The sequence below is a fragment of the Diaporthe batatas genome (genome assembly GCF_019321695.1).
Source record: "Diaporthe batatas strain CRI 302-4 chromosome Unknown Contig00008, whole genome shotgun sequence".
NCBI classification, from domain to species: domain Eukaryota; kingdom Fungi; phylum Ascomycota; class Sordariomycetes; order Diaporthales; family Diaporthaceae; genus Diaporthe; species Diaporthe batatas.
Genome location: NW_025408555.1, coordinates 1789796 through 1925410, shown reverse-complemented (window position 1 = coordinate 1925410; position 135615 = coordinate 1789796). Strand labels below are relative to the sequence as shown.

The 135615-nt window shown below is 45.4% G+C and overlaps 38 protein-coding genes across 38 annotated transcripts; 17 read left to right on the top strand and 21 right to left on the bottom strand.

Annotated features, from left to right (window-relative positions):
* Positions 1-4436: 4436 nt before the first annotated feature.
* Positions 4437-5720, top strand: KVR01_007172 (uncharacterized protein; the record flags this gene model as incomplete). The annotated part of the gene is made up of 2 exons (XM_044789704.1): positions 4437-4460; positions 4527-5720. The coding sequence occupies 2 exons, from the start codon at positions 4437-4439 to the stop codon at positions 5718-5720; spliced, it is 1218 nt and encodes a 405-aa protein (XP_044643425.1).
* A 1435-nt stretch (positions 5721-7155) lies between these two features.
* KVR01_007151 (uncharacterized protein) lies at positions 7156-7993 on the top strand (the record flags this gene model as incomplete). Its single annotated transcript, XM_044792902.1, has 2 exons — positions 7156-7300; positions 7374-7993. 2 exons carry the CDS (start codon positions 7156-7158, stop codon positions 7988-7990), a joined length of 762 nt encoding a protein of 253 aa, XP_044643404.1. The 3' UTR covers positions 7991-7993.
* Positions 7994-8199: 206 nt separating this feature from the next.
* KVR01_007522 (uncharacterized protein) lies at positions 8200-9804 on the bottom strand (the record flags this gene model as incomplete). The annotated part of the gene is made up of 2 exons (XM_044794941.1): positions 8200-8647; positions 9728-9804. 2 exons carry the CDS (start codon positions 9802-9804, stop codon positions 8200-8202), a joined length of 525 nt encoding a protein of 174 aa, XP_044643775.1.
* A 19060-nt stretch (positions 9805-28864) lies between these two features.
* Positions 28865-33660, top strand: KVR01_007222 (uncharacterized protein). Its single transcript, XM_044792475.1, has 3 exons — positions 28865-30731; positions 30870-32233; positions 32412-33660. The coding sequence occupies exons 1-3, from the start codon at positions 29118-29120 to the stop codon at positions 33274-33276; spliced, it is 3843 nt and encodes a 1280-aa protein (XP_044643475.1). The 5' UTR covers positions 28865-29117; the 3' UTR covers positions 33277-33660.
* Positions 33661-35197: 1537 nt separating this feature from the next.
* KVR01_007384 (uncharacterized protein) lies at positions 35198-36432 on the top strand (the record flags this gene model as incomplete). Its single annotated transcript, XM_044781606.1, has 4 exons — positions 35198-35488; positions 35597-35840; positions 35909-36283; positions 36344-36432. 4 exons carry the CDS (start codon positions 35198-35200, stop codon positions 36430-36432), a joined length of 999 nt encoding a protein of 332 aa, XP_044643637.1.
* Positions 36433-36765: 333 nt separating this feature from the next.
* KVR01_007499 (uncharacterized protein) lies at positions 36766-41354 on the bottom strand (the record flags this gene model as incomplete). The annotated part of the gene is made up of 2 exons (XM_044785555.1): positions 36766-40415; positions 40475-41354. 2 exons carry the CDS (start codon positions 41352-41354, stop codon positions 36766-36768), a joined length of 4530 nt encoding a protein of 1509 aa, XP_044643752.1.
* A 2010-nt stretch (positions 41355-43364) lies between these two features.
* KVR01_007229 (uncharacterized protein) lies at positions 43365-45025 on the bottom strand (the record flags this gene model as incomplete). Its single annotated transcript, XM_044791689.1, has 3 exons — positions 43365-44414; positions 44609-44818; positions 44873-45025. The coding sequence occupies 3 exons, from the start codon at positions 45023-45025 to the stop codon at positions 43365-43367; spliced, it is 1413 nt and encodes a 470-aa protein (XP_044643482.1).
* A 4288-nt stretch (positions 45026-49313) lies between these two features.
* On the top strand, positions 49314-50388 carry KVR01_007291 (uncharacterized protein; the record flags this gene model as incomplete). Its single annotated transcript, XM_044789836.1, has 2 exons — positions 49314-49849; positions 49881-50388. The coding sequence occupies 2 exons, from the start codon at positions 49314-49316 to the stop codon at positions 50386-50388; spliced, it is 1044 nt and encodes a 347-aa protein (XP_044643544.1).
* A 2213-nt stretch (positions 50389-52601) lies between these two features.
* On the bottom strand, positions 52602-53687 carry KVR01_007584 (uncharacterized protein; the record flags this gene model as incomplete). Its single annotated transcript, XM_044783044.1, has 1 exon — positions 52602-53687. The coding sequence occupies one exon, from the start codon at positions 53685-53687 to the stop codon at positions 52602-52604; it is 1086 nt and encodes a 361-aa protein (XP_044643837.1).
* A 715-nt stretch (positions 53688-54402) lies between these two features.
* On the top strand, positions 54403-55875 carry KVR01_007220 (uncharacterized protein; the record flags this gene model as incomplete). The annotated part of the gene is made up of 6 exons (XM_044792207.1): positions 54403-54558; positions 54609-54951; positions 55001-55108; positions 55159-55368; positions 55431-55607; positions 55667-55875. 6 exons carry the CDS (start codon positions 54403-54405, stop codon positions 55873-55875), a joined length of 1203 nt encoding a protein of 400 aa, XP_044643473.1.
* Positions 55876-60995: 5120 nt separating this feature from the next.
* Positions 60996-62003, bottom strand: KVR01_007100 (uncharacterized protein). Its single transcript, XM_044784387.1, has 2 exons — positions 61625-62003; positions 60996-61545 (listed from the first exon to the last, which is right to left on the bottom strand). Exons 1-2 carry the CDS (start codon positions 61905-61907, stop codon positions 61016-61018), a joined length of 813 nt encoding a protein of 270 aa, XP_044643353.1. The 5' UTR covers positions 61908-62003; the 3' UTR covers positions 60996-61015.
* Positions 62004-62527: 524 nt separating this feature from the next.
* KVR01_007212 (uncharacterized protein) lies at positions 62528-64163 on the bottom strand (the record flags this gene model as incomplete). Its single annotated transcript, XM_044781942.1, has 3 exons — positions 62528-63143; positions 63206-63790; positions 63904-64163. 3 exons carry the CDS (start codon positions 64161-64163, stop codon positions 62528-62530), a joined length of 1461 nt encoding a protein of 486 aa, XP_044643465.1.
* A 1416-nt stretch (positions 64164-65579) lies between these two features.
* Positions 65580-67437, bottom strand: KVR01_007632 (uncharacterized protein; the record flags this gene model as incomplete). The annotated part of the gene is made up of 4 exons (XM_044789943.1): positions 67051-67437; positions 66694-66982; positions 66160-66600; positions 65580-66080 (listed from the first exon to the last, which is right to left on the bottom strand). Exons 1-4 carry the CDS (start codon positions 67149-67151, stop codon positions 65580-65582), a joined length of 1332 nt encoding a protein of 443 aa, XP_044643885.1. The 5' UTR covers positions 67152-67437.
* Positions 67438-67771: 334 nt separating this feature from the next.
* KVR01_007456 (uncharacterized protein) lies at positions 67772-69926 on the top strand (the record flags this gene model as incomplete). The annotated part of the gene is made up of 7 exons (XM_044784495.1): positions 67772-68020; positions 68243-68698; positions 68762-68831; positions 68893-69186; positions 69253-69433; positions 69500-69751; positions 69824-69926. The coding sequence occupies 7 exons, from the start codon at positions 67772-67774 to the stop codon at positions 69924-69926; spliced, it is 1605 nt and encodes a 534-aa protein (XP_044643709.1).
* On the bottom strand, positions 69884-73353 carry KVR01_007505 (uncharacterized protein). The gene is made up of 6 exons (XM_044787223.1): positions 72909-73353; positions 72791-72818; positions 72551-72699; positions 71702-72476; positions 71045-71638; positions 69884-70973 (listed from the first exon to the last, which is right to left on the bottom strand). The coding sequence occupies exons 1-6, from the start codon at positions 73133-73135 to the stop codon at positions 70038-70040; spliced, it is 2709 nt and encodes a 902-aa protein (XP_044643758.1). The 5' UTR covers positions 73136-73353; the 3' UTR covers positions 69884-70037.
* A 304-nt stretch (positions 73354-73657) lies between these two features.
* Positions 73658-75412, bottom strand: KVR01_007620 (uncharacterized protein; the record flags this gene model as incomplete). Its single annotated transcript, XM_044781981.1, has 8 exons — positions 73658-73968; positions 74032-74158; positions 74195-74313; positions 74375-74452; positions 74519-74588; positions 74653-74787; positions 74861-74963; positions 75040-75412. The coding sequence occupies 8 exons, from the start codon at positions 75410-75412 to the stop codon at positions 73864-73866; spliced, it is 1110 nt and encodes a 369-aa protein (XP_044643873.1). The 3' UTR covers positions 73658-73863.
* A 471-nt stretch (positions 75413-75883) lies between these two features.
* KVR01_007545 (uncharacterized protein) lies at positions 75884-77697 on the bottom strand (the record flags this gene model as incomplete). The annotated part of the gene is made up of 5 exons (XM_044794879.1): positions 75884-76083; positions 76181-76567; positions 76644-76687; positions 76749-77211; positions 77268-77697. 5 exons carry the CDS (start codon positions 77695-77697, stop codon positions 75884-75886), a joined length of 1524 nt encoding a protein of 507 aa, XP_044643798.1.
* Positions 77698-78199: 502 nt separating this feature from the next.
* On the top strand, positions 78200-79621 carry KVR01_007592 (uncharacterized protein; the record flags this gene model as incomplete). The annotated part of the gene is made up of 2 exons (XM_044786534.1): positions 78200-78231; positions 78331-79621. The coding sequence occupies 2 exons, from the start codon at positions 78200-78202 to the stop codon at positions 79619-79621; spliced, it is 1323 nt and encodes a 440-aa protein (XP_044643845.1).
* Positions 79622-80324: 703 nt separating this feature from the next.
* On the top strand, positions 80325-81684 carry KVR01_007185 (uncharacterized protein; the record flags this gene model as incomplete). Its single annotated transcript, XM_044788938.1, has 2 exons — positions 80325-81270; positions 81341-81684. The coding sequence occupies 2 exons, from the start codon at positions 80325-80327 to the stop codon at positions 81682-81684; spliced, it is 1290 nt and encodes a 429-aa protein (XP_044643438.1).
* Positions 81685-83973: 2289 nt separating this feature from the next.
* KVR01_007406 (uncharacterized protein) lies at positions 83974-85575 on the top strand (the record flags this gene model as incomplete). Its single annotated transcript, XM_044788589.1, has 3 exons — positions 83974-84271; positions 84358-85016; positions 85083-85575. The coding sequence occupies exons 1-3, from the start codon at positions 84143-84145 to the stop codon at positions 85573-85575; spliced, it is 1281 nt and encodes a 426-aa protein (XP_044643659.1). The 5' UTR covers positions 83974-84142.
* Positions 85576-86223: 648 nt separating this feature from the next.
* KVR01_007395 (uncharacterized protein) lies at positions 86224-87129 on the bottom strand (the record flags this gene model as incomplete). The annotated part of the gene is made up of 1 exon (XM_044793090.1): positions 86224-87129. The coding sequence occupies one exon, from the start codon at positions 87127-87129 to the stop codon at positions 86224-86226; it is 906 nt and encodes a 301-aa protein (XP_044643648.1).
* A 1488-nt stretch (positions 87130-88617) lies between these two features.
* KVR01_007623 (uncharacterized protein) lies at positions 88618-90624 on the top strand (the record flags this gene model as incomplete). Its single annotated transcript, XM_044785543.1, has 9 exons — positions 88618-88855; positions 88908-89134; positions 89204-89231; positions 89316-89342; positions 89402-89569; positions 89705-89899; positions 89977-90085; positions 90150-90214; positions 90313-90624. The coding sequence occupies exons 1-9, from the start codon at positions 88703-88705 to the stop codon at positions 90622-90624; spliced, it is 1284 nt and encodes a 427-aa protein (XP_044643876.1). The 5' UTR covers positions 88618-88702.
* Positions 90625-91201: 577 nt separating this feature from the next.
* Positions 91202-92454, top strand: KVR01_007319 (uncharacterized protein). Its single transcript, XM_044781623.1, has 2 exons — positions 91202-92073; positions 92160-92454. Exons 1-2 carry the CDS (start codon positions 91361-91363, stop codon positions 92197-92199), a joined length of 753 nt encoding a protein of 250 aa, XP_044643572.1. The 5' UTR covers positions 91202-91360; the 3' UTR covers positions 92200-92454.
* A 2891-nt stretch (positions 92455-95345) lies between these two features.
* KVR01_007139 (uncharacterized protein) lies at positions 95346-96856 on the top strand (the record flags this gene model as incomplete). Its single annotated transcript, XM_044790884.1, has 2 exons — positions 95346-96007; positions 96058-96856. The coding sequence occupies 2 exons, from the start codon at positions 95346-95348 to the stop codon at positions 96854-96856; spliced, it is 1461 nt and encodes a 486-aa protein (XP_044643392.1).
* On the bottom strand, positions 96840-98121 carry KVR01_007554 (uncharacterized protein). Its single transcript, XM_044784886.1, has 4 exons — positions 97968-98121; positions 97778-97888; positions 97450-97700; positions 96840-97365 (listed from the first exon to the last, which is right to left on the bottom strand). The coding sequence occupies exons 1-4, from the start codon at positions 98018-98020 to the stop codon at positions 96968-96970; spliced, it is 813 nt and encodes a 270-aa protein (XP_044643807.1). The 5' UTR covers positions 98021-98121; the 3' UTR covers positions 96840-96967.
* A 1427-nt stretch (positions 98122-99548) lies between these two features.
* KVR01_007498 (uncharacterized protein) lies at positions 99549-100319 on the bottom strand (the record flags this gene model as incomplete). Its single annotated transcript, XM_044782068.1, has 1 exon — positions 99549-100319. One exon carries the CDS (start codon positions 100317-100319, stop codon positions 99549-99551), a length of 771 nt encoding a protein of 256 aa, XP_044643751.1.
* Positions 100320-102390: 2071 nt separating this feature from the next.
* KVR01_007385 (uncharacterized protein) lies at positions 102391-104477 on the bottom strand (the record flags this gene model as incomplete). Its single annotated transcript, XM_044789860.1, has 7 exons — positions 102391-102446; positions 102531-102905; positions 102980-103034; positions 103245-103301; positions 103382-103425; positions 103497-103655; positions 103727-104477. 7 exons carry the CDS (start codon positions 104475-104477, stop codon positions 102391-102393), a joined length of 1497 nt encoding a protein of 498 aa, XP_044643638.1.
* A 533-nt stretch (positions 104478-105010) lies between these two features.
* On the bottom strand, positions 105011-106330 carry KVR01_007404 (uncharacterized protein; the record flags this gene model as incomplete). The annotated part of the gene is made up of 1 exon (XM_044787414.1): positions 105011-106330. One exon carries the CDS (start codon positions 106328-106330, stop codon positions 105011-105013), a length of 1320 nt encoding a protein of 439 aa, XP_044643657.1.
* Positions 106331-107385: 1055 nt separating this feature from the next.
* KVR01_007307 (uncharacterized protein) lies at positions 107386-108846 on the top strand. The gene has a single exon (XM_044792231.1). It carries the CDS (start codon positions 107470-107472, stop codon positions 108652-108654), a length of 1185 nt encoding a protein of 394 aa, XP_044643560.1. The 5' UTR covers positions 107386-107469; the 3' UTR covers positions 108655-108846.
* Positions 108847-109629: 783 nt separating this feature from the next.
* KVR01_007176 (uncharacterized protein) lies at positions 109630-111465 on the top strand (the record flags this gene model as incomplete). The annotated part of the gene is made up of 5 exons (XM_044783327.1): positions 109630-109885; positions 109951-110039; positions 110106-110199; positions 110264-110941; positions 111023-111465. 5 exons carry the CDS (start codon positions 109630-109632, stop codon positions 111463-111465), a joined length of 1560 nt encoding a protein of 519 aa, XP_044643429.1.
* Positions 111466-111585: 120 nt separating this feature from the next.
* Positions 111586-114171, bottom strand: KVR01_007468 (uncharacterized protein; the record flags this gene model as incomplete). The annotated part of the gene is made up of 3 exons (XM_044781676.1): positions 111586-112067; positions 112140-113113; positions 113162-114171. The coding sequence occupies 3 exons, from the start codon at positions 114169-114171 to the stop codon at positions 111586-111588; spliced, it is 2466 nt and encodes an 821-aa protein (XP_044643721.1).
* Positions 114172-114772: 601 nt separating this feature from the next.
* KVR01_007321 (uncharacterized protein) lies at positions 114773-115928 on the bottom strand. The gene is made up of 2 exons (XM_044792398.1): positions 115495-115928; positions 114773-115339 (listed from the first exon to the last, which is right to left on the bottom strand). The coding sequence occupies exons 1-2, from the start codon at positions 115838-115840 to the stop codon at positions 114936-114938; spliced, it is 750 nt and encodes a 249-aa protein (XP_044643574.1). The 5' UTR covers positions 115841-115928; the 3' UTR covers positions 114773-114935.
* A 1215-nt stretch (positions 115929-117143) lies between these two features.
* KVR01_007501 (uncharacterized protein) lies at positions 117144-118757 on the top strand. The gene is made up of 2 exons (XM_044790644.1): positions 117144-117877; positions 117942-118757. Exons 1-2 carry the CDS (start codon positions 117539-117541, stop codon positions 118674-118676), a joined length of 1074 nt encoding a protein of 357 aa, XP_044643754.1. The 5' UTR covers positions 117144-117538; the 3' UTR covers positions 118677-118757.
* A 122-nt stretch (positions 118758-118879) lies between these two features.
* On the bottom strand, positions 118880-119911 carry KVR01_007630 (uncharacterized protein; the record flags this gene model as incomplete). The annotated part of the gene is made up of 4 exons (XM_044791905.1): positions 118880-118893; positions 119016-119335; positions 119395-119593; positions 119656-119911. The coding sequence occupies 4 exons, from the start codon at positions 119909-119911 to the stop codon at positions 118880-118882; spliced, it is 789 nt and encodes a 262-aa protein (XP_044643883.1).
* A 5085-nt stretch (positions 119912-124996) lies between these two features.
* Positions 124997-125419, top strand: KVR01_007316 (uncharacterized protein; the record flags this gene model as incomplete). The annotated part of the gene is made up of 1 exon (XM_044784734.1): positions 124997-125419. The coding sequence occupies one exon, from the start codon at positions 124997-124999 to the stop codon at positions 125417-125419; it is 423 nt and encodes a 140-aa protein (XP_044643569.1).
* A 168-nt stretch (positions 125420-125587) lies between these two features.
* KVR01_007414 (uncharacterized protein) lies at positions 125588-127324 on the bottom strand (the record flags this gene model as incomplete). Its single annotated transcript, XM_044785248.1, has 3 exons — positions 125588-126417; positions 126473-127031; positions 127094-127324. The coding sequence occupies 3 exons, from the start codon at positions 127322-127324 to the stop codon at positions 125588-125590; spliced, it is 1620 nt and encodes a 539-aa protein (XP_044643667.1).
* Positions 127325-128921: 1597 nt separating this feature from the next.
* Positions 128922-129524, bottom strand: KVR01_007126 (uncharacterized protein; the record flags this gene model as incomplete). Its single annotated transcript, XM_044789034.1, has 1 exon — positions 128922-129524. The coding sequence occupies one exon, from the start codon at positions 129522-129524 to the stop codon at positions 128922-128924; it is 603 nt and encodes a 200-aa protein (XP_044643379.1).
* A 197-nt stretch (positions 129525-129721) lies between these two features.
* KVR01_007137 (uncharacterized protein) lies at positions 129722-133138 on the bottom strand (the record flags this gene model as incomplete). The annotated part of the gene is made up of 4 exons (XM_044788057.1): positions 129722-132498; positions 132620-132858; positions 132931-132953; positions 133065-133138. 4 exons carry the CDS (start codon positions 133136-133138, stop codon positions 129823-129825), a joined length of 3012 nt encoding a protein of 1003 aa, XP_044643390.1. The 3' UTR covers positions 129722-129822.
* Positions 133139-135615: the final 2477 nt, after the last annotated feature.

Genomic DNA, 135615 nt, shown 5'->3' with positions numbered 1-135615 from the left:
CCGAGAAGCCCATGACCCCAGCCGAGAAGCTTCTCAAAGAGGCTGGGAGATTTTGGCCAATGCTGATGAAGATGACCCTGATGAAGATGACCCCGAGAAATGATTGGGTGCCTTTACGGAGCGTTCGGCCACGAAAGATGCCCTGGGCAAGGAGGTCAAGGAGGCTAGAGCTCCAACGAAATCCGAGGTTCACCAGTCCATGATTCCGTTGTCGGACACAGACGGGGATTCGGACCACAGAATAGATGAGCTTACGAGAAGGGAGGATTCCCTTGCTTCTCTTAGGGCGGCCGATCCGCAACATTTGAAGGGAAGGGGAAGGGTAAGGGTAGGGGTGGCTCGCAGGCCCACCCGCCCCCGGATGTCGAGGGCGGTGCTGAGGACGATGACGAGGACCAGCCCCGCCCCGGCGAAGAAGCTAAAGATTTGAACCAGCCTCAAGAAGAAGCAGGCTGGCACGGGAGGCACGGGCCCTGCTTGAGAAGCGCCCCGGCGAGCCAATGGATGCGAGCACCGCGCCAGCCTCACAAGGCATGCTCCAGGCAAGCTGCCCGACAGAGCCGCCTTCTGTTATTCCCTCTAGAAGAAGATCGACACGACTGGCTCAATGGACTACCCGATTGGGTACGGCATCCATTCTGCCACCGTGCCAGTCTCCTTCCGCCCGGTGGCGGAGTAGGATAAGAGGATTCCAGGACAGCCCAACGTGAAGAAGATCAGGGTCACACAATACCAACCTTGCATCATCATAAAGGTAGTTTTCTTTTACTCTCAATATGTATATAATATATATAATACCTTTATATAATAGTATATATTTGAAACTTAATATTTTAAAGAAGTATAGTATTAATAAATAATAAAAGAATATATAAACTATTTATATTTTTTTAGTTCTACTATTAAGCTAGAAGTAAATAATTATAGTCTTAAAGAGATAAAATATAATATATCTTTTAAAGATTAACTTAGTTAAGTTTACTATATAAGACTTTTTATAGTAACTTTAGAATCTATATCTATAATACTATCTATTATTAAAAGACACCTTTCTATATTAATATACTAAGTTATATTAGTTTAAGTTAACGCTATTAACTTTAATATAAATTAGTTTATTAAAAGTTAAAGCTATTATAAACTATAGATTAATTTAATATTAATAAATATTATATATAAGTATTAAATTTATTATATAACTTAGATATAAATATAAATTAGTTAAAATAAGTAAAGATAAAGCTACTATTCCCCTAACTAAGGTTCTAACTCTACTTAAGTAAATACCTATCTATTAACTTTATAAATAAAACTATTTAAAAGTAGTCACTTAGCCTACTATATAAACTAAGAGATAATTAGATAAGGTAACTATACTCTATTACTATATATAGTATTTAAGTTTATAATTCTAATAGCTTTATAAAAAAAGAAATAACTATTAATAATTAGATTTATAACTATATAAAAGTAAACCTTTACTTTAAAGAAAAGTTATTAATATCTAAGATAATTAATATATTTCTAGAAAAGTTAAAGGATTATAAACTTAATTTAAAGTATATTAAAATTTATAAAAATCTTAAATTTAATTAAAAGTTCTAATTTAAAGTTTATACTTATAGAAATCAAAGCTCTTATAAAGTTTAAAAAGAAGCTTAAATAAAGTTAGACTAAGTTATAATATAATAAAATAGTTAAATAAAAATTAGTTAGAATTTTATAATTATAGGTCTTTTAGCCTTATATTTAGGAGGGATAAAAGAATGTATATTTAATTTTATAAGAGAAGAATCAAGTTGATTTAGACGGAAGAAGGGTCACGGAAGGTGCGGGACCCTACGTTCTATATGTAGTGGATGTGGGGGATGGTGTTTCGTTTCAGCAATATTGATGCTTAGCCCTCAGGTAATAGTTTTTGCAAGACTCATCCTCACTTCGAGGCATAAATTGCCATGCTTCTTGGTGGGGATATGTTTGAGTGTCCATGGCATGGAGCCACGGATGAGAGGGGACGAGCTTGGTGGCTGGGTCCTGTAGATCCATGATACCACAAATCACAATCTTCCTCTGATCCCTCACTGCGAGGCACTTGGAATCGATCCCGTGTCCACTGGCGCCTCTCGGATAATGAGGAATGATATCCAGCCGCCGGCTGTTCTACCCATCTCGAGCAATCCCGCTCTGGTACTGGCAACGTATGATAAGTCTTGCGGATCCCAAAGCGCTGGGGGGTGTGACGAAGAGATCGATGGGGGCGATTTGTCTCCAACATTGCCATCTTCTTCCACCTTATAATAGATAGGGAACTCTCTCTTAAAACAAGCCATCTCAGGCAAAGTTCCAGGGAAGCCCGGGGGATACAACGAATCAGCCGGGCCCTGGCGCCGAAATCTCCGGAACAGATCTCTCAGCTCTGCTGCCGGTATTTTTCCGTCCTCAGTTGGCATCAACCCGTCAATTCGAGCATGTGGCGTCCAGTCCAGATAGAGGACTACCTTGTGGTTTTCGATGCCGAGACGACCCCGCGGCCAACTCGGCGCCTCTGCGTCTGTACATCGTATGTCATGAGTAGCATTGTGGCACTCGATACCTTAGTGTGAAGTTAGTCTCGCTATTTATCCTCAAGTACTGAATAATAGAAGACTCTGAAACATGATTATGTCGGCCAGTAGCAGTAGAAAGTTGATACTCACTCAAGCTTTCAAGACACGCTTTCCAGTCAGTTCCTGTACATGTTCTTCCTCCTCCGTGCTGTCGCCGCAACGCATCATTTTGCGTCCTGACGGTGGCCCATGGGATGTAAACGTGCTCACAGAGCTTCACGGACCCTAGCTGACCCAAACACATCTGGGGACGTAGGTCCTGGTAGTGTGGCGGCTCCTGATAGGCCATCGGAAACTGACAAACGTCATGGTCGATATCTCAGTTAATAGAAGCTTAAAAAGTCTATCAAAATCACTAAGTAGTATTAATATTAAGTACGGCTATTAGTTTTCACGTTATTTCTAGATACAGCTAGTGTCACAAGAGGGGAAATAGAGATAAGGCAACTATCCTCAATACACCAATTGCAGTTAAGTCGGCGCTACCTTCTATGTAAGGAGGAAGGTTTGAGAGGGTTGTGAAAGGAAGGCTAAGGTCCTAAAGTGGGGGGCGACTGGAAGCCAGTTAGGGCCCCCAGGCACCCACACACACACACACTTACACCTAGATACTTCTTCTCTAGTTATATTAATGTGTATATGATAATGTTTGTTGGAAAAAGTCATGTGGTTTTACTTCTATTCCGTATACGTCCGAGGATATACATAATACCACTAAACGGCGGGTGGGCCGATCGGTAAACTGCACACCAACAGCTTAAGAGCGGTTTGAGGGAGTAAGCCGTTGGCGGTATTGCATTGCGCCCTCATTTAATGGTAAATGCTTAGGATCAGCTATCAATGTGTGAAATATTGTATATACTGGCTATAGGGTAGGGATGAGTCTGATAAATCAGCATATAGATAGAGAGTAGAGAGGAAGAACATGGTGTGGCCGAAGCTATATCTATATTGACTGCTATCCGGGTTAGACCTCGGGACGTAGTGCAGCGCAAGGGCGGGTCCTTAACCAGGTGGCTTGCTCGTGTCTCATAGCCGACACAAATTCCGCTGTGGAAATGAGACTATTAATCAGGAGGACGGAAAGTCACGCACCATGCCGCGCACCTATCGTGATTGGCATGCCGCCTCAGGTGTTACTTCCTTGCCCTTGCTAGCTTTATTCATCGTGTTTTATTTAGTATTCATTATTCGATCACATTTCCATGGGAATGAGAGATGAAGCACTGGAATGATATTACACTAAATTTGAGGACGTCGAGCGGTAGAGACTGGTCACTGATAACCTTGTCGCAGGCGCTGGCTTATCATCCCGCATAAGTTTAACTAAGGCCATTTTCCTCATCTTTCCCAATCTGCGCCCCTTCCCATGACGAACTTGACTTTGTAACATCGCTCTAACAAAGTCTAATCACCATGGTTGGTACATGGACTGGCCTGGCCTTTATGCTCCTTTGTCTGGTTTACTTTATCGCGCAATTACAATTTCTTAATTACGAATCGTTCCCTACTATCAAGGTTGACTCAACTAGCGGCCTGGGACTACCTTCAATTAAATGGGGTGGTGAATCTGGATCGAATGACAATTCCGATGTTTCATTGCCTTTACACAAGTGGCTGATGGAACGGGGGTTGATGCCAGGCAAGGCAGTGCCAATTGTGACCATTGCAGATGCGTCGTATCTTCATATCTTGCACGCAACACAGCATCGCCTGGCAAAGTGGGGACATGACCATAGCCTCGTCGTGCTGTGCCTGGATGAGATTTGCGCCAAAGATCCTGAACTGCTTAACCCCTATCCGGGATATTTGCTGGGAGATGACGCTGCAATGCACGCTGTGGCGTTTTTCAAGGTACGCCTCTTCACAAATCCTGGATCTCTGAGATGAATAGCCTAGCTGATACTGCGAGCACGTTAGTTCATGGCCAACCTCGATCTTTCTGAGAACGGATATGCCTTTGTCTTTCTTGACGCCGACGTCTTCTTCACTGGCTCACTCGACCCATTCGGCGTCATGCTTCCGTTGTCCAATACGACATGGGATCTCCAGTTCCAGTCCGACGGTGGGTCAGGCAACCTGAATATTGGCTGGTACTTTGCGCGCCCGACGCCAATTACGCGGATGTTCTTTCGTTTAAGCTTCGCGCATTGGATACATACCAAGACGGACGAGTGGGATCAGCTGGTAATGAATAAAATCAGAGATGGGATGCTGGCCAAGGAAGCCGCTCTGGCCGCCGAAATCAGCGCAGGCTCGAATAAGACGAGCGCACCAAGTACACCGCCGCTTCGTATACACATGGTCGAGTTGAAGCATTTCAGGAATTTCATGCTGGAATTGTGGAGTCCAGAGCTTTTCGGAAACCAGACTGCCACCGACGATTACGTATCCAACGCAGCCGCGATTCACTACACATGCGTCCAGCACGACCTCAAAGAATATTTTGGGTTGAACTACGGCGGTTTTGGCGACCTTGATGGATACTACAGTAAGCCGCCGCCGATTCTACGTCCCTTTGGGATCAGCGGCACGTCGGACGCGGTGCACAAGCAGGTCGCCTTCGCGCTGGCGCTGGGGAAGAAGACCAACCGCACAGTCGCCTGGCCCGACACCGTCAACGTTTTCCAAGGATGGGACGACGGAACGTATCACTTCCAGCCGCGCTTTCCTGGCGTTAAGGCCGTCAGCTGGCCGTCAGCCAAGGGCGCGGGATATGCTGTCGTCGAGGGGCAATATCTCCAAAATCGTCTGCGCGAGGGGCTTGACCCACCAACGGATGAGGGTCACTGGAGCCTGAAGGAATATGTTGAACAGGCGGACAGCGCTCCTAGTGACAATTGGCTGGATTCTTTGGCCCGTAAATTGGTAGCCAAGGAAGGCTTCTCCGTTGTCAACCTTGACTTTACTGATGTAGGGGCAGAATGGACCCCACTGGTGGATCCCAGCGAGGGTGAAAAGCCGGGGTTTGACGAGTTGGTACGGGAAGTCGAGGCAAAATTCCACAGGGTCTTTAAGGATTCGGGCATGGAAGAATTTTCATCATCGCCATTAGCAGAGGTGGGCATGTGCCGATGGGTGAATGGCGGAGACGCATGTTTAGCGAACTGTTAGCTGAGGTTTATTTTTGCATTGATAGAGTTCAAGTTTGTATGACATCTTAGATTATAATGGCACATATTTACCGTGACCTCCATCAATAGCCCACGAGGATGATGAATATAATTGCGCAGTTCGTGGACCTGAATTGCTCACCTTGCATCTGGGTACCCTAAGGTACCTGGGTAGGTTACATATCGCGAGTTGGTCTGCCAAAGAATTGCAAGTCTTTCAAGGGAACCTATCCCATAGTATTTTGTCTCTGAGATCGGGGATTCGCAGCTGTAAAAGTACTAGTAGAGGGCACATTAGAATTCTAGGACAACCTCCTGTGCAACGGCCTCGTGTAAGACGACTACCTCCATACCTACCCATCCACCTACGGGGGTTCCTAGGTAGGTGGGTTGCCATCATGGGTGTGCCCTCTGCTTTTGTGGGTACGAATCTCTGATCCCCAGGGTTGTAAATTTATTCCTTAGTTTCTTAGTTAGATTAAGTTAGTCTTTAGTCTTTTAGTTTTTAGTTAGACTATAATTAAAAAAAAATAGTCTTTAGTTATTTAGTTATATTAGGTGATTAAAACTTAAAAACTAAGATTAAATTAAAAAAGATTAAAAGATTAAAAAAAAGAGTAAGTCTTTTTTATTTAAGTAAAAAGTAAGGTAAGAAGTAGGTTAGAGTTAAAATTAAACTTAAACCCTATAGGTATTATATAAATTTTTTATATACTTTAAACTTTTTACCTATATTATTAAGTTAAACTTACTTTTAATTTAATTAAATTAAAGATTAAAGATTAATTTATTAATTAGTTTAGTTTTTAGTTATAATTATTAACTAAAAAAAGATTTAGTTACTATTTTTTTAACTAAAAGTCTTTAGTCTTAGTTAAGGCTGGTGACTAAACTAATTCAGACTAATTTCAACCCTGCTGATCCCATTATCTTACAGCAGGTTCACCATACATAGTGAGCATTGCCCAGGTGGTCTACCGCAGTGGCCGAGTAGCGGATACCCGAGAAAAGGTCGTTCACATTCTCCTTGAATAAATTCAAGCCTGCCATCAAACCAGACAAACATCATGAGAAGGGAACTGGAAGGCACGAGGCCTGCCGGTAGACCTCGGGAGCCTGCGCTTACAGGCAACATGTTGCCTCATAGCACTGTGGCCGACTCCCGAGTAAACAAGTTCGGCAGGAGCAATGGATGTTCGTCAAGGTGAGCCCAGGGTCGGGTTTGGTCACTGCATTTGCAAAGCGATGCATGCCATTGCGCCCTCCACACTTCGACCGCCTGTCAACATCAACATACCCAAGCACCAAGACCCCAAACAGATCCAAGGGAACAGACCTTCGAAGGGCTCGACTATCATCCATTAATTTTGTTATACTATCTCAAATTGCTTTACCCACATTCATCTCAACTCGGGGCCGACTTCTCCATATCCAAGATGTCTCATGGAGCAACCAACGCTCCCAACCGAGCCCACACAGATGCCGCCGCGCCAGGCCCGAGTGGCGGGTATCCTGTGGCAGACTCGAATGGCTCAGATTCGACGGTGCGCAGCAAGAAGACGGTGGGATTCATAGGTTTCGGTAAGCGCCGACGAGGAAGGGTCCGCCTTCGTCAAGCCGTGATACTGATACAGAATCTGCTACGTCGCCGCAGGAGAAACAGCCGGGGCCGTCCTGAAAGCCTTCGTACCCGTTGCCAACAGGGTCATCAACGACAGACGGACGTGGGCCACGACGGTATGCCTGGCACGCGAGCAGTCCGCGACGACCTCCAGCTCCGGTCCGCCGTCGCCGATTCGGGGTGATCACTGGCCCACATCGATCGAGCCACCCGACAGTCTCAATTTTGCGTGCGAGGAAACCCTCCAGGTCGCACTGCAATCCGACCTGATCATCCTGGATTGCGCTACTGAGAATGTTCTGCCCACTCTCCGCGGGCGGGGGATGGCGATCGCGTTGACGGGCAAGGTTGTCGTCAGCCTGGTGCCCGGGGTCACCATAGCCGAGATGTACGATGCCTTGTACGCGGGCGAAAATTCGCCGGCCCCACTCGAGGACTCGGAACAGTGCTTCATCACGCGCGCGAGGCCGATCTTCGCCCCCACTGACGGGGACCACGGTGCCGATTCAGCTACGGTAACGTTGCTCGTGCCGCCCACGGACAGAGTGCCGAGGCCGCGGGAGTCACAGATCCAGCTGGCGGACGTGTTCTTCTCCGGCTTCGGAACGATACGCAAGGTCGAGGAGTCCCAGATTGATGTTCAGTTTTAGGCTGGGGAAGCTGGGGCAGGTCGGATGAACAGCGCTTGAGGTGAGGTGCTAGTTGCTCAACAACATGTGTCGCACGAGTGTTGCTCGTCGCACCCAGAATAGCGGATAAGTATAATATTTCCAAGTCAGCGCATATGCAACCAGTTGTTTCTTCCTTTCGTCAACATGCATCCTGAACTCGCACGGTCCCTAGGTACTATGGCAAATGCTCAGAGGCCATAAGCAGTGAACTGTCTAGCCCACGGGTCTTTGACCATGTCTTTCATCTCGCCGAGGGCCACGGCTAAACACCCACCGTCCTGACTCTGACCCTGAAAGCAGCACCTCGACGCATCCCACGAGACCTCGACTGGCTCCCGGGCCCCTCGATGCAATGTAGGTGCAAGAATGACCCTAAGCGAGCCGTTTGCAGGCCCGTCGTCGAACAGCTCGCCAACATCTCCGATGTTCCGCTCGCTCCTCTCGCCAGCCAGCCTCCATCCCTTTGACCGGTTGTTCCATACTAGTTCCTGCCGCTGGGGTGGATGCATGGGGGCGCTGTCGACGGTGACAATGATCTTGAGGAGCCGCACAAAGACGTGCGTGTCAAGTCGGGACTCTGGTTGATGGGCTGGACCGGCCGGGGGAATGGGGTCGGAGAAGCGGACACGGCGGGGTCTGTTCCAGTTCGGTGTATTGTGAGACTTCCTGGGCCTTCCTCTTCGTCTTCTGGCCACTTGCTGGGGCTCGTCTTGGGGGTGCGGTGGTTGGCTTTGGGGTGTTTCTGGACGAGGGCGCTGGAGTGGAGGCAGTGTTGGGCGTTGGCGTGGAGAGAGGGATACCGATGCTGATACATCAGCCATGGTTGGTGTTGACGAACCATTGTCTGCTGAGGTCTCTTTTTTAACAGCATTTATATCCGGGATCGAGGCCGCATCCGGGTCGCCTGGTGCCGTTGCACCGTCTCGGGGATGCTGGTGAGGCTGTTGGACCATGCCAATGTATGGGTCTGAGGCATGCTCTTCCTTGGGCACCGCCAGGGGACCGCGCTGGACCTCATGCCATTCCAAATCCTCGTCATCTCTTTCAATGCTCTGCCACAGGCCGTCTTCCCTCCGCGTACTAATCAACGGCTCAAGCTGACGTGGATGCTGCCTGTCACGCCTGGCTTTTGGCCCGCTCATCTTGGGTTGCCGGGAAAATTACGATGATTTCGGGAACACGAACATCAAAATTCTAGGACTGCAATGATGTTGGAACAGGATTTTACCTCACTCTCAACGCCTGGCACATCGTGTTGCGGTCAGCCGTGCACCCTTGTGCAGAAGGAGCTTCCCCGTTAACAGTGACTATCCGAGGGACGGCGGATCCCTGCGCCAAAGCAGATAGTGGCTGATCGCCGCCTCACCCGCTCCGCCCACCTTGTGCCCCAAGGAGCACATCGTTATCCCTCTATATCCCGTGCAGGACACTCCATGGCAGCATACACAGTGGAAACTGCCCCACAACACCCTGTCCCAATTAGAGGCTTTCCTATAGGAGATTTTCCTATAGAAGGTTTGCCTAAAAGAGGTGCTCCCCTGCCCAGGTAGGATGTAGGTAAACTTCATCGGCCCAGAGAATTTTCCAAAAGAGCCGCATAACTAGACATCTTTTCTAAATCATCTCATCTTCGCAAATACCTTTCTCTTCCCGTCATCCCATGTCTTGAAGTCCTGCCGACACAAAACCGGATGATGAATTTGGTCTCCCTTCAGCAGCCCTAAAGTGTGTAGCACCCCCCCCCCCGGGTCCTCGAAGGAAACCCACTCCAATCCATGACATGATGGTGTCATGTCAGTGCAGTACGCTATAATGTAAGTGGTTTTGTTTCCAATCCCTGTGGATCCATAGTCTAATTACATAAGCAAGCCCTATAGGTAGTTAAAACTATATATCTACAGGTATACTTTAATAATAGATTAAAAAAAGTAATAACCTAACTATCTATACCTTTAAACTTTAAAATCCTTATAAATTCTAATATTTTAATATATAGATATAAGTAAAATGTATAAAAATAATTATTTTTATTAAAAGAACTTTATTTTATTTTTATATTTAATAAAAATAATTATAATTAACTTTAATACTACTAAATATACTTTTAAGTAATTATTAGTTTAACTATTATCTAATTTAAAATAAATATATACTTTTAATTATATAAAGCTTAATTATTTTTAATAATAAAAATAATTATAAAAGAAAACTTTATTTATTAAATTAAATAGTAATAATATTTATTTATTAATAATTATTATTTAGAAATAAATAGTTCTTAAATTAGTTAAAAGTTTTAATAATAAAAATTATACTTTTCTTTTATATTATTATTATTAATATAATTAATTTATAATTAAATTAAAAATATATTAATAAATATTAATTTTATTATTTTATATTAATTTTTTACTTTTATTAATTTTTTACTTTTTATTAATTTTTTTAATATTTTAAAATATTTAATAAAGTTAAATTATTAATAAACTCTTTCCTTAAAAATACTTATTAAATATAAACCTTTTAATAATAAATTTATAACTAAAAGAGTATTTTAAAAACTTATTAATTAATATATTAAGTTTATAAACTCTTTTAATATTTTAAATATTTATCTTTTATAATTAAATAAAATTATAAGTAATAATTTAATAAAATTAAATAAAATATAATATTAAACTTAAAGCTATTAAAATAGTTTATACTATTTAAAGTAACCTTATTAATTAAAAGCTTAACTTTATTATTATATACCTTAATAAAATATAATTCTTTATTATATTAAATAAGGTAAATAAAACTATTATTTTAATTAATTTATACTTTTAAATAATAAACTATTAATAATTTTAAATTTTAAAATTAATATAAAAATAATATAATTAATTTTAATTTTAATTATATAACTTTTATAAAACTCTATTATATTAATAAAAATTTATTTATAAAAATTTTTTATAATAATTCTATCTAATAAATTTAACCTTTTAAAACTTTTTAATATAAAAGTTACCTTTTAAAGAATTTTTAATTTAATATTATAAATACTTTTATTTTTAATAAGTTATAAAAAATTTAAATCTAACTTTATACCTTTATAATTCTTTATAAATTATAATTAAATAAAGTTTTTTAAAACTATTAAATAACTTTAATAATTTTATTAAATAAATATTTATTAATAAATTAAGTTAATCTATTTTTATAAAAGTAATTATATAAATTTTAAGTTAATATAATATTCTTTACTCTTAAATTATACTCTTCTTAACCTTTCTATTCTATAAAAATAAATTATATATTAACTTTATTTAATATCTTTAAAATACTTTTTAAACTCTTATTAATATAATAATAATTTATAATAATCTATATTATTTTATTTAAGAAAATCTTTATTAATTAACTAAATATTTATACTAAAATTATTAATAAATTACCTTATTTAATAATTATAATAATTATAAAAACTTATTAAATATATTAAAGTTTATATTAATAAAATAATTAAATAAAAATCTTTATTACTCTTAAAATAATTATTTAACTTTATAATATAATAACTTCTTTTATTATATAAAGGTTAACTAAAATATTATAAAAAGCTAAAAATTATATAATTTAAACTAATTAATATTATATTTATATAATTAATAATTTTTAATTTATAAATTAATAAATAAACTATTTACTTTACTTTTAAAACCCTTCTTATAATATATTAATAATAAATATTAATCCTTATATTATTATAACTTAAAAAATAATACTTATTTTAATTATAATAAATAAAGTTATTAAATAAAAACTATAAAATTAAACCTACTTTCCTTAAAAATATCTATAATTTATTAATTAATTAAAATATTACCTTTAAAAGATTCTTTATAATAATAAATAACTTAATTTATTAAATTAATTATATAATATAATTATAAATTAATATAATAAAATAATTAATTAAAATTATTTTAAAGTAAATTTTTTAAAAGAATATTTAAATTTACTTTATTAAAAATAACTTTAAATAAAGAGAAATATTATAATCTTACTTTTTATATAAAAGATAATAATAATATTAATAATCTTTTAAAAAGATTTTTAATAATATTTACTTAAAGAATTAAAATTATTAAAATACCTTTTATATAAAAATAAATATTAATAATCTTCTACTCTCTTTTATAATAAACTATTTTATAAAAGTATAAAAATACCTTATAATCTTTTATATTTAATTTATTAATAGTTATAACTTTTATATTTTTTTAATTATAACTTTTAAATTTATTACTACTTTAAATCTTTAATAATAAAGCTTAAACTATACCTTTTATAAACCTTATATAAATAAATAATATTAATAATATAAACCTTTTAATTATAAAGAATATCCTTATTATTATAAAATTTATTATAATTAATAAATTTTAAAAACTTTTATAATTTTTATAAAGTAATCCTTAATAATATATTTTTAAATAAACTTATCTTTAAACGAATAATTTTCTATTAATAAATAATATATTATATATAAAAGAAAACCCTTTATTTATTTATATTTTTAATTAATTTAAATTAATATCTTTAAAATATATAAATTAAAGCTTTTAATTATAAAAATAATATTTTAAATATTAAAACTCTCCTTTCTACCCTTAAAATAACACCTAAATATTTTTATAAATAACCTTTAAATAACTATTTATATTAAAAGTATACATTAAAGTTTTTAATTTATTTAATAAAAAGTAATATTATATAAATATTTTATTAAAGATTATTTATTATATTAATATAAATAATTATAAACCTTTTACCTTTTTTAAATAATTTAATCCTTTATAAAATAAACTATATATAATTTTATTAAAACTTATAAAAATATATTTATTTATAAAAATAAAAATTTTTAATTTTACCCTTTTACTTTATATTTAAGAAATTAATAACTATATATAAAAAAGCTTAACTTAAATAAACTATTTAATATTTTATTATAATTATTATTAATTAAATAACTATATTAAAAATATATATACTTTATATTTAATATAATAAATTAAATTTAATATATAATAAACTATAAATAATATATTTTATAAACTTAAAAATAGTTTTTAATATATTTAATTAAACTTAAAAATAATAAAAAAACTATTTTTATTATATTATTTAACCTATATAAATAATTAATAATACTATTTAATCTTTCTAATATTTTAATTATATTTTAAAAGTTTATTAAAAAGTTTTTATAAACTTTATAAATTTATATATAATTTAATAAATAATATTACTATTTAAATAAATATTATAAAATAACTTTATAAATATATATTAATTATATTTATTTAATTCATAATTTATAATTTTATTTTAAATATATTTAAAATTAATTTATTTATTAAATAAAAATCTTCTTTAACTTCTTTATTTTAAAAATAATATTATTATTAACTTATTAAAATTACTATTATTCATAATTACTTTATATTAATAATTATAATAAAAATATATAACTTTATTAATATTATAAAATATTAATAGTTAGTTTAACTTATATATAAGATTTAATATTTAAAAGTAATATAAATTAATAATAGTTAAAAGGTCTACCTAATTAAATAGTAAAGCACTTAATTAGGTTAGCTAGACTTACTAACTAAGTTAGGTGGTTTATATATATATATAGGCCTATTAGCTTTACTTATAGTAGCTAATCCACTATAGCTTATTATTCTTATATTAATAACTTTTTAATTTTTTAAAATTAAGGTTCTTTCTTTCTTCTAATTAATTAAAAAGCTTTATTTATTAATAAAATAGGTTTTAAACTAAATTATTAAATTACTTAAAATTACTATTAAATATATAATTATAATTTACTTAATTTAAACGTTATAAAAACACTTTAAATTAATATTTTTATAAATTACTTAAATTACTTAAATTTAAATTATTTAAGTAGGTAAAATTAAGTTTAAATTATTAATTAACTAATTACTTACTAGGCTGTTACTAGGTGGTTATTAATTACTAACCTCTAATTAGTTAGCTCTTTTAATGGTTTTTTCTTTTTATAGTAAACTATTACTTACTTTATTAGTCCTTCATTTTTTACTTAGTTAAGGGTCTTATTTTTAACTTAATTAAAAGTTTTATTTTCTATTTAGTTAGTTATATAGGTAGCTATAATATTTCTTCCTTATTAAAGTAGAGTATTTAAATAAGAGTAAGTAGGGTATTAAGCGGTGACTTATTGCTTAGCCTAGTATAAATGCCGTTTAAGTAAAGGTTATTATAAAGGTCCTTAAAAAGTTTTAACTTAACTTACTTAAGGTAGTTACTTTAGTCTTTAAAGGTTTAATAAAAGTATTAAAAGTATTTATTAAGGTTAAAATTAAGGTTATTAATAAACTATTAAACTTTATTATTATTAATCTTAATAGCTATATATTTTTTTTTATAGGTATTACTAATATACTTTTTTAATTTATTTTTTAATTTAAACTTCTTTATTTTTCATTAAAATAATATAAGTAGGAGTATTAATATATACCTATATTAGTTATAAATAATTTTATTTTTAAAGAGAATTTAGGACTATAAGTAGCTATAATATTAAAGTATTTCTATTAATAGTTGTAAGAGAGAGAGAGAGAGAGAAGTTAAAAGAATGTATAAAAGTTACTAACTTAATTAATTACTTAAATAATATAAGAGTAAGTAGGTAAGTAAATAGGTTGGTAAGTAGGCTACTAAATACTAGTTTAAAGGTTTTAAGGGCTTAATTTATTAGTTATAAAAAAAAGAGAGAAAAAGAGAGAAAAAAAAAGAGAAGTTAATAGAGTTATAAGACTTACTTAATAAAGGGGTCCTACTTAGTTAATTAAATTTACACTTAGGTAGCCTAGATAACTTACCTTCTTTAAGTTATAATTATAATAGTAGTATTACTAATTTATCCTTTTTAGATTATAATAATAAAGTAACTTTATTAATCTATCCCTTAAAAGGATTTAATATTTAAGTAGCTTAAACGATTTTTATACTTAGTTATTAAAAGCTAATTAGTAACTAATTAATAATAGTTAACTTAGTTTATATATAAAACTTAATAGTTGAAAGTAATATAAATTAGTAATAGTTAAAAGGTCTATTTAACTAGGTAGTAAAGTATTTAGTTAAGTTAGTTAGACTTATTAACTAAGCTAGGTGGTCTATATATATATATAGGCCTACTAGCCTTATTTATAATAGTTAATCCATTACAGCCTATTATTCCTATAAATACTTTTATAACTTAATAAATAATTATTTTATATAAATTAATATTTTTATAAATTATATTAAAAATCTTAAAAATTAAACTATTATATTTATTAAAAACTTAAAAATAATAATATAAAATTAAAGATATTATTATTAATTTATTAGTTATAAAAACTTTTAACTAATAATTACTTTTATAATTAAATTTAATATAAATAAGTATTATATTAATATTACTTTTATAATTTTATTTATATAATTAAAAATCTATTTTATATTTAATTTTATACTTTTAAAAGCTTATTAATATATAAATATAATACTCTATTTAAAAAGAATTATTTAAAATTCTATTAGCTTTATAATATTAATTCTATTAAATTTAAAATATTAAAATTATAATTTTAACTAACTATAAATCCTTAAAGATTATTAATATTAAAATAAACTAACCTTTTAAATTATATACTTTTAAATATTATAAAATATTATAATATTTATATTATATATTATATTAAAAGATTAATATTTTTATAAACTATTTATTTTATCCTTTAAAAATATAATTTTAAAATATTACTCTTTATTTTAAGTAAAAAAGAAAAAACTTATTAAAATAAATTTATAAACTTTATTAATTAAATAAAATAAATCTTTAAATAATCTATAAGTATTTATATAAAGAAATTAACTTACTTAAAATTATTAAATTTAAATAAATATAAAAATACTTTATAATATTTAGTAATTACTTATATAAAATTTAAAAGTATTAATACTTATTTAATAACCTTTTATAAAATAAAACTATTCTTTTAATAACTTTCCTTCTTTTAATTTTTAAGTTTAATAATTTATTAATAATTATTAAAAACTCTATTTTAATTATAATTATATTATAATTAAAAATATTTTATAAAGTATTTAAAAGTATTAATATTTAAAGATTATTTTATTATATAATAAATAATTATAAAATATAAAAATATTAATTAATAAAGTTTTTTATTTAATATTTCTTAACTTTAATTTAATTATATTATTAATATTTTTAATATACTAAATAATTAATTTTATATTTATAAATAAAGTTTTTATTTTTATAATAATTAAATATATTATTAATTAAATTAAAATTAAAGTTATATTTAATATAATTTATAAAACTATATTTATATTAATAAAAAATTATTAATATTTTAAAACTTTAAAAAATAAATTTAAATAATATAAACTATTTTATAAATAAAATTACTATAAGTTAATATTACTATTATAAATTATATTTAATAAATTTAAAAAATAATAAAGTTAAAAAATAATAATATTATTTTTAATTTATAAATTATATATTATATATATATAAAACTTATAAAATAAAAGAAAAAGCTTTTATAAAATAATTAATAATTAATTATAAGGTATTAATTATAAAGAATTATATAATTAAACTTAAAATATTAAAAGATTAAATTTATACCTTTTAAAAAATAAAGCTTTATTTTATATTTTTACCTTAAATAATTAAATATTATAAATATATTAATAAATATATAAATATAAATCTTTCTATAATAACTTATAAATAATTATTATTTATTATATTAAAATATTTATATTTTTAAAACTTTAATAAAATTCTTTTAAAATAAATATAATAATATAAACCTTTTAATATATATTAATAATAAATACTTTATACAAAGTTTATAATATATTAATAAAATAATATTAAAAAATAAAAATAAATTATTAAATTAATATAATTAAAAACTAATTAAATAACTATTTTAACTAATAGATTTTATTAATTATAATTTATTATTACTATTTATTTCTTAATATTTTATTAATTATATAAATTTTATAAATTTAAATAATTTAATTAAATTTAATAATTAAACTTTAAATTAAAATAAAAGTAATTTAAAAAATAAAAAAATTACTTAAATTAAAACTTAAATTTAAAACTTTTATTATAATAAATTTAAACCTTTTAATTTAAATTTTATCTTCCTTTCTTTTAACTTTATAACTTTTTAAATTAATATAATTAAAATTTAAACCTTAAAGTATATTATTATTATATTATTTTAATTTAATTAATAAAAATAAATTTAAATAAATTATAAAAAAGAATAAGATTTTAAAAGTATTTTAATTAATATTATTAAAAATATAATTTATATAAATAGATTAAAAATAATCTATTCAAGGAAAGAGATAATATAAATTTATAATCTAATTATATAAGTAAACTTTATAAATAATTAAAACTATATATTTATAGGTATACTTTAATAGTAAATTAAAAAAAATAATAATCTAACTATCTATACCTTTAAACTTTAGAATCTTTATGAATTTTAGCGTTCTAATATGTGGGTACGGGTAAGATATACATCCCTATACCTATAAACCTTTGAAATGTATGTCGCCTGTTGCACAGTGGGGGGGACACAGTCCACTGCAACGACCCGAAGGCTCCCGCACGCACTCAAAGTCTGGATCAAGGTCATGGATGTCGTCCCGGGGAGCGGCGCGCATGTGATCACCGTGTCTTGGGACCTTGAAACAGGGACGGATCCTCCCGCGTCACCGACCCGTCGACAGCTCAAAGATCCAGGTCATCTACATCCGCGGCGACGGGAAGCACCCACCCGTAGATCGGGCATTTCTCTCTGGGCGACTGCGTCCCGAAGCGAAATGGGGCGGCCGGTGACCAACTTGCTTTCGAGGAGGTAGATATGTTGATGATTAGCAGTGTGTCTTCGATGTTCAATGATAGCGAGGGCAGGGACTGGTTTTTGATGGACATCCCAATGCTTCAGGGGATGGCTCCGTCGGCGGCATGATATGACTGCGTCAGGAAATTCGGAGTCAGCTTGAAGTGTTTGTACGTTAGACAAGACGTTTCTTTGGAAATAGTCTGTGGTAGAGGTCGGTGGTGACGGAATATCGATACCGAGGTTCCAAAGTTCTCTTACTAGGATCACTTGGGCGGCTTCTCGTTACCAGAGGATCCCAATAAGATGGATCAGAGTGGTCTACTCTGGTAACAAGTCAAATGACTTCAGGCAAGTAAAAGCTTTCGGTCTAGCGCATCGGTTTTGGACATGCTAGGACTGGAGGTGACATCTGTACGAAGTTATTTGCTAGTAAGACTTCCACATTAACTCGAGATATAAAAGTAATAATATAGATAGCCTATATCTTACTATCCCCCTACTCTTATTAATTTTATATCTATATTTATATATAAATATATCTATACTTACTTTATATATACTCTTTATTTTCTTTATAAAGGATTTTTTTTAAATTATTAAACTTCTTTTAAATATACTTTTAATTATTATAAAAATATATTTTAAATTTAAATTACATAATATTTTTATAATAATAAAAGATAAAATATTAATAAATAAAGTCTATAAAATTTAATATATTTTATATTTAATTATTTAAAATTATTTTAAAATTATTAAAGTTATTTTAAAATAATAATATTAATAAAAATTTTTAATTATTAAAAATTAATTAATAATATTTTTAATTAATTAAAATAATTTTAATTATAAGTTAATATATTAAAAATTAAAGTTTTAATAACTTATTTAATCTTTAATAATAAAAATATTATTTTATTTAGAAAAAATAATTAAAAATATTTTTATTTTATTACTTTATTTTTAAAATTATAAATATTAATAAGTTAAAGTTAAATAATTTAGAGTTATTATATAAAAATATATTTTTATATAATTTAATTTTACATAACTTTTATTATAAAAATAATTAAATTAATTAATTATTAGAATATAAATAAAAGATTAATAAAAGAAAGTTTAAAGGTTTTAATCTTTAAATATTTAAAAAAGTAATTTATTAAAGAAAAACTTTAATTTATATATATAGATTTTATTTTTAAATATATTTTTATTATAATAAATTTTTAATTTCTTTAATTATTTTTAAAAATTAAATATATAATAATAGTAATTTTTATAATTTTAAAATTATTAAAACTAATAATTTATAATAATAAAAAAGGGTAAATAAAAAGTTTATTATAATTTATTAATTAAAGAAAGTTTTTTTATTTAAAATAATTTTAATAAATTTATTAAAATAGTATTTTTTAATAATTAATAAATATTATATATATATAATATTTAATTTTATATAGAAATACTTTTTAAATAAAGTATATATTATTTTTTTTATTAATATATTATTTTTATATATTTTAATTATTTAATATTATAGATTAAGTTAATTAGATAGATTAATAGTTATTAGTAGGTTAGAGCTATTTATATAAGCTAGCCTACTAAATAGGTCGCCTTATTAGACGTAGCTTTACCACCCCTTTTAAAGAGGTAATATATATACTAACTAAGACTAATATAACTATTTTATAAATAATTACTATTCCTTTTATATATATAAATAGAAAGCTAACTAATATTAATTAATAATTATTTAGTAATTATAGAATAATAAAGTTAAAGAGATAAATTATTATTATTATTATAAAAAGAGTTTTTAAAATATTTAAAACTCTACTTATAAATAGTAATATTTATATTATAATTAATTATAATAAAGTTTTAGAATATTTAAAACTTTATTAAAGGAGATTAAATTATAATTATATAATTTTAAAATATTTAAAACTATATAATTATAATTATATTTATTATATAAATTATAAATAAACTTTTTATTAAACAATTTAATTATAAATATATTAATTAAATTTTTATAATAATTATAATAACTATTTTTATTTTTATAACTTTTATACTCTCTTACTTTTATAACTTCTATATTAATTATTAGTTCTTCCTCTTTATAACTAATAGTATACTATAAACTATAATTTATCTTTTCTTACTACTTATAATAATAGAAAAATCTTACTTGTATACTTACTTCTATATTTATAACTTAATAAGTTAAGTAATCTATTATATAAATTATATAATATTTATAAAAATATATTAAAATTATATAAATATAGTATAATTAATTACTTATTTAAGTATAAGTATAAAGTATAATATAAATATAATTAAATAAGGTATAATTAAATACTTTATATTATTTATTAAAGTTATATATAATAATATTTATTTATTTAAATATAAAATTATTTTAAACTTTAAGTTAAAATAGGTTTCTTTTTTAATCATTTATCTAAATTAAATTAATAACTAATCTATTTATATAATTAACTTACTTATAATTTTTAATATATTATAAATTTAATAATTAGTATATTTATTAAATGTAAGAAAATAAAGTTAATTAAACACTCTATTATTTATTATAATAGAAAATAATAACTCTTTAAAAAAGAATATAACATTAAAAGTAATATATCTATATATTTAAAAATATAACTTACTTTATTATAAATAACTTTATAATAATAGATAATATTTATATAAAGTTTAATATTATTAAAAGATATAATTAGAGATAAATTAAAATATATAAAGTATAATAGTATTAATTATTATAAATTTAATAGTAGTTATTAACTTATTTAATTAACTTAATATATATATTTTAAAATTTATAAATAATAATTACTTTATAATAATAATAGATAATAAATTATTATATAAATTTAAGGTAACTTTTATTAAATAAATTAAAATATATATTTTAAGTTATATATATATTATATATATTAAAGAAATTTATATAAAATATAGTATTTATATTAAATTAAAATATAATAATAATATTTATTTATAATTATATTAATTATTAATTATTAAAAGCTTTTTAATAACTTTAATAAAAGTTTAAGGATATAAAAATTAAAGTTAAGTTATAAATATATATATAATAAAAGAGCCTTTAAAATAAAGATTATTTTTACTTTATAATCTCTTTAACCTTTTAAAGTTTAATAAATATTTTTATTAATATTAAAAAAGATATTAAAATTATTAAAGTTATTAGTTTTAAATAGAGGATAAAGTTAAGATTAATTATTTTTATAGTTTAAATCCTTCTTTTTATAATATATATTTTTAAATAATTTAAATTTAATTTAATAAATTAAAAAGGTAGTAATTATTAAACTTTCTTAAAATAAAAGTTAATACTATACTAATTATTATTTAACTATAATTCTTAATATTAATATTAAATAATAGAAAATAATATTAATATATATTAAAAGAATAAAATATTTCTATTTATAAAGAAACTTAATAAATTTAAATACTTATTTTTAAGAAATTATAATAGATTTATATAAATATAAACTTTATATATTTTAGAAAAGTATTAATAATTTTAATAGTAATAATTATATTAGGAAGGAAATAGTGTAAGAACTTTTTTAAACTTATAGTATAAGAACTAATATTTACTTATAAGTATCCTTTTAGTACTTTTAAGTGTAAGATATTAGAATATTTAAGTATACTACTATTATATTTTATATTTAAAGGATAACTACTAGCTTTAAAAGATAATAACTATATAATTTTATTATTTCAAAAGATATTTAATAATATTATAAATTTAAATAAAATAATAAAGTTTATTAAAACTTAAACTAATTATATTAAATAAATTAATAAACTTTATAATTTATTAAATAATAAGATATACTTAATATTCTATATATATATAATATATAATATTATATTAAATTAATTTTATATTATATTTCTTTTATTTTAATAAAAGGTTAAAATATACTATATTTATTTAATTAAATATAATTTTATATTTTAAAATATATATTTTATATTAAAGAATTACTTTAAAATAAACTTTAATTATATATAATACTTCTTTAATTAAAATAACCTTATATATATAAATATATAAAATAATTTAATATATATTAATAAAGGTTTATAAAAGTTCTTTAAGCTTTATTTAATAAACTTTAATTATATTAATAAGTATTTAAATTAGAATTTTAAGGATTATAAATTCTATATACTACTATTATTTAAGCCTATTTAAATATATCTAAGTTTAACTATATATTATTTATATTAATTAAATTATATAAATATTTATTTTAAGATTTATATTCTTTTAACTTTTAATTTAAAATTTATTAAATTAATAATTCTATATTAATAATAAGTTAGTAATTTTTAAATATAATAACTTTAAAGTTATAGAATATAAAGATAAAAGAATATTAATTAAAAATTAAAGTATATTATATTAATTATAAATATAATAATAATAGATATTATTTATATAAAAAAGTAGATTTAAATATAATAGTAGAAATAACTAGCCTTTATATAGTTTATATTAAGATAGTAGTAAACTCTTCTATAATTAATATAGTAGTAAAAGTAGCTATTATAAATAAAAAGGATTCTACTAATATAATAATTATTATAATAAAAGATAGTAAAGTAAATACTATTATATATATAATAAAAAGACTATTAATTTATTTATTACCCTTTTAAAATAAAATAATAAATTAATAATAATTTTAATATATATATTTAATATTATAATAATAATAACTTAAATAATATATATATTATCTTTTAATTAACTTTAAAAGTTAATTTAAATAAAAATAATTAGAATAATAAAGATTAAAAGTATAAAAATATATAATTATTACTTTATTAATATTTTATATAATATAATAATTATATAATATATTATAAATACTTTATTTCTTTATATTATATTTTTAAATAAAATAAAGGATTTATTATATTTAAAGATATTAATCCTTTATTATAATTTCTATTAAAAAATACTTAAGATAGAAATTTTAAAGTATTATTCTAAGTATAAATATTATTAAATATTGAATAATAAATTATAATTAATATTTAATACTATAATATAAAATTTAAATATATTATTAAATATAAAGTAAGTAGGATAGGTTATTATTAAATTTAATAAGGGTATAAAGATTTCTTCTTTTAAAACTATTTATATTAAACTTTCTATTAGAATTATTATTTTTATATTATTAATATATCTACCCCTTTTCTATTATATTTAAAGGATATTAATAAGTTATATATTTTCTTTAATAATATTATAAATTAGATTATTTAAAGAAATTATAATAGTAAAATAATTTTTTCTAATTATATATAAATAAGGATATCTATAGTTTTATATATTTAAATAAAATATTATAGTTTTCTTTATTAAAATAAAATTATAATAACTCTATTATTATTTTAAATATTTATTAATAAACTAACTATATTAATTATTTAAATAAACTAATTATAAAGATATAAATATTAATATACTAAATATAATTATTAAGTTTTATTATTATTATTAACTTTATAATTTAATTTTAAAATAATTTAAGTTTTTTAAAGGATAATTATAACTTTAATTATAAATTAATTATTAATATAGTTTATTTTAATAGAAAATTAACTTTCTATATAATAAATATAATAAGTTTTTTTAAATTATATACTTCCTTTAATTTCTATTAATATAGAAAATATAGAAATATTATATAAAATATAAATTAATATATATTTAAAACTATTAAATCTATTAATTTATAATATTAAAATAAACTTTACCTTTATAAAGTTTAAATTTAAAGTAAAGATTATAAAATTATATATAAATAAGTTTTATAAAAGTTTATTAATTTATAAAAAAGTAGAATATTATTATAGGTTATTAAAATATATTTTAAAATACTATCTATAAAAATAATAAAATTAATAAGTTAAAATACTATCTTATAAATAATAATAAAAGCTATTAATAATATAATAAATTTAAATAAACTAATATTAATATTATTAATATTTAAAGTATACCTTTAAGTTTATATAAACTCTCCTTTTATATTATTTATACTCTATTAAATAAAATTAATTTAAAAGGTAATAAAATAGTATACTAATATATTATAAAGTAATAAATATAAAATATAATAAATATATATAATAAATTAAAAATAATAAAGACTTTAATACTATTTATTTAAAGTAATACTTATATATAATATAAAAGGAAGGATAATAAAGACTATATAAAATAATTATAGTTAATAAATATAATATAATACTAAATCTACTAAATAAACTTATTAAGTTCTACTTTATAATTATATAACTATACTTTTAGAATAAAAATATTAAAATTAATTATAATAGAATAGAATTTATAAATAGAAATAAGAATAGATTAGTTTTAATAATTTATAGTATTATATAATATTATAAATAATTCTATTAATATTATTAAAATATAAAAGATAAAGATATCTATTAAAATTTAAAAATAAGTTTAAAGTACTTATTATATATATTTATATAATATAGAAGGAGAAAAATAACTATATATTAACTTTAAAACTTTAAAAATAATATAATATATATTATTAAAATACTATTTAAAAGTTTAATATTATTAAAATTATAAACCTAATTAAAAATAATATCTTTATATTTAAAATATATAATAAATAAAAGTATAATAAAATTTATATATTTAAAGCATATAATATATAAAATTAAAGATAAGAACTTTAAGCTTTATAAGAAATTCTATATAATTATATAAGGGAATAATAATTTAAAAAAAAGTATCTTTATAGAATTACCTATAGTTTAATAAACTAATTAATAATTTATATTAATTATCTTAACTTTATTAATAGAATCCTATAAGATAGTAATAGAGGGTTAGAATATTACTTAAATATATTTATAATTAAAGTTTAACTTTAAGTATATTATTCTTACTTATCTCCTTATTAAACTCTAACTTAAATACCCTTTTAAGATTATAATATAAATAATTAAACTACTTTATAACTTTATTAAGTTTAAAGTTTATTAATATAAAATATAGTAAAGTTATTATATTAATATATTAAAAATAGAAATATTAATATTTAATTTATATTTATTAATAATAAATCTAAAGTATTTATTAAATATATTTAAGATAATAGCTTTATAGATTAATAATACTCTAACTTTAACTATTAAAGTCTTCTTTAAGTTTTATAATAAAAGGTAAAAAGAGAAGATTTTATATAAGTTAAAGGAAAAGTTAATTAAAGATAACTTACTTAATTTTAATAAAGTCTATATAATAAAGGAGAGTAATTAGATATATATTTAATAAAAGGATTAAAGTATAAAGATTAAGTTAATTAATATAAAAGTATTAAATTAAATATATTACTATATTAAATAAAGTATATAAAGTATATCTAGTATTAATATACTAACTAAAAGTCTTATTTAATTTATTAATTATAATATAATTATAAAAACTAATAGAAAATAACTATATAAAGTTAAATAAGTATCTAAAATAATAAATAAAAACCTTAATTAAGAACTTTAATATATATTAATTAACTTAATAAAGACTAAGTTAATAGTTTTATAAATAGATTATTTATTAATAATACTAACCTTAACTTATAAATTAAATTTATAATTATCTTAATAATTAAAAATAGATAATAATAAAATATATTAAAATATAATTAATAATATTATCTATTAATCTTTTATTAAATATAAATATATTATAAAGAGTATATTAACCTTTAAAATTTATAAAATAGTTAATAAATTTAATATAATAATAGTTATTTTTACTATACTCTATAAGGTTACTAACTATTTAAGGATAGACTATATACCTCTTATTATCTATATAGACTTATTTTTATTTTATAAATACCTTATTAAATTAAAAACTATAAAAGAAATACTTAATAATTAATATAATAGTACTTTATTAATCCTATAAATAAAGAAAATTAATAAAATTTATTAAATTTATAGAAATAATAACCCTATTAATATAATAATAAAGTTAATATTAAATAAAGCCTTAAAAACTTATTTTTATTAATAAACTTCACTTAAAGTATAAGGATATATTAATTAAAAGGTATTAAAACCTAATCTTTAAAGTTATTTATAAAAGTACTTTTAGAACAATTAATTACCTTAATAAAATTAAAGAATATTAAAATTTATAAAAAAGTAAAATAAAGAAGTTTATAAGTTAAAAATAGGGTAATAATTAAAAGAAAGACTATAAAATTATAGATTATAATAAAAGGAATTAATAAAAGTTTAAATCTATATTATATTAATTATTTATATCTTACTTTATAAAATAATACTATTAATTAATAATTAACTTTATATCCTTTTAAAAGTAAACCTTATAATTAAAGTTTAAATTAATAGTTTATATTAATAGGGTTAAAAGTATATATATTATTTATTATTATATAGATACTTAAATTACTAATTTATATATAATAAATATCTTTAATTAAATTTTATAGTTATAATACCTATATTATTAATTTATTTAAAGAGTATTATATTATAATATAACTAATAATAATAATATAATAATAATATAATAATTATATAATAATATTATAATAAACTTTTATTCTAAAAACTATAAATAGCTAAGCTTTTATTTTTATTAAATAATCTATAATATTAGGGTTAGGGTTATAAAAGTCTATAAAAGTCTATAAAAGTCTAGATTTATATTTATTTATATTATCCTATAAATAATAGAAGCACAAACCTATATATATATTTAAAAATAATTACCTATATACTTAAATCTAGAATTTAAGGTAAATAATCTTATTAAAATTAAAAGATTTATATATATAAAGTAGTATATTTATCCTAACCCTTTAAAGTAATAATTAGAATTAAAATATATAGACTAAACCTCCCTAATAATAATAATAATACTTTAAGTATACCTTTATTTAATAAAAATATAGTAGAGTGGGAAGTTTTATAATTTTAAATTAGAGTATAAAAGGGTTTAAGGTTTAATTTAATTTTAAAGGAATTTCTTTTTTTTATTTTTCTTTATAGATTTTAAATAGATTAATATTATAATTTTAGAGACTATTAATATAAGTTAAACTAATTAGATAGGTTAATAGTTATTAATAGGCTAGAGCTGCTTATATAAACTAGCCTATTAAGTAGGTTGCCTTATTAGGTATAGCTTTACTACCCCTCCTAGAGAGGCGATACATACACTAACTAAGACTAATATAATTATCTTATAAATAACTACTATTCCTCTTATATATATATATAGAAAGCTAACTAATAAATATAATAATATTTAATTTATTTAAAATTACTTTTAAAAAATATTTATATTAATAAAATAATTATAATTTATTTATAATAATAATAATAAAAATAGTTTTTATTATTATTATAAAGTTTATTAAAAGGTTTTAAAAAAGTTAAATATACTCTTTAATTAATAAGTAATTAGTTTTAATTACTTTTTATTATTAAATATTAAATAATTATTTTATTAAGGAAATCTATTAAAAAAATTAAATTAATTAAAGAAAAGTTATTATAAAATTATAAATTATTTTTATATTAATAAATATTTTTATTTATTATAAAATATTAGTTTTTAACTTTTAAATAATTTTAAAATTATATAAAATAATAATTTAATATACTTTTAATAAAATATTAACTTTATAATAAACTTTTAAAAAAATTTGAAAAATTAGGATTAAAAGACTTTAATTTAATAATATTTATATAAAAAAATTAAGAGTTAAAGAAGAAAATTAAGTTTATAAAAAGAATTTAAAGATAAAAGATAAAATTTAATTTAAATAAACTTTTTATTAATATTAAAATTATTAAAAAAGTTTAAATTAAAGTTAAATAAATATTTAAAAAAAATAATAATAATAATTAATTAAATATATTAATAATTAAAAAAATAATAATTATAATTATAATATTAGAGGGGGTGGAGAGAAGGTATGGTTAGTGAGGGATAGGTAGTGTAATTAGGGGGATAGTGAGATGTGGGCCGCCTACGTTAGACCTAGATTAACCGATCAACTATCCAAACGAGGACAGGTTCGAGAGAGCCTCAACGGGACCTCAAATTGGCTCACGGTGTTCTGCATGCGGTCTGTGACGCCTACAGCTCTTTCTCTGCAGAGCCCACTGGTGACAGGAGACAGCCTCACTGAAGAAGCCGACTGCAGCTTCCCGCAACAAGTCAAAGCAATGTGCTCAGAGATAATGGCTCCAGATCGCCCTGGCTACAGCATGAGGCGGACACTGACTTCATCTTCTTTGTGCTGACATGCAGCTGTCCGTAACCGCCTGTTGTCAGCCTTGGGTCATGAGCCCATGATTTTCAAGGTTTGTTCTCTTGCATTTTGAAGGAGGGGTCCAAAAACTATAGATTTGACAGACTTGCCTGAGCAGCCATCCAAATGCTACTCAAAGTGTTGCAACTTTGAAGGTCGTCATTGTCACGTTTTCTTCAGCTCAGCTCTTTCCTTCCGTTTTCTGTGACCGTCGTCATCTGGTAGGCCTCTTGCTTGGGCTGCGGGGAAAGTGCAGGTCCCTCCAAGCTGGGCCAAACTGCAGCCCCATCCAGGTCAAGCTCTAGGTCAAGCTCAAGGCCAGTCGCAGCTTCGTCCCATGCCAACCCAACCCCCACCTAGCAGCTGCGTTTCTGCGATCACAACTTCACCTTCAATCAAACGTTTCGTTCTAACTTTTTTGTCCAGTTGACCACCCTCTCTCCCACACCAGCACCCCACCTCTTGGCCAGCGGCTCCCCGGCCGCTCACCTTGGCCATCAGTCTCAACACTGGCCCGCCCTCCTTGGAGTGCTAACGACTTGAAGGTGTGAGACGCAAACCTTTGGTCAAGCTCAACCGCCACCTTTCCCACCGCCACCGACATCGTCACCATCTTCCACATTACGGCGTCGTCGCTCGAGCCCTCAGCCTGCCAGTCAAGCCAACATGGAGGTACACACACACGGTTGGCCTCGACACCTGGCTGAGGACGCCGTCAAGAAGAGGCTCCAGCCTTTCATGGATGTTCTCGGCATCGCAGAGCACACCTTTACTTGCGACAAACCCCGAAACCAGCAATGGGCCAACCTTACCTTCCTCGACGTTTCCAAGGCCGAGGCATTCCTGCATAGGCATGGCACAGAATTCCTTCCGCCTCGAGGCCACGCCGGCACTGCTTCCATGGTCAATGGTTATGGGAACCACAGACGCCAGAAAGGGGTGCAGCTCAGAGCCAGGCTGCAGCTCATGGGCTGCGATATCCTCTGCTCCAAGAGCAAGCCAAAGTCCATCCCCAACGCCGTCCCCGGTAAGCCCAACGATATCACCTTGCGGGCGTTGAAGCATGCAGCAGCAGAGAAGAACAACCCAACCCGCCACATCGAGATCGCCAAAGGCCCATTGGTTTTCGACTTCGCCTCCATTAGCTGCGGCCACACCACATTCGTCGGCGAAGACCTCGTATACATCCCCGAGGTCGAGTTCCAGGATATGGGTACCGCAAAGTTCACCAGGCAGACCTTACTCATCAAGCTTGAGAGCCAACGCGTCATCAGGATCCCCCTGAATACTGTTCAAGATCTCGTCTGCAGTTTCCAGCATACCCTCACCATCACCCTCGCCGAGGAACCCTCCTTCTTCCAGGGCATGGACCAGATGCAAGACCTCTTCAGGGAGTTGGCCATCTCGGTCGGTGGCCGGCCTCCCAACTTTGGGCCCACACGTACGCGCTTGTGCGCACTCGACGGCCAACACGCCAAAGTCGTCGGCCAGTGTCTTGTGTATCAGATTCGGCTGTCGGGTGACGGCCTCCAGCGAAAGATCCGGTCGCTCAAGAGCCACGAAGTGATCCCATTTGTCTCCTACGACTTGCTCACCCTGAGGACGGCCCCGCTGCATCTGGGACCGTCATCCAGAGCCATGAGCAAGCTGATGAAAGACTTGGCCGTCGACGCCTATCCAGACCAGCTCCCCTTCGGCATTTTGTTCCAGCTACAAGCCATGGCCACCAATGCATACTTCCACCCAGGCACGGTCCTAGCACTGGCAAAGGAACTGCGCCGTATGTTCCTCGCAGACAAGGCGGCGGGCAGGCGTCCCATCTCGGTTGAGGCCATGAAGAAGCTCATGAAGGAGACTCCGTGGCCCAAGCCTCACGGTGACCCATCAATGTTCGAGGTTCAGGCCATCGTGGAGTACCTTCGGGAAACAGAAGACAAAATGGGCAACAACGAGGTTTTTCGGCAGGGCCTGATGGGCCCTACCCGGAACCTGGCTCTGATCCACAGAGTCACCATCACCCCGACCCGCAGCACCCTACATGGCCCGGAACTCGAGACGAACAATCGAATTCTCCGCAAGTATCCGGACCACCACGAATACTTCTTGCGGGTCCAGTTCTGTGATGAGAACGGCGAGGATCTCTTCTTCAACCCACAAGTCAGCATTGACAATGTGTATGACAGATTCAAGGAGGTGTTCCGCAAGGGCTTCGTGATTGCTGGTAGGAAGTACGAGTTTCTCGGATTCTCGCACTCGTCTTTGCGATCTCACTCGGCATGGGTAAGACTGGCTCCCCTCCTTTTCTGTATTCACTTCTTTCCACTGTCCCTCAAATTTACCTTTGTTTGGAGTTCGACCGTGATGTTGTCTCTGCTCTCGTTACCCATTTGTCGACATCTCAATTGACAACACTTTTAGTTCATGGCCCAATTTGTCGCCAATGGCATACCACATGCCTACTTCAACGTCATCGGCGACTTGGGACAATTCGGCGCGATTCGCTCACCTGCTCGATGTGCCGCTCGAATCGGGCAGGCGTTCTCTGAAACACCATACTTCATTCCGTTAGATGAATGCGGTGTTACAGTGCGATTGATGGACGACGTGCAGCGGAATGGTCGTGTCTTCAGCGACGGCGTTGGTACCATGTCCTTACAAGTGGTCTACCATATCTGGGATGTCATTCCTCAGACAAAGTCTGCTCCAACCGCCTTCCAGGTCCGATTCAGAGGGTCCAAAGGCATGCTTGCCCTAGACTCCAACTTGGACGGGTCCGAGATTCGCATCAGACCATCCATGACAAAGTTTGAGAGTAACGACAAGCGCAACCTTGAGATATGTGACATGGCCTCCAAGCCGATTCCATTGGTGCTCAACCGCCAGATTATCAAGATCTTGGAAGACATGGGATGCGCCAGCGCTTGGTTCTTCCGCATGCAGAACATGGAACTGGCCAGACTTCGAGAAGTAACAGCGGATGCATACAACGTGGCCAAGTTTCTCAGACACCAGAATGTGGGTGACACGATGCGGCTCCATCGTTTGATCACACTGTGTGAAAATATGGGGGTTGACTACCGCAAGGAAAGCTTCCTTCGCTCGGTGGTCGAGGCTCTGGTACTCCGCGAGCTGCGCCTGCTGAAACACAAGGCGAGAATCCCGATTAGAAAAGGAATCACCTTGTTCGGCATCATGGATGAGACGGGCTTCCTCCAGGAGAATGAGGTCTACATCACTTATGATACAAAGGGCGACCGCTTCGACGAACCGCCTGGCCCTGGGCCCGTGGTCGTCACAAGGTCTCCTGCTCTACACCCAGGTGATATCCAGGTTCCGTGCAACGTTGTCCCGCCACATGACAGTCCGCTCCGAGAATTGTCGAATGTCATCGTGTTCAGTCAGCACGGCCAGCGTGACCTCCCATCTCAGCTTTCAGGTGGAGATCTTGACGGTGACATCTTCAATGTCATATGGGACGAGGAGGCCATGCCTCAGGAAACCTTCCAGCCCGCAGACTACGCTCGTGTGGCACCGGTGGACCTTGGTCGTAAGGTTGAGCGGGAAGACATGGCAAACTTCTTCATTGATTTCATGAAGCTCGACCACCTAGGCGTCATCGCAACCCGCCACATGATCCTGGCCGACCAGCATACCGAAGGGACACGCCACGAAGAATGCAAAATCCTCGCTGGGTTTCATTCTACCGCCGTGGACTTTTCCAAGACTGGTGTTGGGGTGAACCTGAAGGAAGCGCCTCGTCCAAACAGATTTCGACCTGACTTGTGAGTTTGATATCAGAATTTCCTACGCTCCCCCTCACTTTGTGTCCGACTTGATCAGGTCGCAAACGCTTTCCCACCCATACTGCCTGTTCATACATTAAGCCCTCGAACCCACGCGATGTAATTCCAATCCTTGATAACTGGTCAGAATCAAATTTGTACTGACAACTTGTTGAAGTCTTGCTTCAGGTCCAGATTGTCGCGTGGTAGATAAGTCCGAAATCGAGCTCGACCAATACATCATCGAAGAAGCGGCGGACGAAGAGGAGGATCAGTTCAGCCGCCCGCGCCATGTCTTCTACAAATCCGAGAAGCTACTTGGTCACCTCTTTCGTGCCATCGACGAGCAGAGAATCTGGCAGCAGGATATCAAGTCCAAGGTGCCTGCCACTGGAGGCTCATCCTTCTGGGATGACTTCCTCAGCAAGACCCGGCCGCACTACGAGGCCATCGTCGACGACCCACGCGGCTGGGTCTCCCGCCTCGAAACGGCGCGTGAGATTCGCGGGTGGTACGAAGAAGCAATTTCCACGGCGATGGGCCAGTACTCGTCCCATCCGACCAAGCCCCTGAGGGAGCTAGAGGTGTTCATCGGCAACGTGCTGAACAAGTCGGGCGTGCAGACGCAACGGCAGCGCGACAGCAGCATCAAGCTCAAGGACGAGATGAGCCGCATCGCGACGTGGATCACACGGCAGATGCGCAAGGTCAACCACGACGCGGAGGGCAACGTCGCGCCCCCGACGGGCTACCAGACCGAGCTCGACAACCTGCACCTGTGCCTGGCCTGCGTGCATGCCGGCTGCGAGGAGACGGCCGGCCCCAGGGAGAGCAGGTTCGAGGGCATGCAGAGCTTCAGGATCGTGGCGGCGTGCGCCCTGCTCTCGGAGATCAGCCTGTTTGACAATGGCCAGCAACGTGCCGGCGGCGGGGGTGGCTTTGTCGGCGTTAGTGGCGGCCGGCGGAATGCTGCTGCTGCGATGAATGGGCGGGGGAGATATGCTATGGTTCCGCCGCCGGCGGAGGGCGGTCTGCCTAATTGAGAACGTGGTGGGAGAGACATGTCTGGGTGGAAGAATGAAGGGGTGAGCCTGCGGGTGTGTGCTCGTTGGTACCTAGGTACTTAATTGCTCTTGATAGGAGGAGCGAGCTGTTTAGTGCTGGAAATTCAGCGAGGCCATTTCAGGCCGGGGCTGTTCCCTGAGAAGAAGCAAAGGCAGCTTTGATGAATGGGCTGGGCTGCCCCATCCCGATGATACGGAAACGGTGATTAGGATTTCGGTCCGCGATGGGCATCTTTGGTTTGCGACGGCATTTTGGGGCCAGAAAGCTGCTTATTGAGGTTTTGTGGCCTATTTTGTTCGCTTTGTGTTCGGTTTTCGGGGGGGGGGGGTTCTAGCGTGGACGATAGCATGCAGTGTGTGTGTGATTAGATGAAGATGTAGATGTGACTAGATGACTAGGTCAATGACAAGTCTAAGATTTAATTCCTTGGGGATGCTATCAATTGCGTGACAAGGCGGTTCTGGGATGTATTTGGCGCTGACGACGATGAATGGCTTGTCAACCTTAGAAGTGTCAGTCAATAGTTATGTTACCAAAGGACAGGATCTGGATCTTTGAAGCATGTGCTTCAATCAACTTGCAGTAGCAAGAGGCCTTATGAAAAGGTTGTTAGAATTGCAACATCCCAGGATAGGATTGGATGGAGTTTTGCCTTGGATACATGTGGGCTTGTTGAATACTTTTGGCCTCTCTAGATTTAAAATAGGAATCTAACTACCTACGTAGGCAATCTGATTTCGTTTTTGCACAAAGGTTCATGGGGGCGAAATTCCTCGAAACCTAGAGCTGCTTACATTGTAGTAGTAGTCTTTGATCATAGAGAGCTTGTTGTCCAGTTCTATCTTATATCCAGCACAGCAAATGTCCCGAGGTCGTTTGGTCGAATGCTCCGAGGATTCTCCGCCTGAAGAACGGCCTGTCTAGGTACCCTAGGGTACCCAGCGTCCATACTTTCGTTTTCAAATCTTGCTAAATTTGTCTACTGCCCACAGCTGAAAGTTACTTTGACCCCATTTGATACAATCATGCCATCCTATCCGAGGCATGAAATCAGGTCTTGGCACTGGACACGACTAGCACCTTGTTGATCGTATTTTGTCTGTCAATATTACGGATTTCTGCTATGTGCCGTTCGAATTTCTCGGCGGAGAAAAACAAGCATTTCCTCCACGCGCCTTGGGTCGCACTCCGGATTCCTAGTCACATGCACATGTGATCATCCCAGAGACCGCCTCGCTTACCCGAGCTTCCTATCTGACGACCCTGCAATCCCCCCGGAAAGCAACCGATTCGAGCGCCTGTGTCCTCTGCTCGGGGGTGTGGGGAATACTGGGGGGATGACAGCTGCGGCCGAGACGGGCCACGGCACTTGCACCCAAAATGTCACCATCGGGGGCCTCGCACGAGCAACTCTAGTGTGGTATAGGAGAACGCAACGCTCCCATCGCGGGCTGTCGTGCCTCCGGTACCTGAATCAGGTGGCCTTCGATATTGCCAGGTTGGGCGAAGCGCCGGCACCTGAGTGGCCGCTGTGGGGATTTCCCACTTACACACCAGCACCCCCCCCCTGGTCATCGACGTTCATCCCGCGTCTGGCGGGACAGGGGCAGCTATTTGGAGCCTAATTCCCACCAATCGAGGCCCACGAGGACCCGGAGCTTTCTGGCTTCGACGGAAGGCATGGGCCGGCCCCAGCTCGCGGTATTGCCTGGCGCCCGTATCCAGCGACGTGACAGGACATTATGCTGCGAGATGTTTTATAATCGAAGCCAAGCCGTCGATCATGTGTGTGGTTTCCTGATCCCGCATTGAAACACGCCCTCCCCTTCGCGGATCGAGCCGTGATCGACAAAAACCCACCGCGAAACCACAGCAGCAAGCAGCAGCAAGCAGCCCACCATGTTCCTCGGCCGAGTCCTCCGGGGCCTGACGGCGCTCCTCACCGTCGCCAGCCAGCTCCCCGCCGCGGTCGAGGCGGCCTACCCGGACCCGATCGCCTGCACGGGCGCCTGCTGGGCGCACGACCCGGGCGTGGTCAAGAGGGCGTCGGACGGCAAGTACTTCCGGTTCGGGACGGGCAGCAAGATCGGGATATGGACTGCGAGCAGCCTCACTGGGTCGTGGACGTACCAGGGCGCCGCGCTCCCGTCTGGGAGTTCTATTAACCTTGCTGGGAATGATGATCTGTGGGTACGTTTGCGGTTCTCATTTCAAGGTTCTGATGTCTCGACGTCAGAGGCCGGCTCGGCGTCTGAGATGGATGCTATTGTGGAGTCAACTCACAAATCTGCTTTATAGGCTCCGTCGGTCCACCTCGTCGGTAGCACGTACTATCTGTATTACTCGGTCAGTGTGTTCGGCTCGCAGGCCTCTGCCGTAGGCTATGCGACCTCCATGACCATGGAGGTCGGCTCCTGGACGGACCACGGCGCCACGGGGATTGCCAGTTCCTCGGGCAAGCCGTACAACGCCATCGACGGGGCCCTTGTCCAGGCCACGGATGGGAGTTACTACGTGACGTTTGGGTCGTTCTGGTCTGATGGTAGGTCCATTACCCATGCGAGCCCTCTACCTCTGCACCCGGCAGCAGCATTTCCTGACAATGATCAGTCTACATCGCCAAGATGAACAACCCCCCCGCCACTGTCTCCGCATCGGCCACCCAGATCGCGTACAACGGCACGGGCAACCACGCCATGGAGGGTCCCTTCATCTACTACCGCTCGCCGTACTACTATCTCTTCTTCAGCGCCGGCATCTGCTGCGGCTACCAGACCACCAAGCCAGCCCCCGGGGAGGAGTACTCGGTCCGGGTGTGCCGCAGCTCGTCCGTCACTGGGCCTTACACCGATGCCAGCGGCAAGGCGTGCACGTCGGGCGGCGGCACGAAGGTGCTTGAGAGCCATGGGAACGTGTATGGTCCCGGTGGGCAGGGGATACTGGTCGATACTGCTTATGATGGTGCTGTGATGTATTATCATTATGGTAAGTACTCCTGCCCGTGACACACCGGATTTTGCATGCTAACTTGGTTGTTCTCGGCAGCTGACACTCGGGTGGGTCTGGCGGACTCACAATATCTGTTCGGTTTCAACAAGATCTCATGGTCAACAGGATGGCCTGTGCTTTTCTAAGTAGCACAGTCCGTTCGATAAATATACCAACCGACGAGCCACTAGGGTTGAAATGTTTCTCGAATTCTAATTGAAAGATTTACCTAGGTATATGTCGGATTCACAGACTTCACCTATGAGAGTTTTCACAGCCAAAAATTCTATTGCTGTGGGAGGACAAACCGCTTGTTCGACACTGTCACAAAGACCGTGAAATTCTTCGCATTATTGCCTCACTATAATAGTGATGATGCTCGGTAAAGACAGTATGCGAATTTGTGAATGCTTTAATACACTGAAAAGGACGATGCCCAATGTGCTATACTGCCTCATGATTCTCGAACATTCTGCTGGTCATGCTACATTGGCAGCGTTGATACATCGCGCACCATCGTTGCCGTTGGATATCGGCCCGTTTGATATCTTGACAGGGGGCGGGTACACTCCATTCACAGGTACCAATGAGAACTTGAAAATGTGACCGCTATTGTTCTCAGATCCAAACAAGAATCCGTCGTCAGAGGCGTAGACGGCGCCCCACGCGTTGCGCGAAGTCCCGGTGCCCGTGCCCGCCACATCGCCAAAGTTGGCAAGGGGGTTCCAGGCCCCGCTGGTGCGGTTGAACTGCATCAGGATCGTGGCGGTGGGATTCGTCCCGACAGCGCCGAGCCCCCAGAGGAAGTTTCCTCTCCCGGGCACATACGCCCAGTCGATGACCCTGTACGGGCTGGGGTCTGCGATGCCTGACCTGACGATCGTGCCGTATGAGGTCGAGTTTCGCCTCAGATCGACTTGTATCCAGGAGTTCCCCGCATCTGACGCCCAGTATTGCGATTCTTCGTCAACGTCGCCGGCGCTCACGGCCGTCCAGCCGGTGACGTTGAGCGTCGCGACGCTGACTGCGTCCCCGTTACCGGCGATGCGCAGTAGTTGGCACGGCCGAGTTGAAGTAAAGGCCGCATAAAGCAGGTTGTCCGCAATATTATAGCCCATCGCGTTCAAAGCGGTACTGCTGCCCCAGACTTGAGACTTGATCAGGGTGCTTTCCCCGGTCTTTATGTCGACTCGATAAAGGCTCGCAGAAGACGAGCCCTGGATCAAGTAACCATTAGTATCGCAATTCAGGGTTGCTTGAGGCCTGCTGCTGCTCGAGCTCGAGCTCGAGCTGCTGCTTCGAGAGCTTGAAGACGACGACGATGTTGAACTTCGAGACGATGTTGAGCTGGATGTTGACGAGCTGGTTGACGAGCTGGTTGACGATTTCGATGTTGACGACGAGCTGGATGTTGACGTTGGACTGGAGCTGGAGCTAGTCGATGTCGATGTTGAGCTGGAACTTGAGCTGGAATGGGTTGTTGACGATGTCGAGCTGGAGCTGGAGCTGGAGCTTCCTGTTGATGGGGTCTGGCTGGACGTGGCTGTTTCTTTGCTTGACTTTGACTCAACGGTGGTACTGGGACTCGAGCTTCCCTGTGTGGAGGATATTGGGATGGCCGCTGGAGTCGTAGAAAGTCCAACTGAGGTACTGGCCTCAAGCCCGGTGGATGATCCATCCGACCCACTGGTTTGGGGTTCCATCGAGGCCTGACTCGAAGGACTTGACTCGGGCGTTGTGGACGAGTCCTCCATCGTACTGGTACCCTGAGCTGTGGAGGGTTGCTCCGAGACCGTGGTCCGTGGAGTTGTTGAACCCTCATTCGAGCCACTGGTCCCAGAAGTCAGACTAGGTTCACCCGGGCCAGTGCTCTCTTGAGATGTGGAAGGCTCCTCCAGGACAGTGGTCTGGGGAGTCGTGGAGATTTCGCTGATGGCACTACTATCAGATATGATAGAGGTTTCGTCCAAGCCGCTGCTCTGGGATGTCGTGGAAGCTTCGGCTGCCAGCGACTCACTAGGTTCGGGCGTTGTGAACGGCCCATTCGATCCGGTGGTCTCATAAGTTGTAGAGGGTTCATCCGGATCACTTGTCCGAGACGAAGAGTAATCGTCTGACGCAATGGCCTGTGGAGTCGTAGAGGGTGTTCCCCCACCGAATTGAGATGTCGAGTATTCATCCGAAGCAGTTATCTCTTGACTTGTAGAGGGCTCGTGCGAGTCACTGATCTGAGATGTAGAGTATTCACCCGAAGCAGTTGTGTCTCGAGTTGTAGAGGGCTCATCGGAACCACTAATCTGAGATGTAGAGTATTCATCTGACTCAATGGGTTGTGAAGTTGGAGAGTGTTCATCCAGGCCACTAGTCTCAGGTTCTGTGGAGTCACTCGTACCAGGTGTCGTAGATGGTTCATCCAGGCCACTGGTCACGGGCTCTGTGGATTCACTGGTCTCGGCCGTCATAGATGGTTCATTTATGTCACTGCGCTCAGATGTTGTGGGGAACCCATCTGAGCTTTGCGAAAGAATCGAAGACGAGCTGAGCAACACAATGGTCGAATCATCTGTAGTCACAAAGCTCAGCGTCGAGTCTGGTTCTAGCGCCTCTGACAGGCTCAAGCTAGTAGTAACTGCATCAGGGGAGGTGGCTACAGATGTCGTTGGCTGGGAAGTAGGGATCTCTGTTGCCTCTTCTGAAGAGACGGACTCGAAGGCACTGCCGCTGTCCAAGCTTGTGGTTTCATCTGGTAAGGATGCGCTGTCCAGTTGGCTTACTGACGGCTCGCTTGATGATGTCTGCGAGCTCAGACTGAAAAGAGGGCCCGGAGGGTCCAGAGCACTTGGTGTTGCCGATGGATCAGGAGACGATGACAAGTCCGGTGGCACAGCCAATGGTTCACTTGTTACGATGCGCGTGCTGGGAGGCGCACCAAAGGAGTCTGACGGGCTTGGTATCTCAAAAGAAGCAGACCATGTAGGTTTTGGCTCAAGAGCAGAGTCTGACGAGCTGAGCTGGACTGGGTCTTCCGATACACCATCAGAGGATGTAATTCCCGGCTGAGCACTTGATTCGTCGCTGGATAGTTTCGTTGAGATGAATGGGCTGGAAAATGTGTTTGGAGCATTTGATGGAGTTGATGGGCCTGCCTCTTCCGATGAAGCGGGAGACACAACTGCAGGTTCACTTGTTGCTGGGAGACTTGGTGAGGCTTCCATGCCAAGTGAGCTGAATTGACTGGCTGAAGATATATCCAGATCAGAGTCTGGCCCCACGGAACCTCTTTGACTGGTCACTTCAACAGTCAAACTTGTGGAAGACGGGAGATTTGATTGCAATGAAGACGTCCCGGCCTGCCGGGAAGAGGTTTTAGCCATGGAAGACATAATACTGGGCGTTGCTGGCACTGTAGGGCCTGGGCCGCCAACAATATCGGTCTGGGATGTGGTCTGCGGTCCAGAGGAGGGAGACTGCGAGCGAGAAGACGTTTGGCCTGGCGTCACGGCTGACCCAGAAATAGGCTGCTCATTTGAAGCTCGTGTCGAGGTTGAGCTTGCTGGTGCCAAAATGCTCGTGGAGCTGCCTGGTACACTATTTTGAGCCGGAACTGATGCGGATGCGGTGCTCGTCGCTACTGAAATAGATGTACTCGTTCCAGCAAAGCTGTTACCGGCTGAAGCAGTTTCGCTGCGTGGGGTAGTAGACGAGGTAGAAGCAGAGATGGGAAACATGGGTGTTGGTCCGCTTGTCGATACTCCGGAAGTGATATCTGTCAACGTCCCACTTGTAGACAGCGACGGCCCAGAAAATGCTTGTGACGTGCTGGGGAGTGGACTGGTGAATGTCATAGAGACTGAGCTTCCACTTCCAGATATTAAGGTTGGTGGGCGACTCGAGCCAGTTCTGGAACGTCTTACATAGGATGCTGACGAATCTGTGGTACCACTTGGAGCGACTGTCAATACTGTCCTTGGTCTGTCTTGACTCGGAGAGTCCTGCGTGGTTGATAAGCCGGGAGATGATGCTGATAGGGTTCCGTTGTATACAGTAACAGTGACCGGTGGAAGAGTTGACGGCTGCTCAGGCGGAATCACAGTGTCGTTTACGATTACGCCCGCCTCGCATTGAAGCTCTGAACGATGGTTGAGTTTTGACGCTGATCCATCTTGGCTCGACTGGGGAAATACATACCCTTGTACGGAACCAAGCTCACGTTGCTACATTTCTCAGGACCCCCAGCCGAAGTGAATGTTGCGTAGACACTGCCGCCCTCTACCTGACAGAACCTAGCCCTGCCTTCGAAGAAGAACCGGCTGCTCCAGACAAGCGTGTCCTCGATCACCTCGAAACGCGTGTCAATAGAGCCTCCGGGATAATCCGCCAGGTCGATGTATGGGACACCAGGATCAACTGAGAGTGGTCGGCCGGCCCCAGATCTCTGCAGCGTGCCCACGCTCCTTCTGAACACCCTGGCATTGGAACAACTGTGAGGGACGGGAACATCTGAATCGCCAACGAATGACGAATTATCAGGTGACGCCTGCCGCCTCAAAAGCCTCCTCCTACCTTGGTCGTCGCTGGTTGTGGATGTCACGCCATTGGTGACAGTGACAGTAGGTGCAACAGCCGTGAGATCTTGCCTGACGCTTAAAATAATTCGGGAGTCAGCTGAGAGCGACGTTGACGCCGGCGATGTGATGCTCGGGGTAGTCAGGGCCGCCGACGGCGTCACAGGGCTTTCAGTTGAATTTATGGAAGGCACGGGCCCAATACCAGATACATTTTCAGGATCGACAGACGCTGTGTTTGTCCTTGAGCCGGACGCCGGATTCGAAAGAGGGCCTCCGGGAAGGCCGCCACTGGGAGCACTTGGCGAAGCACTACCACTCTGAGGACGATCTGCGACGGAAGATGCCAACGAGTTCCCTGCAGTGCCGGCAATCGTGGAGACACCACCCCCTGTCCCGGCGGATGGTGGATTCGGGCTGCCAGCTGCTCCTCCAGCTGTTGACAGTGTACCTTGGGGGATGCCTCCCGGAATCCCGTCCGAAAGTGTGTTCGTCGACGCCATCGTGGCCACTTCTGTTGCTGTCGGATCAGCATTTGATAAGTCGGTATCGGTATGGGACTGCTCAATTGGCCTATCCGATTGTCCTGGTGATGGACTGTCCCCTGCCATCCCCGAATGTGTAGGTGGACCAAATGGAGTAGGTGTGCGATCATCGACAGAGCCTGGAGGTCCTCCGCCACGAGAAGGGTCGGCTGGACCATCTGAAACATCGAATGGGCTGCTTAAAAGTGAGGATGGATCTGCTGGGCCAGGCAAACCTGCTGGAAAGCCACCATTGCCTAATGTTGGGGCAACCACTTCTGGGTCGCCTGAGGACAAGCCGTTTGGTGGGTCTGACATCGACTGTTCCCAGCCTGTGACTGGGATAGTCACGAAGTATGTGAAGCATATTGATTCACTGTCGAACTGTGCTTCATACCGGTCTCCGGATCCTCCCAACCGAGGGTACTGGCCCTTTGCGAAGGTGTGGAGTATGCACAAAGTCGTGATCAATAATAATGTTAGGAGCCGTGAATATGTCGGTGTCATTGTATACGCTGTCAATAGTGGCAATCGGTTCTCTCAGCAAATGCCCACGTGTTGGCAGTCGTGCATGGTTGGAACAGGGATATTCGATGACTTCAAGTCAGGTTGGCGGTTTAGCGGAATCAGAAACCGTTAGGTGGCGTGGGGACAATCGAAAATAAAATAAACCCCCTTCTTAAGGTCCGACATTTGCATCGACATTTGCATTTGTCAAATGGTGCCCTTTAAATTATCAACAATGATGAATCAACTGTATGGCCAAGATCTCTTGGAATGAGTTTTGAGTATTGAGCCTTTGTGACGGAATCATCCCGGCGCCGATGTAGCCGAAAGATCAGAAATTCGAACACGGATCATGCCGGCCCGTGCAGACTTTCCGTGCCGGAAATAAGCCGTTACATGATAAAAAGTCATGATCATCTAAACGTTGATTCTCGGCCGAAGACGTGGGGGAAGTGAAGGGCGAGGAAATTGTTTTGAGACATGGACTGCTTGGGCTCACTTGGCGCAGTCCTGAGAACACACGGTTTTCGCCATGGAAACCTGTCTTTACCATCGAATACAGGCCTGATTGGGTATGAATTAGAGGGTAGGGCAGCTGAGGGAGGATTAAATTCCTTGCAATTGACCGTCCCTTCCGAAACTGTTACTCATAGTGTCCATGAAATAATTGCGTCTTGTACGGCCGTTTCGAAGAATCAAGATCTCCGAGATCATCTGACACCCGGGAGAATTTATTGTGAGGAAAAGGTGAGCGGCCGCTGACACGCACATGTTACGCTTATTGAAACAAATTGCCAGAGATATAGAAAAGAGACCGGATATTCGCACCCACAAAAAACAGCCCACGGTACAACCATACTGCATATATAGGCAACTTAGAGATCAAAGTACTCAGGTTAGTACTAAACCAGTTATCTTATAGACTTATCTTATAGGAAATTATCCTAAAGAAGGTCGTCCTAGAGGAGATTATTCTATAAGAGTTTTTCCTAGGAGGTTATCCTATAGGAGGTTGTCCTATTAGACGTTGGTTAGTAGGAGATTGTCACATAGGAATTTATTCCATGTGGCTTGGGTGAACCCTCCATTTATTCGGGTGCGAATATCCGATCTCATAGAAAATGGCTTTGACTAAGGGGTTCTTAACAGTCGGTGAGTCCAGCGGGATTCACACTGAAGGGACTGGTTCAGCAAAACAGAGGTCTAGGCACTATCATAATTCTGCCCCATTGGGGTATTATCACACAAGAGACATGGAATCGACACAAAGTTTTATTGATTCTCATTACTTTCTTTTTGCCAAGATCCTTTATTGTATGTAGAATATGCTAACCAAGACAGCGCACTACCAGTGATTGCAACATGGGTGACTATATTGGAAGCGAAAATATACAGCTTAAATAGAGAAAGACCAAGAACACCCTGGGGCAAACAAAGTGCCTCGAACTCCATATTTGTTCCAAGCTTAAATTTCTAATCTACTCAAGCCGTGAAAGCCGTAACCTTCTCGACGGAAGGATATACCCAAGTGCCATCTGTCAACACACTTTCAGGACCATAAAAACGCAGATTCATCAAGAATGCGGCCCCACCGGCTGGAGAAGGTACCCAGTTCGTCGTCCAATTGGCAGGCGGCACGACGTCGCTGGGCTGTATCAGCACCTGGAACGGCCCATCCCCTCCGTCAGCATACTTGGTTCCATCCGCCATCGTCAGGTTGCTGCGATCACCCAGGGCGTAGACGTTTATATCGCTGGGGACCAGATAGCCCCTGGCGTCGTACACGGTCAGACTCCAGAACCCCAGGTCCGCAAGTGTGGGCTTCGCTGGGAAGGTGACGAGCAGCGCCTCGTTTGAGGAGTTGAATCTGGTTGAGCCGGAGAAAACTGGATACAACACCTGGTCTCCTGTCAGGGCCAGATATCCCCCGGCCGCGACTGAGTACCGTGCGAAGTAGGCGCTGTGGAAGTCGGCCTGGTAGGAATTGTTCTTTATGGTCCACTGGTCGCCAAGGTTGATATTGAATCCTGGAACGGTTTGTTGGGCGGTAACAGACTGGTTGGCTGCCTGGACGGCGGCCGTGAGGTTTGTACCTGTCGGTTGCACGAAGGTGCCATTGACGAAGCCCGCTGCTGTAAGGGTCTCTTCCACCCAGGCTCGATCGGCCGGTTCCTCGGCGGGGTTGTATCGTGTGAGTTTTGCCCCTAGCCGAAGTATCCCTTCCTCGAGGGATTGGAACGCATTAGGTGCCACCGCTGGGTCAGAGAACATGCTCAGGTCCAGGGCTGGTGCTGATGGATTTGCACAGTCTCTTGGTGGCAGGACCGTAATGTTGAACCGATCCTGTGCCGAGTTGATGATTTCCAGATCTGTATCATTGTTCTGGCTTTTGACGGCAATGCGTATTATCGATATGGCGTATGGTGTGGGAAGGTTCACCACTGCCTGGTAATGGCTCGAGTCGTTTGTTTTGTATACGCCCGCAGCTCTGTTAGCATCGTGTTGCACGAGGTACACGCCGGCGGAATAGTTCTGAAGAACACCAATGTTCACCACATTGTTGCTATATCTGATGAATGGTCAGTCTCAGTCTACCAGATGTCCACAATGTCCGTAAACCTACGCATCGTAGAAGGGCCAGAGCTAGGTTCATATCGTTAGCAGCGTTACACAAGGACCACCAGTATCTCTTGGTCGTGCAAAAGTCGAGAACCATTACAGCTTACCCAGTAACGATCATCGATTTCTGGAATCGTGACTTCCAAATCGGAAGATGAGAGGTCGAGGAACGACCTGGAGTAGAGAGTGTCGACATTCGGCTTGACCACCCAGGTCTGGGCCGCTGTGACTAACTCCCGCTGATGGATCAAGGTGTTCGTCGTCGCGTTTGGCGTTCCTTGCACTGCCAAAGCGAAGGGGTAGAATGGATAGGAGTACTATGTGGACCGTCAGTAGGCAAACGGGCAGCGTTTCACCGGAGTGTGACTTACAAGGTAGGCAAATGTGACATTAGCCTGGGCGCACGTTGTTGACGAGTTCGCACATATCGTCCAAGTGGTGCCAGGCAAGTAGTTGCTGGCTCTTGCGAGCTCAGGAACGACGGCCAGGAAGGCCTGTACGGACAAAGCTGATAACCACTTCATGACTGGACGGCGTCTATCGCGGCAAGGTAGAGGTCCTGATCAAGATTCCCCTTCCCCTGACTTTGCAAAGAAGTTTATTTATTTGACTCGGATTTTTGAGCGCCTCTGAATCTTCTGACCCCGCATGATTTTTTTGATCCAAACTCCCTTCGGTGCTGCCGGCAGGGAACATCAACTAGTGTCGGGGTAGGAACTTGAAAGCCGGGAAATCGTCTGCGAAAGCGGAGACGGGTCCAGGCCGGATGACGACTTCTGGCCGCATCGCCCCCCGCCTTATATTCAATAGCCCAATCAAAAGTCCTCCAGACCTCGACCAAACGACGAAGCACAGCTCTGAACAAATGTTTTTTGCTCAGGTCCACGCTCTGTGCGGGCAATATTTGCACAGCCAGATACACTCTGACGACAGCGGCCCCGTTGAATTCGCCATCGGTTGTCCCCACTTCCATGGTGCAGGGGGCGGGCACCGGTCCAGTGGTTTTCTGAATCTGAGGCGACTACTGAGAGATAGGTAATTCACCGGCGCCAAATAAGTATTTTCAACAAAATAAAACTTGCTCTTTTTAATTACACATGAAAGACATTTGGAGCATGATCAGTCGCGTCGCGCAATCGTTGCTGACGTTCTTCTCTCTTTATTATTGGGAAATCGCTCGCTAAGAAACGGCTCACATAGCAGAAGGACATGTCAAAATAGTGTTGCAAGGCCTCAAGCTAGAACCCATTAAGACAGACGGACGTACCGATCATCCCTAGCCAGGGGGAAGTTTGACACGGTGAACTCGACGTACTGTTTCGCCTGAACATGTAAATACAAAGTGATCAATACATATTTACTGCGGCTTTCTTGAAGCTTCTATCAAGTAAGCAGGCAGTTGCAAATAACCTACTGAGATGAGTGAGTAGTCTAACTTATGGAGATGAAACAAAACATTGTACTCGAGTAGAATCAATTGGATCTAGTCAGGCTTGCTGGATCTTATGTTACGGGATTCTTCTTCTTATAGGGGCTATTTTAATACCATTCTAATCTTACTATATAACTACTTTATTAACTTTAACTTTAATATTATAGTAAATTAACCCTTAAACTACTTATATTAATAATTTTAATATAAGATTATTAAAAGTAATATTTTTTAAATTTATTTATATAATATAAAACTTATTTATATATTTATATATTAGATTCTCTATTTATTATTATTAATATTATATTTCTTTAAATATTAAATCTTAAGTATTTACTACTATATAAAGGTGCTATATATATTTTATATATATAAGGATTAAAAATAAAACCACTTAAATTTAGTTAGGACTTAAGCCTACCTACTAGTTATCTCTAACACACAGACCTCTATCACCCACTTATATAAGTAGGGATAAGAAGTAGATAACAGAGGTTTATAACTAAAACGCAATCCTTATAAGGACTAAACAAGACCCTAAAGGGCCCCTAACTCTAAACTTAAATTTCTCCCCTAATAACTCTCTTCTCTTTAAGTAAATACCCTTTCTAATCTTAAATACTAATTCTTATTAATATCTATTAAATTACACTCTATTTCTAAAAAAATTTAAAAAAAGTAATATAAATAATTAAAAAAATAACATTTTATACTTTATTTAATTTTTTAATTAAATATACTATATTTTATTAAATAAAGAGTTTTAAAAATAAAAAAACTTTAAAAAGAAACTTTTACTAATTCTCTCTTTTAATATATTATTTCTATATAAATTACTAATTAAAAAGGTATTAAAATTAAGAAGTATTAAGGTAACCGGCCTACATTTAGACCACCCCCCTATTTAAATTACCTTATACCTATATATATAACTACTCCACACCTATATATAAAATGTATTAACTTTATAAGGGATTTTTTTCCTCTTTTTAAACTTTATAATTATTATAACTATTTATTAATAAAGATATATATAAAAGATAATGTATAGATAACCCTTAAGGGAATTACTAATAGTATTAGAATTTAAAAGGTATACTAATATTAAAGTATCCTAAAAACTATCTTTCTTTAATAATTAAAAGGTACTTAAAGTTATTTTAATATAGTAAATTTATAAATAAAGTTATTAACTACTTAAGAAACTAATTTAATAAAGTTTATACTTAATTAATCTACTCTAAAAATATTATTAAATTACTTTAAAATATAAGTATTTACTATTTAGCTAACTAACCTTTAATTATAACTACTACCCTTTAATAAAAAATAGCTTAAGGACTTTCTAATAAGAAATTTAAATATTTTAAATTATAAAAGCTATTAAATATATTATATAAAAATTAATAAAGCTAAAATAAAAATAATTAAGCCTTAATTTAACCTCCTTTAGCTCCCTACTATATTTAATATTAAGTTAAAAAACTACTATAATATTAATAAAGGAGGTATTACTAAAAGCACTAGATCTAATAGTATTATTCTAAGGCTTAAAATAAGGAAGTTTATAATATAAAAAAGTAATAAAGGGAAAGTATAAACCTCCTTTATAAAATATATCTCCACTATAAATAAGGCTTACCCTCTATTAATAATATTTAAAAGTAAAAGTATATAATAGTAATAATTTAAAATACTTAAAAGTTATAAAAACTAGAAATTTATAACTATAAATAATAGCTAAACTAATAATATTATAGTATTTAAATAACTTTAAAAGATTTTATCCTATAAACTAAACTAACTAATAAGAAAAGTAATAATTATTAATTATTAATAAGTATAAAAACTACTATACATTTAAGTTTATATAAAAGTACTTTTAAATAAAGTATATATACTTTATTTACTACTATTTACCTCTTATATATTATAACTACTTAACTTAAATATATTTATATTACTTAAAGTAATATATAAGTTTAAAGCTAACCTCCTTAACTTTTATACTAATAATATAATAAATAACAAATAAGTTTTCCTCCACTACTATCATATAGGATGTATAAAGGCCCTTAAAAAGTTAAACATTATTAATAGATAATAAGTGAGTAGATTATAATTAATAAATATAACTAAACTACTCCTTAATATTTAACTCCTTAAAAAGGCTAAAAGAAAGGTAAAAAACATTAAATTTAACTCTCTTATAAAAAAGAGAAGAACCAAATTAATTACCCTAATACTAATTACTATAAAGAAAATAATATTATTAATACTTAAATACTTATAAAATATACAATCTTTATATAACGCTTTTTACTCTAATATATATTTAACTATAACTTAATAACTATTCTTTTAAAAGGTTAAAAAAGTATATAATAAAAAAAACTAATAGCTAAATATAGCATTATAAAAAGTTAAGTTACTTAAAGTAAAGTTAATAAAGTTAACACTTATTAAAAAATAAAAGATTAAAATAAATTTTAACTTAAAATTTATATAAATTAAAAATATATAAAGGGTATAAATTATAGCTAAAGTAATTAAGGCTAAGTTAATAGATAAAGTAAGTTTAAAAGTATTAAAAATAATAAATAGTTATATTATAATAGGTAAATTAAATATATTAGAGAAGGATAAAGAGGGTGGGTAGTTAGTGTAAGAGGGTGAATTTAGGTAGTTTAAATGGGGGGGTGGTCTAGATATAGGCCGGTCACCTTAAAGGAATATCTTTTTTTTTCCTACTAGACTTTATACTTTATTTTAAATTTTCTATATTTTAATTTTAAATATTCTTTACTTATATTTAAATACTACTTACTAATTAATATTATAAGGTATAAACTCCTTACTTAAAATAAATAAGGAGTCTATACTTATAAATAATAGTTAAACTATAGGTCTAGCTAAGGATATTTAAATATTTAAGATAACCTACTAGTAAGTAACGTTTAGAGTACCTAGGTACCTAGGTAACTTACCTGGCATTAAGTACCTAGGTACTAGGGTAAGTAAATGACCTCAGCAATGATGAGACTAGAGTAGGAATGGGGTTAGGGTACGGATGAACAGATCCTTGTCTTGATTACTGAAGTATGGAACTAGGCGTGGAAAAACACTGGCACGGGCCAACATCTCACGCCATCTATCGTGGCCCAGGCTGGATGACATCCGCTTTGGCACCACAGGCCCTGCTCAGGCAGCTGAGGCAGACACTAAGCTTTTACCGCAGAGTCTTGTCCCCATGCCAACGATCGATCCATCAGTCACACTAGAACCATGGCAAACCCTCAAAGAGACCCAAGAGGCCCTCCATCCCTGCCCGTAAGAACCCGGTCTACCGAAAATTCCCATTGCACCCTGCCTCGGAGATGGAGATCGGTCTGTGGAAGGGACGTCAGAACCTCGGGATTATGACGCTGCAGAGGGCTCTTACAGATGTCCTGAGGCCGGGAACGACCCTGAGCTGGCGTGTCGGTGATGAGGCCCTTCGACAGCTGGGCCTCGAGGGCCGCTCGACAGATGCCAGTGGTGCAGAGGTTGAGACCTCAACTTGCGCCAGCGACAAGGGGGTAAACAACTGTATCCTGCACTATGACATTATCAAGATCGAAGAATCGAGCGACAGGCTGGATGTGAGCAGCGCCATCATACGGGATGTCCGAGAGAAGGGGATGTATCGACTATTCTCCAGGAGCAATGGCGAACTCCCTGGGGGACCAGGACCTTATTCTCTTCCAATGGCGTATAAAATATTGGAGGACCCTGACATGGCCGCGCGGTATCCCGTTCAGTTCCACATCACCTCCCCGAAGAACCGAATGGGCCCTCACGGCGTCGAATGGGCCCTCCACAACCGCGCCGACCTGCGTCCGGAGGTACCTAATCTTGCGGGCGATGCCACCTGGTGCTGAGCGGACGACACCTGTTCTGTTGAGGGAGGACAGAACGGACGACTTCTTCAAAATCACGGCGAGGAAGCACAGACCCCGGGTGCCTCCAGCGCCGAAAGACAAGGCACAGCCAGACCCTCCGGGTCCTGGCAAGGTGAACCGGACGCAGGCGGCGCAAGCAGCGACAGGAACCCAGGCCCGGCTCAGCAGAGAGTCGCAGATAAAATTCGAAGACGCGCTAGGGAAGGCGCTACGAAAGACAACGGCCCACATACATAGGAACCATCAGAAACTTTTGAAAACAACTGTCAGGCGACGATTGAAGAAGCTCAACGGCGGTCCGACTACTCCACTCCCAGCAGAAGTATCCCAAATGAAGGAGAAGGAGGAGGCTGCAATCGAGCAGGTGTTACTCAAGGTCCGGGCGAACTTCGAGCGCCGCCATGGGATCAAAATCGAGCCGACAGGTGTGCCCGAGGATGACTCCTTGGAGGGGTCTAGAGGTGGGACATCGTCACGAAAACGAATACCCAACAGACCGTTGAAACAGTAGAGGGTTTCTAGGGACGCTCTGGTGAGGAAAGGGACGTCAAGGATAGGATACGGCCCATTCCGGCTCGACTTGAGTTTCATATTCAAAGCATACTTGAGGCTCGCTAGCTCTCAAATCAGAGACCAGATATTCGCACCCGCTAAGACGGAGGGTACACCAACTCAGAGATCAAAGTGCTTAGTTTAGCACCAAACCACGGGTAATTATCTCACAGGTTTATCCCATAGGATGCTTTCCTATAGAAGCTTGTCCCATAGTAGGTTGTCCTATAGGAGGTTGTCCTATAGGAGGTTGTCCTGTCCCATAGGAGGTCGTTCTATGAGAGGTTATCCCTTGGGGCTTAGGTATACCCTCCGTTTCGGCGGGTGCGAATATCCGATCTCAAATTCAAAGCATATTTGAGGTTCGCTACAGTAGCTCTCAAATAATACCTCGTACTTATAAGTTATCCCCCTCCATGTACGCTAGTGAAGCTGAGAAATGGCGTCTACCCATGTAAGGTGATGTTGGACAGCACGCATGGACTGGCCAATGCTGTGGCTGTTCGCCCGCAAGGCACAAAGAAGCACCGGCAGAGGCCATTTGAGCCAGGGCTACCTTTGGATAATTATCGAGGAGAGACGCTGTTTGTCAGCCGCGCGCACCTGCTGTAGGGGTCTCCAGAACATGATGCTATCTCGACAAGGCATCCTGTGGAAGCTTCTTAATACCAAATGACCGATATATATGCTGATAGGTGCGATTTTTCCCCAACTCGGCAGTTTGACCAATTGTGGCATCATGACCCCCTCCGTCTTTTCGCTGGGCTCCCGAGGTCCCACGCACGGAAGCGAAGATCAATACCCGCAATGTCGGATGCGGGACATCTTCTCCAATTCGCATTCTGGGGGGAGGGGGGCCGGGGGCAAGTCGGGGACAAAATAGTTGGCACCGCATTAAGGCCCCGCCCACACTAACACCCTTATTTTGTCTCACCCTCTATTACACCCACCTAACTTCATCACCATACAACTTAACAACTAATTGACTTGAGAAGATGGGAGTTATACCAAAAGATACGTTGAAGAAAAACAAATTGATTGGTGTAATTGAATTGGCGAAAACACCATGAGAGCGCCCATAATATAACGATATATTGTGGGCAACGCTATGCGGTGCCAACTATTTTGTCCCCGACTAGGGGGGGTCGTTCATTATTACGGAGTACTCGGCTCAGAAATAAGGTTCAGGCCGACACCCCACGGCAGATCATCAGAGAAATAGCCGGCTGGCCGGGTCCGCCAAGTGCGCTTGATGGTCTGGACGGGTGGGCCAAGTGTGGTGGCGTCGCAGCGACGAAATTCCATTTCTTGGTTTCAGGCGTCGAAAGGGGCTGCGACACATCCGGGCAATCATGATACCTTTGTGCACAATCGTATGTCTTCCTTACCCACAGGGATATCAAGTTCGCACTAGGAGAGAATTGCGAATACGCAAACGAACGATTCAATGTTCCCACTCCAAGGAACTGGGCCGGCCTTGCCCGATATGAGCATGTAAGCCGCCCACATTATAGACCGGAGATGGCCCCCAAGGCGGGCGGGGGGACTCATCAGGGGAGAAACGGTGGATGGGTTGCGTACCCCGCGACGTGGGAGGGCCGGAACCTGGGAAAACAATAGCAGCCCGGTCCATGTGTTCATCAAGGAGGGGGAAAAGGAGCAACACCCAGCCACTGGGAGCAGGTGGGTGTAAGATTGCTGTTAAGCTTAACACCTGTTGTGGGCCGGTGCTAGCATCTTGGCTCGACCGGGTCTTCGTCGCCGGTGTGCTGGGCAAACACAAGGGGGGTCAAAGGGACCCCTTCCGGCGCGAGTCATGGTTTGAGGGAGGCTTCAACATCATTGGGCTTCAAGGCTGGGCTGAGTATAGATGCGAAGTTTAACCCTCCTCGGAGAAAGAAATACAGCCATGGGATGCCGGGTGGCTTCCGGCTGGGCTGCCCACCTGTCTGTCTGTGTGCCCAAATCCCCCGACGCAGGTCTGTGGTCCCGTCTTGGCTCTCTCGCCTTTGGTCAGCCCACCGTACGCGAAAAAGTAGAGTCTGCCTCCACGTGTCGTGTCAAAGTCTGCGAGACATCGCCATTGATGGAGGAAAACAGTAAATAGGGCTGAATTGCAGTATTGGTCTGGTATCTGGTATCATATCTCAACGCTTCCAAAGTGTGGTATTACTAATGTCTCGCAAAATGAACTTCCGAGGATGTCGAGCATACGTCCCCCTCCCTCTCCTTGCCTAGACTGTTTTCGTCGCTGTCGCGCGAACCGTGGCCAGGTCTCGCCTCTGTGTGTATCGTGATCTCAGTCGTCTTCGTAGGATACGCATGAGGCGCAGGCATCGAATCCCTGACCTCCCCTTTCCCGATACGGATCTCATACTCCGGCTCATCCGCAGCCGTGAAATGCCTCGACCGCCCGCCATGGAACGTATCCATCGCAACGTCGTTCCCAGGCCGCCTCTGGCTCCGCGTGTAGAAGCTGCTGTTTGAGTTGGCGCCGCCCTGCCGGAGGCTGACGAGCTGGTTGAGGATGCTGAACTCCAGCTTCAGCTTGATGCTGTATGCCAGAGGCTTCCAGGCCGTCTGGATGTTGAAGAGGTTGGTAAACTCGAGGGCCAAGATCGTCACGTCCAGAAGCACGACCAGGACGTTCACCCAGATCAGGTGGTTCATGATCTTCCGGGTGCGCATGTGGCCGATGCTCTTCTCGAGGTGGAGACGCTGGGTCGTCTCCCAGACGTAGAGGCCAGATATGATGAGTTCTTGCACAAAGAAGACGGTGAGTTGTATCTTCTCATAGATGACGTAGGGGTTGCGGAACGGCTCTGGGTTTGCAGAGTTTGTGCCGTACACCAGGACGATGATTGGGAGGTGGAGCCACAATGCGTTGCCGATGATCATGTATAGCACGAGTCGTAGGCGTCTCTGGTGGTGCATCACAATGTGCAAACGCGAGTATAGCACAACCGACTGGCCTGTGATCATAGAGCACCAGCCGATCAGAATGAGCGTGGCATAGACGTTTGACTCCGTCGTTAGCGATAGGTGCATCAAGAGGTAGCCGGTGCCGTTGAACGCGATGCCCCATGTCGCGATCAGGAGACTCCAAAAATATAAACCCGAATACTTTTTGAACGACGTAAAGATCGAGGCGGTAAGTTCGAGGACATTGTAAAAGGCGATGCTAATGAAGACGGTAATCACAAGCACGACAATGATCCTTTGCTGATCGGACGGTTCGAAAGAGTCGAGGAATGCCATGATGGCTAGCTGTCTCTGACAAGACCATGAGATGGCACGAGGTGTCAAGAAGATGAAGACAGCAGGTTTGGCTGCGAAGATGGAAGTGATCGATGTGCAAAACCTTATGTAGCGTAGCGAGGCGTCAAGCTTTCAAGAGGATCACGCCTTCAGATATGATCGTTGAGCGTGTGGTGTACCTGTTCGTCTAACCAGCGTTTCATAGCATCTTCTGCCGAACCTTCCTGTGCAGAGGTTGCAGGACGATCGGAGATACGGGGCCACAGCCCTGGAACTTTCGAAGCGAGGAAGCTTGGGTATTCCGGCGCTATAAGGTCGCGAGGTAACGTCTTGGCGTTCACCCTCGACTTCATATGAATGCCGTAACAAGTATTAAGTCAATCAAACCCGGACGACGGGCTGCTTGCCAGATGCAGCCTGGACGCGCGAGTGCCAAGGGATGGTCGCAGGTATAGGGGCACTTTGGCCAAGATCCGGGCACCAGGTACTCGTTAAGCTTCACTAGTATTCCTTGTGGACTCCTTGGGAGGCATTGATTGATGGTTCATCCCACTCATTTCGATATGCCGACCCCTCGCTTGTATAATTTCAATGCAGCAAGGATTCAGGACCCTAGTGGTCTTGACTGTTGCATACAAAGCCCCCTTCGTCCTACATTCTGGGACGTAGCGTAAAGTTCCGTCTCATCTAATACACTCGTTCTAGAATGTCCAGAATGTCGTTCTTTCTATGCTTCCTGTCAGCTGGGTGTCTGATCCCCGTGGGAAGTACCCTCGCTGCCCAACTACCTCCTGCAGCTCAGCGCATTGACTGGAAGAGCTTCAATGTCCTCCCGTCCGTGCCACCTCCAGCCGTGGCAAATGATTCGACAGTATGACTCTCAAACCCCCATGCGATTGGCGGTTTCTCACTCATGACTAGATATTTGTTTGGCCTGGAGTCACTGCGGAGTCTCTCCTGGCGAAGCCATTCCACGTCTACGATGACGAGTTCTTGAACGTCATTGGCTACAATCCTTCCCTCACTCTCATTGCTACTTCGGACACAGACCCCATCTTTCACGAGGCTGTCGTGTGGCATCAGCCCAGAGATGAGGTCTTCTTCGTCCAGAATGCCGGTGCGCCGGCTGCAGGTACTGGGCTGAATAAGTCCTCGATCATTCAGAAGATCTCTCTTGCAGATGCCGAGGCTGTGCGCAAGGGTCAATTGAGCAACGCCACCGTCACGGTCGTGCCTTCAAACCCCCAGGTCATCAACCCAAACGGTATGTTGACTCGTGGTTCTCATGGGAACCTGTGCTCACAGCCTACTAGGTGGCACCAACTACAAGGGGAACATCGTCTTTGCGGGAGAGGGTCAGGGCGCCGACATCACTTCGACGATGTATCTCATGAACCCGGAACCGCCATTCAATACTACCGGTAGGCTCCCCTTGTCTGTCCAGTCATGATGAAGAGCTGACAATTTCAAGTCCTGTTTAACAACTATTTCGGTCGCCAATTCAACTCGCTTAACGACGTCAACATCAACCCCCGCAACGGAGAACTGTACTTCACGGATACCCTCTACGGCTTCCTGCAGGACTTCCGCCCTCCTCCTGGCCTTCGCAACCAAGTCTACCGCTACAACTTCCAGACAGGCGCAATTGCTGTTGTTGCCGATGACTTCACTCTGCCCAACGGTCAGGATGCTCCTCATTATCCCTCTCAGCAATAACAATGAGCTCGTGCTGACAAACAATAGGTATCACCTTCTCGCCAGATGGGAAGAAGGCGTATGTCACCGACACCGGCATTGCCCTAGGATTCTACGGCCGCAACCTCTCTTCGCCCGCCTCGGTCTACTCGTTCGACGTGAACGATGACGGCACCTTCCAGAACCGCAAGACTTTTGCTTACACTGCTTCCTTCATCCCCGATGGTACGCTCTCTGCCGATTGATCTTTGCTCTTCATAAGCCAGACTCTAACCTATGAACAGGTATCCACACCGACTCCGCCGGTCGCGTCTACTCCGGCTGTGGCGACGGCGTTCACGTCTGGAACCCTTCCGGCAAGCTGATCGGCAAGATCTACACCGGTGTCACTGCTGCGAACTTCCAGTTCGCCGGCAAGGGGAGGATGATCATCACCGGGCAGACCAAGCTGTTCTACGTTACGCTCGCTGCGTCCGGTGCGCCGATACTATAGTGTCAGAACACCCGAGGGCCTTATTGTTTTGGGCCATCGAGCGGGGAGGTGATGGGCGCGACGGGCCCGGGGGCAATATTTCAAATTCCTTGCATTCTGTATGATACTTTAGAATCCTCGCTTTTAATAGTAGAGGGCTCCCGCCCACCCCGTCGGTAGACAAACTTATTAGAGAACGCATTCTTCAGCACCAACTCAGCTTCAACACTGTAGTCTCACTGCCAGGACGAAAACAGTCCAAAGGATTGGTAGTATTTTTTTCCCCTCTCATTTGTAATTGTGATGATCAAGGCGGCAAGGGGTCCTTGGTTACAGCGCCTGTCACATGCCCAACTTTAAAGTGTAACAAGCTTCCGCCATTACAGACGCATATAATGGAGCCGCTATAATAGCAGAACGATGTTAATCAATACCGCATTAAGATAAGAGGTTGCATAAACGGGTGTAAAAGGGCTTGGCACCTAATTAATATATAAACCAACCCCTATTTATATACTTCTACCCCCTTATTTTATAATATTACTCTACTTTTTAAAACCTTATTAATAAGGATATTATAATAATTTATTTATAGAATTAAAGTTTTAATATTTTTAATTAAAAATTTAAGAACTTTATAAATATATTTAACCCTTTATTTTAAAATATTTAATTTCTAACTTTTACCTATATATAATATATTATATTTTCCTCTTTTTAATTAATTAATTAATATTATAAATTATACTTATTATACTATTTATAAAACCTTTAAAATAAAATAAAATATAAACTTAAAAATATTTAATTTATATTATATATTTTATTATTAATATTTTAAAAATATATTAAAAATATAAAAATTTATATAAATTAAAATAAATTAAATTTTAAATAAAATATTTAATAATATATATTATAAGATCTATTTAATTCTAAAACTCTCTATATATTATAATATTTTTAATGAAAAATTTCTTTTAAAGTTTAAACTTTATAAATATAATATAAGGGTTAATTTAAACTTATCCCTTTAAATTAAGCTTAAATAATAAAAACTTAATTAAAAATTAAATACTTTTAAAAACTTTATAAATAATTAAAAACTATTTTAATAAATTAAAGACTTTATAATATTATAAACTTTAAAAAAGAATTTAAAATATAAATTAATAAACTTAAATAATATAAATAAATTAAAAGATATAAAAATTATTATTAAATTATTTAATAAAAATAAAAGAACTCTTTTAATAAAAAATTAAGTTAAAAGATTTAAATATACTATAATTTAATAAAAACTATATTTTAATTATAATAAAGCTATAAGTATATTAAAAATTAAAAATTAACTTTTATAATAATTTTAAACTAAATAATTAAGAATATTTTAAAATAATATTAAATATAGTATTTATTATTAAAAATAGAAAGAGTTTTAAAGCTACTTTAATAGGACTTTTATAATTTTATAAATGAAAAATATTTTATATTATATATAAATAATTTAATTATAATTTAATAAATATATAATAATATAAATACTTTATATAAATATTAACTTTCTATTAGATATATATATAGTTAAATATTTAAATAAAATCTTTAATTTAAAGTTTTAAATATCTTCTTTTATATTACTATAAAAGTAAAAGTTATAAAAGGAATAAACCCTTAATATATACCTTTATAATTATAATATATTAAAGTAAAATTAATTAGAAAGATAGAATTAAAAAAGTTAAACTTTTAAATGTTAAAACCTTTATATTTATATAATTAATTAAATTATATTTTAATACTTTTAATACTTTAAATATAAAAAAACTATTATTAAATCTTTTAAACTATTAATTATAGTATTATATAAAGTATTATAATATAATAGAAGTATTTTAATTATATATTTTATATAATTATATTATACTTTATAATTAATTTTAAATTATATTTTATAATTAATTTATAAACTTAAATTATAAATACTTTTATAAATTTAATTATTTAAAATAGTATATAAAGTTACTTAAAGTTATTAAAATTAATATTTTAAAGCTTAAATATAGAAGATATAAAGTATTTATAATATTAATAGATTTAACTTTATACTTAAAGATTAAATAAATAAATTTTAAAGTATTATATAAAATATTAGTTTATAGATTTAAAATAAATATAATATAATAAATTAAATTATAAATTATTATATCTTTTAATATTCTAATTTCAAATTATAATTATTTATATGATAATAATTATAAATTTATTAAATTAATCTTTAAAATAATAAATTTAACTTTTAATATAATTATATTTTATTAAATTAATACCTTAATTTATAAAAGTATTAATAAACTTTAAACTTTTAACCTTTAAGTTATATAATATTTTTAAATCTAAATTAAATTATTATTAAAATTAATAAGTATAATATAGTTTAATATTAATAAATAGGTATAGTCTTTAGTTAATAAAGGCTATATAAAAACTTAAAGAATAAACTAAGAGTTTATTAGTATAGTTATAATTAAGGTATTTATTTAGTTTTAAAAGATCCTTCTTTAAAATACTATCTTTCTAAAAACATTATTCTTTAAATACTTAATCTTTTACTATATAGTATTTAGATATTTAAAATTTATAATCTTTACTTATTAAGTTAAGGATATATATATAGAAGACTATTTAAATAAAGATAAATAGCTTTAAGCTAAAAGACTAATATACTCCTTATATAGACTATATAAGACCTTATTATTTAATAATAAATTATTTTAAAAAGGTTAATAATAATAAAAATAAATAATTAAAAATAAAGACTTTATTAATATAATTAAAAACTTTATTAATTAAATAATTTATATTATAGTTTTATAATTTAAAATTATTATAAAATTATATATATTTATAATTATTTAATAACCTTAAATTAAAAACTATACCTTATATTAAGTTAATTTAAATTTATTATTAAATTTAAATAAAAATAAAAGAATTATTAAATATATATAATAATAATATAAGACCTTTTAACTTATTTATTAAATAGTAAAAATTATTCTAAATAGTAATATAATATATATATTATAATATAACCTATTAAATAATCTTTTATTAATTAAGAATTTATAGTAAATCTAATATAAAAGTATATTATATATATCTATTATTATTATCCTTAAGAGAAGTATAGAGTATATTAATACTCTTTTATATAATATATATACTTTTCTATTTAGAAAACAATTATAAATAAATTATAACTTTAAGTAAAATATTATAATTAAAAAGAGATAGTTATAATAATTAATATAAACTATAAGTATAAAAGAGATCTTTTTAAGTTATTAAAAGTATTTATAAAGTAAAAGTAATTATTTATATAGTATTATAAATATTTTCTTTTAGTTAAATATATAATTAGATTTTAAATTTTAAATTTTATACATTATTTTAAGTATATATATAATTAGTTTCTATTATTTAACTATTTTATTTAACTTCTATTTATATAAAATAATTAGAATTTTAAATTAATTTAATTAATATAAGTTATTTTTATTTAATTATAGTTTTATAAAGTTATAATAATATATTACTATTTATTTAATAAATTTTTAATATATCTTTAATAAGTTAATTAAAAGTAATTTTAATATAGTTAAATTAAATTTATAACTATTATAAATTTTATTATAATTTATTTATTTTAATATAATTTATATTATTATAATACGTTTATTAAAATAAATTAATTAATATAATTTATTATTATTTAAATTTAATATTTATTAAATTAACTTTAAATAGTAAATAATATAATATATTTATTTTATATATTATTAAATATATATATAAACTATATAACTATATTTTTATTTATCTTCCTTTTTTATAAAGTTATAAAAGAAGTAATTTAATATTTTAATAATATAATAGATAATATAATTATTTTTAAATAAAGAATAAAGGTTTAATTTTTTTAAAAGTTTATATTTATATAACTTCTTTTAATTAAAAGGGTTATATAAATATTTTTATTTTATTTTTATTTTTATTAATAAATTTTATTAATATTTATATTATTAAAAGTCTATTTTTAGGTTATAATTTAATGATATATAAATATATATAAATATAGAATTAAAGATTTACTATAATATTAAAGTTTTATAATATTATAATATATAAAATTTATCTTAAAGTATTAAGGATATTTTAACTTTATATTATTATAATACTATATATAATTTTTAAAAGTAAATTAATAATAATACTATATATAAAAGAAGATATAGATTTAATTTATAGTTATTTTTTATTTAAAAGTATTATATACTATTATAAGTATACTTTTATAACTATATTATATAATTAATAGTAATAATAGATGATTATATATAATATTAAAGTACTCTATAGATATATTACTTATAGTATATTAACTATTATAGGATTTAATTATATAATTAAATTGATTAATACTCTTAAAGGTACTTTTAATTAATATTAATTATAATATTTTAAAATTTATTAATAAATATTAAAAAAGTAAATATAGATTTAATTAAATATATAATAAAGGCTTAATATATTAAGTAACCTTAATATAATTAATAAGTAATTATATTTAAATAATATATTTAAACTATTTATTAAAGTTTATATTATAATAACTTTATAATAAAAATATATATAGGGAATTTAATTAGATAGTTTTATTTATTCAATTAAGTATTATAAAACCTATAATTTTTATCTTTTTAATTATATAATAAGGTAGTGTATTATAGGATTTATAAGACTTTTATCTTTAAGTTAGTTTTAAGAATATAAGTGTAAATTGTGGGGTAAATTACCTGTTAACTATGCAATTAGACCCTTGATATATACTGGTTTAGAGTGCTATAATGTACTTTCTAATAATTAGTTTGTTAAAGCTTAAATACAGATGTCCTCGGAATTTGTGGACCTTCGAATTGACGGTCCATGTAAACTCCCGTCGGGTAACTGGGTTCGCTTCTATTCCGCCTACGTCCGAAGATATGTGGTTTCGCTTCTATTCCATATACATCCGAGGACATACATGGCGCCTTCATACGGTGGTAAACGCTCAAGACCATTCGCAGGTAAGAATTATGCTTTGTTTGCTTATTCACGGTCAACGACCAAGCTCAGGCCTGCCTTGGGTATCTCCTAGTTCATATGCATATATCGGCCCCGGTGCCTCAGCAGGAGAATGGAACTGCCCTTCCGGCTTCACCCAGCCCGGCTGGGTGTTGTACTGGAGTTGCTGAGGGTACTGGTACTGCTGTGGATAGCCTGCCTGCACACCTCTCGACTTTCTCTTCTCACGCAACAGCATGAGAGTCAGCGCGCCGATCGTAATCGCAAGCGGCAGACCCACACCGACTCCGATGCCGGCTGCTGCACCTGCCGAGATCCCACTGGTCGCCTGCTCCGTGGGTGGTGGGCAGGTTTCCGTGCTTGCACCTTCGGTGCTGGTGCTCGTCGAGGATGCTACGGAGGTCGTCGATGTGGCCCCGCTGTCGAAAAGGTCCGTTGAGATGGCGGCGTTCATCACCGCCCTATACGCGCCGGTCGAGAAGTTCTGCCTGTCGCAATTATTCAGGCTGCCGCAGGCGAAGATCCTTGAGGCGCAGGCCCACACGCCGCAGTGAGCGTTGGCGACTGTTTGGGAGAAAACGGTCAGTCAGCAGAGTCTCGCGTTGCGGAAAGTTGTCTTCCAGAGACTGCATCATCAGCTCACCTCCACCTATAACATCGTCACCGCAGAATTTTGGGCATCCGCTCTGCTCAAATTGGCTATCCGTACATCCACCGCGGTACCATGTTCCCTCTGTTGGCGACAGGCAGAGGCCGTTGGTCATGCAGTAGTGGTCCGCGAAGCAGCACGCAGCAGCGTCGTTGCCGGAAGCTACGGAGCAGGCCTTCAGGTTAGATACCAAGTTGCCATTCGGCATGTAGCAATTTTGGGTGGATGCCAGAGAGGCGAGGAGTTGCGTTGTGAGAAACCAGCGCAGCGAATACATGCTGCACTAATTAGATAAGAAGGGGAGGTATAAGACAAGGGGAAGAAAGAGTGTGCTCGAGATCTAGACAGATTGTGTTTAAGAGCGCAGTGCGCGGTCTTCCCCAACATGATCATTCTTTCTTTTGCTTGAAACTGGTCGGCTCTTTCAAACCCTCGCCCGCCCCCAAATTTGATTGATCTGCGGCCATCCACCACTGCAGTCATGGTCGGCAGCTTCCCTTCAACGAATGACGATTCTCACGCTGTTTCATGGACCCGCTGCGGCCGTGAGGATGACCTCCCTAATAACGCGAATGTGGTAAGGCTTGTAGGGCAACCCGCTCTGATACGGCGGTTCTAAAATTACACGATCCACCACTTCATGTACTGGGTCAGCGGGTGCCACTTTTTGCTGCAGGATCCCGCTGGCGCCGCCTCCAACAAACACATGCCAAGAGGCATTGCATCGAAGGAGGCTCCACTCGCATTCACATACACAGTACATTCAGGTCGTTGTATATCGTACTTGTTGAGATTTCAGCTTGCTAGGCACTATAAAGAATACAAATACCCCAAATGCTACCCCCGAAATCTTCCCCCGATTTTTCCCCTTCGCACGAGGCCCAACGCAGCTCAAAGTTACTCTACAGGCCCGGCCTTCTGTCGAAGCCAGGGGCCGAAACGGTGCACCACAACGATCAGAATGGTGCTAAACCCGACTATAGCAGCCTGGGTGCCAAAGCTGACGTCAAAGCCGAGCTTGTGGCCCCATGGCTCCTGGAAATAGCCAACGCCAAACCCCCCGATGGCACGAGCAAAATTCGACCAGCCCGACACCTCAGCCGGTGCCTCGGGATACGAATCCAAGGCGTATGCCGACACAGCAACGGAGGTGGTCATGATGCCGAAGGTGTGCATGCCCCAGCCCATGACAACAGCGGCAGGCGACAAGCCGTGTTCCAGTGCCTGGCCGAGCAGGACCAGGCCGGCAACCATGAAGACCGCTGATACATAGATCATCCACAGCCTAACTTCGGGCTGGTAGACGCCGCCGTGCTTCCTGATGTGTCGGCGGGCCAGCCAGTCGTTGGCGAAGTGGCCAAACACCTCGCCGAAGAACACCCCGACCACCGGTGCGAAGTAGAGGTATCCGACGCTTGTTGGGGAGTATCCGTAGCCACCAGCAGCACGAGGTGTTCCGAAGAGGATGCCTGTGGTGATATTGATACCGATCGTCCACATGAAGTAGAGGAGACTATGAGATCCGCGAGGTTAGTGGTTGGATAGATTGGGAGGCGGGGCGTCAGGGTGGCTCACTATGCAACAGCGACGATGAAAAAAGCCGGTTTGCTAAGCATCTGAAAGTATCTTTTGAACGAGTGCACCACGGTGTGGTAATATGTGGTTCGATGTCTGAGTTCCCAGACCCCTATGATTCTGGATAGCCTCGAGGCAAAGCCTTTTCCACGAGGGGGTTGCTCAGAAACGGGGATGTCTCGGTTGTACCACGTCTCGTCCAGAAAAGCGACGATGAAGATCATCTGCAGGGCACAGACGGCAGCGCAGACCCAGAACACGTTCTGCCAGCTGTTCGTGCCACCAACGACGAAGTTTCCGAGCATTGGCCCCCAGAATGGCGATGCGATATACAGCAGCGCCCAGAGGCCGATCTTCCTGGCCCGCTCGTGGAAGAAGAACATGTCCCTGATGAAAGCGATGGATATGGTCTGGCCCGAGGTGATGAAGAACCCGGTCAATGCCCGCATGGCGTAGAAGGTCTTAAAATCTGGTGAGGCCGCAGTTCCGATGCTGAAGGCAAGCCCCAACAAGTTGGTCCAGAACAGGGTAGGAGCTCTCCCTATGATGTTCGTCATAGGTACCCAGACCAAGCCGCCTAAAGCCCTGTTGTCGAGTTCAGCAAGAGTCCGTCAAGGTGGTAATAAACCAAAACCACTTCAATGTTGCCAGATCACACGTGCAGGGAACTTAAATCACAGATGAACACAGGAACTCACATCATGAGAACATTTATGCTGTTGGTCTCGTTCACGGTCGAAATACTTTCTTGGAACTCAATTGACTGCAAGATAATTGGAGCACTTCCACCAGCGGATGTAAAATCCGCACAGAAGGCACTCCACGCAACAGTCAAGAGAACTAGGTGCTTTTTGGTCGATGACCAGTTGAGGGGGTCCTTGTCGTCATCCGCTGGCTGTGGTATCAGGACGATCTGGAACACGTAAATAACCACGTTCAGCTTTCCGGCTGGCCTCATCCAGGTAGTTAGGACTGGCACGCATGTGTTTACTCACATTTCCATCTTGCCTGATACGGAGTCCCGTGTCTGGTGCTTCCGCTTCAATGTCCGAAGCTCCCAACTCCTTGGACCCAGGTATCGAACTTGTTGAAGTCTCGTCATGATATTCAATATGCTCAGATTTCGTTTTCTCCATGATCGCAGAATTTGATTGGCTAACTTGAGAGGTACGAACAATGGTCAAGAGATTCACGAGGCTGATGTCGAGACACAGAGTGTTATTTATGTCAAAAGCTCACGGCCGACGTGTCTGATTAGCCCCTAGAGCACACAACGAGGCTTTCACCCCGCTCAGCTCATCCCGAACCTTGACACCCAGGGCCTGGCCAGCCACAATACGATCCCGAATTTGCGGGACCATTTACCCCGTGGGGAAGCCCCACAACATTGAATTTCAAAGCTAGGATGGAATTGACGTGAAATTCCGGGGCCCCAGATTTTTTTCCTGGAGTACTTATCCTACCCCAGGCCCGGTCATACCAATCCTGCGGCGGTCCTGACTAGTGTGTGTGCCAAACCAAGACGTACTATGCCCAAACAAAGACGGCAATGGAATTTATGAGCATGGGCCCACGTGGCTAGATTAGCATGCATAGAGGCCGTAGCAGCTCCCATTGGCGTTCCAGTGTGGTGGTGCTGGAATTTCCGACCAGTTCCGAGCCCAACTGTTTATCCTGCCGTCTATTCCTCCTTCAAATCCGCGTCACGGGGCCTGTCAGGGGCGCAAGGTTTGACATGTGACCGCTGATTAGTTCTGGGCACCTGGAATTCACCAGGGGCGCTCCCCCAGCTGATGTTGTCTTGCCGTTGAGAAGCTGCTAGACTGCGTGATATTTCGGATCCCCTGGCTTCTGAAGGCCCCGCTGTGGTATTGTCATATCAGGTCTGGGCATATGGCCGAAGCTTCGCCACGTTTTGATGGTCTCTGGTTCCATTTTACAACAAGGGTTTGTCAATACATCGAAACAGGTGGAATCGTTAGCAGGTGTGGTGTTGACACGTTGGCTTGGTTTTGAGGCGTCAGTCTTGGGAAATGCCATCAAAATAACAGTAATATCATTTGTTTTGAAAACGATAGCCTTCTCTTATTTTCATCCGTCTGTCAAAGAAGACTGAATTTAATCCGATGATCCCCGAACTCTGTACCTGTATTCTGTGGCTCGTGCTTGATTGTGGTATTTCCCTCTGAAGGATCGGACAGAACACGACGATACCTAGGTATGCGTACCCACTAGCACAAATGTTGATATAGACCCAATCAGATCAATACAAAGCAGAATGACTTTCAGCCGCTGCTGAACCATTGAAACGCAGAGGTGCGATGACAGAGGAAATCCATATGACATGATCAAAGACACTAAATCGTTGTAGCCCCTATATCGCCGTGACACCGTTTAAGGGAGGATGCCCGCTCGCCGTCTCAACATGTGTAACGTCCGCCTTGAGATTCTTCTCGATCGGCGCACTTATCAACCGAGCCCTCTTGGCCGCCCTCTCATTGACAACATCGGCCGGGTTGGGCAGGAGGGGCAACGAGTCGACATGCAGTGCCGGCGGCGGCCTCATGATCGGCAGGATGCCGGCGTTCTCGAACGAGCGGAAGGTCTTGATCCACACGTCATAGCTGTCATCATAACGCGTCCAGCCGTACTTGCGCGCCTTTGAGACTGTGCCGATGGTGCACCAGCCCTTGCCCAGGGCCCAGTCGAAGAAGTCCCACGTGCCCCAGTTGAAGGCGTCCTTGTGTCCTCCGTACTTGGCCACCACCTGCTGCCAGACGTCCTTGTTGCCCCTGGCCCAGTCCTCCATAAGGAAGGCGTGGGTCATGTGCTCACTGTCGCCCTCGCCCTTGCCGGCGAATGCGTCTTCGGGTAGCTGTACGCATCCGGCCACCATTAGCAGATGTCTGAGGTTTTGGGTGGGAGTGGGCAACAAAGAAAGATGTTACACCTACGTCAATACCGTAGTATTTGGTAAGCTTGGGCCAAAAGTGCTTCCAAATCATCACGTCGCCATTTTGGTGGACGAAGGACTCGTTCTTGGTGTGTTCGTGTGTTGCCGCCCAGACGCTCATATCAGCAATGCTTGGGGCGTAGGAGCTATCGTCCACCGCGTTCCAGAAGTACTTGTTGCCTGGGAACACAGGGATCTGACCAGCTTCACGGCAGCAGAGTATATAGATGGCGAGTGTCAGCGCGGCTGACATGCCATTGCCGGCCGGTGTGAACCCAATGATGGCGTTCGGACGGATGACGTTCCAGTCCCACTTTCGGTTCTTGGCTAGGTTGAACAGGAAGTCCTCTTGTGTGTAGTAGAAGTTCTCTCCATGGTCCTGATATCTTGGCATGCCTTCGTGGATGGGGGCCTCTACGGGGCCGAGGTGGACGCCGTTGTGCTAGATGTTCACCCAAGGATTAGTAAAAGAAATACTTGAACGGCAGAAGGCTTCCCGCATTCATAGATGCTCAGATGCAAATGCTGTGCTCACCTTGCCCCCGGTATGGATCACGACCCTTTCAAGAGAGTCACCGGCCACACTGTCGATAGCAACGAGGAAATGCTCGAACAGTGGAACATTGTGCGTGCGCAGCTGAGCGAAGTCTGCAGAATGCACGTAAGAAGCGTAAAATGCATGAGTGACGTGGCCACACAAGGGCTCCATAGCCGCCTTCAACTCCTCAACAGGCTTGAGGAAGTCCAAGGCAAGAAATCGTATCCGAGGGTCTTGCCAAAAGACTTGAGTCGGCTTTCGCCTGGAAGTTATGATGATCTCTGACCTATCACCGAGATTTGGTCAGGTATGCTGCGCAGCTCAAGAGTGGGAGGATATCATGCGTCGACTAACCATTCTGATTCTGGCTGACGGATCAGGTGCTCAACAAGGGCATTTCCGGTGATGCCATTAGCACCGGTGACGAAGGCGACTTTTGGGCGAAGAGGCGCCATGGTAAATTGTGATGGGATGGAGATTCGAGGGGATTGCAAGGAGAGCAAGATGGTTGTGCTAAAATCAAACTGATGTCGTTGGCCAGCACGGATGCTATTATACTCGAGCCTGAGGCGAACAGCGGCCGAGAACAATTACCGTCCACGGGTGAGACTCCAAACGCCCCGCATTCAGATCGATCAACTAGTTTCCAGGTGGGAGGCCGAAGGCGGGTGTGGGGGTACAACGGGTCCCTGTGAGTAAGCACATGATAGGAACGCCGACCCTCTTGCCATGGCGACAGACGCCCGACCCTGTGCGCGCTCGTGGTCGTTCCGGCTGGACACGGAATAAGGTTCGGAACTGTCTGGCGGCCGTCGGTGGCCTACCCCGAGCCGGGCCACCTTGCATACCTAGTGTAAGTCGGACAAGCCGGAGGCAGGCAAATGTGTCCCGAATACCAGCGTTGCAGTCTCGAGAAGGTAGTAAACATTGCATTGTAGGCGCCTTCATCTGCAGCATGTTCTCATGTCTGTCCACTACTTAGTCGTTGGCGCTTGACCCACTCTGCCTAAGCAGTGCATGCACACCATCCCACCAGTTACACCCACCACTTATTCATCCCTATCACACAGGCACCATGGCACGTCTCTATACCAACCCAGAAAAATTGCAGTATCCGAAAGATACTTCTTTGACTGAAGTCCTGCTTTACCACAATCTGAATAACACGCCAGACGACAAACCCACAATCATTGATGGCTACACAGGCGAGACAGTCTTCACGTACACCAGCTTCAGGACTGGTGTTCGCAAAATCGCACGCCACTTCTCGAAGGAACTTGGCATTGGGACGGGAGATGTCGTCGGAATTCTCTCAACTACCAAGGTTCGCAGTTCCGGTTCTAGACAAGTCGTGTCAAGGCCAATCTGAGCGCTGGTCTGACGTGAAAGCCCCCGCGATGACAGAATTACTTCCCTGTGTGTGTGCACGGCATTCTTGCGACCGGCGGTACTGTGTCCGCTTTGAATCCCATCTATGAAGTCAAGGTATGACAAACATGTGCCCTCACATGAGGGTCTTGGACTGCTGGAGTTGTGGTTCTGACAGCAAAAAAAGGAGATACAACACGCCTTGGGCCTGAGCAAGCCAACCCATATCCTCGTAGAGAAGGCTCTGCTCCCAAACCTTCTCAAGGCACTGTCCGGTACCTCGGGTGCTCATAGCAGACCGAGCTTGTACGTATGGGACGCAGAGGCGCCAGCAGGCTCTAACGCACACACTCTGAACGTTGAACACATATTGGAACATGGCTCCGCCGACTTTGAACCGGCCAAGCTGGCCCCAGGTGTTGCTGCTCAGCAGGTGGCCTTCATATGTTTCAGCTCGGGCACTTCTGGGCTCGTCAAGGGTGTGCAGCTGACTCATGAGAATATTGTCGCCAACCTGTTTCAGCAGTCCCAAGGCCTCCGCGGGATGTTCAACCCTCGCACTGTCGTCACCCTTATTGTTCCGTTCTTCCATATTCTCGGGCTAGCCGGCTTCTGCTGCCAGTTCATCAGCCAGGTTAGCTCATTCCGCGTGTTCACAATAATTTTGACGGAACTCATATCAACTGACACTCGGAAGGGTGTGCCGATTGTGGTCTTCAAGCGCTTTGAAATGGTGCCGCTTCTCGCAGCTATCAAAAGACATCGCAGTAAGCATTGCAATCCCGCGCGCCTCAAACATGAAACCTTTCTCACGGTCATCATTCTTAGTCACTCACATCAATGTTGTACCCCCTATCGCTTTGGAGTTCTTGCGCAACCCCGAGGCGGCCAAGGGTGACTGGTCGTCCGTTCAGTGCCTGATGAACGCGGCGGCGCCCCTCAAACAGAAGCAGTCACTCGAGCTGTCGAGGCGGTACGGCTGCGTTGTGACCCAGTGGTACGGGATGACTGAGGCGAGCCCCAGTGTTGCCTCTCAACGGGAAGACGAGACCAACGTCGATGGCACGATTGGGAGGCCGCTGCCAGGCATGGAGATGCGAATTCTGGATGAGAATGGAGACGGTTCGTGGACCTTTATAGCTAGATTTGCGACTCACCTGATGGCTGACATTGAACCTATTTCGACAGATGCAAAAGTCGGCGAGTTCGTACTTCGCGGGCCTAACATTATGAAGGGCTACGTGGGGGGCACACCTTCAAGTGCCTTGACACCTGATGGCTTCCTTCGGACGGGAGACATCGGATACGTAGACGACCGAGGTTATCTCTACATCGTTGACAGAGCAAAGGAGATGATCAAAGTAAAGGGGTAAGACATCTCGCTCGATTTTCTTTTTTTTCGGACTGGGCTGGCTGACAACCGAGTCCTTCACAGGCAGCAAGTTGCACCGGCTGAACTAGAAGCCATACTGATCGCCCACCCGCATGTCAAAGACGCGGCCGTCTGTGGAGTGTACAACGAGGACGGAACCTCCGAGGTCCCCATCGCATATATAACGACCGATACCGCCGGTTCTGCTGCCCAGGAGACGCTCAAGGTCGAGCTGATCAAGTATGTCAACGATCAAGTGGCAAGATATAAACGCATCACGGGTGGGGTGCACATCTTGGATGCCATTCCAAGGAAGTGAGTCAACCTCTCTGATCGCATTGCTGAATGCAGTAAGCAGCATGACATAGGCGCTGACATTTCCTGCAGTCCATCGGGCAAGATTCTCCGCCGTCTCCTTCCAGCTAACCTGGCTGCCGCCAGTGCCGCTCGTCGTCCAGTGCCCGGTACCGTGCCAATGGCAAGGCTGTAGCTAGATTTATACAACTTTAAATACATAGATATACATGCTCGCTGAGTGATCGTTGGACAGCAGATAGATCATACATCTAATCATTCCCTCGGGGGCTCCTTTTCTCCTCGCTCAATCTAGATTCATGTCGAGGTTATAGATCTCCGGGGGCATAGCGTCAAGTATAGTCTCGCCCATGCCCATCTCCAGGCCCATGCCCTCATTCCCGTGGTTATGCATGTGCTCGGCGGCATCCTTGAGGCCTGCGTCGCCGCCGCCCGGGCCAGCCCCAAAGACATCCCCGCTGATGGCCTCGAAGTTGAAGTCCATCATGGCCCACTCCGGCAGGTCCTCGATGGCCCCCTGGCCGCCGCCCTCCCTGCCGTCCCCCATCATCCACATCTGCGAGAGCTGCTCCGGGTGGTGGTGGGCCCCGCTCGTCCTGCCGTCGCCGGCGCCTCCGCCCGCCCCAGACTGTTGCTGCTTTGCTCCAGCCGCCCCCGCCGTAGGAGCAGCGTACGTGTTGGACCCGTAGTAGGAGGACTTGCCCTGGTTGCTGATGGAGCCCGCGCGGGCGATGCCGCCCTCGTGCGAGGAGGAGTCGAGGATGCCCGACTGCGGCGTGAGCTGCTGCCGCTGGCTCATGTCCTCGTCCGCCGGGCCCGCGGTGGCCGTGGCGGGCCTGTCCGACTCGACGTGTAGCACGCGGCGGGCCAGCAGCGTCAGCTTCAGCACCCATCTCATCATCTTGCCCGACACCCAGATGGTGTGGCAGTACAGCCGCAGGGAGTGCGTGGCGGCCAGGATGGCCTCCCTGTGCCTCTTCTTCAGGGTGGGGTTCTTTGCCACCAGGCTCATCATCACCATGGTACAGCTGGTGAGGTAGTGGCAGTACGGGAAGCAGTGTTTCATGCTCTCGTCCTTTAGGTCCTTGTGCGCGTTGAGTATGCTTGCTGCTAGGCTTGCACATATCGTGAGCGATTCCAGTTGGTCGTCGGTTGTGAATTCTGTTGAGCCGTTGCCCTGCATTGAGGGCCTGCGAATGAATATCCGTAAAAATGTTACACACTAGAAAGCCGATACAGGTCAGCCTATGCTACTCGCTCACTCCATATGTACCATCCCGGTGTGATTCTTACAGTAGAAAGGAGCATGGTCTGCTTGACCTGCCACCTTTTTCTTGACCCAAATTGTGTCTGAGTAGGCAAGTCGGGGTTGTATGTTAGGTCTTCGGGTAACGTTTCGAGTAGGTTAGACAACACGGTGTCGGCGTAGTCGATCATGTGGGATACCGGCTGCTTCGAGGAGGCTTTTACTCCATAAATGAGCTCCCAGGCTTTGCTGACGACACGAGAGTATCTGACCATGGCTACAAGGTAGGGTATTGTTGAGACATGCTCTCTTGCGAGTTCCATATTGACGTCGGGCTGTAAGTTCTTCACAGTCTCGGGTCGTCTGATAAACTGGCCAAGCCATTCGTCGCTTACGTCCAGGGGTAAAGATGTGTCTGTGTTGTTCTCTTGGATGATAAAAGGGCGTCCAGATTCAAGGGCCATCCGGCGATCAAGTATGAAGATGCACCACCATATCCGACTGAAGAGCTGGCTGTAGTAACAGGGTAGGCTATCGAGCCTACTCTGCTGGTGGATCCCTAGAATATGGGCGTTCGAGACTGCGATAGCGGTGAGGCGAGCTGACTCTTGAGTTGCATCGAGGCGGAAGTGATACATGATCTTCAACCGGAGAAGAGGGATTAGCGACTTGTGTCTTTGATGGGCGGATGTGTTGATGCTTACCATTAGCAGCTGGATTTGCATATTCAAGAGGGAGGTTGACGCCGTCTTGCCGATGCGCTCTGAGTCTTGCATGAGCTCCAACGCTACACTACATAAACTCCAGCCGGAGGAATGCACCCCAGTAGCATCTGTCAACCTCGTGGACACACAGCAGCGTCCGAGGGCAAGGCAGATGCAGACCAAGGCTACCGACAGTCGCTTCTCCTCCCTCTCTTTGGAATCGGACATGGGCCAGAGAGCACCGTATTCCCAAAGACCATTGAAGGTCTGCCACACGGCTGGTGGATAGAGGACAGGGTAAAGAATGTGTATCTCCTCAAAGAAGAGTTCCATATAGCCCCTCCAGTCTTCTTCGTCCGCGACGATACTATGCCGCTGCAACACACTCTCCAGCCAACCCCTCACATTTCGGGAGGACTTCAAGTTGTTCTGCCTGGGGGGCTTGTCCCATGGAACCTCCCTTGTAAGTTTTATGAAGTTGTCTTCGGTCGTAGACTCCTCGCTCAGGCTGCCGTCAACCTCGACGAGGTTCGAGGTCATGGACAGCTCGCCCATGAAGGACTGCCCGTCCGGCTCTAGGACCTTCTGCAGCTGCGCAGAGGCCGGCGATGCCGGGTCGCTCCTGATGCCGTGGCCGTGGCTCGATAGGCCCGACTCCCGCCTGGCAGTCGCACCTGTCGTGGGGACGGTGGCCCCCTCGAGGGACTGTTGCATCATGGCCATCTGCCGCTCGAGCTGGGCAACGCGCGCCGCGAGCTCCTGGTTGGTCGAACTGCTTTCCGAGGGGGGGAGGATGTGAGCTGGGAACGCGCCGCAACAGGTTATTCAACTCGAAGAGGAACAACTCACGTGGAAACCGACAGGCTGTCTATGCTGCGTGCGCCGTCGACCGAGCTGGGCGCAGCGGTCCGCGACGCTTGCCTGGGCTGGCCCCGAGCAGTAGATTCGCATACTCGGCCCCTGGCTCTGCAGTGAGCACACGGGTCTCCGCCCTCGCACTGCGGTATGGTTAGTTCCAGGCAAGGTGTAGGGCGATAGGCATATGGGACATGGTTCACAATGCCCAGGATGAGGCGCGTAGGTACTGACTTTGATCTTTCGCTGTTGACATGCCGTGCTGAGTATCGACAAACCCTATCAGCAAGGTGGTATTCCTCAAATGGAAGCTTCCCTCGAAAACTCCTCCCCGCGGCTTCGACACACATACCAGGCCCTCGCTATGTACTTCCCCCGTTTCAACCTCTTGGCCGGCGGGCTGGGCAGGTCTCTATTGACAGCCGTCGTGTCCTGGGTCTCGCTCATCGTCGAGCTCATGTTGTTGTTGTCAGTCTGGTTCCCGGGCGTCGTCAGACCGACGTCCTTCGTGGCGACAACTACACTGCTCCGGACGCCCTCGGGCAGGACTGCTTCAGGGGACGCGGTTGTGACGGACATCTCCACTTCCCCAGACGGGAGCTAAACAAAGAAGGGGCCTCGGCAAGGGGGGGAGTGGGTCCTCTGCTTCAAGGTGTCTACGACCTCCTGTAAGGCTCGATAACTGGGCTGTGGGTGGTCATTGATAATTGGGTGGGTGGGAGGTCGAAGCCAAAGTGAGAAAAGAAAAAACCAACGCTGTATTTGGCGCTCGTTGATTCGTAGAACTGATAAATCCGGTAGTTCAGAGGAAACTCCCCCAGGCTCGCCGACCCCAGACGAGTTTCCCCACAGACAAGCGTATCCACCTATGCGTACCCCACAGTCTAGCCAGCAAAAGAATTGAGGTTCGCTGCAGAATCAAGCTCGGCGCTTCGGCTGCTGCGCATGGACACGACATGCACGTATTGGATCCCCTGCGGCCTGCAGCGTAGCACCGAGGCGGCTTGTGCCGGCCAGAAATGATATCCCAGCGGCCGGGGTATCCGGCGAGAGTGAATTTCTTGGCACAGAATTGGCGTTGCAGTTACTTTCTCCTCTATATCCGTACTCCGTTACTACACACAGACTACCTCGGTACTTGTACGCCCCCAATTAGCTGGCAACAAGTCGCCCAACAACTTCACACCCTTGCTCAATTCACGTACCCTGGCCCCCGTCTCCACTCCAAGCGCCACACATGCCGGAGCGGGGAGTGCTTTGGGAGCGTGGCATTGCCCAAGCGCATTAGATGGCAGTGGCAGTTCACACTAGAGCCGGAATCGTTGCGGAATTTCCGTCCTGGCCACCGGTGCAGTCTCTCTTAGGAGCCCCGCGAGTATGGAGCTCAGGGTTTCAGGGTGTGTCATTGGGATCTAGGGTACTCAAGCGGTTAGGTTGACATTCAGCTGGGCTGAGGCGACGACAGGGACACTCACCAAGTGACCAGCTCCGTTGATCACGCGGGTCGTCGATGGAGGGATGACCATGCGCTCGACTAGCCGTCTGTTCTCCTCGGAGCTGTCGAAGGAGTCCACGGTCAGCAGTGGAATGTCTCCGTGCGGGCTGCCGTGGGAAGGGAGAAGGCTGGGCGGCATTTACATGACAATACTTTCGGAGCCCCAGATGAAATGGTGCCGCTGCTTGGACCGCTGCAGCAGGTCTAGGATCTGCGGATGCGGTGCCGCAAGATATGTGGCCTGGCCGGTTTCGTAACAACTCTGTCAGATATCATAATTCGGCAGGGTATGTCAACCCTGGGGTGGGATGCTTGTCACATACTGCTTCTTGCTCCTTTGGGGTTTTGAGCGCCCAGACGGACGGCCGACCGTCCTGCAGGAGTGGGATCACGCCTTGTTCCTATGGAGCGGCATGCATTATTAGATCAGTTGTGACATCGCTCCATATTTAATCGCAAATACTCACAAGGAACACGTCAAGTTGCCTTTTGTCCCAATCCTTGAACCCTCTGCTGAAACCTGACCTCATTGCATCCCTGCGCTGGTGGTTAGCTGTGCCCTGACGGCCAACTTGACCCTGACTTTGATCGAGGTGCTCACGTGGACTCCCAGCGGTCACGTCTTCGCAGGGCTTTCTGCGCCACAGCCTCGGTTTGTTCTTTCATCTGGAACAGAATCGGCTCCACGAAAATTGTCGCCACAAACGCGTCCGGCTTCATCATAGCCGCGTGGCACCTATAATAGGGATAGGATGATTAGCAAATCCATGGTCCAAGGGCTTATCAATTCAGGTTATTTTCGTGCATACATGGCGCCTCCTCCAAATGAATGTCCAATGCCTATTACCGGTTGTTGCGCGTTGAAGTACTCTAAAGTGTGAAGAATGTCCCTGGAATCGTCGGGCCAGCATGCTAGAATAGAGGATATCAGCGTCCTGACTGATACGGTGAATGCTGCAGAAGACATGGTCCGCAGGCCGCGCCAGACCTTTGCTTGGCAGAATGCCTCGGTTGAGGACGGCACTGTCGCCGTGGTTGGCCGCATCAATGGCTATGAGGCGCTTGACTGCAGGTTTGACGCCCGGCGTTGACAGGATGTATTCGATGACCAACCCCCAGAAGTACTTGTTAAACGACGTCCCATGCGTGAGGATTATGGTGTGACCGCCGTCGTTGGCGCCGGCGACGAGATACTCGTGCGCCGCAAGTCTCAGCTGGGAGCCGAGGCCATGCCGCACCGACGTGTCTCCAGGTTTGGGCTGGCTGGCAGGGATAACATAGCTGCGGCGCGTGTAGTGCGCAGTCTTGACGATGTCGGGGCTCATGAGTGCTGAATCCGTGAAGAAGTCCGAAGGGTCCATTGCCGATTCACTGTTGCTAGGTTTGCAGAGCTCGGCCACCGAAGCATTCGCGTTGGTGGTTGGATATAAGGCCAATTTGTGCCCCGGCAAACCGTCGGGTCTTGATGCTAGCCGGAACCCACTGCAGCAATCTCGGTCGACTGCTATCGGACCTTCGGGACTCGGCCCCGGGGGCACCCATTCCGGCCTTCTACATGACAAGACGAGGTCTACATCACGCCACAAAAGTGTCATATTCAGCTTGTTATCATTCTAAGTTGGAATTCAATTATGATTACGTTCGGAATTTCTTTCAGGAAGTAAATTGGCTGAGCAATATTCTAATTGATGGCTACTTAAGTATGTAAATGGTTTTATAAGCCGAGCGCGCCCACGCAGACAGGAAGGACGACCACTACAGTTTTGAGGCTTCAGTGACCCTGTAGATGTAATCAGCATGAAGTTTTACAGATAAACATGGCGACAGCTTATTTACCTGATGTGCACCGACTGAGGCTCGAGATAGCTGTACAGGCCATGGGCACCCAGCTCCCTGCCCTGGCCGCTCTGCTTGATGCCGCCAAAAGGCGTGTTGAGCTCAGGGAGATACGGCGAATTGATAGACACACCACCTGACTCGAGCGCAGAGGACACGCGGAGCGCTCGACTGACGTCAGAGGTGTAAACGCTTGCTAAATAAGAGAACCGTGGTTAGAAGTTCGTTGTGGCCGAAGTCATGGAAAATAAAAAAGCCCCGGATCCTTTGGGGCTGAATCAAAGCCGACTCACCAGCTAGGCCGTATACAGTGTCATTGGCCATGGCAATAGCTTCTTCCTCCGTCTTGAATGTCCTCACGCTCAAGACTGGGCCGAAGATCTCCTCTTTCCAGATCTGGCTCTTGGGGTCGGGATTGAGGAAAATCGTAGGCTCTATAAAGCAGCCTTTCGAGCCCAGCCTCTTGCCTCCCGTGAGAAGCTGTGCCGACTTCTTCCCGCTCTCAATATAGGACATTATACGGTCAAATTGTATCTTGTCCACGACGGGGCCATGTTCAGTCGACAGCTCCAGTGGGTTGGCGGCCTTGGCCATTTGTGCGCCAATGCCTACAAACACGGCTTTGCTCGCAGCGAGGAACTTCTCCGCAATAGATTCCTGCACCAGCACCCTGGAAGCAGCTGAAACCATCGTCGAGTTAGAAACCTGCTCCATGGCTGACTCCCCGAGGGTTGGGACGGGAAATGCGCGACTTACCAACGCAAATCTGGCCAGATTTTGCCAGGAAACCACCTGCAACGCTGTGAACAAGTTCATTAGCTCGCTGTCACTGTGAGAAATGGCATTTTCAGCAAAAAATACCTTCCAACTGCATTCTCAAAATCAGCGTCTGCGAAGACCAGGGCTGGTGATTTGCCGCCCAGCTCAAGCGTGGTCTTCTTGAGGTTGCTTTTGGTCGCCGCATCCTGGACCGCCTTACCAGCGGCGATGGAGCCGGTGACGCTGATCTTGGCGATGTCCATGTGCGATGCAAGCAGATGGCCCGTCTCTGAAGCGCCGGTGACGAACTGCACCACGCCAGGAGGGAAGCCCGCCTCGGCGAACAGTGGTGCTATGGCCAGCGCCCCCAGCGGTGACTTCTCGGAGGGCTTGAAGATGAACGTGTTGCCCGCTGCGAGGGCGGGCGCGATCTTCCACCCAATGTACAGGAATGTGGCGTTCCACGACGCAATGCCCGCGCAGACGCCGAGCGGCTTGTACCGGACAATCTTGGCGAACCCGTTGTCCTCGCCAAACGACTCGCCGCGGATCTTGTCTGCCCAGCCTGCATAGTCTGTTGACGGTCAGCACCGTCCCCGAGCCAGAGGTCTGTCTGCTTACACCTGAAAACCTGCACCACGTGTGCCAGGTCGAAATGAATAATCCCGGCAACGGGGGCTCCTGTGGGCAGGGACTCAGCCTGCGCGAGCCGCTCGGCGTTCTTCTCGACGAGGTCGGCGAACTTTTGCAGACACGCTGCACGCTGGCCTCCGGTGAACTTTGCCCATGGGCCCCTGCGGAAGGCCTCTTTTGCGTTGGCGACGGCGCGGTCTACGTCCTCTTTCCCGGCGATCTGCAGGTCGTTCGCCACGACAGAGTCGTCCACAGGGTTTAACAATGTCAATCTCTCCTTGGATGAGCTGAGGCTATCCGCGTACTGTATTCCTGAACTTAGCAGCTTGTCCTTGTCAACGCCGTAGACTATGATTGAACGTACCTCATTCCCCAGGTAAAGCTTGCGGGGAGGCAGCTGTATCCCTGATTGTGTCATCGTCGCGGCTGTTTTGTTTGAATGTTCTAAGTTGGACTTCGAGTTGATTCAATGTTGTCGACTTTGATCCTGATTCAATCTGCTATCTTGGGTTGAAATAACAAACGCTTTATTTACCCTTCAAGTCGCGTTCAATGGGTCTTGGCTCGCATTCATAAAGCACATCAGTCCTGCTGCTGACATACAAAAACTCAATGCCAAAGCTTCTCCTTCGGCATCGCGCATCAGGTGCGGGGGTCGCAGCTCTCAGGTAATTCCGCGTTTTCCGAAAACGGGCCGTGATCCCACCGTCCGTGAACCTTGGACTAACAAACCTCACAGTGACGGAACACAAGATAGAAAGTACATAGTCATCATGAGAAACCATCGAACTCAGGCCCACATAGATGTATGGCTCCAATATTGATACATCAACCCTACTGGCAGCTTCGTGACATCTGGAATCAGTCTCATATGTGCCGCCTGACCAATCCCGAATAGCCCGCCCTGCGATTACCTCAATATGCCATCTACCGCTTTTCGCTTCGCCGAGAAGTACGAATACAAGAATGGTTTCGGCTCTTATCATGAGTACGGACTCCCGGCGACATATCACAAGGATCAATAAGCTAACTCTGACTCTGAAATTTGCAGGACCGAGGCGGAGAAAGGTGCCCTGCCCATAGGCCAAAACTCACCGCAGAAGCCACCACTAGGCCTCTACGCAGAGAAGCTTTCAGGCACGGCATTCACGGCCCCCCGGCAGCAGAACCAGCAGACATGGATGTACAGGGTCCTCCCGTCGGCGGCCCACTCGTCCTTCGAGCCCGCCCCCGCGGAAGGGAGCCCGGCCGGCGCGTCCGCCAGGCCCCAGAATCTGCACCACATCCCCAACCAGATGCGGTGGAACCCGTTCGACCTCGACGACTCGACCGACTGGGTGAGCGGCCTGAAGCACGTCGCCGGTGTCGGCGACCCGACGATGAAGACGGGCATCGGCATCATCATCTTCGCGGCGGGGAGGGACATGAGCCCGCACAGCGCCTTCAGCTCCGGCGACGGGGACTTCCTGATCGTGCCGCAGCACGGGGTCCTCGACATCCAGACGGAGCTCGGGAGGCTGCTCGTGCGCCCCAACGAGATCGCCGTCATCCCCAGGGGCATCCGCTACCGCGTCACCCTGCCCGACGGCCCCGCGAGGGGCTACATCCTGGAGACGTACGAGCAGCACCACTTCACGCTCCCGGAGCTGGGGCCGATCGGCTCCAACGGCCTTGCCAACGCCCGGGACTTCCAGGCGCCTGTTGCCGCGTATGACTTGGACACGGACAGCGAGTGGGCCATCACCATCAAGTACGCGAACCAGTCGTACGTGGCTCACCAGAGGCACACCCCCTTTGACGTCGTGGCATGGCACGGGCTGTACTATCCGTACAAGTATGACCTGGGACGCTTCAACGTCATCGGCAGCACCAGCTTCGACCACCCTGACCCAAGCATCTACACCGTCCTCACCGCCCAGTCGGCACTTGCCGGCACGGCCATAGCGGACTTTGTGATTTTCCCGCCGAGGTGGCTGGTGGCCGAAGACACGTTCCGGCCGCCCTGGTACCACCGCAACACCATGTCTGAGTTCATGGGCCTGATCTGTGGGGACTACGATGCCAAGACCGGTGGTGGTTTCCAGCCGGCCGGCGCCAGTCTGCACAACGTGATGGCCTCCCACGGGCCAGACGCGGACACGCACCAGCGCGCCAGCAATGCCGAGCTGAAGCCTCACAAGGTCGGGGAGGGCAGCATGGCGTTCATGTTTGAGAGCTCCCTGATGGTTGGCGTGACCGATTGGGGGCTGGAGCACTGCAAGAAGTTGCAGGCTGACTACAACGCGCATAGTTGGGTGCCTTTGAAACCACATTTTGTACGGCCCGAGGGAAGCCAGAAATAGCATGGACGGAGACACATATTGATCTCCTACGGTCACATGATATATAGCAGCGATGAATTATCAGCTTATCCCTTTGAAGTCACTTCTTTCGATAGATGCCTTTGAGACTTGTAGTAATGCATCAGTTTAATAGGAGTAACTACACGGTCTCTTGGGGATAATAAGTGACCACCTTAAATGCATCCAACAGCAAAGAACAATCGCCAAGCATAAGTCGTTCATATTTTATTTGCGCATTTCATGTCTAACACAAGCCTTCACCTAGAGCTGAGACCAGTAGCTGCGAGACGTGTCAAAAAATGCCGCGTCGCCATTCCTCGGCATTCGGGTTTTGGTTTATATTGGTTTTCACCATTCGAATTGGTTGAGCAACGGGTCTATCGCCTTCCCGACTTGAACTACCTCTTCATTGGGCACTTCGTCCATCGCAAGCCGTGTTGAGACTCGGTCCCGGGGGAGGCGTTGGTGGGCTCCGGGCCCGGAGGATCATGTCGGCTCGGGCTGCCCACCTCGGCGCTGAGCCGCAACCGGGATTTCGGAACGGGCCTCATTAGTTCCGCCACGAATTGGCGGCAGTCTATGCTGTGAGCTGCTGGGATTGAGTTTATAATACATTTGAGAACTATCACGGCTACATCGAATGAGACGAGACGGTGTAATTATAGCGATCAACACAACGCGAGACCATAAGACCAATATCAAAATGTCAGCACTCAAGTCCTGGATCGAGATCCCGAAGGGGTCTCATTTCTCCCTGAGGAATATCCCCTTCGGCATCATATCCTCGTCCAAAAACCAGCTTCGCAGGCCAGCGGTCGCCATCGGGTCCTCGGTGGTCGACCTTGACGAGTTCGCAAAAGGAGGCGGCTTCGCCGAGCTCCCCGAGATCAAGAGCCACCTGCACGTCTTCGGGGAGGAAACGCTCAACAACTTCGCCGCACTGGGCAGGCGCGTGACCAACGCGGTCAGGCTGTACCTCCAGGACGTCCTGGCGGCAGACACAAAGAGGGCGGGCCTGCTGAGGGACAATGCGGACCTGCGCGGGCGGGCGGTGCTGCCGCAGTCGGACGTGACGATGCACATGCCCATGCGCATCGGCGACTACACGGACTTTTACGCGGGGCTGCGCCACGCCTTCACCGTCGGCACCATCCTGCGCGGCGCCGACAAGGCCCTGCAGCCAAACTACAAGCACATGCCCGTCGCGTACCACGGGCGCGCCTCGTCCATCGTCGTCTCCGGGCAGCCGATCCGCCGGCCCAGGGGCCAGATCCCGGCGCCGGGCTCCACGACGCCCAGCTTCGCGCCCTGCAGGCGGCTGGACATTGAGCTGGAGATCGCGGCGCTTGTGGGGAGGCCGAGCGAGATGGGCACGCCCGTCTCGGTGGGCGAGGCGCCGGATTATGTCTTTGGGTATGTCTTGATGAACGACTGGTCGGCGAGGGACATCCAGGCCTGGGAGTACATTCCCCTCGGCCCGTTCACGGCCAAGAACTTTGGCACGACTATCAGCCCCTGGGTGGTGTTGGCGGACGCCATGGAGCCCCACCAGGCGCCTGCATTGCCGAACGAGAACACGCCTCTGCCATATCTCGTGGAGGAGAGGAAGGACAACGTGCTGGATATACAGCTCGAGGTCGAGCTGGAAAGTAAGTCTGGGGGTTTCAATGCGAGTTGTGACTATTGATTATATGCTAACGGCCCCGCTCTACTTTACAGCTGCTGCTGGGAGCAAGACAACCCTCACCAAGACCAGCTCGTCGAACCTGCTCTGGTCGTTCCCCCAGATGATCGCCCACCACACCATCACTGGATGCAACCTCAGCGTGGGGGACCTGCTCGGCTCCGGCACCATCAGCGGCACCGAGAAAGGCACCCAGGGCTCCATGCTGGAGGCGACTGACGGTGGCAAGAACCCGATACAGCTGCCAGGGTCCTCCGAGACGAGGATATTCTTGGAAGACGGAGATACCATCGCCATCACTGGGCGAGCTGGGGACGAAGAAAATGGATACGTTGGCTTTGGGGAGTGCAGGGGTACCATCTTGCCGGCACTGTCATAGGCTCCGAGTCATTCAGCATGGAACAAATTCTTTCACAGTAAAGAAATTAAAAGCACATGCGTGGTCTTTGTATGCACATCAGTCTCACATTCCTGAATAATTGCAAGGTCCATATTCACATCTGGCGATATTCACGTGAAATCTCATGTCAGCGTGAATGTGATTTCAGACCCATACTTCAGTAAGATCACAGACGCCAAACCCAATTACGGAACCCTGCCGGAAATTCCGGGACCCGCTGTAGTTACTTTCGTGATCGCTGTTGTGCGGCAATTCTTGGCACGACTGCCAGCCGCATCAACTTCTCAGGTGTCCTCAGAGACGAGGATACATATGAGCCTCGACACAAAAAAACAGGATAACAACCAAATATCCATCCCATCTTACAACCACGCCCTGTGACTACCAGCTGAATATCCCCACACAAACATGACGAGTACAGGCCCGGTCACAGAGCTCGTGCGGATCCCGCTAGCGATCCCCTTCGAGGAATTCCTCTCCACGTTCGCAACGAAGCTCGAGCCTGTCCTCCTGGCCCAACGCGGCATCATATCAGTCCAAACGGGCAAGATCATCACCCCCGGCAGCCCAGATGGGGACTTCGCGGTCTCACTGACCCAGTGGGAGAGCATGGACGCCCACGCGGGCTTCACCGAGAGCGCAGCCGCCAAGCCCTTCTTTGAGACACTTCAGCCGCTCGCAAGGGGGCCGCCGACCATCGAGCACTATTATCTGGGGACCTTCCCCCGGGCGGCACTTCAGTCAGCCTTTGCACATGTGGCAATACACAACTCCCGCGACGGCCCAGTACAGCCTCGCGTGCTTGGGGGTGACGGGAGCCGGGCCAGCGTCGAGGGTAGCTGCTTGGAAGTTGAGGGCCAGACAGCGCATGTATTATTCAGCGACAAGAACGAAGGGGCTGGAGGCGAGGATGCGGGCCGGGCTACTTCGTTCGTGGTGCGCATAGAGCGGAGTGAGGAGAAGAGGAATCCGACAAGGAAACTATCACCGAACTTATGAAAGTAATGCAAAATGCATGAGTCCAAACTTTTTTCAGAAACATTGGAGAGTTGCCCATTGCATATGTGAACGTAAAATGACACGTGAGTGTGAGTGTAAACATGGTCCAGATGTTGCTGGGCATACAATCTTAGAGCATTTGCGTGAGCATTGTTAGTGGCGGCCAGATGCGAAAGGATGTCCACCTCGTAGTCCCCTGTAATGAAGTCACCCACGCCCAAGTTAAGTCCAAACAGTTTCAAAATTCAAGAGAGAAGCCACGGTCAGCTTTCTTAGGCCTTTCTCAGAGCAAATTCCAGCACCACCTAGGCATTGGGATGTCTACAAAGAGGCCTCGCAATCCAGCAAATTGTCTTCTAGACCAGCAATATGCCTGTTCAGTACCTTAGGAAGCCAACATAGCACTTGAGCAAGCTGTCACATTGTACACTATACGCAGCAAAGAGCTAGAACATTCTGATATTGCGCTCAGAGTAGTTCAGCATACATCTCCGCAACTACTATATTATAACGGTGGTGGGTTTGTTAACTCGCCCGCTGTGTATGACGTACCAAGCAGCTCCTTGGCTTTGATAAAGAGAACGGAAATTCGTGTACCCTTAATTAGAAGGTATATACCCTCCCTATTATTTAACTAATTAGAGTATAAAGCCTTAAAGTCTTTATAACTTTAATAAATAAGGCTTCTTTATAATAAAGAACTATAAATAGGGTAGGTTAGTCCTTTAGGAACTTAAGTTATACCTACTAGCCCTATTTATAGCCCTCCACTATACTTTACACTCTAGGGCTTGCCCTCTTTACCTCAGCTGGCCCTTTTAAGAAGAAGTCGTTTTATATAGAATACTTCTTAGTTAGTAGATGGGTACGCACCTTCTGATTGAGGGTACACGAATTTCCGTTCTCTTGATAAAATTTATCTTGTGCACGGGCAATTAATGTCTCCACAGAAAAGGAGTTTTGTGCTGTTGGTTTTCTTTTCGTTACCGAAAGCAGTGTTTTTAGTGATGTAGTTAGAACAACTCTAATTTGACAGGAAATCCCAATACTTACACAGGCCCTCTACACAGCAGCTATTCTTGCATGTCGCACATTGTTCTCTCATCGTCATGACTCGTACACAACAATCAAATTTACCAAAGAGGGGGAGCTTACGCTTCCCCAGGCCGTCACCAGACAGCGGCCCTAACCCTTCACGCATCCGAAAATGCGGTCAGTTCGGAATGGAGACGGGTATAGCGTTCCGTCCCGAGGTCCCCGGCACTACGGCACAAACATACACAGGACCGCTCACGTGGCTTGGCACTCCGTGATCGAACGATCAAGAAGTCACATACAAGGCTTGAGTGAGACTGGGCTAGAAGGGCATGTATATTGAAGTTTTCAAACAGATTCTTCCGATACCACTTCAGATCAAACACCACGATCGACAGACATCATGACTGCAAAGTGCCAGCTGGACGTAATCATAGTGGGGGCCGGCATGGGAGGGCTGGGGACAGCAGTGACCCTGAGAAGAGCAGGTCATAAAGTCACAGTGCTGGAACAGGCTCCAGAATTCGTCGAGGTAGGTGAGAGTCGGAGCAGCAGACAGACTTGCCAAGCCCAGACAGACCACAATCTGTCACGAGCAGCTGGCTAATTCACTCGCAGATCGGCGCAGGAGTCCAAGTCCCGCCAAATGCGTCGCGGGAGCTGATCCGGTGGGGGCTGGGCGAGCAGATGGACGCGGTCTCCTCCAAGCCCTCGCGCATCAACTACCGCAACTGGCGCACCGGAAAGCCCGAGGGCTTCACGGTCATGTCGAACCACAAGGACAAGTACGGCGCCCCCTACTGGCAGGTATACCGGCCCGACTACCACAAGGTCCTGCTGCAGGCCGCCGAGAAGGCGGGCGCGAGCCTCCGCAAGAACGTCCTGGTGGTTGAGTACAGGCCAGAGGAGGGCGCGGTCGTGCTCGAGTCCGGCGAGGTTGTCCGCGGCGACCTCGTGATCGCCGCAGACGGCGTCAAGAGCATCGCCAGGAAGGCGCTGGGGCGCGACGTCGAGCCGCACGAGACCGGCGACACCTGCTTCCGGGTGGTGATACCGCGCGAGGTGCTCGTCAACGACCCGGAGCTCGCGCCGCTCAGCCTGGACCCGAACTTTGAGCAGTTCCTCGGGCCTGACCACCACATCATCGGCTACAACATGCAAAAGGAGAAGACATTCAACCTGCTCATGGTCATCCCAGACGACCGGAAGATGAAAGGGTACAAGGCGCCAGCGACGGCTACTGAGGTCAGAAACGCCTACAAGGGCTGGTCATCCATGTACGTGGCTTTTGCTCCACCCCCTATCACGTATCCTGCTCCCCCAGCTCACCGATCCATCTATAGGACCCAGAAGCTCCTCTCGTTCCTGCCAGAGGACGTGGAGAAGTGGCGGCTCATAGACCTCCCGACCATCAACGACTGGGTGCACTCAAGCGGTAAGATGGTCGTCATCGGCGACGCCGCCCACGCGACCCTTCCCTACCTGGCCCAGGGGGCAGCGATGGCCATCGAGGACGCCGCGGTCCTCGGGTCCACACTGTCGCACATCGAGTCCAAGGACCAGCTGCCAAAGCTCCTGGACTTCTTCTACCGGACGCGGGTCCGCCGCGCACACGCTATCCAGCGGGGCAGCTTTACGAATCGGTTCTTCATTCACATGAAGGAGGAAGAGCCGCTGGCCATGCGGCGTGGCGTGTTTGAATATGGCGATTACCCAAGCAGCCCGAACCTGATGGGGAACACGATATTTCAGGATTGGCTCTACGGGTATGATGCCACTGCGGATGCGAAGAAGAAATGGGAGGAGGAGACGGGGCGCACACCCTCGCGACTTTAGTAGTTTGTATATAGGATGCTTTACCTCGCTCCTCATAGCAGTAGCACCACTGAATATAACTACCCGTATTTTACCACTGTTGTCCTTGTTGGATGTTCTTCAGACGCTGAGCTTTTGGACTTTTACCACTGTGTGAAGGCGAGGTGTGTCTCTTCGGACGTGTACGGCACAAGAGCAAAGCCCGATAAAACATTCGTAGCTAAGATTAAGAAGTAAATTTTTTTATAGGCCGTAGACATGGCCTCTATGGGTGCTAAGTTCGAAAAGTGAATGTCACATCGTTAGTATCTACCTAGGAACCTAGGCTAGTAGGTCATCATTGATGGTTGCGAGTTTATTGTTCCATGTGGAGTAAAAGAAGTAGGAGCCAGGGGTCGCTGTCGAAGCTGAGGTGTTTATACCCCTATAGAGTGGGTTGTAATGTTCGATCGTACTGTGATAACTAGTGACCACAGTCTTGATAATGAAGTACATAATTTACGCAATCATGTCCTTCCACCTCTACTGCACTGACATGGGCTTCAATCACAGGACATTCTCCCGCTCCCGAACACGCACGCGGAAGCCACTCTGCTTCACGAACCACGAATTGCGAAACGTCAGGGGTTTCTCCGGATCGACCAGTTCCAGCTGAGGAGACACAGCATGTTAGCAACCGGGCAAATAGTACGGGTCGGCCTGAAGGGGGGGCCTGAAAGGGGGGAGGGTCCTCTTTATCTTTCTATATGAGGCCAGGTTGGGGAGTGGCTGGTCAACCCACAAACGTACCTCGAACATCCGCAACAACGCAGGGATAAGTTTGTACATCTCCAGCAGGGACACGTTCCTCCCTGCGCAGGTGCGCGAGCCCTGGCCAAACGACAGCAGGCAGTTCCTCATCTTCGACAGCTGCTCGGGCGTCGCCTCGATCCACCGCTCAGGACGGAAATCATCCGCCTTGGCCCCATACACGCCCTCGTCACGGTGAATCACCCAGCCCGAGCAGCCGACGATGCTGCCCGCAGGGATATGGTGGCCGTCAATGTTCAGCCCTGCAGCAGGCACGATGCGCTCGAGCGGCAGCCCAGCGGCCGGGTGGCACCGCAGCCCCTCGTAGATGACGGCGGTGAGGTACGGGAGCTCGCGCACGTCGTTCCAGCGCACGAGGGTTTCCGCATACTCGCCCCTCTCGCGGTCATCAGTCTCGTAGTCGGCCTTGGCCAGCCTGCCGGCCGCGCCCTCCGCGGCGAGCTCGGCCAGCAGCTTCTCCATGGCGGCGGGGTGGGTGAGGAGGTTGTGGAAGATGGAGCGCAGGGTGATGGCCGTGGTGTCGGAGCCGGCGAACATGTTGGCGACGGTCAGGGCCAGGACGCGCTGCTGGCTGATGAACTCTGGGTCCTTGCCCCGGGCCTCGATGAACCGCGACAGGAAGTCCCTCCTCTCGGGCTTCCCGGTGGCGGACTTGGGCTTGGTGACGGCTTGGCCCTTCTCGATCTCGTCGCTGCGGTCTGCCATGCGTGCACGGGCGAACTGGACCACGGGGGTGTTGGAGTTGAGGAGGTTGTTCCTGCTCATCCAGAGCCTGATCGGGTTCTTGAAGAAGATGCTGTCTAGGATGGGCATTTGGCCGACCTGTGTTGTCTTCGTCAGCTGCGGCTTTCCTCAGGGGATCTCGTAGTGCTTCGTCAGTCTACCCACCACCCCCACATAATCCAGTAATTTCTCCATATTCCCAATGATGTGGTCAACATCTACGCCACGGTCCACAAAACCTAGACGCTTGGAATACGTCAACTCTCCAATGACATCGAAGGCATAGAACTGCAGCCAGAGGCCGAAATCACAGACTGCATCCTCTCCGGACTTGCCAGCGAAGCGCTGCTTCAGCTGCTGGAGGAAGGCAACAGTCGTGTCGTCGACCAGGGGCTCGAAAGCCACCAGCGAGCTCATCGCGTAGGCATTTGACACTGCCCTTCGAAGCCGGGCATGGAACCCTTCGTCCGTCGAGTTGAAGAGAGACTGAAGGCGCTGGCCGGCGGCTAGTGTTTGCTGCACGGGGTAGAAGTCCGACTAAAAGTTTGGTGGTCAACATTTGAACACACTCGCACGTAGTGTCCGGACATTGAACCACTGATGGGCTTTTCTTACCTTGACGTATCCGGTGCTCGGCCCGTAGATAGCCTTGACGTATTCCGGGTCTGCTATCGACACCGAGTTGGGGCCAAGCCTCACAACTTTTCCATACTTCTCGTGTAATGCGATGTGCCACAGCTCTGGCCGTCGACCCCACACAACAAATAATCTATACCAATCCGTGAACCCGGCTAGCCAAGGACCGGGTACTCCATTGATCCCACTCCCATATTTGTTGAAGATGAACTTGACAAGTATGCCAGTGACTAGCCACAGGGCAAGAGTCCCAAAAGACCCAGGAAGAAGCTGATCCACGATCATGAGGAATTAGTTAAGTAGTAACACCAATAAAGGGTCGGTGATATGAGGACTATTCTTGGCTGGTACATGCAGCCAAGGAGTCGCGATACACTCGAACAATGTCGAAAGGGGATATATGTGTCTTGTGTAAAAGTAGTAGACTATCAGTCGTCTGCTTTTAGTTCCTCTATTAGGCCGGAACCACAGCCAGTGTGCTAGGACAACAAGGGGCAACGTCCCTTGCAAGATAAACGCAATTTAGTACTGATAGTTCTGGAGACGACCGACGTGTAACAGCGCACAGCCCCTCGACAGTCGGTCCCGTGATCCCGACGGCCAAGACTCGCTTGTTGAAGGCCCAGGTGACAGCGGACGGAACAGGTGGATGGGCCGAAGTTTGGCAGGCAGACTCCGCACGGCATTCCGCGAACGCGGACCTCGGTTGTGCGAGTCGGAATTAGCCTTTCAGGGTGCCGGACCAACCTTGGAAGCTCGCGACGCGAGAATGCTGGAGAATGCATTAGCGCAGACCGTGATCGTTTTTAGAATTTGACATCTGGGGTAGTTATGGTCGATGTTTTGTGTGACTACATTTGATTCGAGTTTTGAGACAGTGACATATGCTCTGCTCAGATCCACACGCCTGATTGCCGCGGACTCCCATTGAATCACTAATCACACCAACTCGGTCGACCCCACCTTCAGCAACCACACCATGTCGGTGATTTCAGAAGAAGTAAGCAGGAATTGGCTGCACGGCTCGATTCTGCCGTTCGCAGAGCCTGCATGGGCGCGAGGCTGCCCCAGCCCATACTACGGGGACAGTCACAGGCGACTGCGCGAGGCGATGCGTTCCTGGGTGGAAAAGGTACGAGATGAGGACCCCTTCAAAAGTCACTCAAATACTCACCAGAATATAGAATCTCTCCCCAAATATTCAAGGCTGGGAGAAAACAGCGTCGATCCCGGATTGGATATATGAGCAAGCTGCCAAGGACGGTCTTCTGATGCCAATCGCCGCCGGGCCCAGCATACCCCCTGAGTGGAAAGGAAAATACCCCATTATTGGAGATGTCTCAGCTGAAGAATGGGACGGCTTTCATGACCTGATTGTTCATGATGAGATAGGACGTACGGGTGGGATAGGGTGAGTCATCCTTGGAGGGTCTTGAAGTGCTGTCGTGTCCATGCTAAGAGGTCACCTCACACCCCTTAGACTCGAGAATGGGCTATTTGGTGGAACGGTAAGCTCCAATCCAAGACCTAAACGAATGAGTTACTGCTAATCCACTTGAAAAACAGACGCTTGTGATTCCTGCGGTTCACAGGTTTGGGTCGGCAAAGCTGCAACAGACGTGAGTGTGTACTTGATTGCGTGGTATCCTTTATCTAACCTCCCCGTAATTAACAAGAGGTTGACTCTTTCAACGACAAAAGCGTCGTACATGAAGTCCTTTCAGGAAAAGCACGGATAGCCCTGGCCGTCACGGAGCCTGACGCAGGCTCGGACGTTCGTGGTCTTCAGACAGAAGCAGTACTCTCGAGTGATGGCAGCCGGCTCATCATCAACGGCCAGAAGAAGGTATGTGCTACGGGTGTCAGCGACTAGTCATTATTGCTCGACAAGAGTGTGCATGGGTAAAGTACACATATTGACATCGAGAACTAGTGGATCACAGGTGGCATGTACGCGCAGTATTTCTTGACATTGGTCAAGGAAGACAGTGGGGATTTTACCCTGATAGTAATTCCACGGACGAAGGGCGTATCAACTAGGCACATGGAGATATCGGGCTCAACGACAGCAGGCACTGCATTTGTGGAATTTGACGACGTCGAAGTGCCTCTGGATATGGTCGTGGGTGAGCGCGGGAAGGGGTTCAAGTACATTGTCTCCAATTTCAACCATGAGGTAAGGAGCCCGGTGAGGAACGGCGTGGCATCAACTTGTTGAGTGAATCTCTCGGCTAATCATTTATCTGCTTCTAGAGGCTCTTCATTGCGATGCAGTCAGTGAGATGCGCTCGGGTCTGCTTGGAGGATTCGATCGGCTACGCTTTGAGTCGAGAAACCTTTGGAAAGAAACTGACTGAGCATCGTAAGTTAACATGGCCCGCCTGCCCACTAATATACTCAGCATGCTGATGGTTTTCTTGGAATAGCTGTTATCCGGTTGAAATTTGCCAACATGAGCAGAGAGACCGAAGCGCTACAATCGTGGGTCGAGGTAAGTCTAGACAGAATATTGCACACTATGGCTTGGGAAACGATGATCCCCGCCAAATTGAATCACTGGCTAATCGTGACACACTGTTGTACCAACAGAGCCTGATCTACCAGCTGGGCCATCTGTCCAAGAAAGAGGGCGAGTTCCTCCTCGCGGGAACGACGGCGCAGGTCAAAGCGCATAGCGGCATCGTGCTGGAGCATGTGGTGCGAGAGGCGATCCAGATCATGGGCGGCGTGGGCCTGACAAGGGGAGCCGGGCGAGGGGAGCGGGTAGAGCGGATCTGGAGGGATGTCAAGGCAATCACTGTGCCCGGAGGAAGCGAGGAGATCATGCTGGACCTGGCGACCAGGCGTGCGCTTGCAGTAACAGCGGAGCTGCGCAAGTCGAGAAAGGACGGCAAGCTGTGATCAATGTGGGCGTGCCCACGTGGGGGCCGTTGGGGGCGCAGAAGTATCAGCTACTCCGTCCACGCACCCAGCTCTCTTTGGTCACCCGTCCAGTACCTACCCATTGAAGGAAACGCCTTGCATTGTAAAGTATCTTTTCTTGTATCAAAAGTTCTTTCAAATGCTCGAGAGTGGCAATGTTTTGGTAACATCGCGTAACGGAAGCCTGAAGACAGGACACACTCCTCCGGCTGGAACATTAAAGTGGAGAAAATCGAATCGCGTTGCTTGTCTCGAGCAAGTTGTGTATGAGTCGGGCTACGCCCATTGGTTGTGTCTTGCGGTGATACCACACAAATGCATCCTCCAGCCGTATGTTCCTGGCTGACTGCTGCAGTCAGCATACGCACCGTCGACTTGTTGGATAAGTCTTACTGAGTCGCCCGCGTCGGGTTGTTACACGACAGAAGAGCTGCGTGCTTGGCCGCATGAGGACGGGTGTGTTGGGTGCCATACAGCCTTCCTCCCAAACAATGGCCCGTTTACAATCCCTTTTCTCTCCTCTTTCCCCTCTGATTGTTTGATGCCCAACGGCTGAATAACTTCTGAGCGCCAAACTAACAGGCCTTTCATTGGGATAATGCTTGTCTCCAGCATTTTATCACTCAACTCATTGATTCACTAGATGACCTCGTGCAACGTTACATGAAAAGACTTGAAACCGCAGTCGCTCATTCTTCCCTAGGTCTACCTGGGTATGCATTTCTTCGAAATGGAGCAATTGAATGATCCGCGAGCTCCATCGCCTTGCTCAATATCTTCGTTGGCTGGTGAGGGCGAAGATACGGTGTCTCTCCCAAGTACCGACAGTGAAAATGATATCACAGGCGCTCCATCCTCTGGACTACAGACTCTAGTCGCCCAGAGAAACGAAAGTCTTGAGGATTGTACTTCTGAGGTTGGAAAGAAGATCTATACCAGAGCAAGGGACGGGAAAGAAGCTTTGCGACGTGAGAGGGCCGCCAAGGAAGAGCCAAAATCCATCTGGACCAAAAGTAGGAAGCGGGCATTCTGCTACTTTCTCTGGTTACATTTTGTTCCCGTTGCGATCACCATGGTGTTGTTCTGGCTGTACCTAGAGGGGTTCCAATGGAGGGCGAACGACATTCAGCTAAAGGCATTGCTCTTCGCTGCAAAACTTCACGAGTCACTTATAATGATTTCACTCGCCGACATTCTCTTCCACCGGATCCGGTACCAGTTAATGACCGGCCGCGGGATTTCATTCGGCCTTTTGGTATCGCCATTCCGCGTCGCGACCCCTTTCTCCATCTTCCAAACGCCGTTTTTGGCTTCGGCAAAATTCACGCTGAAGAGTGGACCGGAACTCGTCACGATCTTTCTGGTTGTGCTTGTATCGGTATTGGCGCTACTTGCTGCCCCTAGCTCTGGAGTCCTCATGCTTCCGAGGTACGACTGGTGGCAGATCCCAAAAGACGATCCTGTCATGGTGAACTTCACAAAATTGGACCTGGGTACTGCTGAATACATACTAGCACCCTTCAACGAGCTCTTCCCTCCGCTCATAGACGGTGATTTTGCGCGGAGCCTCGCCACATCCGATGACGGCTTGACGTCGAGTCTTTCAAACAGGATTGAGCAGTTGATAACCGGGTTAGACAGGGTTCTTGTTTATGGTAGCTTGCGAGGAAACACCAACATTACTGTATTAGACGGCGCGACGGTCGATGCCATACCGTGCGTTAGTGGGTACTAGAGATGGTCATTAGGGCTATTATTTATGTTAGAAACCCCTTATTTGTAAGACTGATTTTGGGTATATTTAGAGAGAAGAGAATATTAACTTTTAAGTAGTTAAATAGCTTCTTAGTAACTTTTTAGTAATAATAGATTTATAGGGAAGAAATAGACTTATAGTAAAGAAATAAATTTATAGAAGGATTTATAAAAGGGAGAAGGGTTGTGGACTTTAAAGGTATCTTTTTTTATATAAAGAGAGGAGGAGTACTTCCCCTTCCCCTTCCCCTTCCTTCCTTCCTTCCTTCCTTTCTTCCTTTAATTTTAATATTAACTCCTCTACCTTCCTCCTTTAAGTTAATTAATTAAAATTCTATATTTAAAGATTTAAAAGTAGGGCTATTAAAAGTAGGGCTATTAGAAGTAGAGTTATTAAAAGTAGGGCTATTAAAAGTAGGTTAATAAAAGCTAAAAACTTAAAAAAAATTTAATAGAAAGAAAAAGAGAGAAAATCTTTCTTAACTAGTTAGTATATCTAAGTAGGAGACTAACTATAAGGGAATAAAGAAAGAGTTATTTAAAAAGAAGGAACCTTTTTAATAAGTTTATTTCTACTCTTATAACCCCTTTTTCTTTATAATTATTTTAAACCTTTAAAATAACTTTAAAATTTAAAAAGGATTATTTAAACTTAATAATATATATTATTATAATTATTAGATTAAGATAAATATTATAATAATAGTTTTAAAAGAAGAGAAGTAGTATAGTAGTTAAGAGGTAATAAGAGGTGTGTGGGTAGTTATAGTGACTATCTCTAGTACCTACTAATGTATGGTATGGTGCATTTGGACTGGCTTACCAAGAGGAACCCACGGACGACTCAGACTGCGAATTCCGAATGTGCAGGTATTTCGCCAAAAAGCAAAACACAACGGTTGAGACTATCATGGGGGACCCCGACAATCCACATCATGATTGTACGAACATCATCTGTCAATCAGTTGCGGTTCAATCAACGTCACCGTTGGCGCTGGTTACTCACAAACTTTTTGACCGATATCGTACTTGGATGCCGGAATCGTCAAGCATAAACATGATGACAGCTCAAGCACTCGACGTCGGTAAAGGGAGGCGGACCTGGCGTCAACCTTCCGTGTCGTTGCAATGCACCACAGCACCTCACGATGGCTCAGATGAGCTGCATTTTCAGACATTTGGCTCCTTTCCATCATTTAAAATGTCCTCAGACACATACCTGCAAATTGAGATAAAGAGAATGGAGACTAAAGACGGGCCCATCGCGACATACATGGACATAACCCACCTCCTTCCCGCTGGAATTACTGTTTCCACGGCATTTTTGATGCAGGGTGACCGCAGCGCTCGGTTTACAAACAGTGCAACTTATCTTTGTCTTGTTGACGCAAGATGGATCGAATCCCAGGTCTGGTACAAGGCGCCTTACGCATCCATTATGCGGTCGGGCATGTCACTGGAATCTATGCGGGCCATCACGGGGTCCAATGCGACTTCGGAAACCAACCCAGTTATCAATATCACACCGGAATTCGCCAACTCTCTAGATACTAATTTTACTGTCTCATCGATTTATATGAACAGGTCAGCCCGCGCAGACTATCTCGGCCCCTTTGAGTTCATACAGCGCTATTGTCACATGAGGGTCATGGATGATCTACAACCCAAGTGTGCGATGCTCGCACATGCGCTATACTTGACGGACTCTTTGAGAAGAACGCAATCAATGTTTGGGTATCTCTCAGAAGGTAGCGACCCTTGGTGGTCGACCCCGGAGAAGGCCCCCCGGACCAAGCTGGGATACCAGGTCTACCACCAATTGCATGCTTACAAATTCGAAGGATCTATAATCAAGCTCTCAATGAGCGTCCTCTTGGTTCACATGATGCTCGTATATGGTCATTTCCTGCTGCTCGTCCTGGGTGACGGCTGGTGTAGCAGAGCATGGTCGGAGCTTGGAGAGATGATGGCGCTGGCGATTCTTACCCGGCCTAGCCCATTGCTACAGAATACAGGGGGTGGGGTGAGTAATTGGAAAACGTGGAGACTGCGGACGTTTGTGAGAGAGGTCACTCCTGAAGGCAGGCTGGAGCTAGTTCTAAAGGAGACCGGGGATTCTCCGAGGGTCCTGCTGGCAGACGGTACAGGTCGAGAAAAGATTTTGGTCGAGCCTGAAGCCGATAGGAAGTACGGCTAAGCGCTTTCACTTATTGATGGATGGGGACTGGGCGATTGTGTGTGAAATAGGAGCATGCTGTCTTGGATAAAACTCGCAGGCAAGACGCACGGCCCAAACACATCGTATCCTGTAACGGAATTCCTCATTTGAACGATGCAAGTAGCTATTTTCATGAGATCGAATTTTCGCACCCACCAAAACGGAGGGTATACCCAAGCCCCACTGGCAAAGGATAACCTCTCATAGGACAACCTCCTATAGGATAAACTTATAAGATAATTACTTATAGCTTAGTTCTAAACTAAGCAATTTAAACTCTGATTTCCCTGGTATGGGTGTACCCTCCGTTTTGGCGGGTGCAAATATCCGATCTCATTTTCATTCAAAGCGTAACCCAGGAAGTTCTGGAAACGGCGGTTATTAGAGCCTCATTCTTGATGGCATTCACTTTACAAGACCACTCGCCTCTGTGAGGCTGCTAATGACGTTCACTTTCAGGCCGTGAGCGTTTGGTTCAACTAGACCCTGGAAGTACTTTGTCATCACGCCAGGGACCCATGTGAAGCTCCTGGGTACTGAAGCATGTTGGTACCTAGGTATTAACCCCACTACAATCTAGTATCATGATATCATTGGTCAGCATTCATCCTTTGGCTTGGCCTGCCCGATACTTTTTGCGGTAGAAAACACCGACAACCCTTCTGATCTCCCTTCCCGTGGCTTTGAATGCACACAAGTGCCTATGTGCCTCTCTCAACTATCGGACATGCTACCGTGGAAACATTTCTGCCGGCTTCGGGCATCGCGCTTTGTGGCCACGCAAAATTCGAATGGGTGCTTCCAGTCCCCCATAAACCTATCCGCAGCAGCTGCCGGTAGACGTCCTCGACCAGTATCAGCCATGACCACACCTACCCAGCCACCGGATTCTTCAGTTGAGGACGTCTACTTCCCGGAGGCTGATGTCGAAGATTTTGAGCAGTATCGTATCGGCGGCTATCACCCAACCCTCATCAATGATTATTTTCGGGACGGGCGATACGCCGTCGTTCACAAGCTCGGCTACGGCGGCAACTCGACCATCTGGCTGGCTCGCGACCGCCAACAAAATCGCTACCTGTCGTTGAAAATAAAGGTTAGCGAAACGTTGTCGTCCGAAGAACATAATATAATGCACCTTCTTCGCGATCGCGGTTACAAAGAGGAAGGAAAGCGGTTTATCCCCAGATTATTGGACGAGTTCTCAATTAATGGCCCCAACGGCGTCCATTCATGCTTGGTTGGGGAGCCAGCAGGATTAAGCATCTCCGCATCCAAAGAGTTGACTCCCGATTGGAAATTTCCCATTGAGTCTGCCAGGTCAATAGCTGCGCAACTTGCTTTGGGCCTTTTGTATATACACAACCATGGAATTTGTCACGGAGGTTCGTGCTTTATCTTTCCCACCTTCTCCTATTTGAGCGTGTTTCCGTGATCAGTTTTTCAACGCTGACAAATCTTTCAGATCTACATTTGTGTAACTTTCTGCTTGGCGTCCCTAGCTTCGATCATTTGGCGACGGAGGAGCTGTACGAGCTTCACGGGGAGCCCTACCCAGTTCCGGTTCGACGATTGGATGGAAAAGATCCTCAACCCCACGCTCCGTCTCATGCGATCTACCCTATGAGTATGCAAATGCCCGCGGACGAGGTCATGGACCCAGAGATTTTGATCTCTGATTATGGTACCAGCTTCGTCGTTTCACAGGAACCGAATCCTAACCTACACACGCCGGCGCTCTACCTACCACCAGAAGACTTCTTCGGCGAGCCCGTGACTCCAGCTGCTGACGTATGGACGCTGGGGGTCAACCTATATGAAGTGCTGGGCGAGCGGGCCCTTTTCGAAACCTTCGCATGGGATAGAGATGACATCATTGCCGAAATGGTCAGTACGCTGGGTGTGCTGCCGTCACGATGGTGGGATAAGTGGGCAAACCGAGGCGACTTCTTCAACCCGGACGGATCGTGGATCCCCGCCAGCCAGCTTCGAAGAATCACTACTCGTATCTCGCGACCCCTTCGCCAGCGATTATGGGACATGGGCAGGGGCGAGACACCTGAGGACTGTGAGTGGGATGTTGCAGGCGGTGAGATGAGGGCACTGGAAGAGCTGCTCAGAGGTATGCTTGCATTTGAACCAACGCAGAGGCTTACTGCCGAACATGTTATGGCTTCCGAGTACATCACGAGATGGGCAATTCCGGCTTGGGAAAGACAGGTGAAGAGGAATTTGTAGCAGTTTTAGAGCTTAATCCACAATGAACGAGATACTTCCAGATATCTGCACATTTGAATGGTAAACATTTCTCGGGAAACTGAACCCAAGCCATTTTGCCCCAAATTGCTTTCAAGTTTTCCTTCCCGTGACAACGTACTTGGTAGTGGCCAAGTAAGCTCCCTTCTTTGTTTCCTCCACCGCCAGAGGTAGTAGCCTCTTCAGTTCAGCCGCCATATGCTCATTTTGGGTCTTCCGCGCGATGAGTTCGTGCATGATGAGGCCACACTCGTGCATTAAGTAACCCCAATGTGGCGGGGTGGTATGCACGTCCGCATCAACGTCTGAGAGACCACGATCCGAGAAGACATCGGGAAGATCAGGTACCCACTTAGGGTTCAGCCGCGGGTCTTGGGACTGCAGGAGGCTCATGAGCTCTTCGATGCTTGTTTTTTTGTTGACTGATTTAGTGAGTTCTCCGTGCACGGTCTGGTTATCTGGCTCTACCCATTGCAGAAAGCCACCCGGTTCTTGAGGGGCGCATAGGTTCATAGTCAGTTGGGACAGAATTCTGCTGTGAAGAATCAGATGTGTCGATCATGAATGTAACTCACTCAGCATTTGGATGAATTTATCTACCACCAATGGAACCTCTTCCTTGCGCACGACAAATACCATGAAGCGGACATTGATGATATCAAAGGTGCAACAAAACTCGTCAGGAATAGGATCACGAACATCCCACTTCTGAAACGTGATATTAGCAGGAAAAGCCTCGGGGGGCGGCGCTGCATCAAAAGAGATGTCGAGGCCAACGAGCTGGGACGATTTCGGGAGCCGGTCCCGTGCATCCAGCAGCCAGATTCTTGAGTACGATGATTTAGTCCCATATTTCAAGACATACCCTTTTCAGAAGTGATAGGATGGAAAGCAAACACTCACCCCGTGCCGGAGCCGATATCCGCTACTTTGAGGTTGGCGTCCTTGGTAGGGATTCTTGGGTGAATCAGGTACCCAAAATCGTTCACCCATAAATAATGCATCAAGTTGAGGCTGGTGAGTACAAAACACCCTTCTGGTTAGATTGAAAAATGCGGCTAAGATCGCTGCGGTATTGGAAAATAATACGAACCGGCTGTTGTCGAGGAGGTCTCGAGTGAAGACATAGTCGTCATCCGTGGCCATGGCTGTTGCTCAAGATTATCCTGTCTGGATTACAGCAGGATTTGCCCAAGAGATGCTAGGGGTGAGAAGAGCTGCTAACCTTGGAAGGGACGGTATTGCTGAGAAGAAGAGAGTGGAGAAGGGAGACGCGAGCGGGGTGATCAATGTTGTTATTTTGTGTGCCTGCATGCGATTTATCAGCGAGCGCGCCCCACCGTTGCTCTCATGTAGCTCAATGTCTATAAGCTCGGTTTTTTTAACAATGCAAATATGCAGTTGTATTTTCTCGCGCATCTACTGTCAAGACCAAAAGACTTTCAGCATATGTAATAGTCATTCAAGATCTTGTATGACTTGAAAGTGCTACAGTTATTGAATTATTCATATGCCGAATGTAGGACTATGTCTAGGTGTGCAGGAAGACTTCGAACACATGTACTCACACGCTGTCGCGTGAGATAATTACCTGGTGATTAGAAACACAACTCCGGGAAGAGAGTTCGGTCCCTACCTCAATCACGCCCGCGCGCCTCGCCAGACCGGTGGTAACAATTCAGAAGGATCGACGGTCTTCGGGTGATGGGAATCGAGCGAGCTACATACCAACATGCTCTTGGCCAGTCAATCAGATCTTTTCGGATACGTCACAAGTACAGTAAGACAGTATGCAATCCTCCGGACGCTCTCACACCGATATGCATGCCTGCGGCACCCCTGGCGATGTATCATTCTATAATCATACCCCACCCACCCCACTTGTCTTCATGGCGCAAGATCACACACGGTTGGAGTCGGCAACTGTGCAAGTTCCAAGACGCAAAGACGATGATCACTGAAGCACCACTGGAAGACAATGAATGCCTTGCTCTTGTCTGCAGCCGTCGTCGCGGTCACATCCATAGACGCCGCCGCGAGAATCTGGGAGAATTACATGCTGGACTGCATTTCCATGGTGATAAATTCCTTACCCCAAGTCCGACCAAGGATTCCCCATCAAAGCGGTACATCGGATGATCACAGTCCACCATTCGTGATGATCTCGACAACCCTCTTCTTGCTGCGAGTCGTTGAGTGCTGATCGATTGGAGTTGCTGATTCCTGGGCATATGAATTTGCTTCAAGCCGGTGTGGAAGAAGCCTCGCTTATCTCCAACAGTCGATCCAGTGATATGGTGTTTCTATGAAAGGCCTTGCTTTAGGAGGTAGGAGGTACGGTTATGCAAGTAGACAACGGCAAACTTGTGTGTGTGGAGAAGAAAGGTGTAATCAAGTCTTGAGTTCTCTTTCAATCTACATCATTTCACAGTATCTTTCAAGTGCCTCATCTGTTTTTGACACACGAAGACCTCACAAGCATTTACTATGTGGTTTCGCTGCTATTCCGTATACGTCCGAGGACATACATGGCGCCTTCAGCATTTACTATATATGTCTATCGCTTTATCCCTAGCTTTTTGAGTCGATGAATCTACTTGATATTCATCGGAGCAAGTTAGAGGGACAACCTTGGAAAGGCGATTTCGCCCCCCCACCTTCAAAAAAAACACGGTCAATCTGCCCATTTCGGCTTGGAAATCGCTTCCCAGCCCTTAGGGATTGTGTGATCAGGTCCAATCCAGTTACTCTCTTCGTCATTCTCACCCTTGTAAATAAATGCCAGATTGTGGTAAAATTGAATGGATGTGATGTGCTTGTCGAAATATGTCGGCTTGTAATTAAGAATGTCAAGCTCCATATGGTTCAACCCATCCACCAGAGACTTGAGAAATCCCATTGATGTGGTTTGGGTTGACAAATCTGTGCTCGATCCACCAAAGATAGGCTTCCAGTATGAGGTTTGTAGGTCCTCGATAGCATATATGCCACCCATCTTCAAAAGAGGGAAGAGGATCTTGAACGAGGCAATGACGTGGTTACTGCAGTGGCTGCCGTCGTCGATGATGACATCGAAGCCACCGTTCTCCTCAGAAATGCGCTCAAGAAAGGCCGGATCGTCTTGACTGCCCTGATAGATCCGGATGCGGTCTTCCTGGAGCGCCGTCTTATCGTAGTAGTCGACGCCAATAATTTGCGCCTTTGGGAAATACTCCTTCCACATTCGCAGCGAGTCGCCCCCCTTTTTGGGGTCCTCATAACCCCCGACGCCGATCTCTAGGACATTGATGTTGTCTAGGTGGCGGTAGCGGCTGAAATGGAAGTCATAGTGGCCGGCGTACTTGTGAGGCGGTCGGATGGTGCCGTCGGGATCGGGCTTGTTGTTCCCGTGTTTGTCTGTCCCATGCTTGGCAGCGAGCTCTATGAGGGTCGGTTCTTTACCCATCATTGATTCACCACAGTGCTGTATTTGTGGTCTGTAGTAATGGAGTATTCTTCCAAGTGGATGTACCACAGGACGTGATTTGATTGAAGGTGTCAAGCAGTTGGATGGTGATTTTGTCATGGCGGGGCAGGCTTGTTAAAGTGTCACGAATAATGTCACTGCACTGTTCGGAGCAAAAGTGACGCCACACTTGCCATGGGCACGTACACTTCCACAGGGGTAATAAACGTTATTTAGTTGCCTTACCACCAAAGGTTTACCAATGCGTAACCTTATAGGTTCAGCCAGCTAATAGCAAAAATACAACCTTAATCAACATTTATTTCCCCTGTGGAAGTGTAGTCCTTATATCACGACAGAAAGCAAAGCTTAGATAGTCTCATCGTCTTTCTTATTGGCACCTCTGGACCTACTGTTTCACAGGTTGCTTGGATTTGCGAAGATATTGACCATATTTGGCCAAGTCAGAAGTTAATACTTGGATTGCATGCAACCTTTCCAGCTTTCAGGGGTGGATTCTGTTTAAAGGCGGCGCGCTGCCAGCCAACGCTCGAGTGGTCCTCCACTTCCCATGAGACTCGATTCTGGCACACGCCGATTCCTTTGTGTCAAACAGCGGATATGGCGTGTCATAGCTAACTCGATCCTGTTTATACACCTCCACGGGGGAAATAAAAGTCAATTAAGGTTTCATTTTTGCTATTAGCTAGCTAAAGCCGCAAGGTCACGCTTCGAGAAACTGTCTAGTAAAAGCAATTTTTAATAGCAAGGTTACTGAACAACTGTTATTACCCCTGTGAAGTTATACAGCGTGAAAGTCCTTTTAAGAAAGCTAAAATTTGCTGATGAGCTTCTGGGATTGCAGTATATCTGTCGGATTAGTTATGAATACCTGAAACTATCGCCGCTGCTGTCCGGAACTTGTTGATGGCGCAGAAGTATAAGTGGTTTCGTTTTTAATCCCTATATATATAAAATATATATAGCGTTTTTATATAGTAGTAAATACTTAAAATTTAATATTTAAAGAAATATAATATTAATAATAATAGAAAAAGAATATAATATATAAGTATAGAGTTAAACTTTATATTATATAAATAAAGTTAAAAAGTATTATTTTTAATAGTATTATATTAGAATTATTAACATAAATAGCTTAAAAGTTAATAGTTAATAAACTAATTATATAATAAAATTAAAATAGTTTTAAATAACTTTTATAAAAAAGAATTTTATAATATAAAATTTAATAAGTTAACTCTTTTTATTAATATATTTATTATATAATTATTTAAATGTATTTTTATTAAATAAATTAAATATATTATAATCTTTATTTTAAATATATAATTAATAAAATAATAATATTATAATAATGAATCTATTTAAAAACCTTTTATATAAATTTTATAAAAGAATTAAAACTTTTTTAAAGGTTAAATAAATATTATATAAGGAAAGTAAAAGTTTAAATATTTAAAAATTAAATCTTTTTTCTTTAAGTATATTACTTTATTATTAAAGATTTATTTACTTTTATATAATATATAAGGAATATATTAGAAAAAGGAGTTTTATAAAGAAAGTTAGTAACTCTATTATATATAAATAAGTTTAAAAATATATATTAAGTAATTATTAACTTTATACTTAAGGTATAAGTTAATAGTTAGTTTAAAAGTTGAGAAGATGATGAATAGATAAATAGTTGAATAAAAAATATAATATGGCCGAAGCCTGTAGAAGTACAAGCGGCGCGCATCGGAGCTGAGGGCTCAGCCACTGACACATGATTCGTTCGATGCGGTTCAGAGGGAAGCACTCGCTTGATTCTAAAAGTGAACATGACCCAGGAGGGCTGGGCACTATCGTTATAGTTATACAGTACTCTATTGATACAAATCATGTAACAGACAAGACTCCTCCAACCTTGGCCCCTCGAGCTTCGATTCTCACGCTGACATCCTGTACGCGGCGCCACTGAATTTCGTTTCCAGCCGTGGACGAGAGGCTCTGAGGCGAAGCTCGAATCCGCTACTAAAAATATGGAGTGGACGTTATTGCCCTATCACCCGACGCTTCTCTCGCCACTGGTGAGGGAGTTTGATTCGTAACCGGAGGGGGCTGTCACACAGGACTCCTGTGTTAGCCAACTTCCTAAACAATCAAGCAGAATCACGAAAGAGATACCCACCTCTCTTGGTCGACATATAAATTGGTCCGACAGTTCAGTCGAGGTCACATCACCGCTAATTGTTGCAAAGAAATTTGGGTCTGACTCTGCCTGGGTGGCCCAGGACTGCAGCTCTTCCAGTCCTGGCCGGTGGGCAGGGAGCACTGCCAGACATCGAATGAGCAGGTTTCGCAGACGTGGATCGAGTCCTCTTTCGTCCACTAGCCCGGCACCATTTGAATAGAAAGGTGGTACTTCTGTGCCGCTGATATCCTGTATAGTACCCACACCTTCGTACTCCCAGGGTAGGCCTTGACCATTGAAAGGGCCGACTGTGAGTGGAGGGTATGGGAAGGTGTAAAGTGTTATCACCATATGCATGCACTTCCAAGTATCATTGTTAGGTAAATCTCCAGCCATATCTGATATAATCGCTGTGGGGCGTTGAGGTCGACTTACCATCGCGGCGTGATATATGTTGGACCATGATCCATAATTCGCCGCGACTTGCAGCGGAGGCTGCATTTCGCGCGGTCTGGCTCCAGCCCATTCCCACTCCTCATGATATTGTTCCTTTTAGCAGCGTTTTGCATTAGTCAAAATTCACTTCATGGATTTAAAAGCTGATACAGGCGAGTTTCGATACTTACCGGCAGAAAAAAGCCGGATTTCCCTCGCTGTCGTGTGGTCCAAACCTTCCTGCGATCACGTTCAGTGTTATTGCTTGAAACCATCCAGGTAGGTCAGACTTGCTCTTTAGTCAAAGCATCACCTCGATTGCGCTCAGCAAGACCGAGGTCGGCAATCTAATTTCACGTGTATAAGTCCATTATCGTTTCGCACGATCCGTGGTGATTATAAGATGGATATATGCCGTAGGGCTTACCTTAAATAGAGGGACGGCGGAGTGGACCATGTCATCGAAATCTCCTATCAATACTGAATACTGGGTTAGTGTCTGATTCAAATGAACAGGAGATGGCAGGACAGGAAAGGCTAACTGTTTTGTGGATCAAGGTCAAAATGGATCAAGTCGTAGTCACGTCGGTCACGAACGGCTGGATCAGGTATTTGTTCCAGTATGGCGGCTCCGTCTTCTGATATCCATTCTGCGTCTGTCAGTGACTCAATTTGGTCCAGTCTCGGTGGATAACGCATGGCTATACAGCCTCGGATAACTGCTTGCACCTTTAGTCTCTCGGCGCCACTTGGATGTCCGACAGTCACCTACGGCACGCGAAAACCTTCCAGAGCAATCTGCTGGGTAGTTTCTCTCCCCTGTAAGCGTTTCCTGCCCTTCCGATGGCCTGTTTAAGATCACCTTGCTTCATGAGCTCCATGAAGAAGAAGTTCGGGTTGTCATCAATTAGGGCATCCTCTAAAGTTACCGGTGTGCCTGTCAGTGTGGACCACCTCACAAGCTGCACCACGTGCATCGCTCTTATCAAGGATATTTGCAACTCCCTCTCCGTCTTCAGGTCGTCGTCGTCATCGTCCTCGTCTCCGATGAATGTCTTCATCACACATCTGGTGACCGTGCCCTGCTTGCTGGTCACGTCCAGCAAAGCCGCGATTCCGAACCCGCCAAACCCAAGTATCTTGACGAGCGAGGCACCCAGGAGCCTCCTCACAGCCGCCTGAGCAGGTCCCGCGACGCGTACTGGTGGTGATGCACCCACAGACCGATAATATCGTATGAGATCTCTTTGATCTTCCCGGCGGTACCCGACGCTGGACGCCTCCGTCATTGGCTGACCGCCCCATCGCCCGCTCCGCCGCCCCGGGAGGTCTCCCACTGGCCGGTTCTCCTTTGGCTCTTCCCACTCGTACCTGAGTCCTCGGCGCCAGAGCCTGAAGTATTCGGTCTCTCTATATCTGATCCTGGCGATCTGCGATGGTGTGCGGGTGTTCGACGGGTTCCAAAAGCTGCTACCAGCACGAGGTGGCGGGTTATCAGGCGTGAAGGGCAAGGCGCCCGCCATCTTTCCAGTAACGTAGGAGATTTTGTGCGGACTCTTTGTGCTCTCGAACCCTTTCTACCAGGATGGAGCCACAATCAGCGTCTGGTCAGAATGAAAACTGCTGTTCTTCTCTAGCGTGAGTTTCGTCTCGGGCCGAATTGATTTTCGGGGTTGATTGTAATCAATCTCATCTGTTCTACTAGTGAATACCTTTGCTGGAGTTGCGACTTTTGTTCACCCAACCTTGTCCTTGGGGGGCTATTTTGTCAAATTGAAGCACAAAGACTTTTCAATCCGTTTTCAGACCGGAATAGGTTTAGTCTACGCACAAAACAAAGATAGCTTCTTAAATATGTGCATTTGATACTGTGCCCTTTCCTCGTGAAATGCCCATCAGCTTGATTTCATCTGTTGAGGCAGCGTTCAAGTATATACGTGAAAGAAGAGAAAACAAAACAAAGTGAACCTGTTTCCCGCCCGAGTCTGATTATCCCCATTTACGATACCAGATTGGTAGACCGGAAGGAAGGGACTTAAAAACAATCAGCAGTGATTTATGCCGTTGCACCAGTGAGAGTGAGGGTATAGTCCAAGCCCGCATTCACATCGCTGCCGATGCTGAAGGGGTCATATTGGACAAGAGCAGGTGTGTTCGCAACAACGACAGAAGCCTCCTCACTGCTCGTAACCGAAGTCGACGCCGAGCCACTCGCAAAATCAACGTAGCGCGTGGCCCCAGAGCTCGTGTTGCGTACGGCAAGTGTGGCGGTGTACGCCCCGCTGGTGGCGACCTTGGCCGTAACGGTGACGGTCCCCGACTTCTTGAGCGGGATGATGTTGGCACCCATGTACCGGGGCTGGCGGGCCGCCTTGACCTTGTAGACCCCACTGCCCTGGCTGTCGAGGTTGGCGTAGTTGAACCCGCCGCGCTGGCTGAGGAAAACGGACTGCGCCGTCGGGTGGCCAATGTCGACGTAGGCCATGCGGGCCCAGTAGCGGCCGACTACCTTCTGGATCGTCGCGCCGGTGGAGAGCCGGGCGAAGGTGTGCAGGGGGGTCTCGTTGCTGCCCTTGCTGTACTGGCGGAAGGACTCGCGGATGGTGTTTGTGCCGAGGCCGGCGAAGTTGTCTAGGTTGTAGGTCAGGAAGCTGAGGAACGGCCAGGCCTCGTAGTAGTTCCCGGACCCGGATGTGCCGTCTACCAGGACTTGGAAGGAGTCGCCGATGACTTTGCTGAGGTTGATCTCGGTGGCGCTGGTGGACTGGCCGTACTTGGACCTGGCAGTGTTGCAGAGAGGGGAGGTCTTGTAGGTGTCGGCCACCCAGTTGGCGACGGTCTCCCACCAAGCACCCGTCCGGGTCTGGTCTACCCAGTTCTTTTCGTGATACGTCAAACCATGTCCATACTCATGGACAGTGACGCCGGGTACTGCAATGTAGCTGTTGACGACCTCGAGCCAGCTCATGCCTGTGTTGTAGTCGGAGTGCATCACACCCGCTGCTCCACCAGACAGGGTCGATACAGAATACACATTGACCTTCGTCCATGGCCCGTCGCTATCGGTGTTATCATTGTAGGCCAGACCCGAGGAGCGCCATGCAAGGGTATCGACAAAGCAGCTGTACGCAGCCTCCAGCATGTTCAGCGAGTTCGTGGCGGTGGTCCCTGTGGCTCCATAGAGGCGGAAGTGCGCCGAGTCGGTGAAGGTACTGCCCCCGGGGCCGATGTTTGGGTTTGCTGTGAAGCTCGCGGGCGGTGCTGCTTGCCGTGCCGGTGTTGCTGATTTGTCGACTGGGGTTGGATCCAGTGGCAAAGCAGCGATACCGAGTGCCTGCAAGAGCGCGGCAGCTAATGCTTGCTTAGTGAACAACATGTTTGCAAGAAGCAGTACGAGTTGGGATCTGAGTAAAATGAGGGACGTTTTGAACCAGGAGAGATCGATATTGGGCAGAATCTGCCATGGACTTGATTCCCATCTTAAATCCTAGATACCTAGGTTCCGCCGTTTTGCCGCCATAGCCAAGATACTTAGGCTGGTACTGAATTGTGCCCGAAAGAGACTGATATGATATTAGGATGGTGGGCTAGTCGGCTTCAGGTCACAATGGAGCAACATACCCTAGGGTACCATATCATCCTCACAGCCTGAGAGAGGGGTCGTATGGAGGGGCCTGTTCCACTGTTGCAACTCGCAATTTGCTGAGAAAGGGCAGAGCGTTTTCATTGATGGACTCATGAGTGTAGTGGCCTCCGCTCCCGCAAAAGCCAAGACTTTCATGCCATATTGGGAATGCCCCTTCCGGATGTGTCGTATTGATGGCGCCAAGTTATCACGTTGAACTTATCGGTCGTGAATCTAAGCGATGCAACAGTAGCTACCGGTTGCCCGTCCCCTTTAATCTTTCGCCGATCGCTTGCGAGTACCGGCATGGTGACTGCCAGATAAAGCGCAGCCGCTCGAATGACCATTTCGTGGGAGAGAGTGACCTGAACGGAAGTTTGCCAAGTCGACCTTGTTCATATTACATCTCGACAGTGATAAGCTCCAGGGGTTCAAGTACACTTGAATGGTGTTTCCCTCTACTAGTATCAATGTATTTCATGCGCTTTATCGCCAATGCTTCATCTTTTATAGACCAGTCATACTTGGAGCCTCGAACGAATTGACTATGTCACACCGATCCATCTGGCTGCAGGCTGAAGTAAGCTTCTGCCCAGGCGCTGCTTAAACTCCGATGCACTGTTGCAGCGCTCTAGAGCTTGCCAGGATCTGGCGCTGCATTGGGGACCTCGGCACCTGTTTACCGAGCAAGGATTCGCAAGCGCAATTCTCGTCGAGGATTCTGGCCTGCTTATTGTGCCCGTCAGATCCTTGTGCGGCTGATGATTAGGGCGCTTATGGACATGTACGGCTCTTCTCCGCTTCACCTTCCGTTTCCTTTAGATCACGCATACAATTTCTAGACCAACCCATCTATTAGAACAACGTTACATATCCCTGTTTGAAATACCATGGCTGATCCACTTGGCACGTTGATGCAGGTGGTCGAAGTCGTTGGCAAGGTCATCGAGATCTACAAGAAGATCCAAGATGCCCCAGACCAGATCCGCCGCATCGGGAGGCGGATGTCCAGGCTGAACACGATCCTACGCAACCTTGAGAGCTTGCTGCGCACAGACAAGAAGAACTCATTGGCCCGGCTCGGCCCGGCGCTGACCGATGAGCTCCTCGGCGTTATCAAGGATATCCGCAAGGAGAGCGAGGATGTGCAGGTCCTGTTCGTGAAATGGGACAAGGACATTGGTCCATGGGGGATGCAGTTCCGGTTCAAATTTGCCGCGCAGGCGTACTTCGCCCTAGGCAGCAGCTCGGACAAGTTAGAAGCGCTGAGCAATAGCATCGACGAGCACCGCGAGGACCTGAGGGATCTCCTCGCGGTGATGATGGGCTCGGGCATCAACCAGCTGCTCGTCGTGGGCCAGAGCCCCGGGATCGTCAGGCAGCCGTCGCCGTCGCCGTCGCCCCAGCCTCCCCGCACAGACTTCAGGATCATCTTCGTTGACCCTTATAACGTCGCCCGGAGCATCGTCGCAGAAGCCTACGCAAGTCTGCTCCGGGAGTGGACTGTACGGACTGGAGGCCAGTGGAGGATCAAAACTGTTCACTCGGCCGGGTTCTTTGTTCGCACCCGCAGCGAAGTTGTCGACACGATCAACACCATGCAGATGCTATACCCGAGCTACAAGCTGAGCTTCAAGGATGGTCACTCACTGCCGGCGCCGCCACCACTTTCGGCGCTTTTCGAAAACCAGATGTTCAATTATCCGTACAAGCAAGACGTCAAGAAAGCCATGGAATCCAGACGCTCCCGGGGCTTGACGAAGGCGATATTCCAGACGTACGACTACATCCTCGTCTTCACGGACCGGGAGGAAGATAACCTCATACGGCTGCGGAAACTTCTGGTCGACAGCAACGGCAAAGACTTGACGGCGGCTAAAAGGAAAGGCAAGGTGATGCACCTGGGAAGGTATCTGACGACTGATGGGGCAAGAAAGGAAATTTTGGCGGCGAAGAACGATGGTGACCGAGATCAATGGAATGCAAAGGTCGGGCAGATCAAGATTGCCATCAAGGCGTTCCTGAAAAGGGAGTTGGACTGGAGGCAGCCTCCAAAGGGTGCGGCCCAAAGTTGATGTTGAAGTCGAGACCACAATACCTTCACATGAGCTACAGTAAACAGCTTGTTTCTGAGGGTAAGGTTTGGGGCGCCTTGTGCTTTCCACTTCATAGCAGGCATTGCCAAGGCTTAGCAATTTGTGACTTGCGACGTGATGAAGCGGAGAGGGTAGCCATGACTAGAATAATGCCGCATCCGTCGGACCGTGTTGTTGCCTCAAGACAGCAAATAGGTCGTATTGACTGACGAGGAAAACAATGTTTCGGGATGAGGTCGAAATCCTATTGAATGACTTGTAGGTGGCTGGGGATGATACTTGAAGCGGATGTAGGCGCTTTATTGGCACGTTTTGGGTTCTCATGCGTGGATCGACTTCAACGCTTGAAGCTGACTGGCGGGGGGGTCCCTTCAATTCTGAACGTCTCTTCCCCGCCCCAAGACGAAATCTTCTTGTCCTGCGGAATTACGGTGGACCTGGTCGCAAGGATACAGCTTTAAAGGGCTTGTGCTTCAAAAGCCGGATGTCTTTGGGGCAGCGCAAGGTAATCGACAGCACTACTGATGTTACAGACATGACTTTGAACGGATTGCACGGAGAGTATCATAAATCCGAGTTTCTGACATGCATATCGGTCAGCACGTTGCGCATAAGTATTGGAGAAGCACTCGGCTCCGGCACCTATTAAAACCTGCCGAGTGGTTGACCTCCGCACCGCCAGCTTTCTCCGTCTTGACGTGCGGCAGAGCTTCACGAGGTCACATGCGGCCCCTCAGCTGGATGAAACGCATTGACTAAGGCGCCAGCAACTTCCAAACGTGGAATAACGATCCCCCAGGTGCGACTGTACAAAAGCTAGATAAGCTACGATTTCCCCTCTGGTACGCAGAGTCCGTGTATAACTATTATCCATTTAAACACCCACCAATATATTAGTCTTCACAGAGGGGGAATACTGAAAGAGTCGAAGAAGGTGAATCGGAGCAGTGCAGCATGGCGTCAGCAAATATTCCAATTATGCTTGGGCAGAACCTGCCGGGCTGGGCTTTCGTGGCACTGTTAGCAACAGCGATCATCATCGTTCACCGGCTGGGATCTCAGCCAGATATCAACAAGTTCCCTCTACTTGGGGCGCAATACGGCAACAGGCGGAAACGTGCGGAGGCGTTCCTATACCAGCCCGTAAAGCTGTATGAAGAAGGCTATCGTCGCTTCAAGAACCAGGTGTATCGCATGACAATGCCTGATGGTTAGCAGCCTACTACGACACAATCGTCCGCGTCTACCCAGCTTGCTGACTTCCATGGGATGCAGGCGACCATCTGATAGTGCCGAATTCGTACCTAGATGAGTTGAGGACACGGTCAGATGACGAGATCGATGTCTTGAAATCATTCACAGACGTAACTTACTGCTCCCGCACCCTCGGATCTTTCCTTGGTCTCTTCGACTAACGCAATGCACCACAGACCTTCGCAAATGACCACATCAAGCTGTTTCCACCAAAGGACAGGACAGAAGTGGCCAACAGCGTCGTGAAGGTCGAGCTGACCAGAAGCCTAAGTAAGACAGCATAAACCACACCAAGCCTGGTAAAAGTTCCCACCGAAACTCACACATGTCCCAGCCCGATTAAACCCGAGGCTATCAGCCCAGGTGGAAAACACAATCAACTCCGAGATCCCACCCTGCAAAGAGTGGACCCCGCTCACCATCTTCCCCATCCTCCTGCGCGTCGTGGCAATCGTCTCAGGCGACATCTTCGTCGGGCCGGACTACTGCCGCCACGAGGTCTACCTCGCCTCAGCTATCGACTTCACCAACGACATCACCGCCGGCGCGGCGCAGATCAAGCGCTGGCCCAAGTTCATGAGAGGTCTCGTTGTGAAGCTGAAGCTGGCGCCGGCGGTCAACCGGGGGCAGGGGCACAGGCGCCGGATGAGGGAATTCCTGGAGCCCATGGTGGCCAAGAGGAGGCAGCTCATGAGGGAGGGCCACCCCGTGCCGGACGACCTGCTTCAGTGGATGGTGGAGAAGACGGGCGAGCATGGGATTACCGATGTTGGACACCTGACTGACATGCAGCTTCTGCTCACTCTGGCTGCGATCCATACGACCACGCTGTCGGCGACTGCGATGTTGTACGATCTTGCCATGCGGCCTGAGGTGGTGCATGATATCCGGGAGGAGATCGCATCCGTGCTGGAGGAGACGAATGGTGTCATGACATCGCAGGCCTTGTTCAACATGAAGCTCCTGGACAGCTTCATGCGCGAGAGCCAGCGGTTCAGCCCGCCGTTTGTTGGTGAGTCTCTCTTCTCTCACTAATTAAGAGGCCTGGACTGCGTGCGACCCAGAGACGTTGACACTGATAATACCCACCCAGACTCCTTCCGCCGCTACGTCTACAAGCCCATCACCCTCAAGGACGGGACCCACATCCCGGCGGGTACCTTCATCGAGACGCCCAGCCTGCCGGTGCTGCACGACCCGGCGCACTACCCGGACCCGGAGGTGTTCAACCCGTACCGGTTCTACGACCTGCGCACCAAGGACGGGACGCCCGACCCCAACGGCTTCCGCACGCGCGAGTCGTACCAGTTCGTCAGCGTCACCAAGGAGAACACGAGCTTCGGCTTCGGCAAGCACGCGTGCCCGGGCAGGTTCTTCGCCGCCAACGAGATCAAGCTCATCATGGCGCGGATCCTGCTGCAGTTTGACGTGCGGTTCCCCGAGGGCGTCAAGGAGAGGTATCCTAACTTCTACGTCGGGAGTGTGAGCGGGCCCGACCCTGCTGGTGTGGTTGAGTTTCGGCGTATTGAAGTGTGAGGAGGGGCAGGTCTGCTGAGATGGATGGGGATGATCCGGCAATAATACATGGCTGCCGAGGCATGAATAACCGCACTGATGAACTCTTTATTGGATTCCCACTTGATACTACAGGCTACATCAGATCATGAATAGCATGAGGACCAGCGGCGCTGTCAACGCCAACAAGGAAGAACTTCCGACTGCGCGTGCAGCATTCTCCTCCCCCGGGTCGCGCCCATTCAGACTCGTGCTGTTGGCACCGCCATAGGCAATCTTGAACACCCAAGCATACTCGTCCGCATCCCTCACGGCCTCGCTGATGGTCAGCGTCAGCCTGCCGTCCGAGAGCTCACTGGGGACGACGGTGCCGGATGCGTTGCCGCCGACGACGGTCACCTCGTCACCCTCGACGTAGGGCACGGGCGAGGTGAGCACGAGGGTGTCGTTGGGCGCGTAGAGGGTGCTGATGTAGAAGGCGTCGGGGGTCTGGGTGAACCGGACGGTGTCGCCCTCTTCTGGTGTGATGGACCAGTAGGTCGTGTTGAAGATCGCCTCGGCGTGGGACTTGATCCAGACGCCTGCCGCGCGAAGGTTGCGCTGTGAAATGTCCACGATGACACCTGGAAGTGTGTCGCATTGTTAGTTAGCTCTGCATGAGACATGTATACGCGTGGGGATCTCATCCTGCTCACCTTCGGCAGTGGGTCCCACATCTAGGAGGAAGTTGCCGTTCTTGCTGACAATATCCATCAGGCTCGTCACGATGCCCTGAGCCGTCAGGTACTTGTCGTCGGGCGTTGCCCTGTTATACCCGTAGCTGAAAGGATCCATGCCCAGGTTCGACTCCCACTTCCGCACCTGGACCGCCTCGTATCTCGCGTACTCAGGCGTGTCAAAGTCCCCCGGGGTGCCGCACCGGTTGTTCGTCAGGACCTGCTTGCCCTTCCTGGCCGCAGCGTTGAAGTACTCGGCCGCAAACTCAGCCGTCCTGTTCGGGCCGCCGATGTCACACCACATGACCTCGGTGCCCATGCCGGCCAGCGTCCGCATCTCGGGCAGGATCTTGTCCGAGACGTAATCGTCCAGGGGAACGTACCCTGTGTAGGGCAGCGTCTGATTTGTGTACGGGTTCGTGGCGTTGCCACCCGGCCAGCTCGCAAAGCCGAGGGAGCGGTAGTCCGGGTGGAACCACTCGGGCAGGCTGTAGTACGTGGCCCGGTGCAGCTGGGGCTGGTGCTGCTCCGCGGCGTCGAAGATCTCCTGGAGGAGGTTGCGGTGGGGGAACTGCGCGACGCTCGTGCGCTCCGTGACGTTGGCGGGGAGGTCGAAGATGGCGTAGCCGTCGTGGTGCTTGGACACCTGGACAAAGTAGTTGGCGCCCGCGTCTGCGAACAGGTCGACCCACTCCTTGGGGTCGAACTGCGACGCCGTGAAGTTGGCGATGAAGTCGTCGTAGACCACGTCCGGCCCGTACGTCGCGAGGTGGTACTCATATGTCCGATCGCGGGTGCTGTCGGGGCCCGAGTTCATCCACCACCAGTACCACTCGGCGTAGGACTCGTTGTTGCCCGAGTTGCCCCAGCCGGGGACGGCGTACACCCCCCAGTGGATGAAGATGCCGTACTTGGCGTTGTTGAACCACGGTGGGGACTCGTGGGCGTAGATGCTCTCGTATGTCGGCTCGAAGTCACGGATGCCGTATGTGGCGTTGAACGTGTAGTTGGTAGACAGGCCGGTGCCAGAGATGACCAAGGTGGCAGTGCCATCGGTCCCTTCTGCCACGCCGTCTGCATTTACAACGCCAATCTGGACACGAGCCTGGTCTCCGGGCCGCAGTCGGTTGATGCGTCCCGGCTGGACCGTCTGCACACCGTCGGACTCGATCGACACGGTGACGCTCTGGTTGGCGAGGACCCAGTCGGTGCCGACGTTGTTGATGATGGCCTCGAAGATCTGGGTCTTGTTGGTGCCCTCGACCCACGTGTTGGTGCTCCGGGCCAGCTCCACATTCAAGCTCAGTCCATCGGCGTCGGTCGGGATCAACGACACCGCGAAGATGTGCAGCCTCGTCTGCTCCGCGCCGCCGCCTGGGCCATTCCCCGCCCCAGAAGTCACGTTCGGCAGCTGCAGGCTCGTCAGCTCCTTCGAGCTGTCGAGCCAGGTGACAGTCCGGAAGATCATGGATCGGTTGTAGTCCACTGTCTCGTTGGTCAGGTGATAAGGGAAGATGATGTCGCCACCATATGGGTACGGCCAAGCCCAGAACGGGTCGACCAACACGGCACCACTGGTAGTCGAGCCGTCAGCGTACGCGGCATTGACATAGCCCGTGGCGATGGCGCTCTCCGCCGCAGCGAGCATTTGCACGCCTATGTAGCGGCCGCTTGTGACATTGAGCGTCTGGCCTTCGGCCAAGACATTGTCGTTGCCATTGTTTTGCTGATACTGTGGGAAGATGAAGTCCACGCCTCCATAGGTGAAGTTCTCGTCCGGTAGAAACTCGGCCGGGTAGCTGGCGCCGGAGCCGTCAAAGTCCGCGTCGCCGGGACTGTTGCCGAACCCTCGGTTATTGCGGAGGCTGGAGATATCGACCGGCAGGGATGAGATGCTACCAGCGACTCCGGGGCTGTTCTTTGGATTCACGACAAGAGACGCGTCGAGCTCTTGGCCGAGGACAGCACCTAGCCCAGCGCAAGCAGCCAATGCAGACAGTGAGGTCCTCATCTTGATCTTATCCCGTCACTCCGAAAGAGGGCAGTGATGAAGTCCGATTGTCGGCTCGCGGGGATGCGAAAGTCGCCTTCTTATACGTGAAGCCTCGACAAAGCGAGTCGCGTAATTAATGCATCGTGAACCAACGTCAAACCCCTAGCATAATTACGCCAGAAGGCGAACTATCTGTTATTGACCCGACGGGAAAATGCTTATCGCCGGGGTATCGTGAGGCCCAGGTACGCGCAACGTTCCTCTCGATGATGGCACGATGGCTACTTGGTAGGGATTGGCCCTTCTCCTCAGTAGCAATCATCTCCGCATCCGTACTGGCGCTGGAGAACCTTGTCGCCCGTGGTGATGTTGATGCGGGGAAAACTCCACTTTGGAAGCAGTTGGACGCAGATTTCGGATGTTATTATCCCATATAATCTGATCTGATGTTCGGATTTAAGCGATGCTAGAAACGGTTTTCCACGGTTTTCCACGGCTTGGCTCTCTCATACCTAGGTAATTGTGAGGGATCGTGGCAGTGGCGAAAGCTCTCTCATCCGAGCGAATAGAACACGGATATTCCTACGCGACTCACCGGTGCGCATGTAACAGAAACAACCATTCTGATGCAAGTGGAATTACTATTCGCGATCCAATACCATAGAACGCTCGCTAGACATTAATCATGAATCCGACAATGCGCACAAATACTAACCCCATCTCCGCAATCGTTCGTACGTCGTGCCAGCTGTTGACATTACAGTTGGCCCGATATGCCGCAATCACACACTGAACGCCGCCTTCACGGCCTTCAGGGTCCGATCCTGCGCCTTCATGGCGCTTTCCCCATCATAGACATCCAAGTCCCGCTCCGCGAATCCAGGCTCAGCGTCGTACTTGTAGCACGGATAGGCGAAGTCCAGCTTCTTTCCCTTCCCCGGTGCGTCTTTGAGGTCGTGCCGGACCACCTTGCGCTTCCCTTCGACTCCGGCCAGCTGGCTGTGATGCACCTCGCCGACCTCGTCCCCAGCCAGGTGCACGACGACTTTCATGGTGGAGGGGAATGCCGCGCGCGGGTCGGGGATGATGTTCGGGTAGTATGCGACGAGGACGCCCAGCTTGTTGTCGTGGTTGTTGTCGATGATGTGGAAGTGTTCTAGACAGGCCCCCGCAGCGTCGCCGAATGCTGATCCAGTTTGTCAGCTTCTGATCAGGCACTATGCAAGATATAGATGTGGGATTCTCTGGCCCCATATCTGTGACATCTGGATGCAGTGACTCTGTCCCTGTCTATCTCCAGTATGAGGTACGATGCATAAACGTAGTGACACCGTGACCTACCGATTATTCCGAAGGTCTCACCAATCTCCAGTGGTTTCGAGAAGAGTGACTCCAGCTTTTTCGTGTATGATGCGCCACCCTTGCCCATGGGAAAGTATTCGACCGTGAAGCCCGCATTTTGCCATTCCGACAACGTTGTGGAATCAAACTCGTCGTCCTCAGCAGTAAAATACAGTCTCGGCGGCGCGTGGAACGTCTTCCGGAAATCATGAGATAGGAAGCCCGGGTCACGGATGTTTGTGCCGTGCTGCGAGACCAGCACGGCGTTGCGCTGGCCCTGCTCTCCCCGGTTGGCCAACACGGTGTTGGCGAGATTGGTGGCAATGTTCGTCAGGTCTGAGTTCATTTTTTTTTATTCTTTGTGAGTTATAGAACCGATAGTATTATGTGTCGTTCATGTTTCGATGGTTGAATGTCATAGATGCAAGATCAAGGTCAGGTCTAGGATGCTTGGCCATGAGCCTGCATGTGGCTCTGATGATGCATGACATCACACGCGGGTGGCCGTATGACATCAATCGCTGACCCACTTTCAAGTCCTCTGCTGGGGTAATTCGCCATGCCTGGGCATGTAGAAACTGACCGGATTCGCATGTTACATTTCTCTCACAATTATTTATGGTTCTTTGTGTCTTGATTCTACTATTTATATTCAATATTGAGTTATTGAGCAATTGATCCCCATTACCCCGCGCATACGGCTCAGTTGTACGGGCTGGACTAGTCCCAGTGCACCTAAATATCTGACATTTCTGTCTCATTCACGACTGTCACATATTCAGATACTGCTTGCTATACCAGGGGTAAGGATATTTGGAGATCAAAACTCAATATCAAGAACTAGGGTTGGGTCGATTCCCAATGGAACTCCTTCTACGCTCTGTAAACCTTGGAAAGTGTCGATCTGCTTTAACGGAACAGTTGGAATTTCTGTGCAATCTCAACCTCTGCCAATTTTTGTCATGACAGTGTTCAAGAATGAGCAGTCTTGTCTTTGGGCATGAGTGGTATGATGTATGGAGTTTTGTCGTCGCGAAGTCTTAATAAGCACAACGTTGAGATGCAGTGGGACCCACTTGACATGCATCTGGTCCCTACCAGATTGGGTTGATAGAACTTATTATTTTGATCTTGTACGGCCGATGATCTTTCTCACTGAATGAGCGGCAGCCTGGCTCATGTACGAGACACAAGTTCCTTAAAGTTGGTGCACAGTTGACTACACATGTAAGAAGATTGAAACCTGGCAGCCCTGGGCAGAAAGGTGGGCCCTGGATGCATCTGAGCAGGCGGTGGGATCCTACGAGAAAGGATTTGCTGGACCCAACGAAACAAGTGCCGCACACAAGGGTGAATATGCCACTTTTCGGAACAGGAGATCAGTATCTTACTAATAATTAGAAGACCCTTTTTCTGTCTCTTTCGCGGTCTAGAACAGGGGCTTGCTAGCAAAATGGATATGCCAAGCAGCCATTCCCGGGAAGCCCTGATTTGACAGCATACCTAGGTAGCATCGTGAATGCGGCTCCGGGATAGGCCCGCGGTGCATCTTCCGCTTCGGGCGTAGAACATGGCTAGCGTTATATTTTGAACGATCCCCTACTGGATATGGCTGGTTGGTACATTCTAATTCCGCCATCTGGCAAAGCAGAATATGAGAGGTGCTATCAGACCACAACTGGACCCAGGCTACCCTCAATCCTGCGTCTAGCTCACCGAGGGATCCACATAAAGCCCACATCAACCCAACCAAACATGCGCTCCATCGCCTATGAGACAGCTTCAAACAGTCCTGCATGGAATATGGGTCACGGTCCAATTCCCCTAGTGGCGGTCCCCTTCAAGGGGCCCCCGGAATTCCTTGCCGTACCGAGGCATCCATATGTTATGGAAGTCAGGCGATTTGATTAGTCGTCCCGAGTTTTAAAAGCTGCTCGGCGAAGGCCATTAGCCTCAACGGTCCTCGAGTCCTCATCCCCCAAGCCCCAACCACGGCCTCAAGACACTCACGCACAAGTCCAAGCAGTCCGAAGAAACCGCAAAGATGGCGCCCGTCAGCAACAAGTCCCTGATCTTTAAGAGGATCCCTGAGGGCATGATCACGAAAGATGTGGACATGGCCCTCGAGGACAAGCCCCTGGAGCTCACGCCACCGCCCAAGGGCATCGTGGCGAAGACGCTGGTGCTTGGATTTGATCCTCACATGCGCGACCGCATGAAGGGCCCCACCTTTGAGAGCTACGTCCCGGGTTACGTGGAGGAGCAGCCCATCCAAGGCTTCACTGTCGCCCAGGTGGTCAAGAGCGACAACGAGGATTACCCGGAAGGCCAGCTCCTTGCCGGTGTCCTGCCTTTCTGCGAGTACAATGTCGTCCCAATCGAGGTCAGTCTGCCCTGCGTAAACAAGAAGTCTGTTCGGGGGCGCCTAAACTGACCTCATGGTTCAGTACCTCGAGTTCAAGTCCCAGGCCTCCCACATGGTCTGGAAGGTTGACAACAAGTACAACATCGACCTCGGCAACTGGGTGGGCGCCCTGGGCCTCGCGGGCCAGACGGCGTGGAACTCCTTCTACGGGCTCGTCAAGCCCAAGAATGGCGAGACCATCTGGGTCAACGCGGCCTCGTCGACGGTCGGCGAGATCGTCGTGCAGCTGGCCAAGAAGGAGGGCATGCGCGTCATCGGCAGCGTCAGCTCGGACGAGAAGGCCGAGTACGTCAAGTCGCTCGGCGCCGACGAGTGCTTCAACTACACCAAGGAGAGCTGCGACGCGGCGCTCAAGCGCCTCGCGCCCGAGGGGCTGGACGTCGTCTACGAGAACGTCGGCGGCGACCACTTCCAGGCCGCGCTGACCAACATGAAGTGGTTCGGCCGCATCATCGTCTGCGGCATGGTCTCCGAGTACAACAAGCCGCCCTCGGAGCAGTTCGGCGTCACCAACCTCGCCGAGATCTTCCGCCGCCGCATCACCATCCAGGGCTTCGTCTTCTGGGACCACAACATCTACACCGAGAACATCGACAAGTTCTGGGAGCTCATGCCCAAGTGGATCGCCGACGGGTCCGTCAAGGCTCGTGCTACCAAGTTCGAGGGCATCGAGTCGGCCCAGGATGCATTCCTGTCGCTGTTTACCGGCAAGACCTTTGGCAAGGCCACCGTCAAGATTGCTGAGCCTTCGACATGAGGAGTCTATCGGATTAGGTCTGTAGAGTCTACCTAGGTATATAGAAGTGAGACAAAATATTAATTAAAAGCGTTCCTCAAAGCTGCCTCTTATTTCTTGTATCATTACCATGTCTAAATATCTGATCCGCCGCCGCCACTTGAGCAGAGGAAGCCAGGGGAAATGAATGGTGTTGCCAATTCTGATGGGCAAGGCCGCTCCACTCATCTATCTACTCCTCGTCGTCGTCGTAGTCGTAGTCGTCGTCATAGTCGTAGTCGTCGTCATCTTCGATGTAATCATCGTCGTCCTCGTCTCCGTCGTCTGATACTTCAATGTCCGGCTCCCCACAGGTAGTACCAACACAGCACGAGATTGTGCCACTCTGGCAAGCGCCGAAGCTGAAGGCGGAGTGATCGTTGGGATATGTGTACGCCAAGCCCTCGCACGGCTCGAAAAACTCGGTCGCAGAAGTAGCGCCCATGTCGTCTCGGAGAGGGTTGAGAGCGGCTATGGCGGGACTGTGAGTGCCGCGCTTCTCGAGCTCGGCGTTGGCGTCGAAGAGGTCCTTGTTGCACCCCGTCACCCATTCGCCGTCGCACTCACATGTCACTGGCACGGTGAAGCCATCGACGTGGGAGACGTCCACGCCAGCAACGGCGAATTCCCAGCCGTCCGGACTGGATGTAGCAGTTAGCCGTGGATTCGGGTTTGATCAACAAGACATGTATGGCCTTACACCGCGAACGCCGCCTCCAGGAGAGTCACGTCTCCATTCAAGGGCATACCACCCCTGTTCAGGGCGACATTCCCGGCCCAGCCAGTTGGCACGGCAAAAGAAGCGGTCGATCCGTCAGGAATCACACCGGCCGGAATAGGGCCGTCGACTGGCGTTGGACTGCCTGCGTTGCTAGCATGCGCTGTCGTGATGTCCTGGCCTGTTGGCCATGTTAGCCGTCTGATCACACTAAGCTGTGTCACTCGCCCAGATTACCCTTACCATACGAGTTAGTGATCTCGATCGTGAGATGATCCGGAGGCTCGACCATACGTCTCTGCAAGCGCGCGCCGCTTGAAGAGGCCCGGACTGCTTCAGTCGGGCGAGGCCCGGCAGCGGAATCAAAGACACCTGTCTTGATGGTCGGGGGCTCAGTATGATGAGAGGTACCGATGCTGGTCGCCGCTGGAGGTGCTCCCAGTGCTGAGCCGGTGAAGACGGCGATGTAAAGAATGGTGCTCTTGTTGAATTTGGCCATTTTGGGAAGCTCGGGGTTTACTGAACGAATGTAGTGAACTGAGATCTAATACAGAAGTACTTGGTGAGAATGTGAACTTGGTCCATAGGAGAAAAGTTTCCAATGAGCTGGGAGCACGTGTTTAAATACCTCTGCGCCGTCCCTCGGTAAGCTGTCATCTTCCCTACATTTGGGTGTGCTCTTCCTCGACGGTCAGATAGTACATGCTTTTATGCTGTCCGGCAGAGACACCAACAAGTACACTTTCGACGCCGGGAAGAGTCGGCTATCATACTACCAGTTCTTCGAAGGGGTCTACACACGCTATTGTCTCCACCCATAGAGGGAACCGCTGTCTTGTCCTCTCGAAGACGGGGTTAGGGAGGTACAAGGGCCAAGGCCAGTGTCCCCTTTCATATGACGGTGCTAGACTAACAAGGTTCCTAGCCCCGACTACGAATGTCAACAAACCTTTACGTCACAAGGTCTACTGGTACAGACCGGTTCGAGACTGCGCAAGAAGCCGCTCTTTTGGGTCGAGGCGGGGACCCAGTCGTTGTGGGAGTTGTACAATGAAAGCTGACTGTTGAGGAATCCATGAGAACCATCTAAATCTCCCAGTCTAAGTCAACCCAGTTTCCACGCTGAGTATAGATGTGACAGTACGAACAGGCCGGTGTTGTTTATGTGTGAGTGACTGCCTCGTGGATGCCAAGGCCCCGTGTTCGACAGCGCACCTGTCAAAGTGAGAACGGTCGGCACGGACCGCGGACTAATCGAGCGGTACCTGGACGGTTTATCCTCGCCGCTCCAGCCCCTGGCACCAGTAGTGGTTCCATGCTGGACCATGCTGGGAATCTAGCTAGGTATGGCACTTTACCAAGGTACCCTAGGATACCGACGGGACTGTCGCGTGAGCAGACAGCATATATTGTTTGCTCGAGTTGTGTGCTCCAATATGTTCCCACGGGCAGGCGGACGTACGACACAATATTCTCCAGATCTATCCTAACACGATTGTAAAGACTGAGGAGACAGACACAGATGCTGGTCCCTAGTCCCACACCTGTCTGAAGGTATTGAGGGAGGATTAAGCAACGTTACGATGGCATTTGTCCCTTGGGCATGGAAGAATGACCAACTCCTAGCCAATGAGAGATCCATCAAAAATGTTGAGAATGCCATAAGCAGGACTCCGAGGTCTTTTATTACATAATTGACTCTGACGCAACAGACTTCGTGTTGACAATTCGTTGAGCTACATCGAGATTCATGGATGCACCCGAGCGGTCCCAAGCTTCAAGTTTAGAGCTCTGGAGCTTCAGCCCTAGGAGTCCCGAGGTCAGGACCGCCGGTATGCCGGCGCGACCATTTACATCATACCTAGGCATTCCCGCCATGCGCGCCAATTATATAGGCCGCGCAAGAAGCTGGGCCAGACCTCTGGATCTGCAACAACCAAGTGGCCTAGTTCGAGACGGCTCTACGACCATCAGCGCGCGGCCAACGGTAGGAGCAGGCTGAATGCCACGCCCGGGTGTCTAGGTATCTTGATTGTAGATTGGATCATTTGGAGCCCAATTTCTGATTGGCGACACTTAGGTAAGCCTTGTTGCTTGCGTGACTGGCAACCGAATTCGACCATGTTCTCTCGACTTCTTCTTGCTCAACCTTCAGGCACCTTATTGCTAGCAACCTCGGTAATGAAATATCCTTCCCAGGCGATGTCATCAATAAAGAACACGTGGATCAGGTCTTCACAGTCCATCAAGGCTCACCCTCTATTTTGCTGGTGGGGCTGCGGGATATTTCACAAATATATCGCCTTCCCGTTCGCCGTCGAAGGAGTGGCCATTGATGGAAGGTCTATTTGGAGGGACGTGCCACCCAAATTCGAGCTCTAGCAAGATCATCCAACATGTGAAGATTCACGCTCAGTCATCTCTTTCGAAATCTGGGTGAATGAGCCCGACATCATAGTTTCCGCTTTGGCTATGTAATATAGGATGGATAGATGCCGGTACGCACTTGAGTGTGTCAGCCTAGTATCACGCGACATTGCCAGCATGGAAAGAGGTCGTCAATTTGAAAATATTACCGCGAGCAATCCGTGTCTTTGATTTAAGTACCAGAGAGCACCTCTTTCCTTTGCAGAGGCACCTTCACCAAGCTCACCCCATCGACGACAAGAAAGCCATATCCTCAAGCTAGTTTTGCTCGTCTTCTTTTGGCTGGAAAACATCCTTGACAGCCGGATATCTTCTAAACTCCTTTCTCTTGTGTCGAGCATCGGCTCGTCTTCCTGCACTCCTTGACCAGCATCGCACGTGTCCATTGGGAATACGAATCTTTTTATTTCTGCTATTAATACCAAGAAAATTATTATTCGGCAACAGTGCACAATATTGCAAATTCTGACCCACTCCCATTCGAGCGAGGTGAGGACTGTTGCGAATCTCGATCGACTAGGACTTCAGTTGAAGCGTGCATTGACTAGCGCGTTTAAATGCTGGATCTTCTGTTCTTGTTGTGCGAGTGGACGCCTACAGCTACAATAAGGAAAGTGGTGTCAGTGTATCCTTCTTCTGATGCCAATAAGAATAGGAACAGGTGCCTGAAATACTGAAGCTGCTACATACCAGTCAATATCAGAGTGACAACGAACAGCACCCAAATTATAGCACCTAACCCGGCATCGACACCAATACAGACCTCAGCGGCGTAGATAGTCTGCTGTGTGACACTGATGGGATTCGCCGAAGTGATCCCCGGGAGAGCAGTTGGCCCAGGACTATTAGGTGCAATGGCGGTCGTCCTTGTCGGGTTAGACCAGGCCGCTGCGATGATATTTCGGTTAACGTCTGCACCCGCACCGGCGAGGTTAAGCTCTCCGGCGTAGCTTGCGAATGTTGCCCAAGTTGCCAACCAGAATATGTTGGTTAATGATTCGATGGTGCTATTAATGTATTTCACCAACTACGGTCAGAAGCACTTCGATGTCTAAGGATAATAAAAGGCAACATACACGTGTGCGATCCAATGGTAGGCTATTGGATATGCGATAACGCTGACGAGTAGCCAGATGAAGTACACGACAGTCCAAGAGAAGGTAAAGAATGCTAGACCTAAGCGTATTGTCAGAGTGGCCTTATCCAGCTCAGCCAGGAGGACCCGGGCAGCTCTCGGAGGGGGGGAGAATCGCGTGTAATACCGAAACCAGGTAGCTAAAAAGAACAAAAGAAGCATCTGTCAGCCTGCATACCGCGGCGTCAACAAGACCATCGGAATTGGGAATGCTAACTTACAGATCCGAAGTTCAGTGTGAAGGCCGAGAAGGCCGCCAGAACGAGAAATACGACCGCCAGGGCGAGCTGGGCGATGCGCAGGCCGAAAAGAACCGACGTCACCGGGTGAATGTGTGATCGGCTTTTGCCATCCTTCGAATAGCGTGCCCACACGTTCGGGTTCTTGGCAGGCCTTTTGTTCTCGTGCGATGTGCCCGTTTGCGCCTCGGGCTCGTGCGCAGGCTCTTGCTCCTGTGCACCAGAAGACATTTCGAAGACGGCCTTGAGCTGTCACTAACGTGGTCTCGTTGCGAACCGCTCACAAAGTGGAAAGGTTTGACAGCACGGCGCTTGAAAGTAGTGGAGCTAGTTCCTTATGGTTCGGCGGGAGGCACTATATATCCCCAACCCGATCTGTTATAAGCTAGGGTGGAATAATTCATCGATGGGTTTCCTTCTCCTACAGGATTAACTGTGAGCGAGAGCCCAGGGAAGACGCATGTCGTAGGGAGACACCAGACATACCCGGTTTCAGCCAAAGAGGCTTCCGGCCTATGAAGTCTCCCCGCAAACTTGGTATCTCCCTGCAGGACTCATGCGATCTGCAAGCTATATTGGACCCGACTCCTATACCTCTCCTCCTACACACAACCTCGAAATATTTTCAATGTCTCAACCTTGATTGGTAACTTTTGGGCTGCGTTTGCGTAACAGAACAAACTCAGAGAACTTTGGCAATTTGGTAAACAAAAGCTGTTGATGTGCCTCAGTGCGTTTGTCTTAAATTTGATGCGTGTTTCTTTGGGAGAATATAAATCACCACCTGACTGACGCCAACACCGTGAAAGGGGGTGCCGCCACAGGAAGTTGACTCGGCTGACGCGCACCATGGGCCCGGTTTAGGTGATACCGAGTGCATATAGGTAGTTTCGTTCTTAATCTATATACATCCTATAGGCATATAGTCCCTTCACATGGTAGTGAATACCTAAGGACCTGGTATTAAAAAGAATTGTATGAATAATAGTATGAAAGACTCTACCTAAATTTATGATCTTAATCTCATCGTATATAAATAAGCTTAATATTATTTTAAAAATTATTTATAATATTCAAAGGTTGTTATTAACTTAAAATAAATGAAAGGATTATCTATTGTATTTATGAATAGTAATTTTATTTACAATATAGATATTCCCTCTTTTCCTTTTCATCAAGAAAAGGCATGACATCCCCTCACTCACGGAGCAGCCAGGGGGATCAAGAGATGCTTGTGGATGCGGACTGGGCGCTTTTTGAAGTTGTGGGAGTTTGAAACTCGAACGCAGTGGATCTTTTCATTTCGCATATCTTCTACCTGCGTGCGGTGCTTTCTGTCAAGAGGATGAAACCAGACCCAAGGCTGTTTGAACCAAAACATTAGAAAGGTCCAGCTGCGGGCCGCGTCGGTGCGACCTTGTATGGCCTGGCCCGAGAGTTCGACCGTGAACAGAGGCAACCCATCCAGTTCGCAGCGGCACAAGCGGTCTGCTTCCAACTGGCCACCATGTGAAACAGGCGTGGTGCGAACGCGACCGCTTCGTTGGGTTTCGGGTGGCACGAAAACAGTCACTCAGGAGTTTTTCAGTGCGACGAAGAATGGAGTGCCAGCTAGGTAGCATATAAGCAGTGGTTTGCCCCTTCGTGATACAGCAAGGGCAATTTTAAAGAAATCTTTGATAGTTCTGAAAATTATTTCGTTGAATTTTGCTTGCAGTGATTGACGCCACCTTCAATCGTTGCAAGAAGAGAATTGATCTAGAATTAACCTTCCGGTCCTGTCATGAACACCTTACCTCAACGGCCGCCATCGCCACCAGACAGCGAAAAGGCAAGCTGTCTGACGACGGATACAAGGGGATCCACTGTGGCAAGGGTTGTTGGAGGACGACTAATACGGCAAAACGAATACTTCATTCCACATGATGGCATCAACGGCGATATTCTGGCGGCAGAACTTCCTTTCTATCTCGGCAATGATGCCTCGCAAAGGCCAGGGGCATATGAAGACGAGCAAACGGGCCGCCTCATCCAGGGTTACTACATCACAGCCTATAGAAACCTTACTGCGGCCATGATGGCTGACATCAAAGCCGACTCTGCCAAACGAGAAGAGGAACGGGCTCGTCCTCAAACCGACTGCACCACGGATCAAAAGATTCAGCAATGGCGAGATGGCCTGCATCCACCTGGTGGGTCCATATGAGATAAAGATTTGTAGCCAAATATGCCAGGATAATACTAGAATGGAAGATGGATGAATTTCTGTTCACTCAGGAATACTAAAATCGGACTGATGACAAATGATATTATTAAATCTCGCAAGGCAGCGGATGCTTTGCATGTCAGAGGCAAGAGGTATCATTAGACTAGACTACTCGAACTCAACTGTGATCTCAGTCGTTTGTACCACAACAAACTGCCCAGCAGCCCCATAACAGAGCGAAGATGCTTTGCCGCCCTGGCCATCCTCCAAGGCGCTATTCAGACTCCAAGTATCGACATCGCTGTCTCCGCTACCAAAGTCTTTCAAATTCCTGGTAATAAACCGCGGCCTACCATGAGCCAGGCGCTTCTTGGCAGCTCTCGTGCCATTCATGTTCCCTGCCATGGTCTCGACCACGGGCTTTTCATCGCCGTCGTATATGGACTCACCCAGCGTGCCTGCATAGCTGTTCTTCCGGCTCCACAAGAAATCCTCAAGCTGCTGGCTCAGGTTCGGATAGATATGGCTTGGTGCTGCTGGACGGCAGACCCTCGGGACCGATGCGGATGTTTTTGGTATTTGATCTCCCGAGGTGTCAGACAGCGAGATATCGAACATCTCGTGATTAAGTTTTGGAGAGAGCCCTGCCGTGTCGGTTTTCCAGTGACGGGCGGCGTTGCCCATCGGGGCCGGAAGAGGCAGTGCCAGTGGGTCGGCACAGCTCGTTATTGTGGTGGACGTCGTGCCCGTCATGTTCGAGGGCTTTGCGGAATCTGAGCCCCCGAAGCCATTCCATCTGAACAGAGACCAGCGTCTCTGCCCCGAAGTGTCATCCCAAAAGTCAAAGTTTGACCCTTGTGATTCAGATTGGTCAGACAGCCGCCGCTGTGTAAAACGTTTGAAATCGGTCAGGAGCACCCGGAGCGCCGGGATGGAAGCGCCGACGATGGTGACGGCCGGCTCAGCCGCCCCTAAAATGACAAGACTGGCACCTGTGTCTGGGGATAATAATATCAGCAGGTAGTTCTCCACACCACGAGGGTCTCGACATACAAGTCTCATCAAACAGCGAGATCTGCGGTATCTGCGAGCACTTGGCAAAAGCCGCCGCGCCAGCACACAACCCCATGCTCATGGCCACCAGCACCCCAATCTTCTCCCTGCGCTCCATCCTGGTCTCCCAGATGATCCTCCAGGGCAGGACGGCCATGACGACGTCCATGCAGCCCGAGTACGCGCCGGCGGCGATGCCGAACCTGACGGCGATGTCGGGGCTCCAGCAGGTCCCGTCGGTGAATATCTCCCAATGCCTGCGGGAGGGCTGGCACTCGACCCACGAGTAGAGCGCGTCACAGGACATGAGGATGTTCATCGAGACCATGATCACCCAGACGAGCGCCCGCGTCTTCTCGTAGCCGGCCTGTGTCAGCCTGAGCAGGGTCAGGCCGAAGGATGATTTCGACCACACGGCTGATAGGGTGCTAAAGGTTGTGCTCAGGGAGCCGAGGAGCAATAATTTCTCCCGGTTGTCAAATTCAATTTCTAATAGATGCATACCGAAGCCGAGGCTGACACTGAGAGTCATGGTGATGGAGTTTGCAAGCAGGAGGATCTACAATTGTGGTTATTAGCAACCGGCACGTAGACTTCAAAATTCAACTACAGGTCTCTTACCCATGACAGTATTAATATCCAGTCGTCCCACCAAAGGTCCTTGTGTCTGTACGACTTGCAGTACAGCCGCAGGCTCAAAAAGAGAGCCGATATACACGTCAACATCCACAACGCAGTGTTGACCTCCGGGCCCCGGGTGCCCGGCCCAGCTGCGTCCCTCTCCTGAAGCTGGGGCACATTTTGTTGAGCTGAGTCTAACATGTGATGGCCCAAAGGGGCTACTAGCTGCATTGGGGCTTTGTGGCCCGACGGTGTCGACAATCGGGGTTGTGCGTGCATGCGTGCAGGCTAGTGTTATTAAAGCTAGGGTGTCCAACGCTCTGGGCCCATGTTCACTCAGAATTATTCCGTGTCTTGCAGGCTGCGCTGCACGTCGCCGTCATCAAATGTTGGAAGGAAATAAGCCCAGGCGGGCAGCAACGACGGCGGGGACTGACTGGGTGGATGCATGGGGCAGCACAAATATTTACACATAATTTTTACAGGCGCAATATTTGCCCCTCTTGGTCATGCAATCGGGAGTGAGCCATGCATACTTTTGAGGAAAAGCGGACTGCAGTTGTGTTCCGGCCAGTGAGGCTGACTTGAGGCTGACAGGGACTGACCGTGGCGCTGACGCTTCGTGAGCCCTGCTGACAGCCAGGGCTGACGGGACGGGCCTCGCTGTGACATGTTAGGACATGCTTGCAATGTCTTCCAGAAAAGTTTGAAGAACTTCTAATGTTACATTGGGCCCAAGAGGACCCTGCATTGTTGAAATGAATTAGCGGCTGTGGTCCTTAGGCCCGGGGGTGATAGTGATGCTCCCCTAGGCCACGTGCCTACAAACGTACTGTATTGTCTCTGTGCTCTTATTATTGGCACTGCACCTTTAAAACACTGGGTCTTGAGGGTTTACAACTGTATGAAGGCGCCGCATTAATTTCATGTTTATGGGGATTAGAAACGAAACCGCCCCTTGGTGATGCTCCTGGTACTGACTGGGCTCGTGGAATCCTCTGTGTTTGTCATGCCCAGGTGGCAATACAATCAAGCACACGTTCCTCATAAGGTGTAGCTGTCAGGATTTCTAATCCGTTTTGCGGCATGTAATTCTCACCTGCGAGCCCACCAAGTACAGCCAAGTTGGTACATGATGCTGGCCGGAACAAAACGTCGTCAGTGAATCATTGGGTGGCTCGCATCATCCATCGACCATTTACCTGGGCAGTCATGTGGTTTCAGAAAGGGTGGATAGACCTTGGAAGCGCTTCAAAAAATCCATTCTGAAACACAACCAAGGTAAGCTTGCAGAACTATGTGATTACGGCTGCTCTGTACTATATTGTTGATAACCGCGATGGCCTTGATCGAAAGACCGATGTCTTCTTATAAGTCCTCGACTTCCTGAAAGTCGTTGAAGGAGACCTCAGATGCATCTTCGAGTATCTTATGCAGGTCTACGACCCAGATGCTCTCATCCGTCATAATATGACGGAGGGCGACGTGAGGGATGAGCCGGGGACACCAGCAATATGGCGGGAGCATCCAACCAGCATCATGAGTCGGCCGTCTTCGACAGTATCAGAGCTCCCACTACAGAACACAGTTCTGGCAATGAGACATCATTGGCGATGACGCACCCTCTGTGGATGATGGCTCAAGGTGGCTCGATCCGGATACCATTTACCGGTACTCGTCACTGCAGCCCAGCCCAGATGACATCCTCCTCGACGTGCCAGCCAGAGTGGTCTGGTCATGACCATGACAATGCATGGCAAACAAGAACCTCCGCCCATCGCATCCCAAGACCCACACAATAAGTAACACCGCACACACCCAACGACAATCACCCCCTCCCCCGCCGCCGCAGAACAGCAACCATCTCAAACTCAGCGACGCCCGCCCTCGCCCCCTCGACAACCTCAACCTCCCCAAACCCCTCCACACCACCGAAACACCCCCCAAACACGCTCCAGTCCGCCCGCGGGCCGAGCCACAGCACGACCCGCACACCCCCCTGCCCCGCCGCCCCCAGGTACCGGCCCACCAGCCCCGGGTCCCGGGGGTACACGAACATGAGCGTGTCGGCGGCGCCGGCGGACGGGTGAACCTCCCACGTGCCGCGGACGGTGGGCGCCTGCGGGGCGGGGAGGTACCTGTTCACGGGCGTGGGGGCGCGCACCTCGATGCCTTTTACCGTGAAGGGGCAGGGGCAGGTGGGCCCGGGTGGGGAGGACCTGGAGGGCGGGGGGGCGATGTGGTCCTGCAGGTGGGCCTCCAGGAGGCCGCTGCCGCTGCCGACCGAGAGGATGAGGTTGTTGCCTGTGGTGTCTGGGCCGCCGTCTGTGGTGGTGAGGATTTCGCTGAGGGTCTGGAGGAGGGTTGTGGAGATGCTTAGGCAGAGGTCTGGGTGGCGGGTTGGGGTGGGGTTGAGCTTTGGGAGGTCCATTGTTTATGGTGATGTTTACTGTGTTGAGGTTGACTTATACGCCTCTATAGGAAGTTGGTGATGGTTGGAAGGAGGTGAGAAAATCAGCCTGAGGGACGTTGGTTGATGGTTCAGGGTAAAACCCTGCTCCTCATCCCAGCAATTAAGTCTCGCCTGAAGAAGGAACGTTTGCCAAGTTAACTCCCTCCCAACTCCCAAACTGGTACTCTTATATGCCCCCCAAACACACACCTGGGCACCTACACTCAACAAAGCCGTCATACACTCATCACCATGCAACATTTAAATACAACACCATCTACGGCACATAGCCCAGCTCATCGCGCCTGTCATCAACCAGCCTGCCCCACTCAAGCAGCAGCCGGAACATATAAATCTGCATGTCCTCCTTCCTCAGCGCCCTGGCCGCCCACTCGTGTCCGTGCGTGGCGATGTCGTGTGCAAGAGGAACCCCCTCCCCGTCATCGTACCCCCCATCTTCCTCCCCGTTCTCCTTTCTCACCACAAACTCCCGACTGGCAAACCGCACAACCTCCCACAGCCCGCTGAGGCTCGCGTCCAGCGGCACAAAGTGCCTCCACGGGTGGACCCGCTCGTCCATCCACGTGCGGAAGACGGTCGCCCGGTACGCGGTGCTCCTGCTCTGCAGGAAGGCCAGGAACCGCCCCGAGAAGCCCGTCCCGTCGGCGTCGACCAGGTGCCGGTGGGCCCAGTGCTCCTGGAAGTCCGTCCTGGGGGCGCCCTCGGGATGGTCGGGGGAGGAGGAGGACAAGGGGCTGGGGCCGTAGAAGGTGGAAGCCATGCTCCGGCACGCGGAGGGCGAGCAGCGGGTGAAGCTGCCCGAGAAGGCGACGTCGACGGCTGGGGCGTCAGATAATGATGATGATGACGACGACGACGACGGCAATCCCTTGGCCAGGTTCACCAGCCTCGCCCTCAGGAACCCAGGCCACTTGCTCCCCTCGGCCCAGCCGTCCGAGCTACTCCCGCGCCAGAACACAACATCGCTCTTGTTCGCCCACGCCACGTCCCTCCCGGCCTCCACGCCGACCTTGTCCGCAAAGTGCCACGGGCTCGGTACCAGGATATCAATAAATCCGCCGCCTGCCGCCCGCGCCTGGCTGAACACGGGGACGAGGCGCCGCGTGATGGCAGGCCCGCTGTTGCCGCTGCCTCCCCCGGGGGACGCCAGGAACCCGGACAGCCGGGCCAGGTCCGGGCGGGCGCACAGGTCCGGCGTGGCGGTGATGATGCCGCCGCGGGCGATGGGCATGGCGCGGGTCGCGTCGGGCCACCGGTGCCGCAGCGCGGCCGAGCCGGGCGGGCAGGCCGGGGTGATGAACTCGTCGTATATCCCGTGCTTGGGGTTCTTGGTGGTGAAATATGAAGGGGTGGCGTGGCCGGGGGAGGCGAAGGACTTGTCGTCCCACGGCGGGGAGGCCGCCTTGCTGAACCACCCGCGTAAGGACTTCTGCTGCTGCTGCTCGTCCGGTCCGAGTATGATATCAGCACCCTCCTCCTCCACCTCCTCCTCCCGGAGCACCCGCCCAAGACTATCCCGAGGAACCGCAACCCGGCACTCGTCGTCCAGGTTAAAGGCAAGGTCCATATCAGGGAGGTCCGCGGCGAACGGCCCGATCATGTCCCTCCACGCCTCCAGCATCCAGAAGTGCGTCGGCGGCGACCCGGGGCCCAGCTCGACCCTGCCAGTATGCTCACTGCCACCACCGCCCCGGATCCGGATGGCCCCTATCCCGAGCCCGCCCCTCGCCGCGAGCACCTCGCCCGTCCGCGCCCTCAGCTCCGCCGGCGCCAGCGCCCGGAACGGCGCCAGGTCCCCCTCGATCTGGTCGAAGACGTCGAGCACGGGCGACCCGCGCGCCCGCGCAAACGCCACCCACCTGTCGAAGTTGGGCGGCGGCGCCCGCCCGTAGCGCCCCCGGTACGCGGCCGCCGCCTCCCTGGCGTCCTGGCTCGCCCCCGCGCGCCGCACCCAGTCGTCCGATGCCTGCTGGGCGGCCTGGATGGCGTGGGCGGCGTCCCGCGGCTGCGAGAGGGCGCCGCGGGCGCAGGTGGCCGCCAGCAGGAGGGTGAGGAGGCCGAGGCACGCCGCCAGGCGCCGCCTGTGGTGTGGTTTGTCCGTCGGTGGGAGCTTGGATGCCTCGGTGTCGAGGCGGGCCGTCGTCTGGGAGAGGAGGGCCTGGGTGGCCACGGCGAGGGCGCCCAGGACGACTGCCTGTGTTGGGATGGGACGCGGCGCGCCGTAGCCGGTGGTGGACTCGAGGTTGGGGTGTGTTGCTGTCAGCGCGGCTGCGCCCACGAGGGCCAGTGTCGCTGGGGATATGTGGGCAAGGAGGTATAATCCCGAGAGAATTACGCCCGCGGCCAGGAGGCTGTCCAGGGCCTGGTCCTTGACGACGAGGCTTCGTACCGCCGGGGCTGCTGACATCTCCCGCAGGCTCGATGTCAGCAACGGCGAGGTGGCCGCCAGGAGGGACAGCATAGCCACCGCTGCCACGAAGCAGTCCAGGGCGAGCCGGTGGCCCCCGTCCACTCTCGGCACCGGCCCAGGCCCAGGCTCCTTTCCAACCTGGTGGCATCTCCCTCCCCCCCGCCACCGGCCGGCGAGGAACAGCGCACCGGCATCAACGGCCCTGACCAGGAGCTGCGCGAGGCCCGCCGCGGGCCGTGTCGTGCCCGCCGGACAGACCAGCCCGGTAGTACTCGTGTGCGCGGCGGGGGCGACGAGGCGGTCTGCCAGCACGGCCCAGGCGAGGGCGAGGCCGAGGTGGCGGATGGGAAACTGCTGTCTGGTCCTCCCGTGCTTCACGGTGATCCTGGTGAGGTGAGACCACGGCCCCTGGGGCGGGCTGGCGGGCACCCCGTCGGGGGACGCGGCCGGCGTGTGGTCTTGGTCATGGTCTCTGGGCCATGCCCACTCGGCGAGGACAATTGCCGCAGGGAGGAATGAAATCTAGTTCTCCGGGGTTCAGTAACGTGCTCTGTGCATCTGTCCACACCATGATTTCGTCTTCCACAGACACCTGGGGCAGCCTTTCGCATCTTTCCCTGGCTGGGGTTTGTCAAATGCTTACCAGGCCTCCCTGCGCGGTGCACTGAGCCCACCAGAGGGAAAATCGAAAGAGAAAGGCCCTGCAGACCAGCGCCAGCGGCACCGCCAGGGCCCCAAATACCTCGCCGCCCGTCCGGCTCCGTGTGATTCCTCGCAGGTATCGCCCGCCCGGAGCCCACCGTCCAGATTCTCGTCTCGTATATACAAGAATACCGATGCCGCCCCACAGCAAAGCCGATGCGGACAGCATGACTGCGTGTTCTGTAAGTATCAACAGTAACAGTGTCAGCACGACGAACAAACAGGGAGGGCGTTGGGCTGCGCCGGGCTCACCCAAAGAGGCGCTCGTGGGGCGCCTACACGAGGTGACGAGAAGCCCCAGGACGAAGATGCTACGGCCCCTGACTCAGCTATGCCCGCCTCTCTTCCCGCGGCGCTTGGGAATTATGGCGAGGGGGGTGACTGACCATAGCGCGGCTGACTGTCTCGTCGTGATGGCTGCCGCGACCGTCTTGATGGCGGCGAGTGGATCCCGAGCCATCGTTCGGGGCCCGCGTGGGAGAAGGCATGGCATGGCGGGAGGGTCAACAGGAATAATAGTATGAAAAGAAACGCTGATCAAAAAAAAAAATAAAGAACAAGAATTGAGAGCATAGTTTCTACGAACGAGCCTTGGCAGCCAGCCCACCGCCGCCTATACCATCCGGCTCTCTCCAGTCGAACGAACAGGCCCGGAGGACAGGAAACCTCCCACCCCATGCTGTGTAACTCGTTCACCTGAGACATGTCGGCTGTACGGTGGTGTGGTTGGGCTGCCCACTGGCCCGGTCATCATCGTGGCTTGTCCTGAGGTGACTGTCCAGCCTGGTGGTGTTGGACAACGGGCCTTCGACGCGCGTGTCTGTGCTACTTCCTTGCGCAGTGCCTACTATATCTGGATCTTGATATATAAATCAGCTCTGCGGTGATTATGCTCCACAAGGTTCCGGCCGTGACGCTCAGTCTGGGTTGACTTCACCGTCACTGGCACTGTACTAAGTGTGATTGATAATTGCGCAGGCAGATACACGGCACTACAGACAAACTACGACACAAATCTTTCGCTTGACTAGGTCGCTTTGGATGAAAAGAGTAGATTTATGCAAGCGATGGGCTGTTTTCGTTCTCTCTGTTTCTTTTCTTTCGTCTATTGCATGGTGACTAAGTGACAGGTGACACGGGCTCTGTTGAAGATGATTCGTGGCACTTTCCCATCCGGCCTGCCACCGTCTGTTGAAGACAGCTTGTATCACCCAGTCTCCAACCGGATCCGTCGGGCATGCCACTGACCAGTTTTGTCACTTAGATGGATTTGGCACAGGAGGTGGGGGAAGCGCTCTCCAGCTGAACGCGATTTTAATTTCCAAACTGCACTAAACTAAGTACCAGTCAGTTCCTGAGGGCCATTCGCATGTTCTATTCCCATACCCTCGTCCCCCCCCCCCCCAACTCCTGAGTTCCCGCAACGTCGGCTGATCATGGTCACTGTGACTAGGTAGTGGACGGAATCAGCATTGCGGTAAGCAGCAAGTAAGTAGATAGGATCCAATGAATCTCAGCATCCGTGTGTGGATACGTGGAGAGAAAGGAAGAGAAAGAATGCATACATACAGGACAGCAGCGTACATCAGCCACTAAGCAGCGCACAGACAGGTCGACGCGCATGTGGTCCCCGCCTCGCAGGTCAGGATGAAGTTGTCGCAGTGGCAGTACGTGTCCTGGCAGATGTTGGTGTCGGACAGGCCGCCCTGGCACACAACGTGGGTGGCGTCTGCCATTGTCACGAGGGCGGACAGGACGGCGGTGATGGCGATGAGGGAACGCATTTTTGTTGTGGTTGTTGTTGGTTGGTGAGGAAGGGTTTGGCAGTGGTGGTTTGGTGAAGAACGAGCAGTGAGTAATTCTAACCCCAGGTTTGGTGGATAAGAAGGCGGGTTGCGGATGGTCAGTTGGAAATCCCGTCTGGACTTTTCCTGGATACTTATACCTTGAGGGTTTCTGGCCGTGGAGGTGAGCACGCACGCTCGCTCTTTCGCTCTTCACGAACGAACCTCTGGAGGATGGAGAGGTCGCGGACGAGGTGTCACGACCGACCGTATATTGCAGAGGATCGACGACGATGCAGACCGTGAGCAGTCTTGTCTCGTCCTACCAGTCAGCTTGATCATCTGTTTTCTTCGCGGCATACCGGAATCGGAAGCGTGGTTGGGGCAAAGACACTGCCAGCCTCATGTTGATCGATCGCAGGAGCAGTCGCAATTTCGCCTCGCGGTCGTCATTCTGTCTGCTGGCCGGTGGTTCGACTATTCACCACCCTTGGCCGCAGATGAACACAAAATTAGGTATTAATCGATGCTACTAGATAGGCTCCAATACGGCGTCCCGGCAGCTCGGTCCTCTCCCCTATAGGCACCACAGTCGTCATCCACCACGCCAGGACTGGTCCCATGTTCCGAGCCTCGGGCCCCAAATGCTAGCTACACCGCCTTGCCTGTAATCTTGTCTGTTCAGTTCGTGTGCTTCCGTTATTGGTTTGCATCAATATGTTGGTGCGACTGAAGAAGAGGCCTAGGGTAGCACTGAAGGGGCATGCAATGGTAGCGCAATGGCTTTCATGCCCATGCAGTCAGCACTGGCTGATCGCTTGAGGCTACTCACCGTTGACCTTTAGGTGTGTTGATCTGCGGAGGAGGAGGCAATACTGATGAATGTGAGACATATTCACTGTTGCAGAACCCGATAATTTTGAAGTTACGTAGGTGCTTCCCGAGTCTGGTTGACCTAGTGTCGAGAAGGTGAAGACCGTCAGTGCATGTTCCACTGTCCATGACACCTCTGGACAAGATTCTGCAAATTCACGAATGAACCTGTCTTGGATTCACGCAACTGGGCCGCAACCCATAGAATGTACGTACAAGATATTGCAATCAAGGTAAAAAGTCGCAATCGGAGTCTTGTGTGACACGAGCAAGAGTTCAA

Excerpts from the sequence above, each read along its gene's own strand:
- KVR01_007319 (XM_044781623.1), top strand. The coding sequence starts at position 91,361 with ATGCATTTCTTCGAAATGGAGCAATTGAATGATCCGCGAGCTCCATCG. Across the intron at positions 92,074-92,159 it reads GGAGTCCTCATGCTTCCGAG|CACCCTTCAACGAGCTCTTC; the intron begins GTACGACTGGTG and ends AATACATACTAG.
- KVR01_007554 (XM_044784886.1), bottom strand. The coding sequence starts at position 98,020 with ATGGCCACGGATGACGACTATGTCTTCACTCGAGACCTCCTCGACAAC. Across the intron at positions 97,889-97,967 it reads GACCTCCTCGACAACAGCCG|CCTCAACTTGATGCATTATT; the intron begins GTTCGTATTATT and ends TGTACTCACCAG. Across the intron at positions 97,701-97,777 it reads GATATCGGCTCCGGCACGGG|AATCTGGCTGCTGGATGCAC; the intron begins GTGAGTGTTTGC and ends ATCGTACTCAAG.
- KVR01_007100 (XM_044784387.1), bottom strand. The coding sequence starts at position 61,907 with ATGTATTCGCTGCGCTGGTTTCTCACAACGCAACTCCTCGCCTCTCTG. Across the intron at positions 61,546-61,624 it reads TGACGATGTTATAGGTGGAG|TCGCCAACGCTCACTGCGGC; the intron begins GTGAGCTGATGA and ends TCTCCCAAACAG.
- KVR01_007222 (XM_044792475.1), top strand. The coding sequence starts at position 29,118 with ATGGAGGTACACACACACGGTTGGCCTCGACACCTGGCTGAGGACGCC. Across the intron at positions 30,732-30,869 it reads TGCGATCTCACTCGGCATGG|TTCATGGCCCAATTTGTCGC; the intron begins GTAAGACTGGCT and ends CAACACTTTTAG. Across the intron at positions 32,234-32,411 it reads AACAGATTTCGACCTGACTT|TCTTGCTTCAGGTCCAGATT; the intron begins GTGAGTTTGATA and ends AACTTGTTGAAG.
- KVR01_007505 (XM_044787223.1), bottom strand. The coding sequence starts at position 73,135 with ATGTCCGTCACAACCGCGTCCCCTGAAGCAGTCCTGCCCGAGGGCGTC. Across the intron at positions 72,819-72,908 it reads AAGTACATAGCGAGGGCCTG|CACGGCATGTCAACAGCGAA; the intron begins GTATGTGTGTCG and ends GTCGATACTCAG. Across the intron at positions 72,477-72,550 it reads GACAGCCTGTCGGTTTCCAC|CAGTTCGACCAACCAGGAGC; the intron begins GTGAGTTGTTCC and ends CCCCTCGGAAAG.
- KVR01_007321 (XM_044792398.1), bottom strand. The coding sequence starts at position 115,840 with ATGAACTCAGACCTGACGAACATTGCCACCAATCTCGCCAACACCGTG. Across the intron at positions 115,340-115,494 it reads TGAGACCTTCGGAATAATCG|CATTCGGCGACGCTGCGGGG; the intron begins GTAGGTCACGGT and ends AAACTGGATCAG.
- KVR01_007501 (XM_044790644.1), top strand. The coding sequence starts at position 117,539 with ATGGCGCCCGTCAGCAACAAGTCCCTGATCTTTAAGAGGATCCCTGAG. Across the intron at positions 117,878-117,941 it reads ACAATGTCGTCCCAATCGAG|TACCTCGAGTTCAAGTCCCA; the intron begins GTCAGTCTGCCC and ends CTCATGGTTCAG.
- KVR01_007307 (XM_044792231.1), top strand. The coding sequence starts at position 107,470 with ATGGCTGATCCACTTGGCACGTTGATGCAGGTGGTCGAAGTCGTTGGC.